General features: G+C 43.6%; 1 protein-coding gene across 1 annotated transcript; it reads right to left on the bottom strand.

The window, feature by feature from the left end:
• Positions 1 to 22,298: 22,298 nt before the first annotated feature.
• LOC144597863 (cytosolic phospholipase A2-like) lies at positions 22,299 to 121,754 on the bottom strand. The gene is made up of 18 exons (XM_078407577.1): positions 121,647 to 121,754; positions 112,413 to 112,564; positions 86,642 to 86,723; positions 72,506 to 72,654; positions 71,886 to 72,002; positions 66,216 to 66,253; positions 63,143 to 63,287; positions 61,071 to 61,207; positions 59,799 to 60,021; positions 56,823 to 56,937; positions 55,207 to 55,344; positions 54,559 to 54,654; positions 42,750 to 42,818; positions 39,290 to 39,553; positions 36,965 to 37,149; positions 35,529 to 35,724; positions 32,270 to 32,427; positions 22,299 to 27,080 (listed from the first exon to the last, which is right to left on the bottom strand). Exons 2-18 carry the CDS (start codon positions 112,443 to 112,445, stop codon positions 26,913 to 26,915), a joined length of 2,313 nt encoding a protein of 770 aa, XP_078263703.1. The 5' UTR covers positions 112,446 to 112,564; positions 121,647 to 121,754; the 3' UTR covers positions 22,299 to 26,912.
• Positions 121,755 to 143,563: the final 21,809 nt, after the last annotated feature.

Genomic DNA, 143,563 nt, shown 5'->3' with positions numbered 1-143,563 from the left:
CAGTACCAGTCTGATTCTCCCAGTTTACCTGCATACAGTATTGAAATCCCCCATAACCACTGCAGCTTTGCCTTTCTTACATGCCTTTCTATCTCCTGATGTACGTTTTAGAGTTAAACTTTCTGGAGTGTATGATGTCTGCAACGTCGTACCTGCCAATTTCCAACTGCACTATAAGCTCATCCACCTTGTTTTGTATACTGTGTGCATATAGATTTAATACCCTCAGTTCTGTTTTCACCACCCTTCTTTTTACATTGGTCCCTATGTTCCCTGACATTAGCCTCTTATCCCTTTCTAAACTTTCTGTCCTATTTCTTATTCTGCAGGCATTGGTAACCTATCCTGCACTCTCCTTCCCTCACTATATAGTTTAAACTTCTATCTAAAGCCTTAGTACCGCGGTTCACCAGGACCCTGGTCCCAGCAGGTTTTTGGTGGAGCCCGTCCCATCACCACAACTCGCTCCTTCCCCAATACTGATGCCAGTCCCACAAGTTCAAACCCACTTCTCCCACACCAATTTTTGAGCTACATGTTCAACTCTCTGTTCTCAATCAACCCCAATGCCATTTGCTCTTGGCTTAGGTAACAGAGATTAAAACCTTTTTGGTTCTACTTTTTAATTTAGTCCCTAGCTGCTCAAATTCCCTCAGCAACCAAAAAAGCACATCAACGCCACTATTTCCTCAGGAGAGTCTTGCAAACTTCCACAGATGCATCATGGAAAGCATATTCATGGGTTGCATCACAGATTGGTTTGGGAACAACTCTGCCCTTGTTTTTCCTTGTTGCACCCACGTCATTGGTACCAATATGGACCACGGCAATTGGATCTTTCCCCTCCCACTCCAAATTCCTCTGCAGTTCAGACATGAAATCAATGTTATAATTTGGGTTTTCTCAATGGTTTTAAGGCATTCACAACAAAAGGGCCGTTTCGGTGAATAGATATGTATCATGTGAACAAATATTTGGGCTTTTTTTGCGTGTTGTAAATGAGGTAACTTGGTTCACAACCAGTAATTACCTTTAAAAAAAGCCTTCGTCTTTGGAGATTATATCAATAGGTTTTGGTTTATTATTGTCATGTGCACCAAGGTACAGTGAAAACCTTTTGTTTGTGCCATCCAAGCAAATCAGGTAATTCTATACATGAATACATCAAGCCAAACACAAGTGCAACAGTAGAGTGAAGAAAAAGATACCCAGTGAGCAGAATATAGTTTCTCAGCATTGTAGAGTTATAGTTCCAGAAAAAAAGTTCAATGTCTGTAATGAGATAGGCTGAAATGCATTCTCTGCTCGCTTGGAGCAGAAGGCCAAGGGGGCAGTGACATCTGTCCTGTCAGACTCAAGTGTGCCTTTTTTCCAGGGTCACTGTTGCAGAAGTAAGATCGGCCTTCCTGAGGGTGAACCCATGGACAACCGGCCCGGGTTCAGTTAGGCTGAACCGCCCAACTGCGCGTTTGGCCGCGTCTTTAGGAACTGCGCGGACCAACTAGCGGGAATGTTCACAGACATCCTTAATCTCTCCTTACTCCATTCTGATGCACCAACCTGCTTCAAAAAGATCTGCATCATTCTGGTGCCAAAGAAAATCAAGATCTCATGCCTTAATGACTACCATCAGTGGCCTTGACATCCGCCATCATGCAGTGCTTTGAGAGGCTAGTTATGGAATGCATTAAATCCAGCCTACCAAGCAAGCTTGATTCACCACAGTTCGCCTACCGCCACAACAGGTCCATGGCTGATGCCATCTCCATGGCCCTACACTCATCCTGGAACACATGGATAAGAGAGGCACCTACATCAGACTTCTATTCACAGACTACAGCCCTGCTTTCAATACCATTATCCCATCCAAGCTCATCTCCAAACTCGTGGAGCTTGGAGTCAGCACTCACCTCTGCAACTGGATCCTTGACTTCCTGAACATGGAAACAAGAGACTGCAGAAACAAAGGATCGGAGTAACTCAGCAGGTCAGGCAGCCTCTCTGGAGAACATGGACAGGTGTCGTTTCTGGTTGAGACCGTTAATCTAGATAAGCTGTCATCCAATCTAAATGAAGTTTCCTGACCTGGACCATCGCCCGTCCATTTCTTTCCACAGATGCTGCCTGACTTGTTGAGCTCTTCTTTCACTGCAAGAATGTGGAGAGTTCTGGGAAAGAATATGCAGACAGGTCTTCCGCAATTTACAACACAGCTCTGTTCGTGATAACTATTTGTAACCTGAGTCAGAACTCGGGAATAGACACTGAAAGCTGGAGTAACTCAGCGGGTCAGGCAGCATCTCTGGAGAAAAGCAATGGGTGACGTTTTGGGTCGAGACCCTTCTTCAGGCTGAGAGTCAGGAGAAAGGGAAACGAGAGATGTAGAGAAATATAGAACAAATGAATGAAAGATATGAAAAAAAGTAACGATGATCAACGAAACGGTTCGTTGGTGGTTGTGGGTTAGGTGATAATGAGTTATATAGATAATACAACTCATCAGGACTGCAATTGCCTGGCAATATATATAAATTGGTGCAGGCCTTGGTGCAGTTGTACAAGGCCTTGCTGAGACCGCACCTGGAGTATTGTGTACAGTTTTGCTCTCCTAATCTGAGGAAAGACATTCTAGCCTTAGAGGGAGTACAGAGAAGGTTCACCAGATTGATCCCTGGGATGGCAGGACTTTCATATGAAGAAAGACTGGATAGACTAGGCATGCTCGCTGGAATTTAGAAGACTGAGGGGAGATGTTATAGAAACATATAAAATTCTTAAGGGGTTGGAGAGGCTAGATGCGAGAAGATTGTTCCCGATGTTGGGGAAGTCCAGAGCCAGGGGTCACAGCTTAAGGATAAGGGGGAAGTCTTTTAGGACCGAGATGAGAAAACATTTCTTCACACATAGAGTGGTGAGTCTGTGGAATTCTCTGCCACAGAAGGTAGTTGAGGCCAGTTCATTGGCTATATTTAAGAGGGAGTTAGATGTGGCCTTTGTGGCTAAAGGGATCAGGGGGTATGGAGAGAAGGCAGGTACAGGTTACTGAGCTGGATGATCAGCCATGATCATATTAAATGGCGGTGCAGGCTCGAAGGGCCGAATGGCCAACTCCTGCACCTATTTTCTATGTTTCAGACTTTCTTCATTTTCTATGTTTCTAAATAAAAAATGGGCTAACCAAAGGCGACATGTCATTAAACCCGGGCTTTTTACTCAACCATTCAGATATTGCTGCAAACCAAGTTCCCACATGGCAGAGGATGCCTCCAGCTCCATTGGTTTATGTAAAATAATCCTAACATCTTGACATTTTCTTCTGTGATACATGGGAATGGACCACTCCCTACACGTTAATTGCTACATATTCTCGGACTAAAGGAGTAATTCCAAAGTTTCACTCTGAATACATTAGAGACAGTTTATAATACCACACAGTGAATATTAGGGACCAGTTAATGCAAATTGTTTTCTATCTTTTTCTTTTTCTCCCTGCTTCTGATCCGCATATATACATGTGAATGCATGTAAGAGAACTCACAGAAGCAAATCTTTCCAACGTTGATATTTTCTTCCTAAAGACTGAGTTATCATCAGTACTTTCTGCTGCACTTTTACTCTTTACCATTAAAAGATTTGCCATCGGTTTATATTATTCCAAATATTATTTCACTACCCTGGAGGTCCTGCTTTGTAATCTTTTGCCTAACTTCCTATAATCATTTTGCAGGACCTCATCCCTTTTCCTACCCATGCCATTTGTGCCAATATGCACAATGACCTCAGCCTGCTCACTCTCCCCCATTACAATGTCATGCAGCCACACTGAGACATCCTGGATTCTGGCACCAAGGAGGCAACACACCATTGCTACCACAGTAAAGTGGTATCGTATAGAATCATATTGTATCGTATCTCCTGCCTGCCCCCCTAACTAATGAGTCTCCTACCTCTATGTCTCTACCTGACATTACCCTTCCCCGCTGTGCCTCAGAGCTGGGCTCGGTGCCTCAGTACTGACTGCTACTGCTGCTCACCCCTGACAGGTCATTCCCCCCAACAGTATCCAAAAGGAAGAATGTAGAAACAAAGAACTGCAGATGCTGGTTTTTACACAAAAGGACACAAAGTGACAGACTGCAGAAGGGTCTCAACCCGAAAAGTCACCTATCCATGTTCTCCAGAGAACCCATCTTACCTGGATCCACTTAACACTTGCTTTTGTCCTATCACTTCCCTTCATCTCTTTCTACCAGCCATTTCCCCTCCACTCCATCAGTCTGAAGAAGGGCCATGACCCAAAATGTCGTCTGTACATTTCCTTTCACTGATGCTGCCTGATCCTCCAGCAATTTGTTTTATGAGCAAGGTTCCAGCATCTGAAGTCAATCTCATGTCACCAAGAGGGACTCTTGGGTCTGGTTTTACCTGGGTGTTACGTGTAGTCAGTCACGACGTACAATAGAAACACAGTACTTTGAAGTTATGTGACAATGTAGAAATACTCTGCCACAAGGCTAGCATTGTAACAGCTGATTTGTAAAACAGTGACATCAATTACTAGTAAGTTAGACACTTAGAACAAGTGTAGGCACGCAAATAAAATTGAGGAAGAGAAGCAGGAGCAATGAATGACCATATCTCATTACTGCATTGACTCAAACATGCACAAAGGAGCTGAATTCCAAAGGGATGATGAGAGAAACTACCATAGGCACCAAGGAAGCATTTATGTAGGTATGGTATCCTGATGCCCCGGTCAATCTGAAATCAATCGGCAACAAAGAAAACGCTTATCACTGGATTATAGGGAGGTCAAAGTAAGATTGTTATCAGAGACCAATTATTTAATTCCCAAGACATTCTTGCAGGAATTCCTCATAGCTGTGTCCTAGATCCAATGATCTTCAGTTTATTAGAGAACACACCTCTACCTACAGTATTATAGTGAGATGAGTGAGATGTATCAGAGTGTTCGTGACCTCACCCCTATCTTAAGGCCCACAGTGGGAATGTTTTTTGTTGCTACACAAATGTTAATGTCCCTAGACTTGAACATTAAGGCTTCCAAAGGACAGTTGCAAATATCTTTCGCGCAGTGTACTCTGGATTCCTCCAGCATTGCATGGCAGGTTGATTGGTTATTGTACATTGCTTCGAGTGTAAGTAGGTGGCAGGAGAGTCTAGTGTAGGGATAGGGAGTTGATGGGAATGTGAGAGGGAAAAGGGGGTTAATGTAGATGGATGCTTGATGGGTTGGCATGGATGTGATGGGTTGAAGGGCCTGTTTCAGTGCTCCAAGGCTCAAGGGTGTGATAGAATGCCCTCCACTTACATGAATTGATGCTGCTGCCCTTCCAGAGGTTCAAAACAATCCAGGCCAATGCAGCCCACTTGATTTACCACCATGTACGTTCGGTGCCTCCTGCACCAACACACCACTGCTGCAGTGAACTCCTCTTGCTCACATAGGCTACTTCAACAGAACCTGTCAAACCCACAGTCTCTATCGCCACCAAAAACAATGGACACATTGCGACACTGGCTTGCAAAATCACTGCAGTCACAATCCTTGCGAGTTGGCAATACATTACATCACTCCACCAATGCTTGATCAGAATCTGTAAACTTCCTATATAACTCTGCTATGGAGGACCTTCTTCTCAACGCGAGCACTTGTTCAAGAAGATGCCAAGCCATCACCTACTGATGGACACAGAGATATAAACTATAAATGTTGGCCTTACCAACTGTGGCCATGCTTCGTATATGAAATTAAAAAATACAAAACATTTAAAACAAAATTGAATAACTGGAAAGCCTAGTAGCCAATCCATGAGTTATCCATATGCTGAATTGAAGCATAGAATGATTACAGTACAGAAAGATGCCATTTGGCACATTGTGTTTGCACTGGCCCCCATCTCTGTGCAAATATTTCCTTCGAATATATTTATACAATTACCTCTTGAAGGCCACAATGGAAGCTGCCTCCATCTCCTTTACAGGTAAAACATGGAAAAAGTTTATTAAGGATGGTGTTGGGCTGTTCTGTAATGTTCCCTGGGTCATTCCCTATTTTCTACTATTTGGACTTAGTAGATTTACTGAAGAGTGACCAAGGTTATGATTTGAGGTTTTTATGTTGAACCTTGTTCCTTGGTAACTCAGATTGTCCCCCCAGGTAAGATCTCAGTAAACCTATTCTGGTCACTCACTGGACAACGGGTCTTCAAATGTTCTCATTTAACTTTGGAAAGTGAAAGTAAGATAATTTCACTACACAATGCAAGATTGAGCCTTTAGCCTAGTGTCAATATTTCTGCCTCTCAGTGTGGAGAGCAGAGCTTCTGCTTTGAAATCTGAGTCAACATCCAGCAAGATTCTTGGGTTCAATGGGTGTGGAGCCCCCTCTTTGCCGTTTGAGCTGCAGAAGCCTTGACATCCCTCCCTTCAGTAACAACTGAACATCCTCATTGGCAACTGCAAAGCTGGTTGCCGTCATTTGAAGGAACAATGGTGCAAAGCTCCATCAGAGTGGTTAGTTAGAATACCCATTAGATAAAAGAAACTACGAAAATCTTTGTGAAATAGATTTTTAAAAATTGGTACAGTCTTAGCTTCTGTATAGATGAAAAAAAAATGTAATGATAAGAGTAATAAAGAGTAAAGAACCTTATGTTAATTGCCTCACAGCTCCAGAGACCTGGGTTCAAACCAAGCCTTGTCTGTGCAATGTCTGTCCTTCCTCAGACTCATGAATTTCTTCCCACATCCTGAAGACGTGCTGGTAGGTCTACAGTAAATTGTCTTCAATGTAGGTTAATGGTAAAATAAGGAATCAAAGGGGAAAAGATGGGCATGTTTGCTGTACTAAACTGCAGGTCCATATTGGCTTATTTTTTTGCAAGACTTTGTGGCCTGTCCTTTGTTGATGGCTTTGGAAGATTTTATTGACAAGGCAGGCTAAAATCTATTTCCCCAAAGATGACGAGACAAGATAAGTTTAAATGTGTCTTTGTTGAACACCAAACACGCAATTAAGTGCTGATATTGAAATTAAATCTATTGGATGTCTCTATTTGAATTGATAATATTTTTTCTTCCATCAGGACATGGAAATGTGTTTGAGTGAGCATAATTTTAACTTCTAAATAAAATGTGCTAAATGTAGCACTTTTCATCAATATCAGTAAAGGAGAATGAATATACGGCATCACGTATCATCGTGGGAGGCTGTACATATGTTCATGAGTATGATTAACCACACTTGAGTAATATTAAGTAATTACAAATGGGTAAGAAATGGTATCAAATGGAGATTTTGTGTGCCACCAACAACTTTGGTAGACTCACAGTTCATCTGTAAGTACTTCTGGTGTTTGGTTACTTAAGTCGAATATGGTATTGGGAGACCTGACAGCAGCTTCTGACTCAAAATGTCTCATACTTTGGTGTCCCAGAGGATGGAGTAGGTCACCCATGCTTTACAGAAATAAGACATAAAGATCTTTTTATAAACAGGAAAGCTTCCACTCCTTCACTGCGTAATTGCTACTGGAAGATGATCAGAAGATGTTCCTCACAACCAATGTCTTATTGCTGGAAAGCACGTGCGACCTCCTCCATCCTCTGAGAGACAGAATTACCAGACACTTTGTTGGGGGAAAGAATGCTGGGGCAAAGACTAGTTGCAACATCCCAGTCTCCTCTGACTCTTCATGGTCCTACAATCAGTGATAGACTGAGAGTCGCACAAGCACCAGAATCACTGAGGAAATCCGTTGCCTGCTTAAGTCCAGGGACCTCAGCAAGTACCCCACAGGGCTTTCCCTTACCCACCGTGTGTGCAACAACAGCGAGTATTAGCTCCAACATTTGGCTGTTGCCATGTTTACCCACCGTGTCGTCTGTGGCTATTCATTTGGCTGCAGTTTATTACTGGAAATTTCATCGTAGTATTGACTGGGATTTCTAGTTAAAAAGGCAGAATGATGCTCATCTCAGAAACCAACATTCCCACAGTCTTTAGAGACACCACCTCCTACCTAGACCTCTGATAAACAATGCATTCCAAGGCTGTCATCACTGAGACACGTGAAACGCAGAAGGAAGAACTCTGTCATCCCCCTCCCTGTGCCTGTCCTTCTCTTCCCACTGAGGTCAAGCACACTTTGACTCACTACAATTCTTTCTGAACAGTCACAGCAGATCTCTGCCACGTCTCACTGTCTATTGCTCACTGCGGCATTAGACAGGTCATCCGGGCATTCTAACCTGAACAAATCATTTCACCAACCTGATAGAAATTTATAAAATTATGAGGAGGCAAATACAGGGTAGACAGTCAGACTCTTTTCCCCAGGGTGGAAATGTCAAAGACTACACGCAATAGCTTTAAGATGAGGGAGACAAAGTTTTAAAGGAGCTGTGCGGGGCAGGTTTTTTACACAGAGGGTGGTGGGTGACTGGAACGCGCTGCCGACATCATGGAGGTGGATACGCCAGTGTCGTTTAAGAGACTTTTGAATGGGCACATGGATTTGTAGGGAATGGAGACATATGCATTATGTGCAGATAGATGAGAGTTTATTATGATTATCGATTATGTTCAGCACAGACATTGTGGGCCGAAGGGCCTGTCGTATGCTGTACTAAGGTCATGTCATAAGGAATAGGAGTCGAATTAGGCCATTCAGCCCATCAAGTCTACTCTATCATTCAATCATGGCTGATCTATCTCTCCCTCCTAACCCCATTCTCCCCATAATCTCTGACACCTGTACTAATCAAGAATCTATCTATCTCTTGCCTTATTATGTTCTATCTAAGTTGATTTCAGCAAGAAAGAGGTGTTGGTTTGGGCAGTGGGATCTGAGAGCATTGCTCTTTTCTCATGTACAGGTAGTTCTAGGCTGCAGTCATAAAAGGGATTTTCTTTTAATATTGCAGACCTTTTTATAAACACACACACTGACCAATGATCCTGGATCACCAGAAGATATTCCTCACAGCTGATACCTTATTTTTGGAAAGCATTTGTGACCTCCTTCAACCTCTGGGAGACCAAAATACCAGACACTTTGTGGAGGAATGGATGCTGGGGCAAAGACTTGCTGCACCATCCCTGGCTCCTCTGATTCTTCATGGTCCTGCAACAACAGTGGACCAGTGATAGACTGAGGGCCGCACAAACACCAGAGTCACTGAAGGAATCTGTTGCCAGCTTGAGCCTGGGGAACTCAGCAAGTGCCCTGCAGGTGCGGAAAATTCACTGCTGCTGCAGAGCAACTTGAAGACAGCGGCCAGAGACTGAGGAAGAGTGATGCGGAGAACCCAGCCTGAGTTACATGAGTTGCAGCAAGAAGTAGAGCAGGAGCAAGAGGACTAGAAGGAACAAAGGAGGTAACTTTGGAAGCATCCGTGGAATGTCGCCCGCCTTAACCCTCAGTGAATACGGGGGGAAGCTTTACTGCATGCTTAGGAAGGCTCTACTTCAGTAAAGTGACAGTGACCTTCTCCACATTAGAATCTTTAACGCTAGTAATCAGTTGAGAGAGCCCAGGTGGCACACAATAATGACTTATATTTTGCTGTGACCCAACATCGTCAGTGGCTTTCGAACAATGATCTGTATTTCCTGATGACTGGCACCTTAGCCTCTCACAAAACAGGCTTTCTTTGGATTAGCTCAACTCTTAAGATCTCATTTGACTCCTGCTCAACGTTGTTGGAAGCTTGTTAGCATTGTCTTCACAGCAGCTGAGAGTACTGCATGCACCAACATAATGATCAGTTGGTTCTTCAATAGGTTGGGACTAAAGTGCCAAGCCACCACACAATCTAAACATTTCAAAGAACCCAATGAGGCACAACTGTTGACATCTCAGGAAACACCATTATTCAATCAACTCACAACTGATAGATTTAATCAACAAAATGGATATCCTAGATAAGGAACATCTTCATCTCAATTACCTCTGTGTTCCCCTTCCGCTCTCCTGTTCCACAATGTGGTGTTCTAGGAAGAGATATAATAGTGGGGGTGGGAATGGGAGTGAGGGTTGGGGGAGTCTTTCCTCGTACCCTGATAAAACAATACCAGTGATTTGAAAGCAGCAGCCACTGCACGTTTATGAGGGCATAGCAGCACAAACAGTATGATGGTGTCTTCTGTGATTCAGACCACAGGGGATGTTTTAATCACTAGGAAACTTTGTCAGTGAGAAAGCCAGGAGTTAGTGGGTAACATCTGTGATGGAAGGGGGTTGAACCTCAATGACCTCTCGGTTTGTTGGTAATGGTGTAGTTTCCTCCATTCTGGTGAGTTGTTCCACATGAAAGGACTGCTTTCTTGTGCGGGAAATATGCCAGGATCTGTATATGTAAAAACGTGGAAGCATTGACATTAATGCATGATTCACTCTGACACGTTTAGTGAGCTGATGCAATTCCTTAGTGAATAGCAACTCAGTGGATGCACTCTCTCTGATGCTGAGCGATGCTCCAGACAACTGCCCCAGGGCTTGTCTGACACTGACCCTCTCTGGCATTTATTCCTGGCATTTGTTGAGGCACGTCCTTACACTGAATCTGGGCCGATGCCACTCCCACCTCCCCTCTAACCTCTCTATCCTCTGTGGAATCTGTGTTATGGGCATATTGCTGTCTGCCTACCTGCCAAAAGGTACATGGCCGTAGGGGCCAACACCCTGTGCGATCTGTGCAGAGTAAAGCATTTCCAGGTGTGCTAAACTGGGTGAGCTCCCATTGAGAACTGCATAGATCCCATGTTAATGGATGTTTTTGTAACCAAGCACCATAAACCCAGTTTCAAAACTCTAACCTTTTGCATGGGAAAAATTGGAGGGATAGTGAATAGTGCGGGAGGGGAGGGGGGGGGGGGTAGTAATCAACTTTGAATGAGATGAGATGAGCATAGATGGCAGATGAAGTTCAATGATGAGCATTAATAAGTGTTATATCTCGAAGAAGAATGAGAAGAGGCATCGTGAACCAAAGATCAATATAAGTATAAGAAAATAACTGCAGATGCTGGTACAAATCAAAGGTATTTATTCACAAAATGCTGGAGTAACTCAGCAGGTCAGGCAGCATCTCAGGAGAGAAGGAATGGGTGACATTTCGGGTCGAGACCCTTCTTCAGACTGAAGATCAATATAACCTGGGTAGCAGTGCGGATTGCAGTGAGGCTTCATGGTTTATTCGCCATTTCACGATTTACAAAAGATACGAGTGGCTGGAAAACATTTTATTAAGTGAAATTTTATAAATCAAAAATCTGGGTGAAATGCATTATGGGTATGTAGGTACAGTGACTTGAAATGGTTAAGAATAATGCACAATTCACTACAGTGGAAAAATAGCTTAATAAATTGAAGGCACATACTCCAAGAAGTCAATGATGTCATTTAAAAAACTCACAAACTGAACTTTCAGAATCGAGACGGACATAGGTTGAGAGAATTGAATGGTCTTGGCAAATGGAATATGATCGGTAAAAAAAAGTGAGGCCATCTATTTTGGTACAAAACATTTAAAATATGGAGAGATTGTAGTTCTTCTTTGAAAGTTGATGCATTGATAGAGCAAGCAATTAGGAAGTCATACAGTATATTGCTCACCATCGCAAGAGGATTTGAGTATACCAGATATCTTGCTTTAATTATATACAGCATTGATAATGTGATGTACACGTCTATCCGTGGAATTATTTACTTAAAATTGAGCGAGCGAATGTTCACCAGATAATTTCCTGGCATAGCAGGTTTGTTGTATGAGCAGAGATTAAGAAGATCAGGCCTGTTCTTTGTAGAATTTTAAAAAAAAGATGATTTCATTGAAACGGTCTTATGGGACTTGTTGGGAGAGATGTAGAGTTGCTGTTTCCCTTGATTAAAGTGTCATGAATCAGGAACACTTGGTGAAGTTGAGGTTGCTTTCCATGGAATAGAGGAGGTTGCATGAGGATCATTGAAATATTGAAAATCCTGAAGGGTATAGAGAGTAGATAGCAGGCAGTTCAAGAACGAGTGGATATAAAATGAAGGTGATTGATAAAAGGGCCAAAAGAGACCCAGCAAATGGTTAGACCTGGAACCCTCTGCCAGGGGTAGTAGTGGAGGCAAATTCTATTGGGAAGCTTGACACATATCTGTCAGGAAAGTTACAGAGCTATGAGAAGAAATTGTAAGGATAAAACTAGTTGGTTAGCTCTTGCATTGAACCAGTAAGGATCAATGGGCCAAATGACGTCCTCGCTCCTTTACTTGAATTGAAGATTGTTGGCATGTGATAAGACTCTTTTGTTGAAGCTAGACATTGCCTGGTACTTTAGTTGCACCAATATTACTTGACGTAAGCATGCTCTCTTGGAGTAGCTGTGGGCAGACATGGACTGATTATTTTGCTGACAAGATACAAAGAGATGAACATTGTGCAATAAGGGAAGATACCTGCTTCTGACCTGAGGAAAACAGCAATGATGGAGCAAAATGCTGACATTTTAGTAAAAACAATCATTTGGTTGAGTCACTTCTGACAAGAATTTTTAAAGCAGCATTAATCGAGCTCAAGAGAGTAAACGAGAGAACTCTTAGTAATAGAGGTTGGGGTGTCAGGGAGGAGAGTCACTACAAAGTAAAAAAAAGTTGAGAAACAGCAGACAAGTTAAAATATCCAGACCTAGAGGCTCATATCCAAGTTGAATGAAAGCCTAGTTTAGTTGCAGCAACTATTCATTAGGAATGAGATTAGAATTGCTGTGGGTATAATAAAAATACTGCACTGAACTTCTCATTTTGCATTCATTCAGGACATAAGATATATTTTAAGAATACTGTGATTAGATTTGGAAGATATTTTGGAGGGATTGAAATGTCCAGATGGTGGAAATGATACTATGACCATGGGGGTGAATTGAGAGTTTAAATTATGTCCTTTTCGTTTGAGATTTTGTGAGATTTTTGGAAAGAGAATCAAAAGTTAATGGAATATAAGCAGCCATTCAGCCCAGTATACCAATCCTGGCCAGAAATTGGTTACTTAATATAATCTCTCAGTCCGGAGTCTTGGAGTTAACGGCTCTAGAAGTGCTCATCCAGGTACATTTTAAATGTCATGAAGCTGTCTGCTTTCCAGCTTTTGAGGACGTGAGTTCCAGACTCACACTACTCCTCAGATGAAAATACTTCTTCTCAAACCCTCTCAAATCATTTATCAATTCCTATACTATACATTTTCCCTTCTAAGTACATTATAACGTCTTCCGAGAAGATAGATACAAAGTACAAGATTTATGCAACTCTTCTCCCTCACACTCAGGCTAATGTTTTGGTTTAGAACAGATTCCTCTTCTTCTTTTGTTATCTTCCTTTCCACTCATAGTCACAAAACTTCAGGGCTTTTTCTGATTTTAAAGTGTGTTGTGTAAAAGAGAATTCAATCCCTTCAAACCCTTCTCCTTCCTGTGAAACATCACACAACATCACTTTAATCCCAATTTTGTCCCTTCCCTATTTCCTCCCTTCCTAATGTGAATACAAGTTGTTTCCTGGTTTCTTGTTTTACTTGTCATTCTTCATTGATAAGCCTGCAGGCTATTCAGTTTCGGGAGGTAGAGCAACCTCCCTCAACCTCAGTCTTTCTCAGTATGTTTCAGCGCTGCTCACATTTGCAAATAGGATCATTGTGATTGGAAAGCCTCCCAAGAAAATATAAATTTGTTAACAATAGACAATAGACAATAGGTGCAGGAGTAGGCCATTCAGCCCTTCGAGCCAGCACCGCCATTCAATGCGATCATGGCTGATCACTCTCAATCAGTACCCCGTTCCTGCCTTCTCCCCATACCCCCTCACTCCGCTATCCTTAAGAGCTCTATCCAGCTCTCTCTTGAAAGCATCCAACGAACTGGCCTCCACTGCCTTCTGAGGCAGAGAATTCCACACCTTCACCACTCTCTGACTGAAAAAGTTCTTCCTCATCTCCGTTCTAAATGGCCTACCCCTTATTCTTAAACTGTGGCCCCTTGTTCTGGACTCCCCCAACATTGGGAACATGTTTCCTGCCTCTAATGTGTCCAATCCCCCAATTATCTTATATGTTTCAATAAGATCCCCCCTCATCCTTCTAAATTTAACTTAACTTGAGTGAAGTTAGATCTGGCAATGGTTCTGGGATGCAGCCAGTGACAGCTTTACACCATTCACATTTGAAAACTAATTGAAAGGCATTTTGCTGTCACCTTTATGCAGTTATAAGTTTAAGAATTGTGGATGCAGACTGGAATCTGTCATAATTTTTTTAACCAATCATATGGTAAATATTTTGTTAAAGCATTTCACTGTACACATGCCAATAAACTAAACTAAACATATTGTGAATTCCTAATTTAATAGATCATTACGTTTTTAATCCATTTCAAACTCATTTCATTTTGCCTGTAACTCACCTTGCTCACTCCAGACAAGTGACTTTATAAATAATAGGTATTATTAGATTTTTCCCAATGCATGTCCGCAGGAATTTGCATTGTTGGTTTGAATTTTGCATTTTCAATTGAGCCGACTCTTTAATCCACAGAGTTGCGAGATTAAAAAAAAGAAAGCTAATCCAGCCTCATGCGGAGCAGATCAGAAGTTATTTGTAATGGTATAGTTAATTATTAGCCATTGTACCGAAATACAATAGAAAAACTCTGTGTGCATGCTCCCCAGTCAAATTATACTATATATGAGTACATTCAAATCATACAACAGGTGGAGCAAAGAGAAAAAAATACCAGAATGCATTACATAGACGTACAGCATTATAGCATTACAAGTTACAGAGAAAGTGCAGGTTAAAAAAAGTGCAAAGGGTCTATGAGGTAGATTGGGAGATGGGGACTACATCTTTAACTTCTGAGAGGACTGTTCCGTAGTTTTAATAACAATGGGAAGAAGCTGTTCCTAAATCTGGTGGTATACATGCTTTATATTTTCTGTCAGGAGATGGAAGAAGAGGGAATGACCAGAGTGTAAATGATCTGTGATTATTTTGGAGACTTTTTTAAATCTCTTACCTCGACAGAGATGCGACTTTTTTTGGTATCGTATCTTTGTCTGCACTGTGGCCTAACATCGTGGAGTTGGCGGCCTCTTGCTGGAGCCTCCGGACTTAACATCGTGGATCTGGCGATCCCTGGTTAGAGACCGTCTTCGGGAGCTCCAAGCCACAGGATTTTGACCGCCCCGACGCGGGAGCTTCGATCGCCCCGTCGCAGGGGCTTTGATCGCCGGCTGCAGGAGCTTCGATCGCCCTGACTGCGGATGGTTCGTCTGCCCCGACCGTGGGAGAATAAAGAGGAAGGAGATTAGCCATTTTTGCCTTCCATCACAGTGAGGAATGTGGGGAATCCGCCGTGGTGGATGTTTACGTTAAGTTTTATGTAGTTGTGTGTCTTGTTGCTGCTTTGTAGTATGGCTGTATGGTAATTCGCATATCACTGTACCTTAATACACCTGACAATAAACAGACCTTTGAACTGATTGATTTAAAGGTTCAATTTGTTTGTTAGCTAATTTTCAATATTACTTGTGCTGTCTTTTTCTTAGTACAAAGGTACAAAGGGTAATCTGCTTCTTCTCTGGCTTTGTGGATTCTGAGGTAAACAAGTAGGTAAATGTTAGAAGTGCAGACTCCGCCAACAGGTGGGGCAGGATGTGGTTCTTTACCAATGGATCAAATGAACAGACATTCCAGGAAATCTCAAGCAGATAATACAACTCTATCCGGGTCTGGAAATGAGCTATGGTAACTTGGCAAAGGATCAAGTACAGCACACTCCTCTTAGCTCATGTACAAGGGGGCGACTTGCACGCATGTCTTGGAAACGGTTTATTTGTATACAGCAGCTGGCTCATGTAAAACCTGTTAATCTTTAAAGATTAGTTATCAGAATGTTTCACAGACTTATCTGATAATGCATACTTATATGGACTAAGGGCCGTTTTACAAACTATGAACACTACTTTATTAGACCTCAGGTTGAATCTGCAGCATGATAGACATGCACTGACACATTAGAAATTGCAAAACAAAGATCCACATTCCTAAACATGTCAATACTGGAAATCCAAGGCAGGAAAATTCTGGCAACAAACAGCAAGCTCATCTGCATTGGCAAAGGCTGCTTCATGCTTTAGATGTGGTATAAAAGTATAATAAATGACATTATTTCAGCTTGTTTTATATCTTTTTATTATATCTTTATTATATTATACCTTCTTGAATCATTTTTGTATTCATTCATATTCCCACTTACGTAGTTTTGAAATATCAACCGATTTAGGATTATTACATTTTGTCTCCCTTGATCCAGGTTGGCAATATAGATTGTGAATAGTTGGGACCAAGTAACATTGTCTGCTTCACCTCATTAGTTGCAACCCACCAACTCATTCATTCCTGCTGACTATAACCAGCTCTCGATTCATGCTTAATATTATTCTCAATTCTAGGAGCTACAACTCTGTTCGCCTATCCCCTTTGTAGGACCATGTCAAAAGCCTTCTGAAAATCTCAAGACACCAATATTACTGTAAATTCCTCATCTCTTCAAGTGGAAACATTGCCAAAGAACTCCAATTGATTAGTCAAATCAAATTCCCCTTTTGTTCATCCATGATGACTCAATTTTATTACATTACTAGACCAAGTGGACCTGTTGGGCCCACAACTCATTGGGTTGCCATTGTGACGTGGAAAAATCGCGCTTTTTTCTTTAAAATAAATGTCTTTAAAAAAAAAAATCTGAATGAAAATCGTGATTTTTACTTTAAAATTGTGTTTTTTTCTGCATTGGTCTAGCACCCTCACTCCATCCCCTTATCCCCCCTTCTCCCTCATCCACCCCCCAGTCACCCACTCCATCACCCCTTATTCCCCCTCCATTCTTAGGGGCTCTCCAGCGGCGCCGCCATTCCCGCCCGTCGGGTTTCCATTGTGACGTGGAACATGGAGGTATTACTGCGCATGGGCGCCAGACGGGCACAGCAAGTGGAAAAGGGATTTATTAAAGTTTAAAATGTGAATAACAAAATATAACAACAATTTGAACGTTAATAGGATTTCTTGATGCAGGAATTTCTTTCACAACAGCAAGGAGTTGTCGAAAATCGCCACAACAAATGGCAAGAATGCCGCCAAAAGGCTCGTTGTTCTTTTTGCATAGATCTCGAAGAGTTCTGTCCACCGCTTCAAAGCTCTCCCTCCTAATCATCGGGCACTCATCCCAAACAATCAGTCTCACACTCCTGATCAAATGAACCATGTTGGAGTTCTTCTCAGTGTTGCACATTGTATTATCGGTCACTTCGATGGGTATCTTGAATCGATAATGTGCAGTTCTTCCACCAGCTGCTATGCCAGAGGATGCTACAGCAAAAACAACATCAACTTGACCTCGAACTTTGGAGAGGATCAAATTGGTGAGAAATGTCTTGCCCATTCCTGCTGGTGAATCAATGAAAAACATTGAAGGAACTTTCCTTTGCAAGTAGCTGCACACATGGTCATACACTGCTCTTTGCTCAGCATTCAGTAGAGGCTCCTTCTCTTCAGCAAATCACTGTTGTTCAGGTCTATTGTACTGCAATTCACGCAGCAATTCTGGATTGTCACCATCAAAGTTCATCCTTCCATTTCTTGGTAGTGGCAAATGAAAGTATCCCAGTGTCTTGTGGTAATTCACAAGCTTGTCTTGAATATACAACAGAGCCTGATCGTGATGCCTCGCATCAATCATGACATTTGTATCATCAATTGTTCTCTGTTCTCTTCGAAGGTAATCTTCAGACATTGAATTCTTGAAGCGATCCCATAATTGTCGAGGAGTGTTGATCTCAGCAATCGTCAGCAAAACAAACAAATCTCTCTTTGCGTCGGGGAGTCTTGTCCGCTCAGCATCTTCCATTGTCTGTTGCCAATAGTCATCAGTTTGCAACAAACCTCTTTCTATGCATACGTCTTTGAAGGAAGGGAAGAATATGTCTGTCATTGTCCTCGATGAATCGAAGGATACAATAGACAATAGACAATAGGTGCAGGAGGAGGCCATTCAGCCCTTCGAGCCAGCACCGCCATTCAATGTGATCATGGCTGATCATTCTCAATCAGTACCCCGTTCCTGCCTTCTCCCCATACCCCCTGACTCCGCTATCCTTAAGAGCTCTATCTAGCTCTCTCTTGAATGCATTCAGAGAATTGGCCTCCACTGCCTTCTGAGGCAGCGAATTCCACAGATTCACAACTCTCTGACTGAAAAAGGTTTTCCTCTTCTCAGTTCTAAATGGCCTACCCCTTATTCTTAAACTGTGGCCCCTTGTTCTGGACTCCCCCAACATTGGGAACATGTTTCCTGCCTCTAACGTGTCCAACCCCTTAATAATCTTATACGTTTCGATAAGATCCCCTCTAGTCCTTCTAAATTCCAGTGTATACAAGCCTAGTCGCTCCAGTCTTTCAACATATGACAGTCCCGCCATTCTGGGAATTAACCTAGTAAACCTACGCTGCACGCCCTCAATAGCAAGAATATCCTTCCTCAAATTTGGAGACCAAAACTGCACACAGTACTCCAGGTGTGGTCTCATTAGGGCCCTGTACAACTGCAGAAGGACCTCTTTGCTCCTATACTCAACTCCCCTTGTTATGAAGGCCAACATTCCATTGGCTTTCTTCAATGCCTGCTGTACCTGCATGCTTCCTTTCAGTGACTGATGCACTAGGACACCCAGATCTCGTTGTACGTCCCCTTTTCCTAACTTGACACCATTCAGATAATACTCTGCCTTCCTATTCTTACCACCAAAGTGGATAACCTCCCACTTATCCATATTAAACTGCATCTGCCATGCATCCGCCCACTCACACAACCTGTCCAAGTCACCTTGCAACCTCATAGCATCTTCCTCACAGTTCACACTACCACCCAGCTTTGTATCATCTGCAAATTTGCTAATGGTACTTTTAATCCCTTCATTAATGTATATTGTAAATAACTGCGGTCCCAGCACCGAGCCTTGTGGTACCCCACTAGTCACTGCCTGCCATTCTGAAAGGGACCCATTTATCCGCACTCTTTGCTTTCTGTCTGTCAACCAATTTTCTATCCATGTCAGTACCCTACCTCCAATACCATGTGCTCTAATTTTGCCCACTAATCTCCTATGTGGAACCTTGTTGAAGGCTTTCTGAAAGTCAAGGTACAACACATCCACCGGTTCTCCCCTGTTAATTTTCGTAGTTACATCCTCAAAGAATTTCAGAAGATTAGTCAAGCATGATTTCCCTTTCGTAAATCCATGCTGACTCGGAACGATCCTGTTACTACTATCCAAATGCTCTGCAATTGGATATTGGATACTGGCCCTTTTACATGATGGAGAAGCAGTCTCAAGTAGTAGAGGTCACCACATCTTGGAGAAACGGTATACACTCGTCCCAGAATGTTGGCTTCAAAAATACCTGGAAGATCTTCCACTATCTTCCCAACCTTCCTTCTTTGCCATTTCCTATTGTTCCATGTGTAAAATCGGGGTACATCAGCGTAGTACAGTGTTCTTGCAAATTGATCTCGGGAACACAATTTCATGAATTCAGTTAAAGTTGTTCTCATGATATCCTAATTTCTCACCAGCCGACCAACATCAACTCTGATGACGACTCATTGTTCTTGTGGTAAATGTACCTGGAGTCGAATGACAGCGGGGCGTCTCTCATGAGTTGGAAAGCCAAGGATTGATCCCACTGCTTCCAATGGACCAATGTATCTGCCAGTAAAGTATTGTGCAATTTCGTCATCCTTGTTAACTCCAAAAACTGCTTGACCACTCCCCTTCAAGGTGTACTTGAACACGTATTTGACCGACTTTACAGAGGAGCATATTTCAACGTTGATGTGACATTTGAACAACTTCAAGAGTAGAGCATTACAGGGCACCACCCATTCAGAAGTAATAGGTCGATCCCGGCGTCCTTCTTGATGTCCCTGAAATCCTCCCATATTCGGAGATCTTCTGTGCAGAGGATGTGACTCACCTCCACACCTTGTGCTTTCGATAAACGGCTTCGGGAATCTCTTTCTGCATCTTCCATTCTTCCAACATGGAGAGGTGTGGTCGCAGTATGGTCCATGAACAGACCTCCCAACATTTGATTTTACAAATTCATAATTTGAATGTCCAAAATTCAGAATTTTACATCAAGTTCATAATATGGCACCTAATGCAACTTTTCAGCAAAAAAAACGTTTGCACGCCAAATGCGCATACGCGTTGCGCTACATTCATGTGTGAAAAACGACTATTATTTTCAACAGTCTAGTTCTTGGACAACTTGTACAATGTCAGGCCTATCATAAGTATATTCTGGTATTTCTAGGAAGGTTATTGAACAGAAATACTTTTTACAACACAAAGAAAAAATTGTTTTGTTTTGTTTTTTCTATTTTGGTTTTTCCGTACAGATCCCAATTCTCTTGGTATTGAATAAAAGAACAATGGTCATAAAATGTATGACTAAGTTATGAAGAAAGTTTCATTTAAAACTGCACATACCTAATTTCATTGAAGACATACTTGCTCCAGTGGTCTTCAACAGCAAATCACAACGGCGCGGCGAGGAGAGACCCGATGAGCAGTGAGGCGAGACCCAGGGGGCGGCGAGACGAGACGAGGCCCGGGGAGTGGTAAGGTGAGGCCCAGCGAGCCCCGGTGAGCGGCGAGGCGAGGCCCGGCGAGGCGAGGCACGGCCCGACGAGCTGCGAAGCCTGATGACGAGGTGAGGTGTGCGGCGAGGCCTGCGGCCGTCGAGGGGCGAGGAGCAGCAATGCCCGGCCCGGTGAGGCGCGGCCCGGCGAACGGCAAGACCGGGTGAGCGGCGAGGCCCGGTGGGCGATGAGGCGAGGCCCGGCGAGCTGCGAGGCCTAGCCCGGCAAGCGGAGTGGCGACGAGATGCCCGGTGAACGGCGAGGCCCGGCCCGGAATGGCGAGGCCAGGCAAGAGGCATGGCAAGGCAGGGTGGGGCGAGCGGTGGGGCAAGCGACGGGGCAAGTGTCAAGGCATGTGTTTTCCGGAAAAATGTGAGGCGAAATCGGAATAGCGGAAATGAAATAAGGCAGAGGAAACTTTCTGCCAACTTCGGAAGGGTTCGGAGGTCTGCATGACCTCGGAGGTCTTCCTCCCTCTTGGCATGAAGTTACAAAGAGATAGGTATTGATCAGGTGAGGGGGATAAAGGGGGTGGAGGGGGGATGGAGTGGAGAGGGGGGGATAAAGTTAGTGGAGGGGGGATGGAGTAGGTGAGTGAGGTTCTTTAAAACAACCATAACTCAATTTCAGTTAATGCAGGGGAGGTTTGGGGGAGGTTTTAAGGAGGGGTTATCTTTAACAGCTCAGCAGCAAATAAAATCTTTATACAAAAACTCTTGTTTGTTTGTTTGTTTGTTCCTGAACTACAGCCAAAACGGTGCACGATAGCACATCAATTTTCGGCCCACCTTACCGTCGTCTCGTGGTCTTATTGGAGGAAGTTTCATTGAAATAGGTGTTATATTTTTAAAAGTTATTCACATTTTAAACTTTAAATCTATCTCCGAGGGGTGGAGGGAGGAGGGGGAGGGAGAGGGGGGACGGAAGGGGGATAGAGGAGGGGGGAGAGCGGAGGGGGGAGAGAGGAGGGGGGAGAGAGGAGGAGGGGAGAGGGGAGATGAGGGTGGGGGAGAGGGGGGGAGGAGAGGAGGGGGGAGGGTGAGGAGTGGGGAGGGGGGATCGGGCGTTGCATGAATGCGGGAGGGGTTTGGGCCCAGCGGGTCCGCTTGGTCTAGTTAGTCTGACCTTTAACTGCTCGGCGGTGGCGATGTAGTGGAGTTGACTTCACTGTAGCTATTTTCTCATTGGAAGTAGTAGTATAATTGTTGCCCATATTTATCACAGGACAGACCAAGGTTCAGTCAGATCTTCCCCAAATTAGCCCAGGAGGAGAGCCATAAAATGTCTTGAACTGAAGTTAGGCTTCAGACTAAACAGGCAGTGTTGAGTGAACCATCTTAACCACAGGTTACAAGTGACTTGTAATAAATCTACAAATTTCTTGTGCAAGATTTTTTTTACATGGTCGAGCCATTTCATGTATATGAAAATGCTGCCAAGTCAAATGATAGAAAAGACATGAACTCACAACAGAATCATAATTTAGTGACAACCACCAAATGATTTATTTTTATTTATATAAGTTGTACAATTTTGCATAACTTTGCTGGAATATTTTGTTTTAAACTGAATGGAACACAATTTGTCCAACCAGAAAAAATGCCGTAAACACCTTTTAACAACTCACAGTATGGTAAGTAATCAGGAATCCATTATTTTATTTATGGTCCCAATATTGCTGACCTGGTCAATCCTTCTAGACTGATGCTAGTAGACCATAGTTTGGAATAGCACTTCCCACCCTCACCATCAAGGTGCACAATGTGAAATATACTTCCAGCTTTTAGATTTAAAAATATGTCAAGATTACATTCAGATTGAAAACAGCCATTTACAACTCTTACGTAAGGAGGAAGGGAAGGGGTTGTTCAGGAACAAACAAAAGAGGAAGATAAATGATGAATAAAGTCTTAGTAAAGAACAGGGAGATAGACGGGAATGGATATGATGAAGGTGCAAAGGGGTAGAAGATTATATTTGGGGAATTTAGGGGAGGAAATTTCAGATGAAGTTTGGTCATATTACATTTAGAGAAGAAGAGAAAATGTAGAACATTACTTGCAAGGCAAGAGTAAATAGAGGCTGGAGATATGACCAATTCAGAGTTTATGCCAACAAACATAGTGTTGCAATAAACTACAACATGCAAACTGTATTATACAATCATTTGAAACTACCATAGAATTATTTTCAAAATAGAAATTAAAATTAGCACATAGCATTTAATCATTTATTTAAATAACTGTGCAGGAATATTTTAATTAAAAAAGTTAAATATAAAGAATTGCGATAGCATCACCACTTAGAATAAGTACATGTAAGAAACTACAATATGACTTATAATTATGCATCTTGTCTTGTTAAAACAATCTATTTTTCAATTGAAATAACTTTCCAGCTACATTAAGCTATGAAATCATCAAATATTTTAGAATTTATTTATGAAATAAAATTTTAAAAGTTTAGCAATATAGAGTATTTTATATCAATATATTTATCTGTCTTTCCCTCTCAACATTTCTTCTGAAGATGCTGGTTAATGATTGATGCTGCACTGATCAATAATGCTATGATGAATTTTCTGCCTAATTACAGCCGTTTTGACCTCAGTTCTTTATCATTGGTGAAATTTGTCATACTGTTTTAACTACACAAGTAAAATAAATGATTCACATTTTCATGCATTCTAAAAATGATTTGCTGGTTGGTAAGATTAGGAAACCAAGCCAATTTGTCTCCTCCCAATCAGGTAAACAGTGGACATTGATAGCTAGAGGGATTGCTATTTTTGCCTGTACAGTTCTTGGGTGTTATCAATAGTACACACAAATATGTGGCATTATTTTACTGTACAGAGTGTTGGGTGGAAATTTTCAAACAGGCATGTCTGATGTTTGGTGGCATGTTTTGGCAAGTAGTAAGAGATGAAAATCTTCATTAACACAAATGGGTAAAAACTGAATATTTCTCTTCCATTGATAACCCAAACTAAATCAATAACTTGTAACATATGTAAATATTGGGCTATTTGTAAAAAAAACATTGATTTCTATACCAAAGATTTATGTTATTTTAATTCTGTTTTGGATATAATATTGTAGCCAATTACCCACTGAAAATGTTGAAAACTGCATCATATTCCCCAATGAACTCTTCAAAATAGTGCATCATCCAATCCCCATGAACTCCATAACTGAAACTCAAGAAATTGGATCACTTAATCTCAATTTTATAAAATACCATTTTATTTCGTAGAAGTTACTTAGCTTATTATATTTATGGGTGAAACAATAAAATGACAGAATGTCAAATAACTTTTCCTGGAAAGCACCCTTCATGTTGGATAAAGAATATTCTGCAGAGTTCATTTTCAGTTCATTAGCAGAGGGCAAACCAACTCTTCCTGCATTGTGATAAGCACAGCAAAGCCACATCTATCCAAGGAATGTGATGAACTAAGAAATGACTATATTTCCAAACACTGCCCTAATATGTTTTGCGTAACAATGCCCCAAGAAGGTAGAAAACGTGCTGAATTCATTTTGTCACGCCCTTCATTTCCCTTTGATAGGTACTCAGGATATGTTTTTATGTTGGCATTTGCACCACAGTAGTATGAGATAGTAATGGCATTAGGCTACTGTGTGGCATAGGGACATGGGAGATAATGGAATGTAAACATGGTTGCCTTGAGCCTATTGCACCAGTGTGGAGAGTACAAATGTAATGCAGGATGTAAAATTTAATGCATTTTGTAGACATATCCATCAGTTCCACTTCCTTGCTCTTTCTTCTCTATGAATCCCGAAATGTTTATTCAGGTTCTTTTTTAAACTTCTTTCCAAATCTGCTCCCACCATGCTTTCAGTCAGTACATTCTAAATTATAAAACACTCCCTCTACAATAAATGTATTTGTGTCATGTCTAGTTCATTTCCCAATCATATTAGACCTGCGTCTTCTGCCATCAAAAATATTTTTGCCTATTCCCTTTATCAACACAGGTTACAACATTAAACACCTCTTCCAAATCTTTTCTTGTTTCCAAGATGTTCAGTCAAAACACCTCATCTCTCTCAGTGGAACGGGATGTCTCTGATCTCTTGCATCATTCTAGTAAATCTTTTTTACTCTAATGTCCTTTAGACCTTTCCAAGAGTGCTGTCCAGAACTGAATACTATGTTCCAACTCCTTTACTAAGATCATGAATCACTGTAATAAGTCTGCACTCAAAAGAAAAAAAAACATCTCCATGTCTCCAGTTCTTTTCAGCATTAAGGTCCCAATAGGCAAGTTATTGCCTTGGAAACATGTGTAGTGGGTACCAGATGAACTACTGGCTTGTTCTTGCTGACCTTTCCCCATCCCCCATAGATTTAAGTTCTTCCACAACACATCCAATTTTGGACAGGCTGGTGCAGTTAATAACTAACCAACTGATGAAATGTAGCAAAATGGCAAGTTGGCATACCCAAAATCACCAAAACCTTGTCAAAAGCAGCACAGCAAAATGTTGTAGCTCTGTGCTTAGAACAACCATTGCCACAGAAATTTGGTTTAAAAAAAAAAAATCTTTCCTGTTAAGGTCTTGGTGGTCACAGTTATGAATTCAAGGATCATGTGTTGAGACATGCTGAATTCTACCAATTCTCACTGGGCTGTTCTGGGTGGAATCTTTGTGGAAGGGAAGAAATGCCGAAACTGCTGAACCCTTGGGAATGATGATGCCTTATTGCTGGCACTCTGAGGAAGTGATAGGGATGCCTTAGAAAGAAAAATAATAAAAGCAGGGAAATAGTATAAATAATTAGATTCACATTTTGTTGAAGCTACAAGTAATTGGAAGGTCGGATGTATGCAACATTTTGCTGGATATGAAATATTAAGTACAATTTCCAATGTTTGACTGAAGAATCGTATCAAGAGAGGATCCCTCTTTTAAGATAACACACAAATTCTAAAAGAACATTTGAGATATGACACTTTGCCAAGGTTGGTTATCATATCATATCATATCATATATATACAGCCGGAAACAGGCCTTTTCGGCCCTCCAAGTCCGTGCCGCCCAGTGATCCCCGTACATTAACACTATCCTACACCCACTAGGGACAATTGTTACATTTACCCAGCCAATTAACCTACATACCTGTACGTCTTTGGATAACTTGGATTAACCATGCAAATGGTACATCATGACGCATGGAACATTTCCAGCATTATGAAGGAAGAAAGAAACTTAAATATATTGACTCCATGTTGATCCAGCTAGATTCCTCTTGGTTGTTAAAGGCGACCATTGCCACTCTACCATTTTTAGGTGAAGGAAACAAGAACATATAAAGCAATTTGTGTGCTTTAATATCACCTCATTGGAATAATGGGTTTAGTTCAAAGCTTGGACCAAAGTTTTACCTAGCCAACATTTTTTAATGATAACTGGATTCATATATCATGACCCAATATTGAGCTATTCTTATCTTAAAATTAACAAATCTGCTTGGAATGTGCAAAGTTATGGAAAATGCTACTCTTTCAATCATAAAAGACCAGGTGTGAAGAAGTTTATTGCACTGGATAAGTTAAAAACAGGATGGAGAAGTATTTCCACAACCAAGACCTTTGGAATGGGAACCCATTAGAAAGACAAACTTTAAATTTAATGCTGCATAGCATACAGTAAGGGGCAGGAATTAACCCACAAGCTTTTACTTCGGTGGAACACTGGTGTCAGATACATTATTGTTAGAAGCTATCAAGCAGGCCAAGAACAGGACAAGACAAAAGTCAAAACCTTGTTGTAATTCACCATATTTTCTTTTTTGATCGATTCTGATCAGTTTTGGTGGAGAACCTGGATTCAAAGGAATAGATGAACAGAAGTAACTTCTAACTATTATAGTAAGAATTTTCAATCTTTGATGTGGCTCATCATTCTGGGGCCTACGCATCAACAACATTAGTTTTCCTTTAAAACAATGCCTTTGGGTTCTGTTTAGTCTATATTTTGTCCAGGCAGCCGAAGGATTATAAATGGCTCTAACTGCAGTTCAAGCCACATCATGTTCAGCGTCCAGTAGATGAGATTTGACTGAAGGTGTCTGTCCCCTCCTGTCTCAATGCTGTAGATAACTGCTGCTTTTATTTTGGTAGTTCCTCTGCAGCTTGTCGCTTCCGCCTCGACTGGAGCCCATCAAAACTAATTGACGTTTTTAGTCTTCTGTATTCCACATCGCTGAGTGACACTGAGCAACGAGATGGGTTCTGTCGCCTGTACTTGACACTCTCAATGATAGCATCCTTAATCACCTGTTTAGAAAGGAAGGAAAAGGAGTTCAGCCTGTTAACACTTGACTGGGCAAGACTGTTTGGCTATTGAATTTCAACAGATCCATTAGGTCGGTAAAGCTAGAAGTTCAGTTCTTTGATTAGCAAAATAGATATGTTCCAATGTGGTCAATATTCTCAATACTATTTTCAAGTTTTCAATATTTGTGTAAGAATAACAGATAACTTTTTATTGAGGAACTAAGGGATAGAAAGATATTCCAAGGTTCATCATAGAGCAATAGTGAATGTGGACACCATCCAGGGAGCAAGATATTATGTGGAATATGGAGATGGAGTTAAAGGGGAAGCAAATACAGGAGAAATTGCAAAGGACTCTCGAATGAATGGGGAGGGAAGTTCTAGAAGGGATAAGAGAGTAAGGTCAGGGCCAATTGTGACCGGTGTGAGAGGGGAGGTGAATACGGAAATTAAAGTGTTGTTTTTAAATGCGCGAAGTATAAGAAATAAAGTGGATGAGCTTGAGGCTCAGTTAGACATTGGCAAGTATGATGTTGTGGGAATCACTGAGACATGGCTACAAGAGGACCAGGGCTAGGAACTGAAGGGGTACGCAACATATAGAAAAGACAGACAGGTGGGCAGAGGGGGTAGGGTCGCTCTGTTGGTGAGGAATGATATTCACTCCCTTGCAAGGGGTGACATAGAATCAGGAGATGCCGAATCAGTATGGGTAGAAATGAGGAATTGTGAGGGTAAAAAGACCCTAATGGGAGTTATCTACATGCCCCCAAACAGTAGCCTCGACATAGGGTGCAAGTTGAATGAGGAGCTAAAATTGGCAATTCGCAAATGTAATGCTACGGTGGTTATGGGAGATTTCAACATGCAGGTAGACTGGGAAAATCAGATTGGTAATGGACCCCAGGAAACAGAGTTTGTGGAGTGTCTCCGAGATGGATTCTTAGAACAGCTTGTACTGGAGCCTACTAGGGAGAAGGCAATTCTGGATTTAGTGTTGTGTAATGAACCTGATCTGATAAGGGGACTCGAGGTAAAAGAGCCATTAGGATGCAGTGATCACAATATGATAAGTTTTACTCTACAAATTGAGAGGGAGAAGGGAAAATCGGAAGTGTCAGTATTACAGTATAGCAAAGGGGATTACAGAGGCATGAGGTGGCCAGAATTGACTGGAAGGAGGCCCTCGCAGGGAAGACGGTGGAACAGCAATGGCAGGTTTTCCTGGGAATAATGCAGAAGTTGCAGGATCAATTTATCCCAAAGAGGAGGAAAGATTCCAAGGGGAGTATGAGACACCCGTGGCTGACAAGGGAAGTCAAGGACAGCATAAAAATAAAAGAGCAGAAGTACAACAAAGCAAAGAAGAGTGGGAAGCCAGAGGATTGGGACACTTTTAAAGAGCAACAGAAGATGACTAAGAAGGCAATACGGGGAGAAAAGATGAGGTACGAGGGTAAACTAGCCAAATAAAGGAGGATAGTAAAAGCTTTTTTAGGTATGTAAAGAGGAAAAAAATAGTCAAGGCAAATGTGGGTCCCTTGAAGACAGAAGCGGGGGAAATTTATTATGGGGAACAAGGAAATGGCAGACGAGTTGAACCGGTACTTTGGATCTGTCTTCACTAAGGAAGATACAAGCAATCTCCCAGATGTTCTAGTGGCAAGAGATTCTAGGGTGACGGAGGAACTGAAGGAAATCCACATTAGGCAGGAAATGGTGTTGGGTAGACTGATGGGACTGAAGGCTGATAAATCCCCAGGGCCTGATGGTCTGCATCCCAGAGTACTTAAGGAGGTGGCCCTAGAAATTGTGGACGCATTGGTGATCATTTTCCAATGTTCTATAGATTCAGGATCAGTTCCTGTGGATTGGAGGGTAGCTAATGTTGTCCCACTTTTTAAGAAAGGAGGGAGAGAGAAAACGGGAAATTATAGACCAGGTTAGTCTGACATCAGAGGTGGGGAAGATGCTGGAGTCAATTATAAAAGACGAAATTGCGGAGCATTTGGATAGTAGTAACAGGATTGTTCCGAGTCAGCATGGATTTACGAAGGGGAAATCATGCTTGACTAATCTTCTGGAATTCTTTGAGGATGTAACCAGGAAAATTGACAGGGGAGAGCCGGTGGATGTGGTGTACCTTGACTTTCAGAAAGCCTTTGACAAGGTTCCACATAGGAGATTAGTGGGCAAAATTAGAGCACATGGTATTGGAGGTAGGGTACTGACATGGATAGAAAATTGGTTGACAGACAGAAAGCAAAGAGTGGGGATAAATGGGTCCCTTTCAGAATGGCAGGCAGTAACTAGTGGGGTACCGCAAGGCTCGGTGCTGGGACCGCAGCTATTTACAATATACATTAATGACTTGGATGAAGGGATTAAAAGTACCATTAGCAAATTTGCAGATGATACAAAGCTGGGTGGTAGTATGAACTGTGAGGAAGATACTATGAGGTTGCAGGGTGACTTGGACAGGTTGTGTGAGTGGGCGGATGCATGGCAGATGCAGTTTAATGTGGATAAATGTGAGGTTATCCACTTTGGTGGTAAGAATAGGAAGGCAGAGTATTATCTGAATGGTGTCAAGTTAGGAGCAGGGGATGTACAACGAGATCTGGGTGTTCTAGTGCATCAGTCACTGAAAGGAAGCATGCAGGTACAGCAGGCAGTGAAGAAAGCCAATGGAATGTTGGCCTTCATAACAAGAGGAGTTGAGTATAGGAGCAAAGAGGTCCTTCTGCAGTTGTACAGGGCCTAGTGAGACCGCACCTGGAGTGCTGTGTGCAGTTTTGGTCTCCAAATTTGAAGAAGGATATTCTTGCTATTGAGGGCGTGCAGCGTAGGTTTACTAGGTTAATTCTCGGAATGGCGGGACTATCATATGTTGAAAGACTGGAGCGACTAGGCTTGTATACACTGGAATTTAGAAGGATGAGAGGAGATCTTATCGAAACGTATAAGATTATTAAGGGGTTGGACACGTTAGAGGCAGGAAACATGTTCCCAATGTTGGGGGAGTCCAGAACAAGGGGCCACAGTTTAATTTTCCTTAAGAATAAGGGGTAGGCCATTTAGAACTGAGATGAGGAAAAACTTTTTCAGTCAGAGAGTTGTGAATCTGTGGAATTCTCTGCCTCAGAAGGCAGTGGAGGCCAATTCTCTGAATGCATTCAAGAGAGAGCTGGATAGAGCTCTTAAGGATAGCGGAGTCAGGGGGTATGGGGAGAAGGCAGGAACGGGGTACTGATTGAGAATGATCAGCCATGATCACATTGAATGGAGGTGCTGGCTCGAAGGGCCGAATGGCCTCCTCCTGCACCTATTGTCTATTGTGGAATGAACCTATGGCCCAAAACAAAAAAAAATTAGTTGATAAATACATGAAAGAACGGAATAACAAGATAAAGCCAAGACATTTTAGCAAAGAATTTCCCTGAAAGAAAATGGGTAACAAGAAGTAGACCAATTTCTACAGTATCATGGGAGAGAAGAGATCTTTGAGATGCACAGCCACAAGATTTGAATCTTATGGGAATTTTAAGGCACTTGAATTTGAGGAGAAGGATCCCATAATTGATGCAGGGGGTTAGAAAGGGGTAAGAAGGTGCAAGAGACAATGGACCAATGAAAAGATGTGGATAAGAGGTTTAAACAACCAAGAACACAAGGAACTGCAATTTTGATGTGTTGCATTTGTTCAGAGATGGAATTGGGTGGAACAAACAGAATGCCATTTGAAAGTCAGGCTTTGATTCAATGTGACATAACTAAGAGTCTGAGTGTACATACGAGAGAGATGGGGACTGCTAAAGAGATGAAAAGATGCAATTTTGGTGACTAAATGAATGTGGAACAGAAGGAGGCTGAGATTGTCTAGTACAGGATTTAAGATGTGATATTCAGTAAATTAGTGGAGCCAGGAGGAAAAGTAAAGAGGATCTCTGGAATCTAATGAGGACATGGAGAAATTATGTTCGTTACCATCTGGATATGGGCAAAGTAAGCTGATGCTCAAGCCACAACCTGTCGTATCATCCAACTCAGAGTTTTCAAGAAAACACTGAGCATTCATGGACTTTATTCAATGCCTACTGGGTTTACTGTCTCACACCTGAAGCAGTCCTCTGCTGGAAGTCATCCAGCTCAGCAGCCTCATTAAGTTTAAGGCTAGAAAAGAAAGAAAACTCTCTTTGGCCAATATATACAACAGAACATTTAAAGCATTTTGTGTCCAGTTGATGCAATTGACATTTTCCAGTTCTCCAATTACTTAGGGATGGTAATGATGTCATTATACACTTGCATTTTTTTAAAAATCTGGGTTATTTGGAGAAATTGTGGTTTTGTAAAGTGCATGAGTCAGGATCTATACTGAGGGGGAATGTTGCTCCACAATCCAAATGTTGACATTACCAGTTTATTTATCAGTAAATATATATGAAGAGTGAATATACCAGTGAATATACCAGCAAAAAGAGTGAATATACCACATACCAGTTATAGCACAGCAGCAACAGGCAGTGACAACAACAGACAGGTTCTATTTCTGTAATTGATAATGAATCTAGTATCTAACGCTATATTATTAAAGAATCTTGTTTGTTAATATTGTTCTTATAAACTTGCAATATATCCTGTTCAATATTGCTGCAAGGATATTGATGTGGGCTCTGGTGAATGAACTGATCAGTACTAATGAACAGGCATCATCCTGATATATCAACTCAATTTCTCTCTCCATAGATATTGCTTGACCTGCTGAATGGTTTTTTTAAGCATATCCAATGTTATTTAATAATTCCAACATCTGTAGTTTTTTGATTTTGGAATTATTCCTTTTCTCCAGAGATGCTGCCTGTCCCTCTGTTACTCCAGCTTTTTGTGTTTATCTTCGGTTAAAACCAGCATCTGCAGTTCCTTCCTCTACGTAATTTTAATTATGATGTCTCAAGAAATTATAATGAGATGAATAAATTAATTGAAATTTATTAATGTTTCCTCAGAAAATCCAGTATCATTTACTGATGGTTATAACAAGCTTTATAAAATATTATGTATAAAAAGGTGTTTCAGAAATCCAAATTACATGGATAAGTCATCTTTACCGCCGAGCAGCTGAGCTTAAATTTCCAATATGGCTACAAATATTGGCATTTTAACCAAATGCATAATTTCAAGCATACCTCAATATTGTTCAGTGTGTTGAATTCCATTAGGTCATGGAGCCGAGTGAACTCCTTATTGGAATATTGGAAGTTGAAAGTAGAATATGGTGTGTCAGCATCATCAAAGATGTCAAAGTCCACATTCTCCATTTCCTCCTCATTCTCTCGTTTAACACCTTCATGAAAGACAGCATTTGTTTCAATACACAGGTCAGTCAGTATTATCACTTCCTTCCCATAATTTACTTAATCCTTTTCAAATGCTTCCTATTCTTTTGTGAGAAATTGCTGGTTAACATCTGTTAACTCTCTCAAGTAAACAAAGTGGCGGTTGGTCATTCACATGAAAATGGTTCTATTCCACTCTCCACTAATACTGCCTGATCCAATGAGTGTGAAAGATTTTCTGTTTTTCTTTTAGTTAATATTGTGAAGATAGTCAGATGACATTCACCTCCCTGCCTGAAGAAGCTATCACAGCCAAGGTTTAGACTTTAGCTTTGAGAGATACACCGCGTAAACAGGCCCTTCAGCCCACTGAGTCCGCGCCGACCAGCGATCACCCCATGCACGAGCGCTATCCTACACACGAGGGACAATTTAACATTTTACCAAAGCCAATTAACCTACACACCTGTACGTCTTTGGAGTATGGGTGGAATCCGGTACACGCAGAGAAAACCCACAAGCTCAATCCTTTCTTTACCAGAAACGCACACAAATGCAATTTTCAATAGATTATTGGGCCTTAATGTATATGGGATCTCAGCAGTTGTTTGCTTTTGCTAGTTTCTGTGTATTAGAGCTGGTTTCTGCACTATTTCATTTGTCGCCATCCTATTAGGTACATAGAGATCATGGAACCAGGAATTTCCCTGGTCTCAGTATATCAACAAACTGATCATTTATACTACTACTTAACCTCACAAGTTTATTCTAGCTTTCAAAATTCATGGGCAATCAAATGAAACAGACTACAGCTCGATAGTTTTGCGAAGGTGGATTCGGGAGTCTGTGCTGCTGCCAAGCTGTAAGCTGCTTGGAATTCAGGATAAGGAAAACTTCCCTCCATTCTTCTATCCAAATGCACCAATAACAGTGCATTTGGATAGCGGTAAACGGATTGGTCCAAGTCAGCATGGATTTATGAAGGGGAAATCCTGCTTGACCAATCTTCTGGAATTTTTTGAGGATGTGACAAGTAAAATGGATAAAGGAGAGCCAGTGGATGTAGTGTATCTAGACTTTCAGAAAACCTTTGATAAGGTCCCACAGGGGAGGTTGGTGAGAAAAATTAGTGCACATGGTATTGGGGGTAGGGTATTGACATGGATAGAGAATTGGTTGGCAGACAGGAAGCAAAGAGTAGGAATAAACAGGCCCTTTTCAGAATGGCAGGCAGTGGAGTGGAGTGCCGCAAGGCTCAGTGCTGGGGCCGCAACTATTTACTATAGTAATGATTTGGATGATTGAATTAGAAGTAACACTAGCAAGTTTGCGCATGATACAAAGCTGGGTGGCAGTGTGAACTGCGAAGAGGATGTTAGGAGGTTGCAGGGTGATTTGGACAGGTTGAGTGAGTGGGCAGATGCAGTATAATGTACATAAATGTAAAAATAAGGAGGCAAAAATAAGGAGGCAGATTATTATCTCAATGGTGTCAGATTAGGTAAAGGGGAAGTGCAATGAGACCTTGGTGTCCTTGTACACCAGTCACTGAAAGTACGCGTGCAGGTACAGCAGGCAGTGAAGAAAGCTAATAGCATGTTGGCCTTTATAACAAGAGGATTTGAGTACAGGAGCAAAGAAGTCCTTCTGCAGTTGTGTAGTGCCCTGGTGAGACCACATCTGGAGTATTGTTTGCAGATTTGGTCTCCCAATTTGAGGAAGGACATCCCTATGACTGTCATATGAGGAAAGATTGGAAAGACTGGGCTTGTATTCACTGGAGTTTAGAAGGATGAGAGGGGATCTTATAGAGACATATAAAATTATAAAATGACTAGACAAGCTAGATGCAGGCAAAAATGTTCCCAATGTTGGGGGAGTCCAGAACCAGGGGACACAGTCTAAGAATAAAGGGGAGGCCATTTAAAACTGAGGTGAGAACCTTTTCCCCGAGAGAGTTGTGAATTTGTAGAATTCTCTGCCACAGAAGGCAGTGGAGGCCAATTCACTGGATGAATTTAAAAGAGGGTTAGATAGAGCTCTAGAATATATATATATATATATGAATAGATATCCCTTAATTCCACTAGCCCCCAGAGCTCTATCTTGTGCAGTGTGGGCTCAGGGAGGCTGCAACAATTCAGCAATCCGATAAAAGTGGACGAGTTAGCTGTTCAGTGTCTCCTCATAAAACGCATCTTTGTGGTCAAAGAAAAACATCACTCAGACCAGGAAAGTGGATCAAATCACTCCAGTTCTGAGGTCTTTACACTGGCTTCCAGTCTGTCAAAGTATTGATTTCAAAATACTACTGTGGGTTTATAAAGCACTGAATGGTTTAGGGGCAAAATACATTTCTGATCTTCTACTACATTATGAACCATCCAGACCTCTCAGGTTGTCTGGGACAGGTCTGCTTTCTGTCTCCAGTCAGAACTAAACATGGAGAAGCAGCGCTTAGTTTTTATGCACCACGTATATGGAACAAACTCCCAGAAAACTGCAGGTCCGCTGCAACTCTCAGTTCTTTTAAATCGAGGCTGAAGACTTTTCTGTTTGATGCTGCCTTTTATTAAATCAAATAATTATTCATTTCTTACACTGCACTGTAACTTTTATTCTTGTATATTATACCTGTCTTATTCTATTTTCGCTTGTTTTTATTTTCTATTCTCTTTAATAACTGTTATTAATTGCTTTTAATTGCTCTTTAATGTTTTATGTGAAGCACTTTGAATTGCCTTGTTGCTGAATTGTGCTCTCTAAATAAACTTGCCTTGCCTTGTGGTTGAACTTGAAAATGAAGGACTGCCACTTAGATAGGATATCAATGGGGAATAGACTTTAGACTTTGCAGAGGCAGCACGGAAAAAGGCCCTTCGCCGACCAGCGATCACATCGTGCACTAACCTGCACACAAGGGACAATTTTACAACTTACCGAAGCCAATTAACCTACAAACCTGCATGCTGTTGGAGTGTGGGAGGAAATCAGCGCACCCGAAGAAAACCCACACAGATCCAGGAAGAACATACAAACTTCGTACATGGGAAGGAACTGTATCGTCAGTTGAGATAATCACTAAGTCAAGTATGATGAACCCCCTTACCAGGAGCTTTATAATGTCTAAAATTGATATTTGCTAGAACAAAATGGATGATGGTTGGACAGTCTCTTTCTGTCATTGGATTTTTGGGCTTGAAGACATAGCATTCTTTCAATCCTTCACGGTCAAACACTGTGGTGTCAATCTTAGGAAAAGGCAACTTGTTCATTTTTGCCCATTTCTCAGCAAGTAATAGTTCCTGTTAAATTAAACAGACCAATGACAAGGTTTCTCATGGCACAAATTCAATAATAAACATTAAAAAACTCTCATTTCTGAAACAGACTTGTTCAATTCTATTGAGCTCAGCAATCGTCAGCATTTTTGCCATAACAGATGACAATTATTTGGAACCCACTGCTTATTCCTTCACAACTTGCCGATTGCTGGTATTTTCTAAAAATATATTTTTCGACATCTGGGCCACCTTTCATTGCCCATCCCCAATTCCCTTTGAGAAGGTATTGATGAGGTTCCTTCTTGAACCGTTGCAGTTCTTCTGATGAAGGTACTCCTGCAGCACCATTTTCTAGGGAGTCCCAAAATTTAGATTCAATGACAATGAAAGAGCCAGCATTATATTGCTAATGACAATGGGCAACTTGAGATAACATGTTGGTGGCAGTGTTCCCATAAAGAACGTTCTTCATGTGTGGGAAAGAACTGCAGATCTGGATAGACACAAAATGCTGGAGTAACTCAGGCAGCATCTCTGGATAGAAGGATTGGATGACGTTTTGGATACAAAGAAGGATCTCAACCCGAAACGTCACCCATTCCTTCTACCCAAGGAAGTTCCTCATCCTTCTTGATGGTAGAACTTGGGAGTGCTGCCAGATTGGCCCAGGTGAGTAACCGCAGAGTATTTTGCAGATTGGAACCACTATGTGCCAATGGAATTGGGAATGAATGAGTAGGATGGTGGATGGGGTACCATTCATGCAGGCTGCTTTACTATAATGGTTCAAGCTCATCCAGGCAAGTGGACAGTATTCCATCAGTGCACCTTGCCAATGGTGGAAAGACTTTGGGATGTCAGGAAGTTGAGACACATGTCAGAGCCTAGCCTCTGACCTGCCCTTGTACCCATTTATGTGATTGGTCCAGTTTAGTTTGTCATCATTAGGTGACCAGCTAAATGTGTTTGAAGGACTGTTGCTTTCTTAAAACATATGTGATATAAATCAGTACAAAACCTGACTACACTTTTCGAACAGAATGTGTTTAGCCAGTGCAAAATATTTCAAACTGGCACTCAAACGTGGGAATTCTATTCAAGTGGCTCTTAAGGTAGAAAAATGTGCGTCTTGGCAGCTCTTAATCAGATACTCCTCCCTGCTCATAACAATCATTCCGACTCTCCAGACTAACCATCTCCCCAAATATTCAGCTCTACTCCCCCTCTTAAAATACAATTGAAACAAAAGTCAATCTTTTACCTTAAAAGGTGGGCTGGAATCACTTGGTCTGGCAGAAAAATCAAAGGAGATTATGAGGTCAATGGCCCGTTGAGGTCTCAGTATTAGTGGATAGGGCAGGTTAAAGGTGAGCCCACTATCTACCACATGGATCTTCTTACTTTTCACATCCAGTGGCTCATAAATCCTGTCAAACTCATCTGGATCTGTCAGGGAAACAGGGAAACATGAATTCAGATTACACACAGAACCATCTTCTGACGCTGCCTTCCTTTCTTTTAGTTTATCAATCATGTTATGTTCTGCTGCAGTTGTACAAGACAAGTTGGTGAAACTACATTTGGAGTATTGTGCTCAGTTTCTCAGAACACCCAGCTATAGGAAGGATGTGTGGTTCAGCTGGAAAGAGTGCAGAGAAGATTTATGATGACGTTGCCAGCCTTGAGGGCCTGAGCTATAGGGAGAGTATGGGCAGGCTAGGATTTTATTCCTTGGAGTGGAGAAGGAAAATAAGTGATCTTATTGGGGTGTATAAGATCACGAGGGGAATAGCTGGGTGTTCTGGGAATAATCCTAACCCTAACTGTCAAGCCCAATGCAGCTGGTCCCATTCTTCTGTACCCTCTCCACCTCCCTCCAATTAATTTTCCTTCAGATACTTACAAATCTCCTTTTACAATGCTGCGATGGATTATTTATTCACTGTTCCCCCCCGCAGTGCATTGCAGACACTAACTACTCAGTGCATTAAAATCCTCGTCATTTTGGGTTCTTTTGATCACCTTCATTCCTTGTTCTTCACTCCTTGGACAATGGGAACGTTTACTCTTTTGTTTACTCAATGTACACCCTCCGTGATTTTAAACAACCTATCAGAAACAACCTTGCACCTCGCCTGTTCCAAGGAAACAACTCTGCCTTCTCCTGTGTGCCCACAGTACTCAAGTTTCTCATCACTGGCAACTTTTTGGTAAATTCCTTTCTTACCCTGCATCTTTGCTACGGTAAGGTGCCCAGGACTGAACAAGGTGTGGCTGAACCATGTTTTGTGACGGTTCATAACTTCCTCACTTTTTATATCTTAAATCTTATTTGTAAAGCACAGAATCTCACATGCATTTTTGTGATTTTCTCAATTTGTCTTCAGGCTTTCAACAATCAATACACACACATCATGGATCTCTCCATACTGTAAAGCTTTTAGAATGATTTCCACTGTTGATATTGCCACTTCGTATTCTTTTAACCAAAGGAAAAAACTGTTCATTGGAATGTATTGGCTTATGCAATATTGATGTTATGTCTAATAAAGACACAAAGTGCTGGAGTAACTCAGCAGGTTAGGCAGCATCTCTGGAGAACATGGATTGTTGACGTTTCGGGTTGGGACCCTTCTTCAGACTGTGGGGATGGCGTAGTGGGGATGAAAGCTGGAAGAGAGGAGATGCAGAACAAAGCATGGCAGGTAATAGGTGAATGGATGCGGAGGAAGCTTTTGATAGGCTGATGGTTAGACAAAGGCCAGAAGTGAAAAGGCAGATGTGGACGCTGGGTGCAGTAGATGTGGTTAGAGGAGGTGCACGTGAACATCTGTCTCACCTGGAAGGACTCCTGGGGTCCCTGGATGGAGACGAGGGAGAAGGTGTTAGATCTCCTGTGGTTGCAGGGGAAAGTATCTGGGAGGGGGTAGTTTGGGGAACGGGTAATAGATGTGTGAATCAAGAAGTTGCGGAGGCAGCGGTCTCTGCGGAAAGCGGAAAAGTGTGGAGATGGGAAGATGTGACTGTTGGCGGGATCACATTGGAGGTGACAGAAATACCGGAGGATGTTGTGTTGGATGCAGAAGCTGGTGCAGTAAAAGGCAAGGATCAGGGGAACTCTATACTTGTTCTGTCTGGGGTCAAGACGGAGTGAGAGCACAAGTATGGATAACAGAGGAGATGTGGGTGAGGGATCCATCTATAACAGCAGGACGGAGTCACTTTTACTAAAGAAAGAGGACATCTTGGATGTCTTGGATCGGAATACCTCATCTTGGGAGTAGATGCAGTGGAAATGGAGGAATTTAGAGGAGGGAATAGCGTCTTTGCAAATGCAGGGTGGGAGGAGGTATGGTTCAGATAGCTGCAAGAGTCGGTAGGTCTGATATTATGTCTGTTTGGTTGGGCACATAAAGTACATGCTGGTTCCCTGACACCAGTCCGCACGCAGAGTGTTGAACATTTTGTTACCAAGTTTGTGGATAAGATGCTGGTTCTATACAAAAGGCGACTCATGATATATGAGCAAGATTTCATCCATGCACACAAACTAACTATTTAAACAAAGCCAAGGCATACCACTAACCTGTGACTGCAGCATCCACTTCATCATCCTCCTCCTCCAGCAGATATGATGGCACCATGTCACAAAGAGGGGAGAGAGGGAAAGATGTGTTCAGGATAAGGCCCAGCATAAAGTTATGCACCTTGCCAGCACGGCCTTCTCGTGTGTTGAAAAGTGCAGAGTCACTAAACATGGTTTTCACCATCCTCTGTACCCAGGTGTCTTGGTTAACCCGCTGGCTCTCCTCCTCTGCCTCAGTTGCTTCATAACCGTGCACTTTCTCTGCTAAGAGACAAAAACATTTCTCTTAAACATGCAGATAAAAGAAACAATAGACAATAGACAATAGGTGCAGGAGTAGGCCATTCAGCCCTTCGAGCCAGCACCGCCATTCAATGCAATCATGGCTGATCACTCTCAATCAGTACCCCGTTCCTGCCTTCTCCGCATACCCCCTCACTCCGCTATCCTGCAGATGCTGTAACCCTGATCAAACAGCGGGGGGAACTCAACAGGTTAGGCAGCATCTGCAGAGGGGAATGGACACGTACAACTCAGCAGCATGGATATTGGATTCTCCAATTTCAGGTAAATGTACCCCCCAACCCCACCCTTCTCATTTGTCCAACCACCTTCCAAACCCCACACACATAGGTTTCCTTCCACTTCAATTACCCAGTTCCTTTCCCCTCCTCCACCTGCTCATCATGCACCCAGCCTTAACACCTCCAGCCTTGCTTATTATTTCCGCTCTTCTCGGCCTCAACTGACTCATGTGTCAATCCCTCCACCAACATCCACTATCACCTGCCAGCTCTTGGCCCACTCCTTCCCCTCACCTCTTTTTACCGTTCATCACCCCTCTACTCCATCACTTTGAAAAAGGACCCCGAACTGAAACACCATCTGTCCATTTCCTTCCACACATTCTGCTTGTCCTGCTGAGTTACTCCAGCAGTTTAAATTGAAACATAGGAAATAGGTGCAGGAGGAGACCATTTGGCCCTTCAAGCCAGCACTGCCATTCATTGCGATCATGGCTGATCATCCACAATCAGTAACATGTGCCCAACTTCTCCCCATATCCCTTGATTCCACTAGCCCCTAGAGTTCTCTCTAATTCCCTTTTAAATTCATCCAGTGAATTGGCCTCCACTGCCTTCTGTGGCAGAGAATTCCACAAATTCACAACTCTCTGGGTGAAAAAGTTTCTTCTCACCTCAGTTTTAAATGGCCTCCCCTTTATTCTTAAGACAGAGGCCCCTGGTTTTGGACTCCCCCAACATTGGGAACTTTTTTCCTGCATCTAGCTTGTCCAGTCCTTTTATAATTTTATAAGTCTCTATAAGATCCCCTCATCCTTCTAAACTCAAGTGAATACAAACCCAGTCATTCCAATCTTTCCTCGTGCAGGAGGAGGCCATTCGGCCCTTCGAGCCAGCACTGCCATTCAATGTGATCATGGTTGATCATTCTCAATCAGTACCCCGTTCCTGCCTTCTCCCCATACCCCCTGACTCCGCTATCCTTAAGAGCTCTATTCTCCAGATGTGGTCTCACCAGGGCCCTAGACAACTGCAGAAGGATCTCTTTGCTCCTGTACTCAAATCCTCTTGTTATGAAGGCCAACATGCCATTAGCTTTCTATATTGCCTGCTTTACCTGCACACTTACTTTCAGTGACTGGTGTACAAGGGTACCAAGGTCTCATTGCACTTCCCCTTTACCTAATCTGGCACCATTGAGATAATAATCTGCCTCCTTGTTTTTGCCGCCAAAGCACTGAGCCTTGCGGCTCTCCACTCGCCATTGCGTGCCATTCTGAAAAGGATCCGTTTATTCCTATTTGCTTCCTGTCTGCAAACCAATTCTCTATCCATGTCAATACCCTACCCCCAATACCATGTGCTCTAATTTTGCTCACCAACCTCCCGTGTGGGACCTTATCAAAGGCTTTCTGAAAGTCTAGATACACCACATCCACTGGCTCTTCTTCATCCATTTTACTTGTCACATCCTCAAAACATTCCAGAAGATCAGTCAAGCAGTATTTCCCCTTCATAAATCCCTGCTGACTTGGACCAATCCTTTTACTGCAATCCAAATGTGCCATTATTAGAAACATAGAATCCTTGATCCTCTGTCCTCTTTAATAATTGACTCCAGCATCTTCCCCACCACCAATGTCAGGCTAACTGGTCTATAATTCCCCGTTTTCTCTCTCGCTCCTTTCTTGAAAAGTGGGATACCATTAGCTACCCTCCAATCCACGGGAACTGATCCTGAATCTATTGAACATTGGAAAATGATCACCAATGCGTCCACGATTTCCAGAGCCACCTCCTTGAGTACCCTGGGATGCAGACCATCAGGCCCTGGGGATTTATCAGCCTTCAGTACAATCAGTCTACCCAATGCTATTTCTCGTCTAATGCAAATTTCTTTCAGTTCCTCTGTCTCCCTTGATCCTCTGTCCTCTAGTACATTAAAAAAAAAACTTCGCTATGTTCACTGCAATTTATACTTCAATTCAATTAATTGTTTTCTACATTCCTTGGAAAGCAGTACTGTGTCTCTTACGCAATCACCCCCTGGAGATTGATTTGCCGTAACTGTTGTAGCTTCTACAAAGTTTCAGCTTGTATTGCTGGGATCTGTCCAAGTAATTTAGGTACAAATTTGTCTGAGCCAAAGTTAGTGAGTAAGCATTCACAATAACTCCCATAATTAGTGGGAAAATGATTTGAAAGTGAACTCTCTGTTTCCCGAGAAAGGAATGACCTGTCGGAGCAGATTGACTAACAAAATATCACTGCTGGTGAGCAGAGATCAGCTTACACTTCGTGAGTTTTCACCGTTACTGATTTGAAACTAGAGCAGACAATACAGCGTTTGTAAAGTGCAAATTAATACTCAATATCGCAGCCAAAGTGCAATTCTGTGCCTCCAACATTTCAGAAATGACGTGATTTATCTTGCTTACTGACCTACTGATTTAGTGAGCCTCAATATTGAAATACTGTCCTGACCTCACACATCCCTATCCTGTCTCTCCATCGATCCAATTCCAGTCTTGTGCTTATCTCTAAACTAAATCATTCCATGGTTGTTATGCCTTTAGGTGCTCACATTCTAAGCCCTGGAATACTCTCTCTCAACCTCTCTAACTCTCCTTAAGATGCTCCTTAACACCTCTTATAGATGACTTCCTTAGTGTGTGTTGTCTGGCTTCACATTTTGTTTGTTATTGCTCCTGCAAAATGCCTGGGTGCATTTTAACGATTACATGGATGAAAATTGTTGTTTAAGATTATCCCTAAACCCTGCCTCACACAGACTCTTCTCAAACCTCACAAATGGCCAGTCCACTTGAGGACCCGGATCAAGGATCCTGCCTGTATTTGGTAAGGAAACCCATCCAAAAATCAGGGGGTGAAATGTCTGAGGTTGGATTTGAGCTGCTCTGCATTTCAATGCTTACCTTTTGATTGTGATTCATCGTCACTGTCGGAGCTGTCATTTCCAATTAAATGCTTGGGCTGAATTTGGGCTGAAATATAAAAAAGGAATTATATTAGTTTCAGAATCAGTCACTGAATTATTTAATGTTATGTTGCTGATCTCCATTTTCCTTCAGAGCATTAGTTCCAGGATTTCAGAATGTCGATGTCGGCAAAGGGTGAACAAATTTAAAAAAAGTCCTGATGCAGGTCGTGAGAAGTTGGTAATTTGGCAGTGCAATGCACTTTGAACTGTTAGTCATGACCAAAGTCTGTAGGCCTCTATTCAGTCCTTCATAATCCATCCAGAGAATGAACTCATACTGACTGCATTTCTTCATTAAATCATTCCTAAAATCATTTCAGCAGTTTCAACTTCATAATTCGACTCATAACTCTAGTCTAAAAATAATCACTCTTTATAAAGAACCTTGCAATATCTATACAAAAGTTAACTTTTATAAGTCTGAACCAGTATCAAACCTACTCTTGCAACACTAGTCTCGCTATAGATAGACACAAAAAGCTGGAGTAATTCAGCGGGTCAGATAGTCTATATCTTTACCTACAAATACTAAATGTATTTCATCAGACTGTTTATTTTTTTGTATTAATGTCAAATTGTGATACCACCACATCAGGAATAACAGCTCTCAGCTCTCAGTCAGTTAGGGGGTCATAAGAATGGGAATTAATTTGGATTGTTGCTCCCAAGAGCATTGAGATAACTGTGATATTATTTCAGGGCCAACTTAGCTAAAATCAACTGATTCAGTACAAACAAAATGGGGATATCTGAATTTAAGTCTGAATACATATTAAATACATAATCATAAGTAAGATCATTTGATTGGAGCAGAATTAGGCCATTCGGCCCATTCAACACACGGTAGATTGGTGAGCAAAATTAGAGCACATGGTATTGGGGATAGAGTGTTGACATGGATAGAGAATTGGTTGGCAGACAGGAAGCAAAGAGTAGGAGTAAACGGGTCCTTTTCAGAATGGCAGGCAGTGGCAAGTGGAGTGCCGCAAGGCTCGGTGTTGGGGCCGCAACTGTTTACCATATATATTAATGATTTGGACGAAGGAATTAGAAGTAACACTAGCAAGTTTGCAGATGACACAAAGCTGGGTGGCAGTGTGAACTACAAAGAGGATGTTAGGAGGTTGCAGGATGACCTGGACAAGTTGAGTGAGTGGGCAGATGCATGGCAGAAGCAGTATAATATAGATAAATGTGAGGAACAGCGAGACCTGGATGTACTTCTACACCAGTCACTGAAAGTTGGCGTGCAGGTACAGCAGGCAGTGAAGAAAGCTAATGGCATGTTGGCCTTCATAACGAGAGGATTTCAGTATAGGAGTAGAGGTTCTTCTGCATTTGTATAGGGCCCTGGTAAGACCACATCTGGAGTATTGTGTACAGTTTTGGTCTCCTAATTTGAGGAAGAACATACTTGTAATTGAGGCAGTGCAGCGTAGGTTCACGAGATTGATCCCTGGGATGGCGAGACTGTCATATGAGGAAAGATTGAAAAGACTAGGCTTGTATTCACTGGAGTTTAGAAGGATGAGAAGGGATCTTATAGAGACATATAAAATTATAAAAGGACTGGACAAGCTAAATGCACGAAAAATGTTCCCAATGTTGGGCAAGTCCAGAACCAGGGGCCACAGTCTTAGAATAAAGGGGAGGCCATTTAAAACTGAGGTGAGAAGGATTTTTTTTCACCCAGAGATTGTGAATTTGTGGAATTCTCTGCCACAGAGGGCAGTGGAGGCCAAATCACTGGATGAATTTAAGAGAGAGTGAGATAGAGCTCTGGGGGCTAGTGGAATCAAGGGATATGGGGAGAGGTTGGGCACTGGTTACTGATTGTGGATGATCAGCCATGATCACAATGAATGGCGGTGCTGGCTCCAAGGGCCGAATGGCCTCCTGCATCTATTTTCTATGTTTCTATGAATGGGATCGATGGTGACTTGGTAATTTGGAATCAGGACTGGCTTGCTCATAGAAGACAGAGAGTATGGGGGAGAAAGGTGGTATTCTGGCTGGAGGTCTGTGTTTATTGGAGTTGTGCAGGGATCAGTGCTGGTATCACTGTGATATATATAAATGACTTGGACAAAAATGTAGATTGGTTGGTTAGTATGTTTCCAGACTTCACAAAACTTGCAAGAGTTGAGGGGAGTGAAGAAGGCTGTCAAAAGATACAGCAGGACATATATCAGTTACATGTATGGGCGGGGAAAAGACAGATGGAGTTTAATCAGGGCTAGTGTGAGCTGCTGCACTTTGGAAGGTCAAATGTAAGGGGAAAGTATACAGGTAATGGCAGGACCATTGACATCATTGATGTACATAGCAGTCTAGGAATATAGATCCATGAAAGTAACAACACAAGTAGACAAATTTGAAAGAGTTAATGGCTATTAACTTTGCATGATAGAATGCTTGGCCATTGTCTGCAAACCTGCTTGTATGCTTTTGGGGCTTCTATATTGTTGAAAGTGGAGGGATGTTATTTGCTCACAAGGATGTGTCTGGTAGCTGAAACTTACAATCCTAGGAAACCACAGAAATAATAAAATGGTAGAATGAATGAACAGGATGAGCCTGAACCTTGGGTCCTGAATAGCTGATGTTTGCAAAATTGCACCAGGATGTAACAATGAATTAGATTGCAATCACCAGGCAGGATGTAACAATGTGATTCCTAAAGCCTATAGAGCGGTATATCCTGTATAAGAAAATAACTGCAGATGCTGGTACAAATCGAAGGTATTTATTCACAAAGTGCTGGAGTAACTCAGCAGGTCGGGCAGCATCTCGGGAGAGAAGGAATGGGTGACGTTTCGGGTCGAGACCCTTCTTCAGAATCCTGTAATGCCTGGGAAGGATGTCTGGGAAAGACGATGGACAATGCTCTGGCTAAGATTAGGATGTGGTTAACTGTTGACTACTTGTGGGAGTGTGTAAACAAGACCTTCTGTGGTATGATAAGGATCCTTACCTTCGACTAATGATGTATTGTGTGGAATATTTTATGACTGTAAGGTGACAAGTATATTGTGTTCCAATACAATGTGATTGATTTGAAGGAAATGGTGTGTTAAACATTCTTGCTGCAAATTCTGTATAAAAATGCTGCGAAAATGCTGTATCTTTGGGTGGAAGCAAGGGGAGTGCCGAGTATGGTCATACACCCTTAGCACTGATCCCCCCACTCCCGTCTGACGATAATTAAAGCTTTGCTTGGTTTACCTTCAACTGTTTGTGTTGTTTGTTTTAAGAACGAAACTTTAACAGAGTGGTAAAGGGGATACATTGATTGCTTGCATTCATCAATTGGGGATTTAGAAGAGTCAGGAAGTCATTATGCAGTTTTATAAAACTTTGTTTTGGCCACGTTTGTAGTAGTATTTTGTGCGGTCTGGTTGCCCCATCACTGGAAGGATGTGGAGGCTTTGGAGAAGGTGCAAAAGTTTATCAAGATGATGTATGGGTTAAAGGTATTGGCTATAAAGAGATCTGAAGGAAGTAACTGCAGATGCTGGTTTAAACCGAAGATAGACTGAAAGTGCTGGAGTAACTCAGCGGGACAGGCAGGATCTCTGGAGAGAAGGAATGGGTGACGTTTCGGGTCAAGACTGTTCTTCAGACCCGAAATGTCACCCATTCCTTCTCTCCAGAGATGCTGCCTGTCCCGCTGAGTTACTCGAGCACTTTGTTTCTATCTTAGCTATAAAGAGAGGTCGGGTTAACTTGAAATGTTTTCTCTGGAGGCTGAGGGGAGACCTGGTAGAAGTTTATAAAATTATGAGAGGCATAGATCGAGTAAACAGTCTATTTTTTTTCCTCAAAGTGGAAATGTCAAATACTAGAGGGCGAGTAAGGAGAGAGGGTAAAAGTTTAAAAGGAGATGTATGGGGCAAGTTTTTTTTTAAACACAGGATGGTTGGTGCTAGGAACATGTTATCTGATTGTGGTGTTTAAAAAGTTTCAGATATGAATGTGAATATAGAGGGAATGGAGGGTTAGGGAACACATGCAGGCAGGATTTGTTTAATTTGGCATCATGCTTGGCATGACATCATGGGCCGAAATGTCTGTTCCTGTGCGTTACTATTCTACGCTCTATGTTATGTCAGGACTCGTATAATTATTATCATCCAAATTCTATGGAAAGATACTCAAAATCATTGTATCTTTCTGTGTTGATGCCTTTGTTGATATTCTCAACACTGATGCTGCACAAAGATGCATTCTCAGCCCCCTATTACACTCCTGATACACTTAGGACTGTGCAGCCAAATACCAAGCAACTCAATCAACAATAGATAAAATCCTGGAGTAACTCAGAGGGATAGGCAGCATCGCTGCTCCATCAATTTGTGTCTATCTTCGATTTAAAGGGGTAGGCCATTTAGAACTGAGATGAGGAAAAACTTTTTCAGTCAGAAAGTTGTGAATCTGTGGAATTCTCTGCCTCAGAAGGCAGTGGAGGCCAATTCTCTGAATGCATTCAAGAGAGAGCTGGATAGAGCTCTTAAGGATAGCGGAGTCAGGGGGTATGGGGAGAAGGCAGGAACGGGGTACTGATTGAGAATGATCAGCCATGATCACATTGAATGGCGGTGCTGGCTCGAAGGGCTGAATGGCCTCCTCCTGCACCTATTGTTTATTGTCTATTGTCAATTGCAAGGATGTCCTTCCTCAAATTAGGAGACCAAAACAGTACACAACACTCCAGACATGGTTCCACCAGGGCCCTATACAACTGCAGAAGAACCTCTCTACTCCTATACTGAAATCCTCTCGTTATGAAGGCCAACATGCCATTAGCTTTCTTCACTGCCTGCTGTACCTGCACATTTAACCTCACATTTATCTATATTATACTGCATCTGCCACACATCTGCCCACTCACTCAACCTGTCCAGGTCACCCTGCCACCTCCTAACATCCTCTTCACAGTTCACACTGCCACCCAGCTTTGTGTCATCCGCAAACTTGCTAGTGTTACTTCTAATTCCCTCTTCCAAATAATTAATATATATGGTAAACAGTTGCGGCCCCAACACCGAGCTTTGCGGCACTCCACTCGCCACTGCCTGCCATTCTGAAAAGGACCCGTTTACTCCTACTCTTTGCTTCCTGTCTGCCAACCAATTCTCTATCCATGCGAACAGTTCTAGAAATGTGCAAGCTCAGCTATACAAATTTAGAAGCCTTCATGTGTTTTAGTTGTCAAAATCTGAGTAGCTGCTCGGTAGCTGGTGGGAATCTTGGCTGGAAGACCAGCACTCAGAGTCAGTGGGGTTTAAGGAGAGAAGAAACTCCAAATGATGTGACAGTACTGGAATAACAGTGAATTGTTGCACGTCACAAGGAAATATTTCAAAATGGGGGAAAGACAAATCTGGGATAAAATCCATTCTGGTTTACCGATTATTCATCAATTCTATGCTTACTGCAGAGTATATATATATATATTTTTAACAAAGATGCAAAGGATGAAGGGTAGATGAATAAAACGTCTGTGGTTTGTGTTCACCATCTGAATGCTGAAATGAAACTGCAACTGTGGTGCACCTTGTTCCAGACTACCGGGTGCCCCATCCTGCTCTCTTTCACCTCTGACCTTGGTACACTTTCGGCTCCATTTGTCCAGCGGTCGGACAACAGCAACGGCTGGTTTTCAAATCGAGGCGCAAATATGTTACTGGAAACCTCTTGCGAGCAAGAGTATTTCTACCCTCGTTGATTAGAAGGTGCAATCGCCACAACATGATGCTGCCACTGGGAAACCAAATTATCAAGGACTGAACCCACAGCATTGTGTGGCTTCAGTGTGCAGTTCATCTCATTTTGATACCTCCAAAGCTCAAGGGCTTGATTTGATCAGATAAGCGTCTATGTTAAGAATATGCTTATGTCATGTGACCTCATTTGACGAGCAATGCAAAGATGACCCAAATAGTAGAGCTGCTGCTTCGCAGCACCAGGGACCCTGAATTAAATCCTGACCTCAGTTGATGTCTACGTGGAGTTTGATGATTTCCCTGTGACCACATTTTCTCCTCTGGATGCTCTCTGATTCTCTCTTGCATCCCAAAGATGTGCAGGTTGATGTTAATTAGCCACTTCCCCGAAAGTATAGACAATTGGTGGAAGCTGGGGGAAGTTGATGAGAACCTGAGGGTGGTTAGTACCTGGAAATAGCTCAGAGGCAGTGCTTGGGGCAGGTACAATTACAATATTTAGAAGACATTTAGTTAGTCATGTCTATGAAGGAACTGCAGATGCTGGTTTAAACTGAAGATAGACACAAAATGCTGGAGTAACTCAGCGGGACGGGCAGCATCCATGGAGAGAAGAAATGGGTGATGTTTTGGGTCAAAACCCTTCTTCAGATTATCAGCTGCCTGTCCCGCTGAGTTACTCCAGTTACTGCCTGTCCAAAACTTCATCCTCAACATTGATGGTCTCCCAGTATCCACCTCCCCTCACATCCGGAATCTTGGAATCATCTTTGATCAAACCCTCTCCTTCGACAAACACATCAAACACATCACAAAGACAGCCTTCTTCCACCTCAAAAACATTGCCCGTCTCCGTCCATCCCTCTCCTCCACAGCTGCAGAAACCCTCATCCACGCCTTCATCACCTCCCGTCTGGACTACTGCAACAGCCTCCTCTATGGCGCACCCTCAAAAATCATCAGTAAACTTCAATACATTCAAAACTCCGCTGCCCGTCTACTCACCCACACCCCGATTCGTGACAATATCACCCCCGTCCTTTACAAACTCCACTGGCTCCCCATCCCCCAGAGAATCCAGTACAAAATCCTCCTCATAACCTACAAAGCCCTCCATAACCTGGCCCCATCCTACCTGACCGACCTCCTCCACAGGCACACTCCCACCTGCACCCTCCGCTCTGCTGCTGCCAATCTCCTATCCCCCCACATCCGGACCAAACTCAAAGCCTGGGGGGACAGGGCTTTCTCCATCGCTGCTCCCACCCTATGGAACTCACTACCCCAAACTGTTAGAAACTCCTCCACACTCACCACATTCAAAACATCGCTGAAGTCTCACCTGTTCAGTACTGCCTTCAACCACTGAAGGTCACCTCACCTTTCTCTGTTCGTTTACTTATTTACTTATTTATCTATTTATTCATTTCCCTATGTTCTCTAAATCTCTGTAAAGCGTCTTTGAGTATATGAAAAGCGCTATATAAATGTAATGCATTATTATTATTATGTGTCTATCTTAGTTGGGTTCATGGACAGGATAAGTTTTGAGGGATATTGGACAAATGAACGCAGATGGGACTAGCTCAGTAGGGACTCTTTGTTCGCATGGTTGAGTTGCGCTGAAGGGCTTGTTTCCGTGCTGTATAACTTTGTGACTATGAGGAGCATTAAATGGGATTAGTTTAGAATCTGTGTAAATGGGGGTTGACGGTGTGGACTGATCTGCATTTCTAAACAACTAATTAATTACTACTGAAACCTGCTTCACTTACATTCACTTCGCAGTCATAATATTTTGTGCCACAGTACTGTTTGTAAAGAATATATGGATTCCGAGAAGGCTAATCATTGCCTCACATCTGCTCTGCCTTCCAATACGATCGTGGCTGGCTTAACAACTCCACCACCCGTACCAGCCCCACGTGTCTTGATTATCTTAATAACCCAAACATTTACTGATGCACGGTATCAATGCCTGATCCTCTACAGCCCTCACCAGTAGAATATTCCAAAGATCTTATCAGTTATTGGTTGAAGAAATGTTTTTCTTCTATCATGAATGCTACCCCCCATTCAGAAACAGCTGGTTTTAGACAGCTCAGGTGGAGGAAACTGCTCTGCAATGCCCTACTTTGTTTTAAATTATTTTCTGTAAAGACCATAACCTCTCTGCATACCGTGTACATTTCTAGTGTTTTGGCAAAAAAAAAAATCCTGGTACTTTTTCCGGTGAATAGGCCAAAAATCATAGTATTAAGAAAACAACATTAAAATTGGAAGAATGGTGGCACTTCTGTTCTGTTACACGACACTGCTCACCTGCAATTCTGGAGACTGGACCAACCCTTATTTAAATTCAGCAGTGCATAATTTGACTGGCCAGCCAATACAAAAAAGAAAGAACAAGGGAACTTGCCATTTAGCTGTCCAAGGGAGCATACATGGAGCAATGGCTTCAGGTAGACACATGAGACTCTGGGTAGTGCAATGAACTGAAGTCTGCTCTGATGACCCTTGACTGTGAACCACTGTTAATTTTCAACAATTACTGGAACTGTCCTAGTCAAGAGTTGTCAGAAATTGTCCCAATGCTTTATTGTAAAGTCTATCATGTACAAGGTACATGCTCTGGGCTTGCAGCATACAGCCTCCACTAATTTGAGGCTAAATTAAAAGGTCTCACTTGGTGTAGGATGGGTCATTGTAGGAAATGGAAAAATTACCCTTGCACCAGTGCAGTGCATACAAAGCTTTGAGTTGGGCCTATGGTAGAATGGGGATGTCATTGCATTTGTTATCTGATGAGGAGGCTCTCAACACTCATGACAATGAAAAAAATAACATGGTGAATCGAGGACCAGAGGACATTGGTTTAAGGTGAAGGGGAAAAGATTTAATAGGAATCTGAGAGTTAACTTTTTCACACATATGGTAGCGGCTGTGTGGGACCAACTGCCAGAGGAGGTAGTTGAGGCATATCTATCCCAATGTTTACAAAACGGTTAGATAGGTACATGGATAGGACAGGTTTAGAGGGATATGGGCCAAACACAGGCAGGTTGGACGAGTGTAGCTGGGACATCTTGGCCAATGTGGGCAAATTGGGCCGAAGAGCGCATGTTGTTTCATGCTGTTTCACTCTATAACTCTACGTCTTGTTAAACTAATTGATACCACGGTTTTTCAATGAAAACGCATCGTAATTGCTAGCATGGCCTGTATTTGCAGTTAAACAATGAGGGAAGGAGTCTTAAGGCAGGCTTGTGTACAGTAACTGTCAGCAGCCAATTTGGCATATTCCTGGGTTAAAAATTAACCCATATGTCATCAGAGGCAGCCAGTGGAGCAGAGGAGGGTGGAACAAACAAACAGAACCCACCAAGCATTTCTCCCTCAGTATGCAGAGCAGACTATGATTTAAATGTAGCGGGTTACTGCTGTTAATATCAGATTTACATTGACCAAACTTCCTGTTAGAACTAGATTGCTTCTCGTGATAAGAATACAAAGAACATACTTATCCAGATCTCATCTTTTTGACATGTGTAGAATTCCAGGACTTTATTGATGTTACTAAGCAAGACTGAACTAGCTGACTCCTCTCCACCCACTCTCAATTTCATGCCTTCTTCCATTTTTCCGTGTAACTTCCAGTCCATTTAATAAGGGCAGAAAGTTTCAATTTTCCTTTTTTTTTGTGAATAACTTCCAGAGAATTATAAATCCATTCCGTTTCACTAAATTCATCCTATTTCAGCCTCGAAGTGGATTTCACAAGATTGTTACAAACCTTCACCAATACTGTTACTGCAGAACAACTTGATGTGCATTAGCCAGCAACCTAAAGGGAGCCAGCATCAAGTGAACAGGTCTGATACATGGCACCTGGTGATGCAGAGTGAAACTATACCCGCAAAGAGAGAATTTGCATGTTTGTTTGCATTCCTATGTTGTTTTAACAGAACCACAGAGTCAACCCTGTAAACTCAGTGACATACTTTGAAGGTTACCAGCTCCTGTATTTTCTATGGAAAAAAAACTTTAAATGTTTAATACTGGAAAAGCTTAATTTATAATGTTGAAGTCAAGTTTACATAAAGTTTTGCCTCCATGGAAGATAAACAATTCCACAATCCTTCCATAAATAACTGTTTTACGCAGCATGCGTGCTTTACTTAAAGGGAAAAGAGAAGCCGTAATTTAGACATGGACTGGAATCAGACGAATGATTTACATTCATCCTCGTCTCATTAAAATCTGATGTGCTTCATTTTTCTGAAATTGATTCGAAATATGTCGTTTGGGGAAGAGATCCCTTTGGGATTAGGGATTAGAGACTGCTGGCAAAACCAAAGTCTCGATTGTAAAGAACATACAGGGAGAAACCGATGAAGCTAACATAAAGGAATTTTGAACGCAGCTTGGAATTTATAACATTCACTGACAACCAGAATCTGCAGATTGTTTAAGCTGTTGTTGCTTTAGGTCTGGTATCTTTCAAATACCCATTTAAATAAGCGATACCTCAAAAAGACTAGAATTACCATCTTTTTATGTATACTAATGGCTATCTCCTTTTGTTCAAATGCTGCACCCCATCTATGAATGCTCATTGTTATGTGGTTGCTTATACTTCCGATAAAGAAATAGAAGCATTCTAATTTTCCACGAAACAATGCTTGTACATATTAAATACGAAGGTGATTGCTCTGGAACTAAAAAAACTCAGTATGATTCCAATGATTCTTACCAATTCCTACAAATGTACCAGAGAAAGCACCTTGTATGCATCACAATTTCATCACAACCACTCTGCCCATAGACACAGAACTCGTTGATTTCATTAGATTTACCACAAACGCACCCTGGCCTGAAATTCACTTAGACTATCTCTGACACCTCCGTCCCCTTTCCTGATCTCTCTTTCTCCATCACAAGGGATGGTCCCTCGATTGATGGATAGTATAAACCCACAGACTTCCACAGTTATCTGGACTATATCTCCTCCTACCCTGCCTCTTGCAAAGACAATATCCCCAACTCTCAATTTCTCCATCTCTGCCGCATCTACTCACAAGATGAGGCTTTAAAATTCCAGGACATCTGAGATGTCCTCTTTCTTTTGTAAATTGGCTTCCCCATGTTGTCATGGATGGGTCCCTCACCCACATCTCCATATGGCCCGTAGTTCTGCTCTCATTCCCTCTCCACCCAGACGGAACAAGGAAAGAGTTCATTTGGTCCTTACCTTACACCCCACCAGCTTCTGCATCTAACACACCATTCCCTGACATTTCCGCCATCTTCAAGTCATCCTAAATTTCTTTCCACTCCCACCCCTATCTGCTTACTGCAGAGACTGCTCCTTCTGCACCTTAAATTTTTCTTGGGAAGTTTACAAACCAATGGCATGCTCTCTCCCTGTCCCTCCCCCACCCTAGTTCTCTGACTAGTTTCATTGTCCTTCAGATTAATTTTACTGATTGCATGCCACCCTGTCACCTTCCCCTCAACTAACAATGAACCATTCTACATTTCCTTACCATTGTCTGCTTTGATATGTTGTTTTTACACCTTACTCTTCCACATCTTTAGACTCCCTCTCCCCTGACTCTCAGTCAGAAGAAGGGTCTCAACCCGAAACATCACCTATTCCTTCTCTCCAGAGATGTTGCCTGTTCTGCTGTGTTACTCTAGCATTGTGTCTATCTTCGGTATGTACATTGAAATCTCAAATTTTAAGTAATTAACCAACAACATCCCCATCTTCCTCCACCTCTGTTCCAGCTTTCCCCTCAGTCTGAAGAAGTGTCCTGACCTGAAACTGCCTCGTTTCCCTGAGCCATTGAATGGAGCTTTCTGAATCAAGACCCATGACCCATGAGTATTTCAGAATGGTTTATCGATGCATGCAAGGGCCCCTGTGAGAGGGTGCTCCAGAAGGTTACCGAGGACATTTCGGGCTTTGTAAATATCCCTGAAAAATAGATTCATATGGAGTTATTTGTGCAGTACCTAGCTCTTCTTCCATGGTCGTGGAACATTGGTTGTTGGCATTGCTTACTCCAAGCACTCGATTAAACAATATGGAAAACGCACTGCCCCAAACACCTATCAATGAAAAAGAGGAAAAGTAAAATTAAAACAATGATTTCACTAAAAAAAGTTGATACATTTATGTATGGTGACAAAATGGGAGAATTTCAACTTGGCTGAGACTGAGAGTCCTGGCTGTCAGTTGCACTTACACCTGTGTCTGGTTCTACTGAAGAGAACAACACTGAAATCATGGAGGTCCTTCTCCACCCCTGATGTCCTTGGTCCTACTACTGTAATACCCCTCAGTCATCTTTTCTACTATCACCCCAAAATCTTTTTAACCCGAGACATTGGGCATGGTAGGAAAATAATTGCTTCAGAAGATATGGAATATGTGGTGGGATATTGTGATGATACAGACTGTGATGCTAACAAAATTCATCTGGAGGCAACTTCCAGAGACACTCAATATAGGGATCAAATAACCTGTCAATTGATTTTCATGAGATTTTTCCTTTTGGCACGATGACAAAGTAGAAATTTGCAAAATTATATTAGTAATAACTTGTTTGCATTGCCACAACAATACTGTCTGAAATCCCATTTTCCATTTCATTTCCTTACCCATTAAGAAATGAAGTGGGTTCTCTTCGTATTTCTTTATCACTGTTCCCATGAAGAACTTGCTGCCAAATATGCTGGGATGCATGAACGTTCCATATTTGGCCATCCCAATCTCGTACGGACTGAATTCCACCCAGTCTATAAATTAAAGAAATAAATTTAAGGGAGGGAGAGTCATTGTGAAAGATTGTTGATTCAAAATAATATCACTCATTCAATCCACTATGTAAACACTAAGCACTCTTTTTAGTGTCTATCAGTATATCCATAAATATCTATATTTAGCATGGGAGAATATATTGACCGAATAGTCTAATTAAATAGTCAAGTGGATACAAATGAGGGTGTGCCTGGAACACCTAAGAAATTGAAAGCAAAGTTCCTATTATTAATCTTTCATTCTAATTTTAGAACACTGGCAGGATTTTCACACCCAGTTTTTTGGGGGGTTTTAAAATTATAACTAAAACTATTTTCTTTGCCCTTTTTAAAAATAAATTTCTGTCATAGGCTTGCGTGACAAATTGACCTGCATTGTAGGTTCCTAAATGTGTAAAATAAGTTGTAACTATTATTTGAAAAATTCAAAGGAATGATTGATTCAGATTTTTCAATTGTAATCATGGCAAAACTTATCAGTATTCTCTAGCATTATATTGTCACAATGACTAACCTCAGAACTCGGTGTTTTGTTCTCGTGATTTACCGTGATATGGTGGAATGTGAGAAATCAGTGGAATTGGTGAGCACTTAAGCTATTTAATAATTAATCTAATTGTAAAATATATTGGAATATTATTAAACTTTCAAGCCTTTAAAAAGTTTAAAACTGAAATTTCCCTCAGAAAAGTATGAACATACATCCATGTATGTAATGGATTCAAAAATAAAACTAGAACAGGGTGGACCTGTTGGGCCCAAAGCTCTCCTGCATTGGTCTAGCACCCTCATCTCCCCCACTCCCCCCATTCTCCTCCTCCCCCACTCACCCATTCCATCCCCCCTTAAACCCCCCTGATCCCCCTCCTCCCCTCACCCACTCCATTCCCCATCACCCCCCCCCCTGATCCCCCCTCCTCCCCTCACCCCCTTCACCCACTCCATCCCCCCACAACCCCCCTTATCCCCCCCTCCCCCCACTCCATCCTCCGATCCCCCCTCCTCCCCCACCCACTCCATCCCCCCTCAACCCCCCCTGATTCCCCCCTCCCCTCACCCACTCCACCCCCCCACAACCCTCCTTATCCCCCTCTCCTCCCATACCCCCCACCACTCACCCACCATGCTCCCTCAACCCCCCTTCTCCCATCCACTCCATCCCCCCTCTCCCCCCCCTCCTCCCCTCACCTCCACTCTTAGGGGCTCTCCGGCACGTTCCCCCCTCCTCTCACCCACTCTATCCCCCCTCAACCCCCCCTTATCAATAGTAAAGAGGAAAACAGCAGGAATGCGAGATATAATAATCAAATAAAGCTAGTAAAATATGTAGAAAAGCAACATCCACCCTAATCGAAGAGCCTGACGGTAGAGTGTGAATTAGATATTGCAGCATTCCAGTTATGCATACCCAACAGTTGTACTAACTCGGATATAATTACCCAATCGAAAAGACCTACCTGCAAACATGAGTTCAGAGACATCTGGCTTTACATGTAAACAGGAGAATAAAGGTAATGGGCATTGCCCATTGTGGATCTTGTTTCTCATCTCACTCAATTTAAAGTTCATTCTCTGTAATACAATAGATATTTGAATATATTTGAAAGTATCTAAAACAATCAAAATACATTACATGGATACAAAATGGATCAGTGTTTCCAATATCACTTTCTCCTTTTCAAACCTAAACAACAATTGACAAGTTCTACAGTTTTCTTAATTATAGTGTCACACTGTGGAAACAGACCCTTTCCCCCAACTTGCCCAAGCTGGCTAACACTAGTCCCACCTGCATGCAAAAATAATGATTTTGCCGGGGATTTTTGAGAAAAATGATAGAGGCTAAGTTGGCCCAAGAACCCACTGCAAGTTAGTCTATGAACCAATGTTGCATGCTCAGATCAGTTGACAGAAGAAAAGAACACAAGCAATGTTATCTTACCCAATTATCCAACACCATTGATATGAACGATACTATCAAGTATGCATTTTAAAAGTATTTATAATTGGCTAGGCTTACATGATGAGATTAACAAAAAACACACGTATGTTAAACACACCAAGATAGACAACATGGTAAGTAGTGTAGATGTGATCATGATGAATTAACTTAAACAGAGGGCAGTTCAACCTACAACACTGGCAGTTACTAGCAGTAACTAGCAGTTATTCATGTGATAGGAGTAGAATTAGGCCATTCGGCCCATCAAGTCTACTCTGCCATTCAGTCATGGCTGATCTATCTCTCCCTCCTAACCCCATTCTCCCGCCTTCTCCCCAAAACCCTTACACCAGTACTAATTAAGAAACTGTCTCTGCCTTAGAAAGTATAAGAAGATGACTGCAGATGCAGGTACAAATCGAAGGTATTTATTCACAAAATGCTGGAGTAACTCAGCAGGTCAGGCAGCATCTCGGGAGAGAAGGAATGGGTGACGTTTCGGGTCGAGACCCTTCTTCAGACTTAGAAATATCCATTGACGGCCTCCACAGCCTTCTGTGGTAAAGAATTCCACGGATACACCACCCTCCGAATTATTCCTTGTTCATTTTAAAGGGAAAGGGAAATCTAAGGCATCAATAGAAGCAAATGTGAAGCCATCCACTGAATATAAGAAACCATCGCTTTCACTGTACAATACGTATATACTATGGCCTACCTAAATTGTGATACTGCAGACTCTAATACCATGTTACATAGAAACATAGAAAATAGGTGCAGAGGAGGCCATTCGGCCCTTCGAGCCAGCACCGCCATTCATTGTGATCATGGCTGATCATCCACCATCAGTAACCTGTGCCCAACCTCTCCCCATATCCCTTGAAAGTCTAGATACACTACATCCACTGGCTCCCCTTCATCCATTTTACTTGTCACATCCTCAATAAATTCCAGAAGCTTAGTCAACCATCATTTCCCTTTCATAAATCCATGCTGACTTGGACTTATCCTTTTTCTGCTATGCAAATGCACCGTTATTACCTCTTTAATAATTGACTCCAGCATCTTCCCCACCACCAATGTCAGGTTAACGGGTCTATAATTCCCCGTTTTGTCTCTCGCTCCTTTCTTGACGAGTGGGATAACATTAGCTATCCTCCAATCCACAGGAACTGATCCTGAATCTATTGAACATTGGAAAATGATCACCAATGCATCCACTATTTCTAGAGCCACCTCCCTGAGTACCCTGGGATGCAGACCATCAGGCCGCATCATCCAACCTGCTCCTGTTCCCACTTTTGATGCTTCTGACCTCCCTGCTGGCCATACCCCTGGGTTGCCTGGCATTAGCCACACCAGCCACTCCCGCCTGGAGCCTTGATGTCTGCCCATCCTGACTCGCTTTCATTTGCAGCAGGCCCTTCAGACCAAACTAATTGCCTCTGAGAATAAGCGAGTTTGGTATCTCGACTGATCATGCGCAGGTCATAGGTGGCAAGGGCTAAACATTATCGGCGGCTGATCTGCTGCATGTATACAGATCTGCGTTTCATCCGTATTTTCCAGTTTTGCTCCATGGAGGTAAGAAAATACTGCTTTAAAAATTATTAATTAGGGGTATTTATGGTTAATTTGTACAAGACTACGATGATTTTGTAGGTTTTATTGTTTTATGCTTCGATGAATGAGCGAGATCGTTACGATTTTCGTTTGCATTGTAACTTGCTCCTCAAGCGGGAATACGTTGCACTTCCCAAACCATGAGTTATTCTCGGTTTCCCGGATTGTGGGCAATGCAAAAGAAAAACAAATGTTTGAGTGAATGAATTGCTGCTTTGTGCGGGTGGTGGCTACAGTCCAGAATGTCAATGGATGACCACTGTAAACTTGAAGCTGCTGTTCGTGCAGCGATTAGACAGCTGCGGAGGTCAGCATCCAGCGGAGTGGTTTGTCTGATCAAACCCTCCCTATAATATCACCCAGTAGCTGGAGTAACTTACCGGGACAGGCAGCATCTCTGGAGAGAAGGAATGGTTGACCCTTCAGGAAGGGTCTCAACCTGAAACATCATCCATTCCTTCTCTCCAGAGATGCTGCCTGTCCTGCTGAGTTACTCCGGCATTTTGTGTCTATCTTCGGTGTAAACCAGCGTCTACAGCTCCTTCTTACACGTTAAAAAATCCCGCCGCTTGGTGCTTCATTGCGGGTTACAGAGCTCCCTCCCACCCCAAGCAATGTCATTTGTACCGCCGTCCAGAGTAGTCACAAACCTTGTGATCTTGCTTTTTAACCATTTGCTTAACTTCCTGTATTCACTCTGCAGAACCTCAACCATTTTTGTACATATGTTTATGGAAATATAATCAGTAATTATGGCATGGGATCCATTGACATCTCGGGAAAGACATATTTCAGAACTTCCTCAGTACAATAACCACTTGGGCTGTGTGTCCTGATATTATGAAATAAAGAATTATTCTCAACTTACATTTGCAATCAGTGTTTCACCTATGAGCATCCCAAATATATCAGTAAAGGTGACGGGCTGTCCTGCCATCTTCTTCTGCCACAAGGCCTCTAAGTATCGTCTGACCTTCACAGGATTTAGCAGGAACATTGGATTGTGGCTGACATTTTCCATTAGTTCTTTGTTGATTTCACCAGGTCCTTTGGTTGGAAATTCTGGGTTACAATATAGTTTTGACATGTACCTGGTTGAGGAGAGAGATGTGGAAGAGAATAACTCAAAGCATTTCAGCACGTCCATGTTTTCCCTTGTTTTCCACTGGAACTCGGCTACCACCACCCTTCCCTTAGCCTTCCCAAAGAAAGCAAATGGAGCCCCAACCCTTCGTCATGTATCCAACAAGATTTGCATAGCTCATCTTAACAAAATTCTGGCCTTGTAAAGCTCAAGATTTTTGAGTCCAAAAGGAATGAAATGCTCATATCAAATCTGAAACATGCAAAAGAGCAGAATTAAAAGAGTTAAATGTTGGCACCTAAATCAGAGAATTACTCTGGATTTCCAACCATACCTAATAGCAATGTTAAAATACTGTGCCTCATGCACCACTCAGAAATTGATCTTTGAGAATAAAAGCAGCATTTGTGACAAGTTGTGACACTTATCTTTCCAAAAGATTAAAATAACTGCCAATGGATACTGAAATGTTTCGTCATTCATTGTCTTAATATGGTCCTATGGGCAAATGCATAACCATTCTTATTGCATGACATTTGAAATGACTGTAAGTGGCCGAATCCTAGAAAATACAAGTGTTTCCAAAAGGAAAAACAAGATCATGATTTGGATAGACACAAAATGCTGGAGTAACTCAGTGGGACAGGGAGCATCACTCGAGAGAAGGAATGGGTGACGTTTCGGGTCGAGAACCTTCTTCAGACTCCTTCTCTCCAGAGATGCTGACTGTCCAGCTGAGTTGCTCCAGCATTTTGTGTCCATCTTCGGATTAAACCAGCATCTGCAGTTCCTTCCTACACATCATGATTAGGATGGGTGATTGATCATATTCCCCATCTTAGCTATTGATTTTAAAGCCAAAAACATGTCTTCCCTAAATGACCCCTTCTGTGATCAGCTAATTTAGCACAGAGAGGTGATCATGCTAGGCTACCAAAATATCTCTAAAATCATACTGCAGCTGCCTTAATCTATTTGGCCACTAAGAGAGACTCAATATATTTAATGATACAATTTTATTCAGGCTACAATGAGGTCTCTAGATGTGGAACTTACCAGGTAGAACCAGAGAGGCCAGCGACGTAGGTTGTACAGTCAAAGACTCCGGATTCCACTAAAGCCTTCATTGCACCAGAAAGCCCGATCATTGCTCTAAATCCTCCACCAGAACCCAGAATAGCTATCGTCGGCACCTGAAATACAACCGAGAGTGTAGCATTATGACTTCTTTAACCATGGTTCCAGAGACACTGCCAGGGGCACTGCCAGCTGAGAGCCTCACACAAAGTGGTACATTCCTGCATTCCTCCTCATGTATTGCACGAGCCTCCTGAGGCTAATCACCACTTGCAGGATGGCTGCAGCTACCATTCCTTCAGCTACAATTCTGTGAGAGATTATTACGACCACAGGGATCACACAGGAGATGAACACAAGGCCTGGTTTGTGTTCATCGTGATCTGTCCCAATGCTACAGGGCACATCACAGAGCAATTTGCATTAATGCCACTGCAAAGTCTTTTTGGCAAATTCATTTTCACTAGTTCAACCTCACACACGTTTTGAGCTAGACTAACAATGGAGGACATCTACTGTGGCTAATTCAACCTGTAATGGTTAGTGTAAACTTTCCAAATATGGTGTTCCAAGTTATTGCAACTTACTTCAGCATTCCTATCAAACCTAGACTAATCAGGAGTGTTACAAAACTAATTGACTACGGGTGCTGTACTGTAAGGAGTTTGTACGTTCTCCCCGTGACCTGCGTGGGTTTTCTCCGAGATCTTCGGTTTCCTCCCACACTCCAAAGACGTACAGGTATGTAGGTTAATTGACTGGGTAAATGTAAAAAAAAAAAATTGTCCCTAGTGTGTGTAGGATAGTGTTAATAGTGTTAGTGTGCGGGGATCGCTGGGCGGCGCGGACTTGGTGGGCTGAAAAGGCCTGTTTCCGCGCTGTATATATATGATATGATAATTGGCTACAACGAAATAATGTTATTCCAGTTATTGCAATTCCAGTCTGCAACAAATTCTGTTGCATATTTACCTCGTTCCAGCGTATTTTTACATCCATCCACTTCCACAAAGTTAACCTATCCCTCCTTGTCTACATTGAAGGACAGATAACTTACAGGGGAGAAACTACATAGAAACTACTCAGAGACAGCTCCAAATGTTAAGGTCCACATCAGTACAATCTCTATTCATGGGAATGGAGAGCACAGATACCTTCACAGTCCAGAGGTAGCACTGGGTAGAATTTAAATAGGTTATCTTTCAAAAGATTTTCCGGCAAACGGTGGTCCAGCCACCCCTCCCCCCTCGGAGACAGAGAGCGCACTTGAAATCTCCCCCAGGAAGTCCTTCCGCCCACCCCCCCCCCCCCACCCCCCTGAAAATGTTGTGCCCAGGCTGGGTGAGGCAGCCGATCTCGATCTCGTCGAGACTTCCGTGCCAATTGGCGGGTCGAATTTGCTCACTGTGGCTGGGGCTCTGGAATTCCAGCCCGGCTGGAGCCGGCAGATCTGTCCCCCTAGCCGACCTCCGAGGCCGGCTTTACAGGCCAGTATCTTAGCCCCATAAGACCATGACCTCTGTTGGTCCGACAAAACGGATAATTTGGCAAGGCTCTGGAACCAAGGGTGCCGGAAAATCGGTGGTGGATCTGTACTCCAACAACAGCCTAGATCAGAGGTGATCTGCCAGCCTTTGAGAAGTCTATCTGTGTATAACTGTGGAGTGGAACAAAACCTCCAGTTACAAAGCACCGTTTAATATTTTACTATGACTTGCGTAAAGGGTTAATGGTATCGCAGATCAGTTGGACTAAAGCACTTATTATCGGCAACGTAGCGGTGGATCTATTGCCTTACAATCCTGACTACCGGCGCCGTCCATACGGAGTTTGTACTTTCTCCTCATAAGCTGCATGGGTTTTTGCCGGGTGCTCCGGGTTCCTCCCACAATGGCGTACAGGTTTGTAGGTTAATTGGCTTGGTATAAAATGTAAAGTGGTGCCCTTCAAGTGGTGCCCAGGGCACGTGCCATACCTGCCATACCCTAGATACCCCACTGATCCCAATACAAAGTCCTCAGCAACAAGTTCATCACAAGTTGAGGGCTTACCTCCCGGGTTGATTGTGGTGCATTCATGGAATTATTGGGACCCAAGAGGTTCTTGATTCCTTCCATAACATTTTCCCTTCTCTTCTGCCTGAATATTTTTTCCTCATCACAGAGTGCCATGCTGAATCGAAGATCAACTGAAGAACTAGAAGGAAATTGGGAGTGATTACAATGAAACTGAACATAAAGGATAGTACATAGTGGGAGTTGCCACTCAACCTTATATGCATGGATAAAATTATACGGTAGAACTCTAAATGGTTTAAATGGTCTTTAGTCAAGTGACACCATGTTCAATCTTCCCTGGTATCACACACATTTTTCATAAAATACATCAGTGAGAAAATAATACTAATACCTTGACCACCAGAACACAGAAAAATAGGAGCAGAACTGGCCATTTAATTGTTTGAGACTGTTTCGGGTTTCGAGCATGGGAACAGGCCCCTCGGCCCACCAACTCACAGCTCCCGAGGTCAGGATCGAACCCGGTCTCTGGTGCTACAAGGCAGCAGCTCTACCAGCTTCACTAATGTTCTTTGGAAACAGTTTCTTTGACATGTGAACAGGAAAGTGAATTTACATTAAAGTATTTTAGCTCAAAGGAATAATGTGGATGCATCAGGCTGTAGCCACCCAGGTTTGGTTAAGTAATTGGAAAACTGCCATGTTAGCTGCCACGGCAAGTTCGCACAGATTAGAGAATGTGAACCAGTTGTAATCATTAAAAAAATTTTTTATACTGCCTCTGTAGATTTGACTATTTCGAGAACAACATTGTACCCTTATAAAGACAACTTATCAATAGGCATGATTATTGTGAAAACATTTATCACTGTTAATGTGTGGTCTGTGGTCACCCAGCTAACAATCATGTTTTAATACTACTTCGTAAAGGATGAAAAGACAGTTCTCCTGAAGAGAGTGTCATGGGGTTAACAGAGCACTGAGGCAAGGAATAGTCAAGAAGGTGTGAAGAAGAAAGGCCACGCGTGAAGTTTGACCTTTCCATCAGGTAAAGAACAGAAGCAAAGATATGCTCTCTTGTAAAACTGTTCACAAGGCAATGAAGAACAATTGAACTGCTGGCCAATGTCAGGAGTCAATAAATGCGAATGATCAGTAATCAGTATCAAAAACAGTTACACACCCAAATAAGGTGTGTCACTGTACTTTTAGTATAAAAGCCACGACTACTTGCATCTTGGTAGGAAAGCTTGAGAACAGCTCCTCTGTATGCATGGAAACAACCTCTTACTAAGTGCTGATTCTGCATTTTAATACCGTCTGTTTAGTCCAATAGGAAGAAGAGTTTCCCATAATGTATGTTTCTCTGCTGACCTTCAGATCCTTGCACAACCTCTATGGATCTCAGCACACCTCCTGACCACCGCTGTTACTTATGCTCCTGTGGCAGTTGTCAGAGAGCTGAATGCTTCCTCCTGGGACTAGACAAAACCCCATTCTGTACCTCTGGATTTCCTTTCTCAAGCATAATCTTTAACTACCCTCTCTCCTCGGGACCTTATCCACTTGATTCCCCAACCTTATCCACACCACCATCACCACCACCCTCACGTGTCTCAGTTGACAATTCATCTCCATCCTAAAGGAATCATGTGTTTCAGGACCTTCGATTAGCGGTCCCTGGTTCTCCCCTTCACCTTCTAAGGGGGGTTGAGGGGGATGAAGTGGGGGAAGGGTGGGGGAGGAGTGGGGGAAGGGTGGGGGGAGGAGGGAGGGGGGAGGATGGGAAGAGGGGGAGGAGGGGGAGAGGGAAGGAGAGGGGGAGGTGGGGAGGAGAGGGTACTGCACCAATGCAGGAGTGGTTTGGGCCCAACTTGGTCTAGTTATAATTTAAACATGTGAAGAATGAAATAAAATACCAGAGCAAAAGGAGGCTACAGACTTTTGGCTGTTGAGTAAACCTCCTGCTTGTGAAAAAAAGCAGTTTTTATGTCTGACTGTGGCTGGTTTGACAGTCCGGAGTCGCCTCCCAGAGGGAAGTACTTCAAATAATTTGTCGCCCGGGTCAGAGAGGTCAGAGATGATCTTACCCGCTCGATTCCTGGCCCTTGCAGTGTACAGTTCATCGATGGGGGGGGGAAGGTTGCAGCCAACAACCTTCTCGGCTGATCGAACGATGCGTTGCAGCCTTCGGATGTCATGCTTGGTGGCTGAGCCAAACCAGACCATGATGGAGAAGGTGAGGACAGACTCTATGATGGCAGTATAAAACTGGACCATCATTGCCTGTGGCAGATTGTGTTTTCTCAGCTGCCGCAGGAAGTACATCCTCTGTTGGGCCTTTTTGACTATGGAGTCAATGGTGGCCTCCCATTTAGGGTCCCTGGAGATGATGGTTCCAAGGAACTTAAATTATTCCACAGATGTGACTGTGTTGTTGTTGATGGTAAGTGGGGGAGGGGAGGGGAAGCTCTCCTAAAGTCTACAATCAGTTCCACTGTCTTAAGAGCATTGAGCTCCAGGTTGTTGCGCACTCGGATGTGCCACCCTGCCACTTCCATTGGTTGAAAGCACAGGTGATCAACCTGTAAAGGTGGCTCAATTTTCTCAGATTCTTGTCCTAAAGCTGCAACTTGGCTAACAACCATGGTCATTCTGCGCACATCCACAAATGTCAGCAGGAATCCACATAGAAACATAGAAAATAGGTGCAGGAGGAGGCCATTCAGCCCTTCGTGCCAGCACATATGGGAAGAAGATAAATATCTGAGACTGAGATTAATCAAAAAGATAAGATTATTTGAGTATTATAATCCATCTTCTTATTTCAAACTTTTGTATCTTTCATGGGCAATGAATTGTTATTTGAGGCTGTTTTTTTAACGTCCTACTATAGTTTTGGTAATAGCCCAAATGACCATCTGTACAATTTCACCAGGGCTTACCACTCTTCTGTCCATTCTATGGCAGGATATCCCTGAACCACTGTGGAAACTGCTGAAGCCCATGGGATCCAAGGTAAAGATCCAATACCAGCCAATCCAGCTTTCCAATGCAATCATAAAGCATGTTTGTCTGTAAATTCCAGCTTTATAGGAATACTTACCAAACTTCCAAGGACATGTCCATAAATACTGTAGTCACCTAGAAAAGATTAAAGAAATGATTAATATGGTGCATGGTGCAGCACACACAGGAACAAAGATATCATGGAAACCGGCAACTTCTACAACTGGCATCTGGAATTAAACAAAATCATAGTTACTCCAAGATATTCTCCCCTTCGCTCTCAAAAGTTGGGGCATAAAACTTGGCTGCAAACCCCGCAGGCTATCCTGCCACGGAATGCTTCACCGACAAGGTTGGTTGTGTTTGTAGCCAGCACTCGCACAAATATGCTGAATCATTTGGTAATAAGTGAAAGTGGAGACATCAACTAATTTTGAATATAGACCTGGGCTGTTGAAGCCAACTGTAGTACCCCCAACTACTGCACGGACTAAACCTTGCACATTTAGCAGAGTAGGAAAAGTTGTCTGAAACTCTCAATCTTCTTATTATACACAAGTTACACCTAATGTGCCTTATCATGCAGGAGACCCTGAGAACATAGAAGAATTTGCCATGGAGGATTTTCCTGGGTTTCTGCAAGTTCCCCCTGGGAAGACTGGATGTTGGCACTGGATTGTAAGCGCCCTTTATGGGCGACTATTTGCATACTTTGGCAAGGTATGCAAGCAAAGAATTTCACTGTGACTTGTCACATGTGACAAAAAGTATTCAATTCAATTCAATGATGTGCGGGTAGTTTATTTGTGAGGTCAGTGAAGAGTGGCATTAGTTTGTCACTGGTCACGTCTATCTCAGTATTTCATTTGTTATTGCTTTGGGTGGGCTGGAAAACCTGATGTGGCTCACATTTAAATCCATCCTCAAAAGAGAACTACAGGTTTTCATTAAAATGTGATCTTCTAATTTGTAATCTTATTGAATCACCAGGGAACAAAACCTGAAGGAAGGTTGCCAATCGAGACCAAGTACATTGAAAAATAAGGAGGCGGGGCAATTTAGCACGAGTTCCTGTTAACCACAACCCTACCCAAATGATAACCTGTCCCTGACAAAGAAGCTGGGATTGTAAACGATACAAACCCCATAGAATGGCCTGAGTGGTGGGTTTCATGGAAATGTGTCATTTTGGTCTTTGTTTAAATCTGCTCTTTTCCCAGTAAATCCAAAAGCAACCTAACTGGCTGCTCCCAGTTTCTTTGTATCAGATATTTCCCAAATCTAATTTATAAAAATTGCAATTGTCGCTTGCCTCAACAAGCCCAGTTGCAAAACATACAAAAATATCGCAACTTCCAAGGAACACTGCTCAACGTACTTCCCTGAGGCAATTCTAAATCAATAACATTTCACTGGCCAAGGTTTATACTTTGAAAATTAAATGTCTTTGTCTCCCATTATCAATGTGGATTTGTTAAAGAGTATTGAAAATCATGAAAGGTGTAGAAATGGAAAGAAACTGTTCACTTTGGCTGAGGTGCCAAGTGATAATGATAGGGAACATGTATGAAAACAATTGGCAAAAAGATCGACAAAGTAACATTTTTAAAACACAGAAAAGTTGGGAACTGGAATGCACTGCCACTGAAGCAGATGTAATTGTTGTTTTCAAATACAAGCTGCACAAGTATCTGAAAATAAAGATATGCAGGACTTTGGGGAGAAGATGAGAGTGCAACTGGCTGGATTGCTCTCATATTAAGCTAATGGCTTCCTTCTATGTGTAGGGAGGAACTGCAGATGTTGGTATAAACCAAAGATAGATACAAAAAACTGGAGTACATGAGTTACTCCAGTTTTTGTGTCTCTCTTTGGCTTCCTTCTATCACGTAACCATTCTATGATTCCAATATGAATTCTATTTTTTACTAAATAAGGCAGGAAAGCTAACGAAGATTGTTTTGAGAGAAAAGGATTATAAAAGATAAAAATTAAAATGTTGTCACCACCAACCATGGATTGAAGAATGTATTCATCAGCACTTGCAAACAAAGTCAATACTGGTAATTTAACCAATGGCTTCTTTCAAAGAGAAGTCAATTGGAAAATGTCTTGCTCTGCTGCTCCTGGGGAAAGCCAGTTGTAAACAGTTAACTTATGGGCACAATTTATTTATTGATTGTCAGGATTCAGCCCATCCCTAACTGCCTAAGAGAAGGGGGTAGAGAGATACAAAATGGAGTAACTCAGCGGGACAGGCAGCATCCCTGGAGAGAAGGAATGGGTGACGTTTTGGGTCAAGACCTTTCATCAGAGTGAGAGCTGTCTTCTTAAACTGTTGCAGTCCTTCTGCTGAAGATACCCACAGTGCTGTTGGATACAGAGCAATGATGCAGGAAAGATAATATATTCTCCAGTGAGAAAGGTGTGCAACTTGAATGGAAACCTGCAGGTGGCGATGTTCCCATATGCCTGAAGTCCTATGCCAAGTTAGGAAAAGGGGACGTACAACGAGATCTGGGTGTCCTAGTGCATCAGTCTGAAAGGAAGCATGCAGGTCCAGCAGGCAGTGAAGAAAGCCAATGGAATGTTGGCCTTCATAACAAGAGGAGTTGAGTGTAGGAGCAAAGAGGTCCTTCTGCAGTTGTTCAGGGCCCTGGTGAGACCGCACCTGGAGTTCTGTGTGCAGTTTTGGTCTCCAAATTTGAGGAAGGATATTCTTGCTATTGAGGGCGTGCAGCGTAGGTTTACTAGGTTAATTCCCGGAATGGCGGGACTGTCATATGTTGAAAGACTGGAGCAACTAGGCTTGTATACACTGGAATTTAGAAGGATGAGAGGGGATCTTATCGAAACATATAAGATTATTAAGGGGTTGGACACGTTAGAGGCAGGAAACATGTTCCCAATGTTGGGGGAGTCCAGAACCAGGGGCCACAGTTTAAGAATAAGGTGTAGGCTATTTAGAACGGAGATGAGGAAAAACTTTTTCAGTCAGAGTTGTAAATCTGTGGAATTCTCTGCCTCAGAAGGCAGTGGAAGCCAATTCTCTGAATGCTTTCAAGAGAGAGCTAGATAGTGCTGTTAAGGATAGCGGAGTCAGGGGGTATGGGGAGAAGGCAGGAACGGGGCACTGATTGAGAATGATCAGCCATGATCACATTGAATGGTGGTGCTGGCTCGAAGGGCCAAATGGCCTACTCCTGCACCTATTGTCTATGTCCTTCTTGGTGGGGGAGGTTGAAGGACAAGGAAATACTATTGGAATAGCTTGAGGAGTAACGCTTATGCATTCTGTGGAGTGGTACTGCAATGTTTGTTGAGCAGCATGCTGGCAGTGGGTGTTAGGAAAAAAACTGCAGAGGCTGGTTTAAATTGAAGGTAGACACAAAATGCTGGAGCAACTCAGCGGGACAGGCAGCATCTCAGGAGAGAAAGAATGGGTGATGTTTCGGGTCGAGACCCTTCTTCAGACTGATCTTCAGACAAGCTTCAGAACTACCGCAGGTTGCTGATGATGATCTATGCCAATATAAAGTTTGCATTTCACTGCTGCACAAGGGAGGTCATCCACACTCCACACTCAAGGAGATGAGACCATCTAATTTTCCTTCAATCCACAGTAGGAGACAGAGCAGGTGCAGGGATTTGCTTGCTTTGCAGGAATTTACAGACTGATTTTGTGCCTTAATAGGGAGTCCACAATAAGAGGTTCACCCTCATAAAGAACATGCCTTCCTTGGGCTCTGTTCTTCATAAGTCTGGTGAGATCAATCAAACATCCCAAAAACATACTCCAACATCTTCTCCCATAATTGTAAATCATGCTTGACTATTCTTCTGGAATTTTTTGAGGATGTAACTAGGAAAATGTACAAGGGAGAGCCAGTGGATATAGACTGGACTTTCAGAAAGCCTTTGATAAGGTCCCACATAGGAGATTAGTGGGCCAAATTAGAGCACATGGTATTGGGGTAGGGTACTGACATGGATAGAAAATTGATTGGCAGACAGGAAACAAAGAGTAGGGATTAACGGGTCCCTTTCAGAATGGGAGGCAGTGACTAGTGGGGTACCGCAATGCTCGGTGCTGGGACCACAGCTATTTATAATATACATTAATGACTTAGATGAAGGGATTAAAAGTAACATTAGCAAATTTGCAGATGACACAAAGGTGGATGGCAGTGTGAACTGTGAGAAGGATGCTATGAGGATGCAGGATGACTTGGACAGGTTGTGTGAGTGGGCAGATACATGGCAGATGCAGTTTAATGTGGTTAAATGTGAGGTTATCCACTTTGGTGGCAAGAACAGGAAGGCAGATTATTATCTGAAAGGTGTCAAATTAGGAAATGGGGAAGTACAAAGAGATCAGGGTGTCCATGTTCATCAGTCACTGAAAGTAACCATGCAGGTACAGCAGGCAGTGAAGAAAGCTAATGGTATGTTGGCCTTCATGACAAGAGGAGTTGAATATAGGTGCAAAGAGATCCTTCTGCAGTTGTACAGGGCCCCAGTGAGACCGCACCTGGAGTACTGTGTGCAGTTTTGGTCTCCAAATTTGAGGAAGGACATTCTTGCTATTGAGGAAGTGCAGCGTAAGTTCACTAGGTTAATTTCCAGAATGGCGGGACTGTCGTAAGTTGAAAGAATGGAGCGACTGGGCTTGTTTCCACTGGAATTTAGAAAGATGAGAATGGATCTTATTGAAACATATAAGATTATTAAGGGATTGGACACGAGAGATGCAGGAAACATGTTCCTGGGGAATCCAGAACCAGGGGCCAGAGTTTAAGAATAAGGGGTAGGCCATTTAGAACGGAGATGAGGAGAAACTTTTTCAGTCAGAGAGTTGTAAATCTGTGGAATTCTCTGCATCAGAAGGCAGTGGAGGCCAATTCTCTGGATGCTTTCAAGAGAGAGTTAGATAGAGCTCTTAATGATAGCGAAATCAGGGGATATGGGAAGAGGGCAGGAACTGGGTACTGATTGTGAATGATCAGCCATGATCACATTGAATGGCGGTGCTGGCTCGAAGGACCGAATGGCCTACTCCTGCATCTATTGTAAATAAATTAAAAATAAATAAATTATCAGAATTTGTCAGAAATCTTGCAGGATCAGAATTACTGGATTTATCAACATTTACCAAGAATCATCCGGTTCAGGGAATCTGCATTATTTCCCCCCTCAAACGTAAGACAGCTTAATTAAAGGGGGAAAAAAAACCAGGAGACATTTAGCAGCTGCATAATTTCTCCCTAAGTAAAGGGCCCCAATTCAGTAGCAGAAGCTTTGGTTTAGAATTTCCATCCCTTCTGGGTCTATCCATCTGCTAGCCCACACTTTAATAATCAAGGCCAGTCAACTAAAAAGAGAAAAGGACGAACTGATAAATCAATCCATTGTGGAAATGGAAATGCAAATAGTGGAGCTGACCTTTCAATTTCAATACCAATTCTTTCAAAGAATTGACATCTAATTGTACTGGACAAATGGCTTTGAACCAAGGACAAGTGTTCAAATGTATGAAGCTAGGAATAATGGAGAAAATCAATTGGAGGGCTATCGTTAAGTGCAAGAATTGTGAAGAATTTAGTGGGGAAGGATGTTTAGACAGAAGGTATGAAGATTGAAAAGATGATGCATTTCTGGGGAAGAAAGAAATTAAGTGAGTTGTGAGATAGCTATCAGAGTTTATCCCAAGACTTTATGGTATATCATACTTGCACAATTTTACATTTTGTTTTTAAAATATACTTACATTATTGAAGACAAATGAAAATTCCTTCTTGTTTCCTGCTTTAATATTCTCTCCGATATTAAAAGATGTTGTGCCCAAAGTTTCATCCATCACGTAATTTGCATCCATTAAAGTAATCTGAAAAAGTCCACATTAAATCTGTGAAACTCAAATATGAAAAGTAATACACGGAAGTACCAGATTAAAATAACACCCCAACTTTGCCCCAGGGAACAGAATTCCTGATTCAAGCATAAAATCTCATCTATACAATAGGAGGCAGAGAGATTGGGGAGAGGGTAATAGTTATTATATCAAAAAGTAAAAATCAGTCACAATTGATATCTCAATTTTAGGATCAGATCACAAGAGGATCCACCCTCCATCAAGAGAATCTGGGTTAGAATTTGAATATGCGAGGAAGGGAATAATGACCTTAATGTAACCAAATATTTGCTAACACGTTTCATCAAAATGGCTTTCATTCATACATGGGCAGCAATGCTATAACACTCTTTCAGGATTTGTTGTTTTCCCCAATAAATGTAACACTTTCATTTAAACTACATTCTAACTTTATTACACGTCAACAGTGATAGACCACATTTATAACCCTGTTATCAGAAAGCAGGATACGCTACCTCCATAATATTCTTTTCGTCTGGATCAAGAATAAATTGAAAGGTCTCATTCCACTCAGGGTTGACAACATTGTTGAGATATTTGCTCCGTTTCCGACCCTCTGGTGCCGTGGGGATGAACAGTTCCACATAAGGGTCAGGAGTATCAACTGAACAGATAGAACAGAAACAATGTCACAGCCCAATCATGCCTACATGCAAAGCCATTTATCCCCGAGCCATAATTCTTTGAGATGATCTGGTTAGAATTTTTTTTTAATAAGTAAAAGTGAATACAAAATATGCTCAGCACACTAGGCCTGCAGGCCTGCTGACATTCCCAGGAGAACTTCAGCACATTAAAAGATATAGCGCACAATATTATCACAGATTTTCGGGTTAAGGGATGGACAATAGAAAATAGACAATAGGCGCAGGAGTAGGCCATTCGGCCCTTCGAGCCAGCACCACCATTCAATGTGATCATGGCTGATCATTCTCAATCAGTACCCCGTTCCTGCCTTCTCCCCATACCCCCTTAAGAGCTCTATCTAGCTCTCTCTTGAATGCATTCAGAGAATTGGCCTCCACTGCCTTCTGAGGCAGAGAATTCCCCAGATTTACAACTCTCTGACTGAAAAAGTTTTTCCTCATCTCCGTTCTAAATGGCCCACCCCTGGTCCAAAACGCCGCAGCGAGACTCCTGACGGGTACCCGTAAAAGGGACCACATCACCCCGATTCTGGCCTCTCTCCACTGGCTCCCTGTACGTTACAGAATCAACTTCAAGCTCCTCCTATTCACGTATAAAGCCCTAAATGGACATTCCCCCCCCTCAAAAATCTTCTAACCCCCCTCTCTAACTCCAGGTCCCTCAGGTCGGCCGACTTGGGGCTACTCACTATCCCGCGGTCTAGGCTTAAACTCAGGGGTGACCGCGCTTTTGCGGTTGCAGCTCCTAGACTGTGGAACAGCATCCCTCTCCCCATCAGAACTGCCCCCTCCATCGACTCCTTTAAGTCCAGGCTCAAAACCTATTTCTACTCCCTAGCGTTTGAGGCTCATTGAGGAGGCGCTGTGAACTGTTCTGTATGTGCTGTTAGGTTTGCGTGCTACTGTATGTTTCGTTTTTTCCTTAGTACCTAAACAGATGTACAGCACTTTGGTCAACGTGGGTTGTTTTTAAATGTGCTATACAAATAAAATTGACTTGACTTGACTTATTCTTAAACTGTGGCCCCTGGTTCTGGACTCCCCCAACATTGGGAACATGTTTCCTGCCTCTAATGTGTTCAACCCCTTAATAATCTTATAAGTTTCGATAAGATCCCCTCTCACCCTTCTGAATTCCAGTGTATACAAGCCTAGTCGCTCCGGTCTTTCAACATATGACAGTCCCACCATTCCAGGAATTAACCTAGTAAACCTATGCTGCACGCCCTCAATAGCAAAAATATCCTTCCTCAAATTTGGAGACTAAAACTGCACACAGTACTCCAGGTGCGGTCTCACTAGGGCCCTGTACAACTGCAGAAGGACCTCTTTGTTCCTATACTCAACTCCTCTTGTTATGAAGGCCAACATTCCATTGGCTTTCTTCACTGCCTGCTGTACCTGCATGCTTCCTTTCAGTGACTGATGCACTAGGACACCCAGATCACATTGTACGTCCCCTTTTCCAAACTTGACACCATTCAGATAACAATCTGCCTTCCTATTCTTACCACCAAAGTGGATAACCTCACACTTATCCACATTAAACTGCATCTGCCATGCATCCACCCACTCACACAACCTGTCCACGTCACCCTGCAACCTTATAGCATCTTCCTCACAGTTCACACTACCACCCAGCATTGTGTCATCTGCAAATTTGCTAATGGTACTTTTAATCCCTTCATCCAAGTCATTAATGTATATTGTAAATAGCTGCGGTCCCAGCACCGAGCCTTGCGGTACCCCACTAGTCACTGCCTGCTATTCTGAAACGGACCCATTTATCCCCACTCTTTGCTTTCTGAAAGTCGAGGTACACCACATCCACCGGCTCTCCCCAGTCAATTTTCCTAGTTACATCCTCAAAAAATTCCAGAAGATTAGTCAAGCATGATTTCCCCTTCGTAAATCTATGCTGACTCGGAACAATCCTGTTACTGCTATCCAAATATTCCGCAACTTCTTCTTTTATAATTGACTCCAGCATCTTCCCCACCACTGATGTCAGACTAACTGGTCTATAATTTCCCATTTTCTCTCTCCCTCCTTTCTTAAAAAGTGGGATAACATTAGCTACCCTCCAATCCACAGGAACTGATCCTGAATCTTTAGAGCATTGGAAAATGATCACCAATGCATCCACAATTTCTAGAGCCACCTCCTTAAGTACCCTGGGATGCAGACCATCAGGCCCTGGGGATTTATCAGCCTTCAGTCCCATCAGTCTACCCAACACCATTTCCTGCCTAATGTGAATTTCCTTCAGTTCCTCCGTCACCCTAGGATCTCTGGCCACTAGAACTTCTGGGAGATTGTTTGTATCTTCCTTAGTGAAGACAGATCCAAAGTACCGGTTCAACTCGTCTGCCATTTCCTCGTTCCCCATAATAAATTCCCCTGCTTCTGTCTTCAAGGGACCCACATTTGCCTTGACTATTTTTTTTCCACATACCTAAAAAAGCTTTTACTATCCTCCTTTATATTATTGGCCAGCTTATCCTCATACCTCATCTTTTCTCCCCGTATTGCCTTTTTAGTTATCTTCTGTTGCTCTTTAAAAGAGTCCCAATCCTCTGGCTTCCCACTCTTCTTAGCTATGTTATACTTCTTCTCTTTTATTTTTATGCTGTCCTTGACTTCCCTTGTCAGCCACGGGTGCCTCTTACTCCCCTTAGAATCTTTCCTCCTCTTTGGGATAAATTGATCCTGCAACTTCTGCATTATTCCCAGGAGACGTGGTGGTGGTGGGTGGGGGTGGGGGAGAAGGGGAAAAGGGCAGTGAACAAGACTGTGGTGTGGACAAGTGGGGTGTTCATTCAAAAATTTTGAGAACTATTGTCCTATCAACACATCATATACTCTATGGACAGGGGACAGGAACAATCTGTTCTGGGACACCCACTTCAAGCACAATCATTAGTTTTCTCTGGTCTGAGAAATGCCATTATGTCAATGTACACGGCAAGAGATAATCTGTAGTGATAATTCCTTTAGGTTGTCTTTTATAGACAATTCATTGCCTTGAAGAATCAAACGGTGCATTTAAATAGACCAGAAAGCAATTATTCATGTAACCAAATGCCAGAGTATAAAAAGCAATGCTGATGAAGAACAGATTAGAATCTACTTCGTAAATTAAGTGCACAAAAACATTTTTTAATTAAAAACTACACATACTATAAAAATATATGATTCATATACTTCAATATTTGGAATAAATTTAGCATCAGTGTAACATATCTCGATGCTAAGAGCTATACCATTTCTGCTCTTAGATGCTTTTTTGGAAATTGTACGGTCATTAGTTTGTGGAGTATTAATTATGAGGATCGTTCACCGTGTTGTGGTGAAGAGGTTTGCATGTCCTCATGATTCCGAGAGCGAAGCCGTTGGAAGCACTAGCTTCTGGTAGGGCCACCCATGGCGGTAAGGTCGAGGATGAGTGTCCGGACTAACAACGATCCAACCTACAAGACCTCAAAGGCGGACCAGGCGGACAAAGTTATCTTGAACTCAACGGCTGTGAAGGCGAATGAAGGCTGCAACAGATCTATCAGCTCCAATCGTCTTGCTTTCCTTGCCATTGGAATTAGTTGATTGATTTGTGAAGGGCCGTGTGCTTCTTGGAGTGCAACATCAAGTACACGTTAAAAAAACACAAGCACAGGCGTCTTCGTTCTGTGAGCAGCACAAAACTTCACTCAAGACTTTCGGTGATCGGGGAAGGGTGATGGGATCAGGCTAAGTGATGGCTGGAAGCTCCTAGTCAAGAACCCGCACGGAAGCAGTGAATACTACAACGGAATGTAGACCATCATCTGCGACCTCGAGGGATAGCCACGACGATGAATTATGAGGGATGGATTTTATTTTGAGCGCCCACAGTAACATTGTTAAAAAAGACCATGCTGCAAAGTATCTAGGGCAGGGAATGGATCCACTTCCCGGGCCTCTATATGCTGGACTGAAATGCATCATTGTCACAGCTATTTGTCCATCTTTCCTAGGATGAGCATCAAGTATCATTTATTGCTGCTATTCAATTGTGAAGAAATGGAAAGATATAGAGGAATTCAGGCAGGACATCTTGCACGGCAGAGGGGCATTCAGAAATTAATGTGACTGAAGGTGCCACACAGTATTGGATGGCAGTTAAAGAACACAATTGTAACACAATGCTGCACATTTGGTGGATGGACGACTTTTGTTTGCCAAGGAAAGAAAAAAATTAAATAGAATTAAATATTGGGTAACATGTTGCACTGCCCCTGAAGATCCAACAAACATATTTTAAATTCATCTGCATTATTACAAGTGCGGAAAGGTGCATTAGTCATTGGCAAGCACAAGCAAGGAAGAGATTTGATCTTAGTCTTACAGGCAAATGTAATGGAAATTGTTAACATGACGGTTTTATGTCTGGGTCTGTAGTGACGCATTGCTAAGGTGACTGAATGACCTCAGATTTATTGGCATTGGCATGGGTTTATTACTGTCATGTGCACAGAGATCAGATGAAGAAAAGGTTTGGAGTGCTATACAGGCAAATCATACCACACACGAGCACAATCAAACCGTACGCAAGTACAACTAGAGCAAAGAGAAAATAAACTGAATGTTAAGTGGAATTTATATTTATATAAAATTATTCAGGATACAGCCAGATCAGATATAACAGGACATTTAATTCAAACTCTGCCCAGTTGTAAAAAAATGTACACTTTTCAATAACACTTTCTGTAGATGTCACGAGCAGTGCAAATATTATTCGTCCAGTCCAATTTACCACTTAACTAAGGAGGAAGTTAAAAGTTAACAGTTTTGGTGCGTCTGGGGTTGCATCTAGATTATTCCAAGTAAGATTGGCAGTTAGGCTTCCCTGAAGGAAGGTTAAAGCATTTATAACATCTACTGGATCATATTTTCACTTGGTGGGATTGACATTTCTAAAAATTCTGATCCTCTTTAATTTACATGAACTTAAATTGCTCATGTGGAAGGTCACAATTTCATGTCTTAGGATCAATGTTTTTTGCTCCAACAACATCATTCACATTGTCGCAAAAGATTTTGTAAGCTAGCATTGAAATACTGAATCAAACATCACAATTAATGGTGGCATAATGGTGGCAAATTATGGCACCAATATTTGTGGATCTTGTTAAAACATAGACGAAGATAGTCTGGAAAATCTCTATTTTGGTGAAGTAGAATGCTTTACAAAGTTTTACAATTTGGAAATGTCAAGTAGAGGGCAGACAATTCTGCACTATGTAGCCATAAATAATAAAAACAGTTTGAGAACATCCTTCAACATGTTTTCCCATTTAACACAAGCACAGTGAATTTGCTTTTCCATGCATTTGGTGATAAGCTCCTCTGCAGAGAAATGCTGCTAGATCTTTTGCCAAAAACAATCCCTCCTGAGCCCAGTTCATCACGGGACTATTTGTTAATGTGGCTGGGCTGCTAAATTTTGAAATGTTTTCTGCAAAATTTAAACTAAAGACGCATTTCTCACAAACATGCTCTAAGCAGCGGCCGCTTTCTACAAGGCAATGTTAAAATCAATTAAAACTATCTTTAAAAATCAAAAACGAAACCATCCAAAGACTGAAATTTGAATTAAAAACCAGAAAATGCCCTCTGTTTTTAGTAAGGAAATGAACGACAAGTAGAATGTTAACCTTATAAAACTGCGGAGTTGCTGCACTGTCATCATTTTGGTTTCCAATGAAGGACGAGTAATATTTTGAGGGCAAGGCTTTTAACAGTTAGAAATACAATGATGAATTAAGATTTTCAATATACAGCGATTTCTGCTCAGGGAAGGAACAAAGGAGAAGACGTGAGGGAGGGGGAAGAACAATTGGGACCCAGCGTGTGGCGACCGTTGTGAGGGAGGGGAAGAACAATGAACAATGGAGGACTCGGCGTGGGGGGGACCGCCGTGAGGGGAGGGGGGGGGAGAACAAAGGGGGACCTGGCACGGGAGTACTTTGTAACATTTTGTAAGCGCCCTTTATGGGTGACTATTCGCATACCTTGGGTATGCAAGCAAAGAATTTCACTGTGACTTGTCACATGTGGCAATACAGTATTCAATCAATTCAATTAGTGAAAATAAGAACAGCATGTGCAGAATTTACTCAACAGGTAAAGCAGCATCTGTGGAAAAAGGATAGAGTTATTGTTTACGATGGAGAGCACGAATAAGAATAGCAAGAGAGAAACAGGTTTTGAAATGCAATGGCGAGGCGGATAAATTTGAAAGTGTGAGGTAAAGTAGATAGCAGGGGGAGATTACATGGTAAAAGAGGGCGATCGTTAGTTGAAAGTAGATGGCAGTGAATCAAGCAAAGAAGCAAAAGGGTCAGCCTGGAGATGTACTGTAAATGAGAGAAAACTAATCAAATATCTGATATCCGGAGGAGACATTTTGATAATCTGCAACTGATTAAGCTATTTTTTGATCAAGAGCTGTAATGTGCCTTTGAAGTTATTGAGCATTATTGTTCATGTTGAAGGTGAGTACTATCAATGCCCGAGGCTCCCTATTTTACGTTCGGCATTATAGCAGTTGATATGCTTGACGCTCTTGTGCAATACAGTGATCAAGAATCTAATCACGAAGGATTCCACTTAGTGGAACACAGTTCTCATTCAATGGCATCATCGTCATAAGGTCATAACTGACAGGAGCAGAATTAGGCCATTCGGCCCATCAAGTCTACTCCGCCATTCAATCATGGCTGATCTATCTCTCCCTCCTAACCCCATTCTGCTGCCTTCTCCACATAACCCCTGACACTCGTAGATCACTTTTACTACATCCTAAATAGCAGAGATGCCAGATGTTACTAGAATGAAACCAGAGTTCTTGAAGTTTCTGCCTGGGTTTCTTGTATCTCAATTCCTGCACAAAAGTAGTGTTTCTTGTCTTGAAGATTGTACCGGACAAGTAATCCAGAGGTCCAGAATGTACAGTCAGAACTTCAAATATATTTACTTGTTCCGGTTTAGAAGCGACTCCAGTCCTACACCAACATGATTTACTCTGAGTTGTTTTCTGGGAGCAGCCCGGGAAGTTAGCTTGTGGGGAGAAAAGATGTAACATGAACACGCTACTTTCTTTTTCTGCCATAATCCAGTTCTAAAATAGTTCTTATGAAATCACTCAGTAACTCATACCATGGGTTTCATTATAATAGTAGATAGGAAAAGAAATGCAGCAGACTATGAAACACATTGTCAAAATGCCCAAATTATACAGTATTTCAATGACAATGTGCTTTCATCTCAACCACTTAAAGAACAGGTAATAATTATTGTTCGTTCTGTTCCACACAATAATAGTGGAAATCAGAGTCATGTTACCTACAATTAGGTGCAGAAAGTTGGGTATAAATAAGGCCACAACCTGCTCCCACTTTAATTCAGTGTAATCACAAGCAGACACAAAATGCTGGAGTAACTCAGAGGGACAGGCAGCATCTCTGGAGAGAAGAATGGGTGACGTTTTGGGTCGAGACCTTTCTTCAGACCTTCATCACAAGCATGTGTTCCCTTTCTCTGTCTACTGGCCTGGACCCTATCAACAGTCGCTGATTCAAGGTGCATTTTTACATTCCTTTCCATTTCCCCTCCTATTGTTAAGACTATGGTTCTGTAAAAAAAAAATCACTGACACACAAGAGACAATTCCGCCGTATCTCAATTCAGGTTGAGATATAAACACACTTCAACCCATCAATTTCACCACATTCCTTAAACTTTCCCTGACTGTCCTTCCTTTGAGATTTACTGGTCATAACCTCTAACTTCTCATCAGTTGTTCAATTTACAGACCCTCTACATTTACAGACCCTCTACTCTGGTTTCCACCCACCTGCCACTCTAGTCTAACGCCCGCCAGAGAAGCACTAGCAAACCTCCCAGTAAGGATATTAATCCCCCTTCAGTTAAGATGCAACCTGTCCCTCTTGCACAGTTCACCTTTGCCCCAGAAGATAGACACAAAATGCTGGAGTAACTCAGCGGGTCAGGCAACATCTCTGGAGAGAAGGAATGCGTGACATTTTGGGTCGAGATTTTGTTTCTACATTTCTACATTTTGTTTGCCCAAGAGAGATCCCTATGGTCCAAAAATCTGAATCGCACCCCCTGTACTAACTCCTCAGCCACACCGTCATCAGCCCTATCCTCCTACTCCTACCCTCATTAGCAAATTGCACTGGGGGTAATCCAGGGATTCCTACCCTCTAGATTCTGCTTTTTAACCTTTTGTCACATTCAGGTCCGCACCCCATGTCCTCCCACAATGACTCTGGCCGCTCGCTCTCCCTCCCCCTTCAGGATGTTCTGCAGTCGCTGCAGATTGTTCCAATGTTCTGCATGACACCCTGGACCTCGGCACCAGGAGGCAACTCACCATCCTGGAGTCCCGTTTGTAACCACAGAATCACCTGTCTGCCCCACTAACTAAAGTTATTTTGTTTGTTCTTTCATATTCCCACCAAGAGTTACATAGATGGATGGAAAATAATACTGTCATAAAGCCAGGATTTTGCATCTGTTTTAAATTTTCATGGAAGTCGATTTGAATATACTCCAAAAATAAAAAAAAGAGAATGAACAGCTGTCTTGTGTCTGAGAGTTTGCCTCATACGAACTCTTCAATACCAAGCAGAGTCTGATGTGAGAAATGTTTATCGTTAATTCACAAATAATTATTTATGGCAATCAGTTCAAGTAATGGGTCAGAACCTAGCAATGCAAAAATGGCTGATGCTCACTAACAATAGGTTCCTGCTGCTGTAATGGCCTGAAATGTACAGATATTTTACAGGAAGTCCCATTCATCTTCTCAAGTCAGTTAATTTGAAAACGCTTTAAATTATGGTTGAGAGGTTATGAACATATTAATTTTCCGAAATCAAGCCTGTCTGTGAGTCAACTCACGATGATATTTGTTGTAGATCAGCCCACTTATCCTCCTACCCAAGATACCACCTATTGTATAACAGATGTGTTATATCTGGACTTTCAGAAGGCCTTCGACAAGGTCCCACATAGGAGATTGGTGTACAAACTTAAAGCACACGGTATTGAGGGTTCAGTTTTGAGGTGGATAGAAAATTGGCTGGCGGACAGGAAGCAAAGAGTAGGAATAAACGGGTCCTTTTCGGAATGGCAGGCAGTGACTAGTGGGGTACCGCAAGGCTCAGTGCTGGGACCCCAGTTATTTACAGTGTATATTAATGATTTGGACGAGGGAATTGAATGCAACATCTCTAAGTTTGCGGATGACACGAAGCTGGGTGGCAGTGTTAGCTGCGAGGAGGATGCTAGGAGGCTGCAGAGTGACTTGGATAGATTAGGCGAGTGGGCAAATGCATGGCAGATGCAATATAATGTGGATAAATGTGAGGTTATCCACTTTGGCGGCAAGAACAGGAAAGCAGAGTATTACCTGAATGGTGACCGATTGGGAGAAGGGGAGATGCAACGTGACCTGGGTGTCATGGTGCACCAGTCATTGAAAGCAAGCATGCAGGTGCAGCAGGCAGTGAAGAAAGCGAATGGTATGTTGGCATTCATAGCAAGAGGATTTGAGTTTAGGAGCAGGGAGGTTCTGCTGCAGTTGTACAGGGCCTTGGTGAGACCGCACCTGGAGTATTGTGTGCAGTTTTGGTCTCCTAACCTGAGGAAAGACGTTCTTGCCTTAGAGGGAGTACAGAGAAGGTTCACCAGATTAATCCCTGGGATGGCGGGACTTGCATATGAGGAAAGACTGGATAGACTGGGCTTGTACTCGCTGGAATTTAGAAGACTGAGGGGGGATCTTATAGAAACATATAAAATTCTTAAGGGGTTGGAGAGGCTAGATGCGGGAAGATTGTTCCCGATGTTGGGGGAGTCCAGAACCAGGGGTCACAGCTTAAGGATAAGGGGGAAGGAAGTCTTTTAGGACCGAGATGAGAAAACATTTCTTCACACAGAGAGTGGTGAGTCTGTGGAATTCTCTGCCACAGAAGGTAGTTGAGGCCAGTTCATTGGCTATATTTAAGAGGGAGTTAGATGTGGCCCTTTTTGCTAAAGGGATCAGGGGGTATGGAGAGAAGGCAGGTACAGGCTACTGAGCTGGATGATCAGCCATGATCATATTGAATGGCGGTGCAGGCTCGAAGGGCCGAATGGCCTACTCCTGCACCTATTTTCTATGTTTCTATGTTTCTATGTAGAACCTAGAACCATTGTATTTTTTTCAGGATGTCGGCCATCCATATGAAGGAACAAAGCTTTCACAACTGAACTACATGTGGTGTTGGAAAGCATGAGGATATGGTACAAGATGGGGTAGATACTGAATACAGTTCCCTCTACACTCTCCTGTCATACCTGCCCGTGGCAAGGGATAGAAAAGTGGGAATTTCCTGTGCTTCGGTTTTAGTTAAAAGTGATCTCAAGGCTTCAGTAAAGAAATCAAGATGGAAAGATCATTGGTTTAAATGAACTGCCCTATGGTCCAGCTGAACCTGTATACTTCTAGCTAACAATGATCTATTCTACATTTCCCTTGATCTCCATCCTCTTTGTCTCATTTTCACATCTTACACTTCCTTATCTCTGTGTCTCCCTCTCCCCTGACTATCAGTCTGAAGAAGGGTCTCGACCCGAAAAGTCACCCATTCCTTCTATCCAGAGATGCTGCCTGTCCCGCTGAGTTACTCCAGCATTTTGTGTCTATCTTCGGTTTAAACCAGCATCTGCAGTTCCTTCCTACAACACTGTATACTTCATATACAGCCATTTATAACCTGAAAATAGCACCCATTACCGTCACAAGGAGGTTCACGGGGGGGGGGGGGGGCATGTTGGTTTCAGACTGGCAAAGGTAGGCAAGCTTCATGTACATATAGCCGACATACTCTCTGTGGTTCCCTATCGGGGAGGCACAATCCCCTCAAAGTCTCGACAGGCATCCATGAGGCTTTCAAAATATTAAGATGATCTTATGATTTTTTTTTAACAGAAGTAAAAATGAACAAAAAGATGCTCACTTGGCCACAGAGCTGCTGGCAATCCACAGAAATTACCAAGAGAGCCTCAGCTCATTAAAAGGTCTGGCCAGTGACATCTTCAGGCATTGTCGCGTTATGGGATTGAGGGGTGGGTGGGTGGGGGGAGGGGGGGTGACATGTATTTTATGGAGTGTGAACAAGTGGGAGGGAGGGGGGGGGGGGGGTTAATTCAAAATCTTTGAGAACCACAGCCCTATCATCACATCGTATAAACTGTAGGGAAATGGACGGGAACAATCTGTTCTAGCAACTCATTTAAGTACTGTCGTCAGTGTTCCCAGTTCTGAAAATTGCCATCATGTGAATATACACCGCATTTTTTTTAACAAAACATCAGAAGCTTAAAGCTACTTCTGAGGTGATTTCTTTAGTTCACTGAAACTCTGACTTCTCACCTCAGTCATTTCCATACACTGCCTTGAGAGACATTGACCCGATCAATATCAAGTGAAGGTGGAGCACTACAAAACCAACAGGACTTCAGCCTAGAGCTTCTCAGACATGTGAACCACTGACTCAATTTGTGAGCAGCCATGGAGGATGCACCAACAGAAGAAAAGGAAAGAGGAACTTATACAACTGCAAAAGGGCATGGGTATCAGAGGAATAAAAAAAACACGATTACAACTGAAATAAAGGACATTAATCTTACTGTATTTTTCACTGTGCAAATATAATTATTTAAAAATCAAACTATTTTCCTCACTTCCACCACTTAAACTAACAGATCATCTCAATCCAAATTGTACGAAAAATCAGCAAAGCTCACTTCACTGAGACCAAGTGAACACTTCTCTACACGTGATCAAACTCATGATCAAACTTCAACAAGTATACAGTGGATTGCATACATTGGACGTATCACAGCCTGGTTTGGAAATTCGAACTCTGGAGCACAACGGCAGCTGCAGAAAGTGGTGGGCATTTGAGGGCAGCACCGTGACACAGCGGTAGAGTTGCTGGCTTACAGCGCCAGAGACCCAGGTTCGATGCTGACTACAGCTTCTGTCAGTATGGATTTTGTATAACATATAACATATAACATATAACAACTACAGCATGGAAACAGGCCTGTCTGGCCCTACCAGTCCACGCCGACCATTCTCCCTGACCTAGTCTCATCTACCTGCACTCAGACCATAACCCTCTAATCCCCTCCTATCCATATACCTATCCAATTTACTCTTAAATAATAAAATCGAGCCAGCCTCCACCACTTCCACCGGAAGCCCATTCCATACAGCCACCACCCTCTGAGTAAAGAAGTTCCCCCTCATGTTACCCCTAAACCTTTGTCCCTCAATTCTGAAGCTATGTCCCCTTGTTGGAATCTTCCCCACTCTCAAAGGGAAAAGCCTACCCACGTCAACTCTGTCCGTCCCTCTCAAAATTTAAAAAACCTCTATCAAGTCCCCCCTCAACCTTCTACGCTCCAAAGAATAAAGACCCAACCTGTTCAACCTCTCTCTGTAGCCTAAGTGCTGAAACCCAGGCAACATTCTAGTAAATCTCCTCTGTACCCTCTCCATTTTGTCGACATCCTTCCTATAATTTGGCGACCAGAACTGCACACCATACTCCAGATTCGGCCTCACCAATGCCCTGTACAATTTTAACATTACATCCCAACTTCTATACTCGATATGTTCTCCCTGTGACCGCATGAGTTTTCTCCAGGTGCTCCGGTTTCCTATCACATTTCGAAGACATGCAAGTTTGTAGGTTAATTGGCTTCGGTAAAATTGCCCTTAGTGTGTAGGATAGGGAACGGGTGATCATTGGAGTAACTCAATGGATCACTAAAGTGATGTGTGAAAGGAATGGATAGGCAACATTTTGGGCAGGACACTTCTTGATTGGTAAGTGAGGAGAGGTGATGGATGATGGGCAGATGGAGTCGGGAGGGAGGTGGGTGGAGTTGGAAGACTGGCAGACAGGCGATATGTAGAAGCAGACAAGGAAAATAAATAGCAGCTGGGGCCAGTTGGGGGAGGGAAGGTAAAGATGGAGACAGTTGCCAGAGGTTGATAAGTGGGAACAAAAAAGGTCACCAGTGTTGGATTCTGATACATAAAGAAGGTGAAAATGAGAGAGATGAAGAGCAGATAGAATCAGATGAAGGAGGGTATCTGGTGTGTGAAATATGTGAGTAGTATGTGGATTAAAGCAAGAGGACGTGCTAGATAAAGACAATGGGAGATGGAGAGCATCTGCAGTCTCTTGTGTCACCTCACTTTATTGCACTTTGGGGGTCTATCCAGATGATGTCTTTAACAAACAACTAGACCAAATGGACCCGTTGGGCCCAAACCTCTCCTGCATTGGTGCAGCATCCTCTCCTCTCCCACTACCTCCTCCCCCTCCCCTCCCCCGTATCCCTCTTCCCCTCCTCCCCTCCCTCCCTCCACCCCCCTCCCCTCCCCCCTCCCTCTCTCCTCCCTCCCCGCCACTCCATCCCCCTCAACCCTCCTTATCCTCCCTCCTCCTCCTCCCTCCTCCTCCTCCCTCCCCCCCTTCCCCCTTCCTCCCCTCCCTTCCCTTCCCCCCTCTATCCCTCCTCCCCCCCTCCCTCCCTCCACCTCCCTCCCTAGGAGATAGATTTAAACTTTAAAATGTGAATAACTTTTAAATATAACACCGATTTCAATGAAACTTCTTCCATTAGCACCATTAGACGGTGAGTAAGGTGGGCCTAAAATTGTCATGCTATCGTGTACCGTTTTGGTTGTATTTCGGGTACAAACAAACAAACAAAAGAGAGTTTTAGTATATAGATATTGCACATAACATGTTAAAGGTTAAATAAGTAAATTAAATAAGTAAACGGAACAGGCAAAGTTTCCTACAATGTACTTACGTAGATCACCAAAAGTTCCTTTGGTCACCTTTGTGGCTCGTAGAATGCACACAATTAATCTATGGGATACCTGATGTTCCACCTAAAAATCATACAAGAAAGTACAAGTTTAAAACCCCAGGTTAAATTATGCACGGTCTTTCTAAGCAGCTCAAAAATGTTTCAAAAATTCGATTAAATAGCTTATAAATTGTAGGCATATACAATGTGGCTGTTTTGACTGACGTTCCTTGCAAAACCATGGAGAAACAGCATGCACAGTGGTTAACAACAATTAGAGGCCTTTTCATGTTTAATGGGCAGATCTTGAGAGAATGATCTGCCTTCTAATCTCTCGTTTGTCTACGCTACAATTGAACTTAGAATGTAAACAATGTAACTGTACACATTGTCCCAAATTTCAAGCTGAAGGACCTGTCCAACTACTGTGGACCAGAAAGTGCTATCTCAAAAGGTTTTGTCTTTCTCCATATTTCAATAACCCACAGCAGAAGGGCAGGCCTAATATTTGTTCATAATATTTCTCTAATAACCTAATCGGGAGAAAGCTTTGACTATCTATTCCTTTTACCGGTTTGCCTACTTATTCTTTCATACATAATATCCAAGCAGTAGATCTAAGATATGGACAGACTGCATATCTTCAGGTTTTTTTCATTCCATTTTAAAATATAAGTCAAGTCAAGTCAAGTCAATTTTATTTGTATAGCACATTTAAAAACAACCCACGTTGACCAAAGTGCTGCACATCTGATTAGGAAAAAAAAAAAAGAAACAACATACAGTGTAAGGATACTTTCCCAACATCTCCACAATACAGAGTGACCATATCTCCATATCAGCTTACCTACTGTCTGAAACCAGCCTGCTCAACCAAGAAACTTGCTCAACAGAAATATTATTCTTTAATTGGATGTTTGCTGGCTCTAAAACAGATTGTTTAAAATACTTTTTAATTCTTTGCTAGCTTTAAACTTGACCATTCCAAAGCACTCTGGGTTGGCGTCCCATTTTCCACCATTTACAAAGTCAACATGATCCAAAATGTTGGCATCCGTGTTCTAACTCTGAGCAATTCCTGTTCATCTGTTGCTTCTGTGCTTGCTGACTCACACTGAAGTCTTCCATAACTGGGAACCAATTTAAAAATCCCCACTCTTTCTATCAAACTACGATCTTTCCCCTCCCAATTTCCATAATTTCCCACTAGTCCCATTCCCCCAATGAATCTTTGGTCTTATTCTGGGATTCTGATTACCTCTAACAGTAATCATTCTACCATCAATCATCAGCCATCACAGTGATGCCTTCATCTGCCATGGCCTGAAACTCTGGAACTCCCTCCCAAATCTTTATACCTTTCCATCACCCCTTCTTCCTTTATGTTACTCCCTAAAACTCTTGGGCCATTAGCCCTATTACCTCATATAGCTTGTTAGTTTTTGTTGGTGACGAACCTTTGCTGCAGAGTTAAGTTTAGTTTAGTTTACAGGTACAGCATTGAAACAGTGCCTTCAGCCCATCAAGTCCACGGTGACTAATGATCACTGGGCACACAAGTTCTGTTATCCCACTTTCTCATCCACTTCCTACTAGGGGCAATTCACAAATGCCAATTAACCTGCAATGGGATGTGGGATGGAACCGGAGTACCTGGAGAAAACCCATGTGGTCAGTGAGAATGTACAAACACCACACAGACAGCACATGGGATCAGCTATGTTGTGAGGCAGCAGCTCTACCAGCTGCCCCACCAAGCTATCCTTAGTGGGTCTAGGAATAGGATTGGAAATAGGATCTAAATGGAAGATGATGGCTTTGCAAAAACTCAGATACAAAGTCATGCTAAAGAAAAACTAATCTATTCCCGAAGATTTTCTCCAGATGATGCACATTCGCCTCTCCAAAGGAGTTCTAACATTTTCATTATACAGCAGAAAACCAAGGCTTTTGGTGAAAGGCAAAAAACTTTAAAATATCAATGAACATTTTTGTCGGGTCCATTTAATACAGTTGACCTAAATGCACAGTACAGTAATTAACTCTCACATTTACAGCAGTACTCATTCATACATCATCCTCCAAAGCTCATTAAACGCACAGCCACCTGTCAAGACACTGCCTGAGTAAATTCCTACAGTGACCAGGAACAGTTTCATCTTAAAGAGTACAAATCTCTTGATATTGTATGTTAGCACCAAAAAAAGCTAAAGATGCTCAGCCTATATTTGAAAGGAACTAAATATAATTAAATTTCTAAAAAAGCAGATTCAGAAAAATGGTACCATATACGTTGAATTGACTAGGGGCAAGAAATACCTGGATTCCTCAAGGCAAGGATATCAAAGGATTAGAACATGAATTCTCACCTGGCACAGAGGAACTGAATGACATCTTCTTTTAAGAGGCCGCAGAGACCGTCTCAACATTGTTTCCTTCAAGTCAATCTTTGCCAAGATTGTGGTACTTCCTTTCCAGCAATACCATGCAGACAAGCAGCAACGCACAGGTTCAGAGGGGCTTAGTCAAATCTTATTTCATAATCTTAGTGGGATTATGGAAGAGGTGGAGTCAAATAGAGAGAGTACACCCAGACTATCTACCAGGACGATAACATACAAAATGCAGTTGTGATTTAGACAGTGTGAATCCCCAGCCACAGAGCAGGCAATAGTTGGTTAGAAAAAAGGGCACAAAGTGCTGGAGTAATTCAGAGGGTCAGGTAGCATCTATGGAAAATATGGATAGGTGACATTTCGGGTCGGGATGCATCTTCAGACTTAATCATTGATTAATGCTGCCAGGATGCAGATGGTCATTGTAGATTGTGCATGCTAGGTCACCTTCACTATAGATATATAGTATCACATTCCAGGCAGACCGCGACCAGACTGTGAAGACGATAGCACTTATTGTTACCTCCGCTTAAGTACAAATAAAACTATGAGTTGCAACTCTTGTGTATTGCCATGAATACACAACATGGCGTCAGAAGATTCTCGACCCACTACTTCAGTTTTGTTTTTTTTGCTTAGTTTTGATTTACTGTCTCACTATGGCTGGAGCGTTTCGCAAGCCTGACCCACTCGTATTCGATGGCGACCTCGCTGAACGCTGGCGCATCTTCGAGGAGGATTTCAGGATCTATATTCAGGCAGCACATCATGCTGCACCTCCAGCTACTCGTGCTGCTATTCTCCTCAACCTGGCGGGCAGTGAGGCCATTCGCCGTGCTCACCGGTTCCACTACGCGCCGGCCCGGATAACTCCCGCGGGCGTTCAGGTCCCGTCGGAATCTAAGGAGGACCCGGACTGCCTCCTGACAAAGTTCCGACAGCTTTGCGAGCTGCGCTCGAATCTCATTATGGAGCGCCACAGATTTTTTACTCGCAACCAGAAGCAAGGTGAGCCTGTTGAAGCTTACATTAGCTCCCTGAGATATATTGCCAGCTGGTGCGCGTTCGGGACAGACTGGTCTGTGGCATCCTTGATGACAAGGTGCGTGATGAACTACTACGTGATGCTGACCTCACCCTAGAGGTAGCTGAGTATCGTCGAGTTGCTGAGCTAACTGCCTCACACACTAAATCCTTGGGGCCGGGACCCCACTCTGCGTTTGATGTGAATGTTGCCGGCACATCTTACCGTGCTCAACGCCCACTTTCTGAAGTGCCTGGCAGATCCTGTGCCGGTCACATCAACAACTGTAGTAACTGTGGGGGCTCACACGCTGGGATTCGGGAGCAGTGCCCTGCATTTGGGAAAGTCTGTCATTACTGCAAACGCAGAAACCATTCTGCCCGCTGCTGTCGTTCGCGTGGGAACAGAGTCGGGACAAAACAGTCGGTTCATCTGCTACAGCCAGAGCCGTCTCACGCAGCACCTGCACCACTCCCTGTGTTTAATGAGCATGACCTAGCTGCTATAGACGGACTGAATATCAATATACATTCCTTATCAGACCCATCTCCAAAACATCTCGATCCCATGGTCACCCTCCTCATTAACGGAGTGCCTGTTACTGCAGGGGCTCGCTGCAACGTTATCACCTTATCAGAGCTCCACAGGATTCGTAATGCCAAGGACATCAAGCCAACCATGGCCTCACTGCTTCCCTTTGGAGGGGGCTCAATCAAGCCCGTCGGAACTGTTGAGCTGCAGTGCCAGCTAGCGTCCCGGGTTCACAAACTGTCTTTCTTGGTTGTCCGGGAAAACACTCCTTCCCTGCTAGGCATTGCTGCCTGCATCGACTTAGGCTTGGTTGCCTTCGACTCGGTGGTCCATCAACTGGCTTCCGCACATGCCCCCGCCCAGCGATTCCTCTCGCAGTACAGTGAGCTCTTTAACGACAAGCTCGGCAAGCTTCCGATCACGTACAAGATCACGATCAACCCAGAGGTCTTACCGGTCGTCCGTCCCGCCCACCGGATTCCCCATGCTATGCGGGACCGCGTGCTGAGTGAACTTAACAGGATGGTGGATCTGGGAGTGATTGCCCCTGTCACGGACCCGTCAGACTGGGTCTCTACCATGGTGAGGTCTAAAAAAAACACGGAGGAGATACGGATTTGCATTAATCCCAGGGATTTAAACACCGCCATTAAACGGCCACACTATCCCATGCGCACGGTGGAAGATGTCGCAGCGCAACTGGGCAAGGCGACAGTTTTCTCCGTCCTCGACGCAAAAAGCTCCTTCTGGCAGATTCCGCTAGATGACAACTCCTCCAACCTGACCACTTTTTGTACACCGTTTGGACGTTTCAAATTTTTACGTATGCCCTTCGGCATAAACTCAGCCAGTGAGGTGTTTCAACGCACCGTGGAACAGCTATTTGCCGGATACCCCTGCTCGATTGTGGTTGACCACATCCTCGTCGCCGGTCAAAATGTCGAGGACCACGACGTGAATCTGAAGAAAGTCCTCGACCGCGCCAAAGAGATCAATCTCAAGCTCAACCCGCTTAAGTGTAAATTCCGGGTGAGCGAAGTCAACTACGTGGGCCACATATTCACGAGCGCCGGTCTCAAACCCGATCCATCTAAAACAATCGCGATCAACGAACTGCCAGCGCCCTCCGATGTGACCTCTCGGGATGGTCAACTACCTGGGAAAATTCATCCCGAAGTTTAGTGAAATATCTGCCCCTTTACGCCTACTAACTCACAAAGACACTGTTTGGGGCTGGCATGAACAGCAACAGAGAGCGTTCGACACTCTGAAACAACAGATGTCTTGTGCCCCCACTCTCGCGTACTACGATGTCAAGCTGTCTGTCACGCTGTCCTGCGATGCCTCGCAGTATGGACTGGGTGCCGTCTGCCTTCAAAACAGCGGTGACGGCCACAGACCTGTTGCCTACGCCTCTCGTATTATGACGGACACCGAACAACGATATGCGCAAATCGAAAAAGAGCTGCTAGCGGTCGTCTTCGCTTGCAGAAAATTCAATGATTTTATCTTCGGCAAGAAGGTCACGATCGAAACAGACCACCAGCCACTCATTAGCATTGTAAGCAAGCCAATACACGCCGCCCCTGCGCGGCTCCAGCGGATGATGCTGCAGCTTCAGAGGTACGACATCTTTCTAGTCTACAAGCGGGGCAAGGACATGCACCTGGCGGACACCCTTTCTCGAGCTCCGCGGGCAACCTGCGGCTCTCCTTCGTCAGGAGACGAGTTTGCCGTCATGATGGTCTCCTACGTCCCCTCGTCCTGCCTGGAGGACCTGGCAGCCCAGACTGCCGCCGACGACACCCTCCTAGCACTATCCTCTGTCATAAGACATGGGTGGCCGGTCAAGCAGAACAGACTGCCGGATGCCTTACAGCCCTTCTTCTCCGTCCGCGACGACCTCGTCCTGCAGGGTGGTATTGTCGTAAAGGGCCACAAACCTGTGATTCCTGCCTCCTTACATGGCAAGTACTTCGACAGCATCCATGGGGGACACCCAGGCACAGAAGCAACGATCTCGAGAGCTAAGAGCATGTTCTTCTGGCCTGGAATGTCTGACTATATTCGTCAAAGAGTAGAGTCCTGTGCGGTGTGCAACAGCCTGGCGCCGCACCAGCAGAAACAGCCGCTCCTTCCACACCTGGTTCCTGACCTCCCGTGGTCCATCGTGGCAACTGACATTTTTGAGTGGAACGGGAAGCGGTACTTAGTCATAGTCGACTCGTACTCCGGGTGGTTCGAGATCGATCTGCTCCCGAGCCTCACCTCCGCGGCAGTGATCCAGAAGCTTGCATGCCATTTCTCCGTCCACGGGGCTCCTCATCGCCTACTCTCCGACAACGGCAGCCAATTCGCCAGCCTCCAATTCAAAGAATTTACTGCACGCTGGGACTTTTGCCACATCACTAGTAGCCCCGAGTACCCTCAGTCTAATAGGCTAGCGGAGCATGCTGTCCAGAGTGCCAAGCAGGTAATGGAACGTTCCCGCAGAGCGGGATCAGACGTTTTCCTCGACTTACTAAACCTGCGGAACATCTCCCGCGATCCGATCCTTGGTTCACCCGCGCAACGCCTAATGTCCCGGCAGACAAGAACCACTTTACCCATTGCTAAACATACCCTGGAGCCACAAGTTCACTTTCCATCTGATGTTCAGTCCCAGCTGCAACGGAAATGTGACATCAAAAAACGCTGGTACGACAAGACGAGCAAGCCTCTGCCACCACTGGCTAACGGTCAGGTGGTCCGCCTACGAACCGAAAAGGGTCACGACCGCCTGGGGGTGATATCTCGGCCAGCGCCCGAGCCTCGTTCGTATTTAGTCGAAGCCGATGGCGGAATTTACAGACGCAACCGACAGCACATCCTGCCATTGTGCGAACCAGCACCACATCTGTTCCTCCCCGACCACTCAAGTTTAACCCACCCACACCCCTCTGGGGACACCGGCCTGTCTATGCCTCCGCTGCCCGGTCTGTCAGCCCTTCCGGCCTCGCCTGTGGCCTCGCCACCTCACCGCCCGCCATCGTCTCCCGTCCCATCGCCAGCAATGTCACCGCACTCTCTGGGGCCGGTTCCATCGGTCTCGTCTCCAGCGGGACTGTACCGTACACGTGCAGATCGTGCCTGCCGGCCCACCGTGAAGTACCAGGCCTAACACTTGAACTTTGAGTGACATTCAACGGGCTACGTTTGGACTGCCTTTGTCAATATCAGTTTACCTGTACTTATGTTAGTCGCACATGAGCGGTGATATATATTATAAGATCCACGGCGACTACCGTATCTTTATTTTATTATGTATTCTTTCCTTGAGAGGAAGGATGTAGATTGTGCATGCTAGTTCACCTTCACTATATATATATAGTATCACATTCACTATGCATGCTGCACATTCCACACACGATCCAGTCCGGATCTTCACTCCCACCTTGACTATGTACGCTGCCGGTCGCTGCCTTCCAGGCAGACCGCGACCAGACTGTGAAGACGATAGCACTTATTGTTACCTCCGCTTAAGTACAAATAAAACTATGAGTTGCAACTCTTGTGTATTGGCATGAATACACAAGTCATGTAATATTATTCTTTATTAAAAGGGAGAAAATGTAAAGCTGCTACTTAAGCTCTCTACTAAATGTCTTCAAAGAAATCCAAGTTATTATGAGTTGAGGAGTGTATTGTATGCGATGGATGGATATATTTTGATGCATTGATGACCGTTCCTTATCCTTTTATGCATTAAAGGAGTTTTCTAAAGTAGTCTCTCTCCCTCAGAATACACACGTCTTCACTGACATTCAATGACAAGATCGTAAATATACTTAGAGCCATTTTCAGGCAACTGGCAATGGGCAACTCTGTGAGGGTACAAGGGTATAGGATAGGGGGGAATATCAAAGCTGCTTGTTGATTGTCCAACAATACTTTAGAGAAATATCCATAATCAAATGAGCTCAATTATTTTTCACGAGATGCTTAAATTCAAGACTTACTATTAAAGGGTAAGTCTGCAATTACCAAGAATAAATGTTACTAAGAATAAATGTTGAAAGAAATAACAGGCCACAAAAAGCATGGGCACACACTGTGGAAAAACTCTCTTACCTCATTTATTTCTCTGGTCCATTGTTTTTTCTAGGTTTGAGTAAAAACTCACCAGGTGTAAATCTTTATTCTCTGTAGTGTGAAGTGATTGTGGTTGCTAGTGTGGTATGCTGCCTTTATGTGGTGTGTGATATGAGTTCAAAACATTATTCATCTTTGAGTGGCTTCATACTTTATAAAATCTGTGATATTAACTTAGGTGGGTTTCCACAATCATAATAAGCAATAATAACCACCAAGTACGATGGCAATTTGACTAAACTCTTAATTCATTCACTATGAAATTCCCACAAATCTACCATGTCATATCATCATATCATCATATATATACAGCCGGAAACAGGCCTTTTCGGCCCTCCAAGTCTGTGCCGCCCAGCGATCCCCGCACATTAACACTATCCTACACCCACTAGGGACAATTTTTAAATTTTTTTTTTACATTTACCCAGCCAATTAACCTACATACCTGTACGTCTTTGGAGTGTGGGAGGAAACCGAAGATCTCGGAGAAAACCCACGCAGGTCACGGGGAGAACGTACAAACTCCTTACAGTGCAGCACCGATCGAACCTGAGTCTCCGGCGCTGCATTCGCTGTAAAGCAGCAACTCTACCGCTGCGCTACCGTGCCGCCCATGACTCTTGGACAACTCTGTAGCTTTCACCGGAACTTGAATGCATAAAAGTTCATTAGTCATAGGAGCAGAATCAGGCCATTCGGCCCATCGAATCTACACCTGCTCTAATAACCAAATTTGTGTGACTGGTCACGTTAAGTTTCTGATAAATGTAAAACCCCACAGAATTTCAATGGTGACTCAAATGATCGTTACTTCTCTTTTACCAGCTCCTGAAGCCCGAAAATTGTTTGGGTCTTGCTGGATGCAAGTGTGGTTCACATTAATGATACAGCTGAAGATCTCTGATTTTACATTTCACTCCTTCTAGAACATGGAACAGTACAGCACAGGAACAGGACTTTCGGCCCATAGTGCCCATGCCGAACATGACATCGTAAACTAATCTCCTTTGCCTGCACACAATCCTATCATAGCCCTTCATTCCCTGCCTCTTAAATGCCACAATCATAAGAGCTTCCACCACCAACCCTGGCAGCGTGTTCTGGGAACCCACAACTCTATTTGGAAAATTCCTGCTCCTGCACATCTTTTTCAAAGCTATCCCCTCTAGTCCATGACATTTCTACTCTGTGAAAAAGATTCTGACTCTCTACCCTATCAATGGGCCAAAGGGCCTGCTTCCGCGTAAACTAGAAGAGATAGCAGTAGAAGTGAATGAACTAGTCAATCTACATTGGATGACCTCATTCAGAACTGTGACCTTTGATCCAGGAGAAAAGCTACACCATAAGTATGACTTTAAAAATAGGACAGTTCAGTATTTCTTTTAAAAGACAACTTCCAAGGAATCATTGCTCTTTTAATACCAAGTATGCCTAGATTACATGTTCACTTCCCGCCTCAAAATAAGTCAATAGACAATAGACAATAGGTGCAGGAGTAGGCCATTCAGCCCTTCGAGCCAGCACCGCCATTCAATGCGATCATGGCTGATCACTCTCAATCAGTACCCCGTTCCTGCCTTCTCCCCATACCCCCTCACTCCGCTATCCTTAAGAGCTCTATCCAGCTCTCTCTTGAAAGCATCCAATGAACTGGCCTCCACTGCCTTCTGAGGCAGAGAATTCCACACCTTCACCACTCTCTGACTGAAACAGTTCTTCCTCATCTCCGTTCTAAATGGCCTACCCCTTATTCTTAAACTGTGGCCCCTTGTTCTGGACTCCCCCAACATTGGGAACATGTTTCCTGCCTCTAATGTGTCCAATCCCCTAATTATCTTATATGTTTCAATAAGATCCCCCCTCATCCTTCTAAATTCCAGTGTATACAAGCCTAATTGCTCCAGCCTTTCAACATACGACAGTCCCGCCATTCCGGGAATTAACCTAGTGAACCTACGCTGCACGCCCTCAATAGCAAGAATATCCTTCCTCAAATTTGGAGACCAAAACTGCACACAGTACTCCAGGTGCGGTCTCACCAGGGCCCGGTACAACTGTAGAAGGACCTCTTTGCTCCTATACTCAACTCCTCTTGTTATGAAGGCCAACATTCCATTGGCTTTCTTCACTGCCTGCTGTACCTGCATGCTTCCTTTCAGTGACCGATGCACTAGGACACCCAGATCTCGTTGAACATCCCCTCTTCCTAACTTGACACCATTCAGATAATAATCTGCGTTTCTATTCTTACTTCCAAAGTGAATAACCTCACACTTATCTACATTAAACTGCATCTGCCATGTATCCGCCCACTCACACAACCTGTCCAAGTCACCCTGCAGCCTTATTGCATCTTCCTCACAATTCACACTACCCCCCAGCTTAGTATCATCTGCAAATTTGCTAATGGTACTTTTAATCCCTTCATCTAAGTAATTAATGTATATCGTAAATAGCTGGGGTCCCAGCACCGAACCTTGCGGTACCCCACTGGTCACTGGTCAAGACAAAATAGATTAAATTTCCCTTCCAAATAAACATTCCGTGCTTTTTCTTAGCTCAATTATTTCTGTATAGCCAATTCATCACTGGCAAGTTTCCATTATAAAATTTGTTATTGATTTCTCTTTACTCATTCTGGATTATCGTGTCAGTCTTTAAAAATTGTTGTATAATAAGGAAATACACCAGTGTTTCTCTGATGTGCTGTAAGGTATTTTCTCTAGTTGGTTAACATTTCAGTTCTTGAGAAACTATATTTTTTGTAGGCCTTTCTGCTGCTGTAAACAACTTAATTATGTATTCAGGTTACACTTAGTAGGGGTAGGTTTTGCAGGAGATGGCTCTCTAAACTAGCAGTGAGAAATAAACATTTCCTAGCTAAATGCTTTTTGCCACTTTTGCTGAGTAAAAATAGAAAAAATACTTAAGTTACTTAACTTACAGTACAGACAACATTTACTAATAGATTATTTTGGTTAGAATAATAAGGGATAGAAAAGCAAAGCAAAGCAAATAAATAATGTTGAAATAGACACAAAGTGCTGGAGTAACATGAAGGGTCAGGAGCAAAGATACTAGAGGAGCAAGATAGACCACTCAACCCTAAAAACCGTAGTATGTCATGGCGCCATTTTAGTAGGCAGAAACTTGCACAAACATTTAAAAAGAAAAATAACAAAAATCTGTGAATTGATAGATGAGATATATTCTGCATTTTAATTGTATCATCACACATACTGTTCCCCCAAAACACTGATTACACTGCGAGAGGCATAACGAACGGTGGGTTTTGCCTACTAAAATGGCGGACGTTACGCTCCTTTGCGTACAACACTTCAGTATAGGCGATTTAAACGGAGTGGTCCATCTTGTTCCTCTAGCATCTTTGCTCAGGAGGCATCTCCGGAGAAAAAGGACGGGTAACGTTTCAGGTCGGGACCCTTCTTCGGACCATACTTTTTCACCAGAGATGCTGCCTGACATTAATTAAAGGAGCTTCAACGAAACAGGAGACACTGTCATGTTATCCAAGCCATCAACTGTGCTGTAGATAGGTTCTCCTTTAAGTGTGAGTTTACCATAATATAAAGGGCTTGGAGAGGTGGAATTTGTTAAATGTGTCTAAGTAGGGTTCCTTAATCAAGAAGGCCCTACTAGAGAGGGCACAACACTAGTAGGGACTCTTCAGGGACGAAGAAGGGCAAGTGACTGAAGCGTCAGTGGGGCAGCAGTCTGGGACCAGTGACCATAATTGTTCTAGTTTTAAAGTAGTTACGGAGAATGATAAGACTGGCCCACAAATTAAGGTATGAAATTGGGACAGGGTCGATTTTGGAAGTACATGAATTGAGGACCAGGGGACATACGTTTAAGGTGAAGGGGAAAAGATTTAATAGGAATCTGAGGGTAACTTGTTCACACGAAGGGTGGCGGGTGCATGGAAGAAGCTGCCAGAAGAGGTGGTTGAGGCTATCCCAATGTTTAAGAAATATTTAGACAGGTACATGGATAGGACAGGTCTGGAGGGATATGGACCAAATGCAGGGACCAGTGTAGCCGGGACACGTTGGCCGGTGTAGGCAAGTTGGCCCAAAGGGCCTGTTTCTACACTATATCACTATATGACTCGACAACCTGATTGTTTTTCAGATTAGGGGATGGCTGGTAAAGAGGGAGGCTTTCAAAAGTGAGATGGCAAGAGCACAGCATGTTAGGGTGAAGGACATGGTTGACAAATTCAGCAAAACCTGGTCGAGGCTCTCATCAGGAATAAGAGGGATGTATGTGGCAGATGTGGGTAATTAGGATCACGTGAATCCCTCCACATGTATAACAAGTGTCGGAGTACATTTAAGGCAATCAGGAGAATAAAAAGTGGACATGAAATGTTTCTGGCAGGCAACGTAAAGGAAATCCCCGAGAGATTCTACATGAATATTAAGAGTTAAAGGATGGCTCGGGAACGTGTAGGTCCCCTTAAAGATCAGCACAGGAGATGGGAGAGATATTAAATAAATACTTCTCATCCATTTTTACTGAGGAGACAATTATGGAAACTAAACAAGTGAGGAATAGGAGCTGTGATGTGTGAAACCATAAGCGCATTAAGGTAGATAAATCCCCAGGGCCTGACCAAATACATTCTCGGACCATTTGGGGAGCTAGTGAGGAAATTGCTGAGGCCCTTGAAGAAATATTTGTATCATCTTTATCCAAGGGTGTAGTTCTGGGAGGTTAATGTTGTACTGTTATTTAAGAAGGGCTGCAAGGACAACTACACATATTGTCTATATGGAAATTTTTGACAAGGTCCGGTGTGGTAGGCTAGTCTGGAAGGCTATAGTGCATGGAATCCAAGGTGAACAAATGGATTCAAAATTGGCTTTGGAGGAAGGAGTCAAAGGGTAGTTGTGAATAGTTGTTGTTTCCAATTGGAGGCCTGTGACCAGTGGAGTGCTGCTGGAGTCAGTGTTGGATCTACTGCTGATTGTTAAATACATTAACAATTTGGATAACATTGTACTTAACTTTGTTAGTAAATTTGCAGACAACACCAATGCTCATGGTAAATACTTGGGTCTTGGAAGAAAACAAAACTAATTTCAGAAAAATGTACAAAATCTTACACTGTACATTGATTTTATGTTTGTCAGTGGCAAATGGGTATGAACCTTTGTTGAACAGAAAATGTTTTTTTAATTTACTATATGAATAAGATAATAAAAGCAGTTTCAGTCATGACATTTTTCAGGGAATTCGACGTATAAATTAAGAATATCTTGTAAAGCTCAAATCAAATTAACTAATTTGACGTGGACTGAAAAGCCTACACTAACCTATGATTCAACTGACAGTATAAATGGCCCCAATGGACAGGAAGAAAAGAAATAAAATTTAAATTCAATAACTATTCAGTGTGTTCTCTGGAAAACCCCTGAGGAAACATGAGGAAATAATTAAGTATTCTGTCAGGCGATTCTGACTACGGGTGCTGTCTGTACGGAGTTTGTACGTTCTCCCCGTAACCTGTGTGGGTTTTCTCCGGGAGCTCCGGTTTCCTCCCACACTCCAAAGACATAGAGGTTTATAGGTTAATTGGCTTGGTATAATTGTAAATTGTCACTAGTGTGTGGAGGATAGTGTTAGTGTGCAGTGATCGCTGGTCAGCACGGACTCGGTGGGCCAAAACGCCTGTTTCTTTCCGTACTGTTTCTTTAAATCTAAAATCTAAAACTGTAGGCTGATCTAGTCATTTGGGATCATGAAAGAAGAATAACTACAGGTGGTGATCAAGCAAAGAGGAAACAATTGAAAATATCTCACTGCTTTAGTGCCAACAGGCAATTGAATTTATGCAATTGAAAATGATGTAATTTACATTCTCTAAATGTCTCTGTTTTAGTTACAAGGTCCCATCTGTACCAAGGCAGGAATGGATATTGCTAGACTCTTGAGCAAAAAGAAAAGTGCTGAAGGAACTCAGTGGGTCAGGCAGCAACTGTGGAGGGAGTAGACGGGTGATGTTTTGGGCCGGGACCCTTCCTCAGACTGTTAATAGGGGGGAGAAGCCTGGAAAAGAGAGAGGGAGCGGGACAAAACCTGGCAGGTGATAGGTGGATACAGGTGAAGGCCAGGGGAGGGAGAGAAATGATTGGCAGGTGTGTGGAGAAAGTGACAAAGGTTAGAGATGAAAAGGAGACAAAAGGGTAATGAAATGTAAAGCCGGGGAAAGAGGGGAAGAGAGGCAATAAAAGGGAAATGTGGGACTCGGTGACAGGGGAAGTTTACAAAGGAGGGGAAAGACGCAGAGTGACTAGAGCGGGGATAGTGGGAGAAATGGATACAGAGAAGGGGGGAGGGACAGGAAAAGGGTTTGAAGAGGGGCATGTGAACCTCTGTCTCACCTATAAGGGCTGCTGGAGTCCCTGAATGGAGGTGAGGTGGAGGGACAGTTGTTACACTTCCTGTGGCTTCAGGGGGAAGTTCTGGGGAGGGGTTCAGTGGGAAGGGATGGATGAACCAAGGAATTGTGGAGTAAGTCGTCTCTGTGGAAAGAGGGAAGGGGTGGGGATGGGAAGATTTGACTGCTTGAGGGATTACAATGAAGTTGGTGGAAATGTTGGAGAATGATGTTCATTTAGCAGCAAAAGGAAATGAACAATGGAACATCTGATAAGTTTGACTTAAGGGAAGTTGTTATTTTATCTGAGTCTCTTTTTAAATCAACAAACAAATAATGGATGTGAATGGATCAGTAATCAGAAGGCAGTGGAGGCCAATTCTCTGAATGCATTCAAGAGAGAGCTAGATAGAGCTCTTAAGGATAGCGGAGTCAGGGGGTATGGGGAGAAGGCAGGAACGGGGTACTGATTGAGAATGATCAGCCATGATCACATTGAATGGTGGTGCTGGCTCGAAGGGACGAATGGCCTACTCCTGCACCTATTGTCTATTGTCTATAATTCATCTTTCCACCCCAGGTGAATTCTTTCTAAGTTCAACAAAGAAATATGGACAAACATTTTGGGCAATTTCAACCATGTTCCAGTGGACAATAGCCCACATTGTACTACTGTTAAAAATAGAGAGGAGTAAGCACATTGCAAATCACAAGCGTAATAAGAGTGCAAGCAGGGATAAGGGGGTGAAGGATGTTATAGTTTGGAGCGAAGTTTCATTGAGGAAGGATCTTCAGAGGTGGAGAGGAATTTTAAGTTGTTACTTTGAAGGACAGAGATAATGAAAGAAGGGATCTTGGGGTTCAAGACCACAGCTCCCTGAGAGTGGCAGCACAAGTATATAGAGTGGTAAAGAAGGTACATGGTATGCTTGCCTTCATCAGTTGGGGCATTGAGTATATGAGTCAGGAAGTCATGTTGCAGCTTTGTAGTACGGTGGTTAAGCCGCATTTGGAGTATGGTGTGATGACTATCCTGACAGGAAGGATGTGGAAGCTCTGGAGAGAGTGCAGAAGTGGTTTACCAGAATGCTGCATGGATTAAGCAATATTAACTATAATGAGAGGTTGGAAAAAATTGGATTGATTTCTCAGGAGCATCTGAGACTGAGAGGAGACCAGATAGAAGAATAGCAAATTATGAAATGCATAAATAGTGTAGACAGTCAGAACCTTTTTCTCAGATTGGAAATGTCAAAGACGAGAGAGCATAGACTGGCATAACTTAAGGGGCCAAAGTTAAAAGCAGATGTGCGGGGCAAGTCTTTATTTTTTTACGCAGAGATTGGGGAGTGCCTGGAATGCACTGCCAAGAGTGGTGGAGACAGAGACAATAGGGGCATGTAAAAGACATGGATAGGCACATGGAGATGCAGAGAATGGAAGAATGTGGATCTTGTGCAAGCAGAGATCATTTTAACTTGGAATCATGTTCAGCATTGCCATTTTGGGCTGAAGAGCCTATTGGTGTGTTGTACTGTTCTACGATGTCTAGAAAAGTAGTTAACCGGTTACATTTGGGTAAACTGGCATTTGTGTAGTCAATACATAACTCAAGTACTTCAAGAAGACACAAGAAACTGAGTAAAACACAAGTCACTCAGCACGTCAGGCATCATCTCTGGAGGACATGGATAGGCTACGTTTTGGATTGGGACCCTTATTCAGACACTGAAACAAACAGTCTGTAAAATAGTTAGCATTTAGAAATGTTGGGTGGCTTACTTTACCATGTTGTGCTTTCTTACCCGTCTGAACAGACAGAATGTCCAGATCATCCAGTGAGACATTTCAGCTCATTGGATGCCATCTCACAAGAGCTAGCATTTGTAGATAGCTTCACCGCTAAGAATGGGTCATATCTTCACTGATTAAGATAGACACAAAAAGCTGGAGTAACTCAGCGGACAGGCAGCATCTCTGGAGAGAAGGAATGGGTGACGTTTCGGGTCGAGACCCTGATTAAACTTATCTATCTGTCCTTCAACCAGTTTCCTTGCTGTAATGGCAGTTATTTTGACAGAAAGGGACTGCAATATCTATCCAACTAGCTCATTTGACAATAATCTTTATTAAACATCAAAACCTTTTGACGGCTGCTAGTTTCCATTAAGAAGTCTTGAAACAACAAAAAAAAGCTGACTTGAGTGTGTATTGGTGAAAGTTTACAGTTAGGCAGCCGTTCAGTTGCTGTGGAAGTAAATGCATGTGGTTGCATTTTACTGGTGACATGCATGCTCAGAGGCTCACTGATACAATCGCTGGAAAGTTGTTTCTGCATTACTAGGTCCTGTCAACATATCTTATAAAGTGAAATAAAATATGGGTCAAGGTCAGTTGCACAACCTTGTAAAACCCATGAACTTGACAAAAATGAAGTCACAAATGTAAAATAGTCGAGAATGGGAACCAATGCCTTAATATGGAAACTGTTATGAAGCACAACCAAAGAACAAGAGCTCATGTCCACATTATCTGCAAACCAAGACCTCTTCAATGTAAGCTTAATATAATGTGGTAATAATGTGAGCCATGTTCGTACCGACTCTTTCATATGTTCATAATCAGTCTGAAGAAGAAGCCTGCACAACTGACTGCAGGCTATTCAGAAGTGAGAGCAGATGGGTAGATGACTGTGTGCACCCAACAATGTTTCCAGCGTGGCCAGTGCACATTCAGAAACCAATTCATCCTGCCCTAAACCAACTTCAATCATTCATTTAGATTTGATTCAGCATTCTGCTTCAGATAAGTATCTCAGTGACCAAACAGGATCACAAACTGAAACCATTGCTTGGAAGTGAGATCATATCCAACATGTTTTAAATTTCTAGATATGATTAGACGATATATGTGCAAAGGCTTATCACCTATCTCTTCACTGCTTGCTTTTTTTTTTTAAGGCAACCCTTCAAATATTTGTACCAGCGCCTTTTAGTCATTTGTTTCCTTTTGAACAATCTATGCTTTTCCAGGAGGCCTAAGAGAGTTGTAGCTCTTTCTTTGGGAGCCTCCCACGAAACCTGTAGACCTGTGCACCTTTTAATAGGATGCATAGGCGGCACAGTGGCGCAGTGGGTGGCACAGCACGGTAGAGTTGCTGCCTTACAGCACCAGTGATCCAGGTTCGATCCTGGCTACAGGTGCGTGTCCGTACAGAGTTCTCCCCATGACCTGCGTGGGTTTTTCTCCAAAATCTTCGGTTTCCTCCTATGCTCCGAAGACATACAGGTTTGTAGGTTAATTGGCTTGGTATAAAATGTAAAATTGTCCCTAGTATGTGTAGGATAGTGTTACTGCGTGGGGATTGGTGGTCGATGTGGACTCGGTGGGCCGAAGGGCCTGTTTACGCTCTATCTCTAAATTAAACTAAGCAATATGGGCGGCACGGTAGCGCAGCGGTAGAGTTGCTGCTTTACAGTGAATGCAGCGCCGGAGACTCAGGTTCGATCCTGACTACGGGTGCTGCACTGTAAGGAGTTTGTACGTTCTCCCCGTGACCTGCGTGGGTTTTCTCCGAGATCTTCGGTTTCCTCCCACACTCCAAAGACGTACAGGTATGTAGGTTAATTGGCTGGGTAAATGTAAAAATTGTCCCTAGTGGGTATAGGATAGTGTTAATGTACGGGGATCACTGGGCGGCACGGACTTGGAGGGCCGAAAAGGCCTGTTTCCGGCTGTATATATATGATATGATGATATGACAACAAAAATCAGCATATTCATTTTGAAAACAAAAATATTTACCCATTGCATATTAAAAAAGCAATTTCACACAAATATTTAGTACCTATGATTACATCCAAGGAGAATTGTGATGCGGACATCTCCAAATGCCTCGTACTAATCATCACATTATTAGTCAGGGTTATGCCCAACTAATAATTTGATAATCAGTCACATGTATCATATTCCACTTGATCCAATGCTCTGAGCTATCCCATCAACTCCATTCTCTCACTTTTTTCCCTGAAATCTATTCCCTCTCACGTGCCCACCAATACACCATGTTCTCCTACTACCCATCTATACTCAAGAGTAATTTACAGTAGCCTGTTATTCTACCAGTCAGCATGTTTTTTGGGATGTGGGAGGAAACCAGCATATGTTGAGGAAGCTCACAGAGAGAATGAGCAAACTGGCAGCAACAGAGGTCAGGATTGCTGGAGTTGCAAAGCAGCATTACAACTATATATATTTTTTTGTTTTCCTCCAGTCTGTATGGTCTATCTCACTTGCGTAAATTGGGCAACAGTGGCCTACTGTCACCTCCTACGCTGTGCACCTAACTCAATTCTAAAATATCTCGCTGATATCAGATGTGGAAACAACTTCTCTCACCAAGCAATGTGAAATACAGGACCTGAAAGCAGAGCTATAGCATTATGAAGGATGACCAAGTACTGAACAAAGCACACAAGAATAAAATTTGATTTATATCGGGGTGAATTTCCCGCACCAACTGTGAACTGAGAGCCAAAAAGAAATGGAAAATGCTCGAAACAGTAAGCACATGAAGCAGCAACTGTGGAAGAAATCCAGGGTTAATGTTTCAAGCAGAAGCCTTTTCATCAGCCTGGGCAAAGATGGAAACATTCTCAATTTCCTTACTCAGCTTTGGAGCACAACATGCTGGAGTCTCGACCCAAAACATCAGCCATTCGATCTATCCAGAGATGCTACCTGTCCCGCTGAGTTACTCCAGCATTTTCTGTCTATCTTTGGTGTAAGCCAGCACCTGCAGTTCCTTCCTACACATGCTGGTCTGACCATGATCATGATCCTCTCCTGGCACTGTGCTTAATATCAAAAGAAAATCAAATCAAATTGCGGATGCTGTAAATCTGGAAAAAAACCCAGAAGATGCTGGAAACACTCAGGAGGTCAGGCAAGAGAAATAGGGTTAATGTTTCTGGTCAGCCTTCTGACAGAACTGGGAAAGGCATAAAAAGTTAGTTTTGTGCTGCAGAGAAGATAGTGGGAGAGATGGATAGGATCTTTTAGAATTTTAGATAGGATCTTTTAAAATAGAATTTTTGTATCAATTTCTACCTGGCGTAGCACTTAGCTCCAAGAGTTGTGCATTGTTAATTCATTGAAATTTATTCTGATTTAACAAATGTTGAATGTGAAGGAAATGTGAAGGAATGTGAAGGAAAAATTCTGCAAAATATTAAAAAGCTTCAAACTTGTGCTTATTTTTATTGTATGGTTGTTCTATTCCATGTAGTGGAGCTGAATGAGTGGGAAAATACAAAGCCCATACTTGCTCCTCACAAGCTGGACAAAGAACAGCACTTTATCTCTGCAGCATGGATGATGCCTAATTGTGGCATGTAGATAACACAAAGGAAGTATGTGACAAACTACACAACACTATTAACACGTTTGCAGAGAGCTGTCAAATTGGAAAATGCATTTATCTATAAATAAGTGTGGTTAACAAATAGACTAACAGCACCAAGCTCTGCCTGGATAAGAAAAGTACAAGAGGGTAAAGGAACAAAATCATCATAATGGGTAACTCATCATAATTCACTGAATAATTGCAACGCAGGCATAATAAGGCCAGAAAAAGGTCAAACAAATATTGGGACCATATTAAATAGTGAACAGCAGAAAAATTGCATTCAACAGTGGTTAGACCAGGGGTTCCCAACCTTTTTCGCCCCGTTTACCCTTTTGCAACTTTTCAAAAGTAAAATTTACCCCCACCCTGTTTTGTTCAGTAATTTGAGTTTACACTTCTACCATAATAAAGCAACTCACAAAGGAAAAAAATTTAAATACTGTTTTTAACATTATTATCTTAAGTTGAAATAATAATAATAAGACATAAATGTTATTTCACTTATTTATGAACAACTAATGATGAACAGATACTATCATACCAGAACCAAACAGTCAGTCAGTCAATATGTACAAATCCAGAATCAACAAATTTACCCCCTGGGTTGGTGAAATTTACCCCAGGTTGGGAACCCTTGGGTTAGACCAAGATATAATCATGAGGCGAAGGCTCAATGTGCCTAGCTGTCTTGATAATGCCAAATGAGATGTGATAAGTTGAAATGGGCGAGAATAGAGAAAATAGACAATAGGCAATAGACAATAGGTGCAGGAGTGGGCCATTCAGCCCTTCGAGCCAGCACCACCATTCAATGTGATCATGGCTGATCATCCACAATCAGTACCCCGTTCCTGCCTTCTCCCCATACCCCCTGACTCCGCTATCCTTAAGAGCTCTATCTAGCTCTCTCTTGAATGCATTCAGAGAATTAGCCTCCACTGCCTTCTGAGGCAGAGAATTCCACAGATTTACAACTCTCTGACTGAAAAAGTTTTTCCTCATCTCCGTTCTAAATGGCCTACCCCTTATACTTCCACTTACGTGCAAGTTCAAAAGTAATGGCCATATATACAACACAGTCAATGATATATACCAAATACCAAAGCGGTAGTTAAAAAGTCACAGCAGAGACTGCACTTCTTAAGACTACTCCGGAAAAACAGACTGAAGGAGAATCTGCTGGTGACCTTCTACCGCTCCACCATTGAGAGCGTACTGGCATACTGCACCATTGTGTGGTATGCTGGCTGCTTGGCTGCAGACCAGAAGGCCCTCCAGAAGGTCATTAAGACAGCAGAGAAATTTATCGGCTGTCCACTACCTTCTCTGAAGGACATCTCCAGCTCGCGTTGTCTGAACAGGGCCAGAAATATAATGAAGGACAGCACTCACCCAGGACACAAACTGTTTGCTCTCCTGCCCTCTGGGAGGCGCTACAGGAGCCTAAGGGCCAGAACAAATCGACTCAAAAACAGTTTCTTTCCCTGGGCCATAAGAACAGTGAATGGAAGCACATGACTTGACTACTCTCATTTTCGTCGCACATTTTAAAAAAAAGAAACATTTTTTAGAATTTTAGGTGTAAAGCTCATTCATTATTTATTAGGTTTTTAAATTGGTTTTTTATTGATACTGGTATTTGTTGTGTTGGTTCGTATGTCTGTGCGATTGTCTTTGAAAGATATGCACTGTCGCACTGTTATCAGCTGTAGCACTTCTAATTTTGTTGTACTTTGCGTACAATGACAATAAAGGCATATTATTATATCCGATAGGGAATTCAAGTGAAACTGTATTATGCACAAAAAATGTAGTGGTTGAAGCAAGGGGAAGCTTGATGATTACAATAGGAAGTAAGGAACAGTGTTGAGTGAAGAGGAGGAGTGGAAGGAGTCTCATAGAAGCATAAATTCCGACACAGATCAATTGCATTGTGGATGCAATACAACTTATCCTCCCCACAACTTATCCTCCCCCCAAGATTAAACATGGTGTGAGCAAAACCCTTGTCTTTCAAAAAAATAAAAGTCTTGGAAAGTCAGTGGCATCAGTACAATAAAATAAAAAAAGGAGGAAAAAAAATCAAGCTGTATGGTCAGAAGGTGCCGTTTACATTTTTCTTTAACCCTGTGAAGTGGCAAGAAGATGGAAATGTTCTCGATTTCCTTGCTCAGCCAAACCAGTCTAAAGAAGGATCTCAACCCGAAACATTAGCTTTTCCTTTTCTCCAGAGACCCGATGAGTTACTATCTCCAATACATAACCTCCTGTGCTATCTGTATGGAATATGGACAATCTCTTTATTATTGCATGGGGTTTCCCCTGGGTGCTCTGGTTTCCTCCCAGATCAGTTATATAAAGAGCATGAAAGAGGCAAGAGTGGGCGATGGACTGCTGGAGAACGAAGCAGCAGAAGTGATAATGGGGAATAAAGAAATGACCTTATGACATCCCAATGACATGTGTGTTACTAGGTTAATGGCCACTCGGTGGCACTGGGAAGCACAAGGGGTTCATGGGAATGTGAGGAGAATAAAATAAAATCAATTCTGATGAACACCAAACATTGACTGCTTGTCTTTCCACAGATGCGGTCGAACTTGCTGAGATTTTGTTAGTTTCACATTTCCAGCTTCGAAGCAGAATCAGTATTGAGTCTTAGTCACAGAGCATGGAAACAGGCCATTTGGACCAACCAGATGCCGACCAAGTGCCCAAGTTGGCCCCATTTGGCTATGTTTGACCGATTTCTCTCCAAACCTTTCCTATCAATGTCTAAATGCCCATTAAATGTTGTTATTGTATCTGCCTCAACCACTTTTGCACTAATGCAAATGTGTGTTTTATGGTTTGCAGACTTCATGGAATAAAATACCTTTTTCCAAACTGTATAGTTCTACGACTCTATATAAATGTAATTTCTAGAGGGAAGCAGGAAGCATATTTCTGTAACTTCTAGTAAACAGACTGGAAGGGACAGACATCTGTCACCTCTGATGCAACTGTATGTCTCCACTGAATTGAAATGGAGTTCAAGAATTAGTGAAGAGGAAGATTACATGGAATGAGGAAATGTAAACAAGTGTAAAAAGAGTTTGCTGAACAAAATGAAAGTAAAGACGAGAAAATTAAGACTTCCCTAAAGGCTTTCCTTGGGTCAAAATGAACAACCAAGTGGGGAAATAATAAAATCTTGAAAGTTGCAAAAAGCACAGCTTTTATTTTTGGAAAAAATTGCCTCACAACATTTCTCTGCGCTACTCTGACCACTGGTACATCATCCATGTGGTTTCAATATCCGTGCTGCATTGACCAACTCGTACTGTGGCCTCAGTTGGCACAATTTGACCTGCTGATTACTTTCTCCTCATTGCATGATTTGCCCATAAATGTCAGAACCTCTTTCACCAACGCTGACTTCAACATCATTCATGAATTTGCTTTTCCTTCCTAACAGCAGAAAATCACATGCCTGCACAATAAATAGAAATGTGCAGGTTTTGCAGAATTGAAACAAGCTATTCGGAAGAAATGCATGTCACCTCTAACCAACTTCATCAACCGACTATTTTTGCATTTCCTTTCCTCCATCTCCAATCAGGAAGGTCTTAAAGGTCTCCACCAACACTTTTATCCTCTGTGAAATTTGTTCTTACCCTGAACAACTTCTCTTTTGACTCCTTTTCATTCCTACAGATCAAAAATATGGCCATTGGACCTGGCTAAATCTTCCTTTTTGTTGGTTACAGTGCTCTCCATAATGTTTGGGACAAAGACCCACCATTTATTTATTTGCCTTTGTACCACACAATTTGAGATTTGTAATAGAAAAAAATCACATGTGGTTAAAGTGCACATTGTCAGAATTTAATAAAGGCCATTTTTATACATTTTGGTTTCACCATGTAGAAATTACAGTTGTGTTTATACATAGTCCCCCCCATTTCAGGGCACCATAATATTTGAGTCACATGGTTTCACGGGTGTTTGTAATTGCTCAGGTGTGTTTAATTACCTCCTTAATGCAGGTATAAGAGAGCTCTCAGCACCTAGTCTTTCCATCACCTTTGGAAACTTTTATTGCTGTTTATCAACACGAGGACCAAAGTTGTGCCAATGAAAGTCAAAGAAGCCATTATGAGACTGAGAAACAAGAATAAAACTGTTAGAGACATGAGCCAAACCTTAGGCTTACCAAAATCAACTGTTTGGAACATCTTACCAAACAACTGTTTGAAACATTGTGAATTTGTGGAATTGAGTTGTGAATTTATGGAATTGAGTTGTGAATTTGTGGAATTCTCTGCCACAGAGGGCAGTGGAGGCCAAATCACTGGAAGAATTTAAGAGAGAGTTAGATAGAGCTCTGGGGCTAGTGGAATCAAGGGATATGGGGAGGTTGGGCACAGGTTACTGATTGTGGATGATCAGCCATGATCACAATGAATGGCGGTGCTAGCTCGAAGAGCCGAATGGCCTCCTCCTGCACCTATTGTCTATGTTTCTATCATTAAGAAGAAAGAGAGCACTGGTGAGCTTACTAATCGCAAAGGGACTGGCAGGCCAAGGAAGACCTCCACAACTGATGGCAGAAGAATTCTCTATAATAAAGAAAAATCCCCAAACACCTGTCCGACAGATCAGAAACTCTTCAGGAGTCAGGTGTGGATTTGTAAATGATCACTGTCCGCGGAGGACTTAATGAACAGAAATACAGAGGCTACACAGCAAGATGCAAACCACTGGTTAGCCGCAAAAACAGGATGGCCAGGTTACAGTTTGCCAAGAAGTACTTAAAACAGCAACCACAGTTCTGGAAAAAGTTCTTGTGGACAGAAGAGACGAAGATTAACTTATATCAGAGTGATGGCAAGAGCAATGTCTGGAGGAGAGAAGGAACTGCCCAAGATCCAAAGCATACCACCTCATCTGTGAAACACGGTGGTCTGGGTGTTATGGCCTGGGCATGTATGGCTGCTGAAGGAACCGGCTCACTTATCTTCATTGATGATACAACTGCTGATGGTAGTAGCTTAATGAATTCTGAAGTGTATAGACACATCTTATCTGCTCAAGTTCAAACAAATGTCTCAAAACTCATTGGCCGGCGGTTCATTCTACAGCAAGACAATGATCCCAAACATACTGCTAAAGCAACAAAGGAGTTTTTCAAAGCTAAAAAATGGTAAATTCTTGACCAAGTCATCACCCGATCTGAACCCAATTGAACATGTCTTTTACATGCTGAAGGGAAAACTGAAGGGAACTAGCCCCAGCCTCCACATCAAACATACCATTCTTTGTTATTTCCTCCAGCCACAAAATGATCTCACCACTATCTACATCTTCTCCTTCGCACCCTTTCGCACCTTCTGTAGGAACTACTCCCATACTGTATCTGATGTCTGGCAGGATATTTGCAACAAACTGCAATGCACTTCTCTCAAATATTGTGTACATTATTTTGAGCAGAATAAGATGAGTTATCAATTGATTGGAAATGCAATAGCCTTGTATTAGCAGGACTAGCCTAAACCTTTAGTCATTGACGTCTGAACCCAAATCAAAAGTGATTGACTGCAAGAATGCAGAGTTTCAATCCAAATATTTTGTACTTTCAAGGACTAATAGGTCTGTAACACCAAAAGTGACCAAAACTGCTCACTATTTGCTACAGATACAGATTGTATGGGTTTTGCTGATGAAAATGACTCGATTGAGTTTGGTGCATTACAATGTAGTGGTCTATTTTAATCCGAAAGTACTGGGTTCTTGAAATGTGAGGTGTTCTATTCCCCAGTAAGAATAAGCACTGCATTATAAAATAAAAACAATCAGCAAATGAAAAATGTTTGTGTTAGAAGCGATATACTCACTATGATGTGCTGGTATGGATCTATTGAAGCCATTCTCAATTCCTGGTTAACAGAATTCCAGTCCAAGAAAAAACGAATGAAAGAAAATCTGTCACTTGAAGTTTCTTCGTTAAGGTTGAATAAATTAAACAATCAAACATCAGTTTTCATTCCTGTAACACAGAAAATAAAACAATTAAAGCTCATTCAACCCATTAGTTCACCTACACTAAAACGTACAGATTTGCCAAATATTAGGCAACAGAATGAAATAACCCAGCAACTGTACCCATGCAGAAAGAACATGTAGTTCTCTCCATCAAATCAGTGTTCCTTGCATAATTACACGCTTTGTCCCCACCAGCAATGAGAAAGGTGAGTTGGTATGTTAACGTACATGAACTATGGGAACTGCAGTTGCTGGCTTACAAAAAAGGACACAATGTGTGTAGATTTTAGGGGAGCGACATTTAAAAAAATCAAAAGCACAGTTGAGATGAATGAGAACTGGAGAACATAGATTTGTGACATTTAGGGTGGGAACCCTTCTTCAGGCCGATTCTGAAATCGTCGCCTATTTATGTTCTTCAGAGATACTACCTGACCTGCTGAATTACTCCAGCACAGTGTCTTTTTTGTCAGTTTAGCATGTTGTGCTCCCAGTTGAAAAGTCCTTAGACATTCATCTCAACTGTGCTTTTAATTTTTTTTAAATTTGCACCCCTAAAATCTACCCCCACCCCCGATTTGCAGCTCCCCTACCCAAAAGTCCATAATTCTATTGTTCTATTCGCTTGATGTAGTTTTGTTCTAACTTTCCATAAAATGTATATACTCTTCTTTACTCAAAGATGCCCATCAAATTGCTGACATTAAAGAAAGAAAAAAAATATTTGGAGAGTATTGTATAATGCAATCAAAGAAGACAAATAGATGGTGGTGACAATGTATTAAAATGTAATTATATTTTTATAATGAGGTTCGATTCAGCTTTCAAGAGGAACACATTAATCCCAGGAGAATGCAAAAAGCCAAGACAAATTTAGTCCACAAACAGTATGGTTATAATTTACAAATATCCAAACTTTGCTCAACTGTAAGCATTTCAGGTATCAGTTGTATTATTTATTCCAAAGAACCATAAAAATATAAATCCACTACATACATGCAAGCATGAACAGAAAATATACAGGACTCACCCAGTAAACACATACTTTAAATTATGGTTTATAAAAAAAGACACAATGTGCTGATGTGCTGGAGTAACTCAGCTGATCAGGCAGCATCTCTGGAGAACATCAATATGTGACATTTTGGGTGGGGACCCTTCTTTAGGCCGATTCGGAAGGTCCCCACCAAAACCCCACCCCACTCTATTTATGTTCTCCAAAGATGCAATCTGACCTGCTGAGTTATTCCAACACAAAGTAACAGAGCAAAGTATGCATAATGAAGCATCTTACAAGTGTGCATTACTATGCTTTGAGTTCAATCAATGCACAAATCAGTGAATGATATCTTCTCTGCTGATCCCTCTGAGGAGATGGGGACAATACCTGGTGGCTTCTTAGCAACACATTCATTGCATTTTGTCAAGTAGCCATACCCTGGCAATTGAGGAGTGTAACTGGTGTCCTCACCAGTTAGTAAATTAATTACAATTTTTGCCTTGAAGGAGAGAGTTGAGTATAAGCAGATTCGGAGTGGTGGTTAAACTGTCTCTGACTGAAGGTCGGGAGAAGCAGCAGCGAGAACAACCGTTGGCTGGACTTGGTGAGTCACAGGTAAAGCAGGATTAAAAAGAGTGCAAAAGGCAGGTTTGCAGTCTTTCAGTGAAGGTCGGGAGAAGCACATACCTTCAAGCTCATCAGAGGAAGGCAGGTTAGGAATGAATGTGAGGATTGGCTGGACAATTAAATTAGAAAATTGGTAAATTGGCCAATTAGTAAATTTAGCAACTGATATAAGCAAGGCTTGCTCAAGGGGTGCAGCCCTATGAGAAAAGTACAAGTCTTTGGTGAGGAGACCACACCAAAAGTTGGGGAGGGTGAGGCGCAAGAAGGAAATAACAGGCAAGCTAATTCAGTGTGATGCTTGCAGAATGTGGGAGGTCAGGGACACTGCTGGTGCCTCTGGCTGCTACAAATGTGAGAAGTGTATCTAGGTTCAGCTCCCGAAGGACCGTGTTGGAGGAACTGGAGAACCAACTGGATGACCCACGGGTTTGTCTGAGAAACTGAGTCATTCCTGGACAAGTCCAACTGTGAGGTTGTTACACCGAAGGTAGTGGAAGAGAGAAGGCGGTTGACGGTGAGAAAGGGAAGGAAACTTGGAGTGCAAGGGACCCTGGGTCTTGTACCTCTTGAACAGGCTCACCCACTTGGAAGCTGTCGGGAAAGAAGACGTTGCCACACTGAGCGGCAGACAGATTTGCAAAGCAAAACGTGCTGTTGAGCTAAAACCAAAGTGGCCGATGTCGGGCAACGCCGTGGTAGTAGGGGATTCCATTGTGAGTGGTACGGACAGGGGTCTCTGTGGCAACAGTTGGGATTCGAGGATGGTGTGCTGCCTCTGGTGCCAGGATCCAGGATGTCACGGACAGAGTGCAGAAAATCCTCAAGGACGAAGGTGAACAGCCGGAAGTGACAGTGCATGTCGGCACAAATGACGTCGGAAAGAAGGGGATAGATATTCTGCAGCGTGACTTTAGAGAGCTTAGAAAAATGCTGAAAAGCAGGACCTCCAGGGTGGTTATCTCTGGTTTGCTTCCAGTTCCTCGTGCTGGTGAGGGCAGGAACAGGGAGATATGGGATTTGAATGTGTGGCTGAGGAGCTGGTGCAGGGGGCAGGGATTTAGATTCTTAGACCACTGGGATCTGTTTAGGGGTGAGGGTGGATTGTACAAAAGGGATGGATTGCACCTTAACAGGTGGGGGACCAGCATTCTGGCAAGCAGGTTTGCCACTGCTACACGGGTGGTTTTAAACTAAATGTGGAAATGTGGTGGGGGGGGGGGGGGGTCAAATGGGATAGTCAAAGTTAAAGGGAAAGAGAGTAAAGGGATAGTTAATGACCCCAGAATTAATGGGAAAGAAAGCTCACAAAGGAATAGAGTATGGCCAGGTGTAATAGGAATCGATGTGAAAGGTGAGATGAGTAAGGAATTAAAAGGATTGTATATGAATGCGCAAAGTATAAGAAGTAAAGTAGATGAGCATGAGGCTCAGTTAGAGATTGGTAGATATGACATTGTGGGGATTACAGAGACGTGGCTGCAGGAGGATCGGGCCTGGGAACTTAATATTCAGGGTTATACATCCTATACAAAGGACAGGCAGGTGGGCAGAGGAGGTGGGGTAGCTCTGTTGGTGAGGGACGAAATTCAGTCCCTTGCGAGGGGTGACATAGGGACTGACAAGGTAGAGTCACTGAATAGAGTTGAGGAATTGTAAAGATAAGAAGACACTAATTGGAGTTATCTACAGACCCCCAAATAGTAGCCCGGATGTAGGGTGTAAGTTGCAACAGGAGTTAAAGCTGGCATGTAACAAAGGTAATGCCACTGTGGTGATGGGGGATTTCAATATGCAGGCAGACTGGGAAAATCATGTAGGTTCTGGACCCCAAGAAAAAGAGATTGTAGAGTGCCTCCGAGATGGATTCTTAGAGCAGCTTGTGCTGGAGCCTATCAGAAAAGGGCAATTCTGGATTTAGTGTTGTCCAATGAACCAGATTTGATAAGAGAACTCGAGGTAAAGGAACCGCTTGCAGGTAGTGATCACAATATGATTAGTTTTAATCTGCAATTTGAAAGGGAGAAGGTTAAATCGGAAGTGTCAGTGATGTAGTTGAACAAAGGGCACCATGCCACGGTCAGTAACAGTCGAGAAGAATTCCTCATGAAGTACCTTTAACCATAGTTTAAATAAGTTATTTGATCCATTTTTTAGAGAAGGAGATAATCGTTATTTATTATGAAAGAGGAAGAGAGAAACTTACTTTAAAGAAAGGTAGGCATTAGATTGCTTCAGTAGGTCATAATCAATAGAGGCATTCTACGTCTACGTCAGGCCTGGTGTTTGGATGAAATTCTACAGCGAGATTTTGTTTGCCATTTCAGTAATTCAGATTCACAGTGCAAAGGCTTTAACCATTAGGGTAAACTGGTAAAACAGTCTGAAGAACGGTCCTGACCAGAGATATCACTATCCATGTCCTCATGGGGATGCTGTCTGACCCATTGAGTTACTCCAGCAATTGTGTCTTGTAGGGTAAACTACTCTACTTCCTGACGTTTAGTAATTTCACATTTGCCTTGAGGTACTTTACAAAGTAGAAAATAAAGAGAATGAACCATTGCTGTTAGGAGGGGCAACTAAAAGCTTAGTTAAACACACATGTTTTACTGTGAGGCTTAAACAAGTTGGGGAAGGCGGAAAAGGAGCAAAGATGGAAAGGACAATGCAATAGGTAGTCCTGGTGTCCACAGGTATACTCTTAAGGCTGGAGTAGAAGTATGGATGGGTTTTTACAAAAATTTGAGACATTGGGGGAACTAAAGGGCAATGTAGACTCATGAATACAGCAGTTTTGGAAGCCAGAAAATGGGTAACTGATCTTGGGTGCTCTTATAATTGCAATGAAGGAGCGAAGGAGAGAAATTTGCAATGAAGGAAAGAAACAGCTTTTAAGTGTAGTTGTTGCTGTAGTCTGTTACAAGTATTATTAATATACCATTTGTTGAAGGGGAGTAACTTTAAAGACCACTGGTGAAAGAAAGCCATGCAATCACATTTGAATGCTGCAATCACATTTGAATGCTGCAATCAAGAGAGAGCTAGATAGAGCTCTTAAGGACAGCGGAGTCAGGGGGTGTGGGGAGAAGGCAGGAACGGGGTACTGATTGAGAATGATCAGCCATGATCACATTGAATGACGGTGCTGGCTCGAAGGGCCGAATGGCCTCCTCCTGCACCTATTGTCTACTGTCTATAATTTGGAATTTAAACAGCACAAAGGTCCAATGTGGTGAAAACATCTTTTGTTCTTGAACTTCAGAAAAAGATTTCCATTTTTATTGGGAAATAATTTGCATTAACCAATGTTCTTCCATCTCCAAACATTTGTTTAAATGAAAACCATACATGACCGTCCTGCGCCAATGATACTTTCTCATCAGATCCTGAATTAAGAGAGTGGAATAGTTCCTGAAGCCAGAATTATGACAAGATTGTGTTGATTTTAGTGGGGATTTTGGGTAAAGATTTACCAGCTGAAAAGGAAGGAGTTACTTAATTAAAATTGATTTTATGGAATGGAATACTTTATTGTCAAATGTGACTAGGTGCAGCGGTAGAGTTGCTGCCTTACAGCGAATGCAGTGCCAGAGACCTAGGTTTGATCCTGAATACTGGTGCTATCTGTACAAAGTATGTACATTCTCCCCTTGACCTGCATGGGTTTTCTCGGAGATCATTGGTTTCCTCCCACACTCAAGGCGTACAGGTATGTAGGTTAATTGGCTTGGTAAATATAAAAATTTAAAAAGTGGGTATAGGATAGTGTGCGGGGAACACTGGTCTGCCTGAGCCGAAAGGGCCTGTTTCCGCGCAGTACCTCTAAAACTAAATAAAACTAATAAAGCACTGTGAAATTCTTTGCTGCATACCCAATGTACACAAATAGCAGCCACCTACAACGCACGCCGGCTCCTCCTTTTGTTATCCCCCCTCCCCACAGCAGTTCCCCCACGCCGGGTCCCCATTGTCCTTTGTTCTCCCCCCTCCCCAATTGTCTGTGGTTCTTCCCCCACCTCCCTCACAGCGGTACCCTCACACCAGGCCCTCCACTGTTCTTCGCCACCCTAAATAATTAAAATTTATATTTAAATAACTTATATTAATGTTTTAATTTTTTTGTTTGTTTTAGAAATCCAAAATATCCTTCAGATAAAAGTTATCACGTTTATTTTGTCACCAATAACCAAGTACCCTTGGATAGACACAAAATGCTGGAGTAACTCAGCGGGTCAGCCAGCTTCTCTGCAGAACATGGATAAGTAATGTTTCAGGTTTGGACCCTTCTTCAGACTGATTGTTGGGGGGGGGTAACTGGAAGCAAGAAACATCACCTATCGATGTTCGCCAGGGAAGTTGCCTGACCCACTGAGTCACACCAGCAATTTGTGTCTATCTTTGGTATAAAGCAGCATCTGCAGTTCCTTTTCATTACCTTACAACCTTGCTCACCTCGACCCCAATTCTGAAACCTGGGCTCATTCTGGAGAAACAATGATCAATATAGGAACCCACCAACAGACCATTCAGCCCCAATGATTCATGCTGGTGGTTATGCTTCACACCAACCTCCTCACATCCCTTTAACTAACACCATCATTGTTTTTATCTGCAAGAGTACAATATAGTCAATGCTGGAAATGAAAATAAAATACTAAAAACATTCAGTAGGTCATGCAATATCAATGGTATTATAAGCAGAATGTTTCTGGCTAATGGAAGATCATTGGCATTGGGCTAGTTTCCTAACCTAGAATAACTGCACTTTGTTTCTCTGCGCTTGCACCTATCTGCCTAGAGGTGAAGGGCTAATCTCCCTCGTCCTTCATACCCTAGTTACATGACATGGATTGGATGCCAACAGAATCTCCAGGACACAGACCGAGGAGGATCCACATGACAGTGTCTGGTAACTGCACAACTGAGACGGGCCTTTACGAGCTGCAAAAATTATAAATGGTTTTAATCCAGTTATTAAAATGTCCCTGGCATTGAGACACCTAATATAGACACAAAATGCTGGAGTAACTCAGCGGGCCTGGCAGCGTCTCTGGAGATAAGGAATGGGTGACGTTTTGGGTCGAGACCCTTCTTCAGACTCCAGATTGAAGAAGGGTCTTGACCCAAAATGTCACCCATTCCTTCTCTCCAGAGACGCTGCCTGTTCCGCTGAGTTACTCCAGCATTTTATGTCTATCTTCAGTATAAATCAGCATCTGCAGTGCCTTCATATACGTTGAGACGTCTAATATCGCAGACATTAAAGTAAGCAAAGAGTAGTCTAATTTGAGAAATAAAGACATTCATAAAACTCCAATAAATCATTAAGACATTAAAATAATCGATTTTAAATAAGTAACTCATTTTTCACCTCCTACCTCTTTACTCAATAATACCCAAATCAACAGAATCTCAGAGCAATACCCAGTGTGGATAGAGCAAGGCAACCCAACAAGTCTGGGCTTTATTGCTGTATTGCCCAGCAATGGAACAAACCTCAATTTTAACATTAAATCCAGAGGTAAGTTCTCAACATGTTTAGAGGTTTCAATGATTCGGCATTTTAACTCTTCAGACATAAAACACATCCAATGACTTTTTCTTCCTTATCGTCTCTCCTCAAATACCATTCAATTGAACCATTCCACCTGGCACCAAGCTCGGATTTGTTCACACTTATGCAATCGGTTCCGTTGGCCCCTATGAATGGAAACATGTCCATTTCATGACACTTGGCATCTTACCGACTATTGCAAAATCTCAGGAGTATAGGGAATTGGACTCCAAATAGCACATTTTTACTTTAATGTAATTCTCTCAGTTCTGCTGGAGATTCAGCATGAACTCCATTTCTCTTTCTATTGATACTACCCGCTTAATGTTTCCAGCATTTTGTGGTTTCGTTCAGATCGGGATCCCAGGGAAACTCTCACTGCGTGCACATTGTTCATATGTTCTTGATAAGAAACTAAAATGTGTGCACAAGAGGGAGGGGGGGACACATTGTTTGCATTTCGCCCCCGCCTTCCCTTGGTTTCACCCCCGCTGCTGCCGCCCTGGAGCGCGGGACGGGGACTGGGACTGGGACGGGGAGGGGGACGCCGCCGGCTCCACGGCGCAGGGAAGTCGGCAAAGTTCCCAGCTCGGAGAAGTGTAGACAGTTCCGCACACACACACACACACACACACACAGCGCACACACACACAGCGCACACACACACAGCGCACACACACACACAGCACACACACACAGCACACACACACACACAGCACACACACACACAGCGCACACACACACACAGCACACACACACACACAGCACACACACACAGCACACACACACACACAGCACACACACACACAGCGCACAGCACACACACACACAGCACACACACACAGCACACACACACACACACAGCACAGGCTCAAGCCGCGGCCTCAGGAGGTCCGAGGGAAGCGGCAAAGGGACTCGACCCGAAACGTCGCCCATTCCTTCTCCCCTGAGATTGACGCCGCCTGACCCGCTGAGTTACTCCAGCATTTTGTGTGAATACATTTCACAAATTTCGATTTGTAGCAGCACCTGCAGTTATTGTCCTACACAAGACAACTCAATCTATCGCTTCCAGCAACGAAGACCGACACAAAATGCTGCTGGAGTCGGTCAGCATCTGCGGGGAAGGAGTGGGTCCAGACCCTCCCTGTCCCCCTGTCCCCCTGTCTCCCTGTCTCCCTGTCTCCCTGTCCCCCTGTCTCCCTGTCTCCCTGTCCCCCTGTCTCCCTGTCTCCCTGTCCCCCTGTCTCCCTGTCCCCCTGTCTCCCTGTCTCCCTGTCCCCCTGTCTCCCTGTCTCCCTGTCCCCCTGTCTCCCTGTCTCCCTGTCCCCCTGTCTCCCTGTCCCCCTGTCTCCCTGTCTCCCTGTCCCCCTGTCTCCCTGTCTCCCTGTCCCCCTGTCTCCCTGTCCCCCTGTCTCCCTGTCTCCCTGTCCCCCTGTCTCCCTGTCTCCCTGTCCCCCTGTCTCCCTGTCTCCCTGTCCCCCTGTCTCCCTGTCTCCCTGTCCCCCTGTCTCCCTGTCCCCCTGTCCCCCTGTCTCCCTGTCCCCCTGTCTCCCTGTCTCCCTGTCCCCCTGTCTCCCTGTCTCCCTGTCCCCCTGTCTCCCTGTCCCCCTGTCTCCCTGTCTCCCTGTCCCCCTGTCTCCCTGTCTCCCTGTCCCCCTGTCTCCCTGTCCCCCTGTCCCCCTGTCTCCCTGTCCCCCTGTCTCCCTGTCTCCCTGTCTCCCTGTCTCCCTGTCCCCCTGTCTCCCTGTCTCCCTGTCCCCCTGTCCCCCTCCCTCAGACTCCGACACACACTGCTTTCTTCCCTCCTCGCAGACTCTGATCCCCCCCCCCCCAACTCCCTCCACCAAGAGACAACTTTCTCCATGCTGGCCTTTCCTTCGTCCCGCCAACCTCGTTAGTTACCTCAGTCACTCGGCCAGACCGGGCCTGGTGCTCCATTCACTCCCCGAGCGTTTAAAATACAACACACAAAAAAAAGTCAAAGGAAAAAAAAAATAGAGAAAATAAGAAGTGAGGGCGGATATGACACACCCCGCTGGAGGCGGCGCTCCCACTGCCTCCTCGGCAAAGATATTAGAGGAGCAAGAGGGACCAAAAGGGATTAAAAGTACCATTGGCAAATTTGCAGATGATACCAAAGCTGGGTGGGAGTGTGAACATTGAGGAAGATGCTATGAGGTTGCAGGGTGACTTGGACAGGTTGTGTGAGTGGGTGGATGCATGGCAGATGCAGTTTAATGTGGATAAGTGTGAGGTTATCCACTTTGGTGGTTAGAATAGGAAGGAATGGTGTCGAGTTAGGAAAAGGGGACGTACAATGAGATCTGGGTGTCCTAGTGCATCAGTCACTGAAAGGAAGCATGCAGGTACAGCAGGCAGTGAAGAAAGCCAATGGAATGTTGGCCTTCATAACACGAGGAGTTGAGTATAGGAGCAAAGAGGTCCTTCTGCAGTTGTACAGGGCCCTAGTGAGACCGCACCTGGAGTACTGTGTGCAGTTTTGATCTCCAAATTTGAGGAAGGATATTCTTGCTATTGAGGGCGTGCAGCGTAGGTTTACTAGGTTAATTCCCGGAATGGCGGGACTGTCATATGTTGAAAGACTGGAGCGACTAGGCTTGTATACACTGGAATTTAGAAGGATGAGAGGAGATCTTATCGAAACGTATAAGATTATTAAGGGGTTGGACACGTTAGAGGCAGGAAACATGTTCCCAATGTTGGGGGAGTCTAGAACAAGGGGCCACAGTTTAAGAATAAGTGGTAGGCCATTTAGAAGTGAATTGAGGAAAAACTTTTTCAGTCAGAGAGTTGTGAATCTGTGGAATTCTCTGCCTCAGAAGGCAGTGAAGGCCAATTCTCTGAATGCATTCAAGAGAGAGCTAGATAGAGCTCTTAATGATAGCGGAGTCAGGGGGTATGAGGAGAAGGCAGGAACGGGGTACTGATTGAGAATGATGAGCCATGATCACATTGAATGGCGGTGCTGGCTCGAAGGGCCAAATGGCCTCCTCCTGCACCTATTGTCTATTGTCTATTGACCTCTCGACCCTAACAACCTCACACTTATCCATTCAGCGCCATTTTAGTAAGCAGATTCTGTGTGCCAGACTGGGCAGTGTTCACAACTCTGCCATTATTTTTGTTCAACTTCTTGGATAAGTTGACAGTTGACATTTATAACTATTTCTTGAAGAGTTGCTGCTTCGTGATCTTTAAACTTTGGATGTTACTGATTGAATATTTGCGCTAGAGATCCACTCTGTCTGCATCAGGCCAATTGATCATATTTAATGAACTGTTCTTTGCTTTCTCGGTTAATTTTAATTTCACCTCCACGAGCTGTATCTCTTTTTGTTTTATTTTTTAAAATCATGGAAGCAGAAATTAGGCATTTGCAAACAATAGAACTCTACTGTGTCCACAATATAATTGAAAAGACATTTAACTTTATACTTAGAACCAAGAAAATTTGAATTGGTGAATTAATTAATAAAAAACCCTTGACAGCCACTAAAATGACCAATGCTGTGTGACATGGTACAGAAACATGAATCCAATTCAAATAGACACAGTGGTGGAGTAAATCACCGGGTCAGGCAGCATCTCTGGAGAAAAAGGGTGGGTGATTCAGGTTAGGACCCTTCTTCAGACAAGAGGGTGAAGGTGAAGAGCTGGCATAAATCAGGACCTGATCTTTTCATTGGTTAGCTGATATGCGAAACAGTGCAACCCTGTATATCTCGCACACAAAATGATGTAAATGTTACCATGAATGACAGAAATAAAAAGTGTTATCCTTGTTTATGAAGTTCTTTTTTGAATGATGTAAACTTGAAGGGGGTTGGTGCAATATACTGCTAACCCACAAATGTGTCGTTATGAGATATTCACATTTGAAAAATCCATAAATCACAAAAAAAACAAGAAGGTGCCTATGTTATTTGACGAACTTATCGGTTGAATTTAAATATGACATTTTTACAGGTCGTAGGGTAGTGGGTAAGGACCGTGTTAATGCATGTAACTCATTTTTCACAAAAGTGAGGGTTGGCACTATATTGCACTGACCCCCTCAATTATATGTTGAATTCTAAACTAAACTAAACTATGGTAGTAATGTACATTATTCATGTCTAGAGCTAGCACTTCTGTATCAGTGTAGGTATGTATGCATTATATTTTATTACACTAATATAGAATGAAAAAATATCTTGACATGTGTTGATAGTTATTTTATTCACAATATCAGGATTTCTGGAAATATGTTTGATGTCACTGATTGCGAATGGGTATGGGTGGGCCCTAATGAAATGTATGTGAGAGAACAGTGATCATGATAGGGAGAACCATGTGCTGAGAAGGGTGTGCATCAGTATACACGATTTCAACGGAGTGGTCCATCTTGCTTCTCTAGTATCTTTGGGCTTCAGGCACCCACAGACTTCACACAGTGAGTGTCCCTCTACACCACCCCCACACACAACCCTTCCTGCTGCCCTTTTTCGTTCAATTTTACTCAGAGGGAAGGTTATGTTTCATTCGTATTCACATTCGCCCTTCGAGGAGCACATAGGTATTTGGCAAATCCACTGTCCCATTGACTACTTTAGTTTAGAGATCCATCGTACATTTTTAATAAGGCAGCAACATTTTACTAAATCGCGATTTTGTTTACAGCCATCACATGTAATGTTCTTTGGTCCGTCTATGTGTACTTTGTGCAGATCTTTAAGGAGATAGCAAGGAGGGTCAATGAGGCCAGTGCATTTGATGTCGTCTTCATGGGTTTGTTGTCAAAGCTTTTGATGAGGTCTTGTGAGATGGGACGTAAAAGTAAAAGTTAGGGAAATACAAGGAAGAGGGGCAAATTGGATCCAGAAATGGCTCAGTGAAAGGAAGCAAAGAGTGATAAATACATCTATGACTGCAGTATTGAGAGAATCGTATGGCACAGAGTCAGATGCTCAGGCGCACGTATATGCCGACCATCCAAACTAATCTCATTCACCAGCACTTGGTCTGGGCCTCAATACTCGGCCGCTTGCTATGTCACACACATACTATAAAGATTTGGATCTGTGAAGATGACTGCAAAGATTTAGATCTAAGTGCAGAGGACATGATAAAGAAGTTTGTAGATGACACGGAAATTGGCCAGCTGTTCTAGAATGCAAATGAAAGCTTTACATTGTGAATAAATTAGGGGAAAAAAAGACAATGTAATGCTATGCAACCTCTGTTAGGGGGGGAGGAGAGAGGGGGAGAGGTGGGGGAAGGTAGGGAGAGGGGAGGAAGGGAGGGGGTGGGGGGAGTGAGAGGGTGGAGGGAGGGAGGGAGGGAGGGAGGGAGGGGGGGATAAGAGGGGTTGAGGAGGATGGAATGGAAGGGGAGACGGGGGGGGGAGGGGGAGGGGAGGGGGTGGGAGGGGAAGGGGTGGAGTGAGGGGGTAGGGGAGAGGGAGGGGGAGGGTAGGGAGGAGTGGGAGGGGGGGAGGAGGAGTGGTAGGAAGGGGGTAGGGGTAGGGATGAGGGTAAGGGGGGGTGGGGAGGGAGGGAGAGGGGGGAGGGAGAGGGGGGAATGAGAGGGGGAGGGGGGAATGTGAGGGGAGAGGGTACTGCACCAATGCAGGAGAAGTTTGGGCCCAATGGGTCCACTTGATCTAGTAGATTAATTTTGCCTACTAATCTCCTATGTGGGACATATAGAAACATGGAAACATAGAAAATAGGTGCAGGAGGAGGCCATTCGGTCCTTTGAGCCAGTACTGCCATTCATTGTGATCATGGCTGATCATCCAAAATCAGTAACCCGTGCCAGCCTTCTCCCCATATCCCTTGATTCCACTAGCCCCTAGAGCTCTATCCAACTCTCTCTTAAATTCATCCAGTGATTTGGCCTCCACTGCCCTCTGTGGCAGAGAATTCCACAAATTCACAACTCTCTGGGTGAAGAAGTTCCTTTTCACCTCAGTTTTAAATGGCCTCCCCTTTATTCTAAGACTGTGGTCCCTGGTTCTGGACTCCCCAATATTGGGAACATTTTTCTCAATTGGGAACAAGATTCTTAAAAGCAGCATGATGGCATGGTGAATTGCTTAAATATACGTACAGGATCCTTTTGTTTATATCCCCAGAGCATTAAATGTGAGAGCATGGATTTATGCTAGAATTACGTTACTTGTTGGTGGACCACAGTTCAAGTATTGTTTATTACTGGTTGCTACATTGCAGGAAAGTCGTGATGCATAAGAGGGAATGTAGGGGAGATTTTGAAAATGTTGTCAAGACTGGAAATTTGAGCTGCAAGGAAAGATTAGATAAAATTTGGGGGATTTTCTTTCAAAACAGTGGAGGTTCAGGTTAGACTTACTTGAAATGAATAAAATTATGAGGGAATTAGGTGGCGTAAATAAGAAGGAATAATTACCTTCAGCGAGGTTTACAACCAGTGGGCTTAGGTCTAAAATGGATTTATTAGTTTATAAAATGAAGGTATCACAAAATGCTGGAGTAACTCAGCAGCTCAGGCAGCATCTCTGGAGAGAAGGAATGGGTGACGTTTAGGGTCTCGACCCGAAACGTCACCCATTCCTTCTCTCCAGAGATGCTGCCTGACCTGCTGAGTTACTCCAGCATTTTGTGATACCTTCGATTTGTACCAGCATCTGCAGTTATTTTCCTACACAGGTTATAAAATGAGAAAAGTTGGTGGGATTCTGGGTCTCGCAACCAAATAGGTTAAAACCCACATCATGTTTAAAAAGTACTTGAATATGTATAGGAAGAGCTGTGAACTGTGTACCCATGAGACTAGTGCAGGAAGTTGGGATAAGGGCTAACTAAGGCACTGGCACCATACAACAAAATATTGTCATGAATGAAGCTGTAACTAAATCAGAGTCTTATTTGACAGTGCACCCTGCTTGGAGCAACATGTTGTTCTTGTAAGGTGATGACATAAAGTGGCATGGTTGTATTCTCTGTAAAGCTTTCTTACAGCAGTCCAGCGGTGTGTTGGCAAGCTCACAAGTACATGCTATGTATCATATTTTCAACACCCCTAAGCACACAGTTGACATTCCTAATAATCATTCTTCATCCAATAAACCCAGGTTGAAAACAACACCTTGGTGCAGAAGGAGATACTGATGTTTTTGCTACCATCTTCACCCAGAATGATCCATCTCAGCCCTCCACCTGAGGTTTCCATCATCACAGAAACTGGCCTTCTGCTGATGTATTTAGTTTATTATCATGTGTACCGAGGTACAGTGAAAAGCTTTTGTTGCGTTCTAACCAGTCAACAGAAAGAGAATACACGATCATAATCGATCCATTTACAGTGTATAGATACATGATAAGGGAATAATGTTTGGTGCAAGGTAAAGCCAGCAAAGTCCGATCAAGGATAGTCCGAGGGTCACCAAAGAGGCAGATAGTAATTCAGCACTGCTCTCAGGTTGTTGTACGATATCAAGAAATGGTTGTGTGCACTGGATATAGTAAATGCTATATGCTCCAATAACAACTCAGTTGTAATATTGCAGATTTTTGCTTAGAGGAGCCGCTGCTCCAATGTTCCAAGCCTCACAGTCCTAGTGACTTGGATTCAACTCTGAACTCTAGTGTTGTCTGTATGGACTTTTCATATTCTCCCTGTAATCACCAAGGTTTCCTCCATGTGATTCAGTTTCCTCCCACATCCTCAAGACGTATAAGGTTGGTAAATTTATTGTCCATCGTAAATTGCCCCTGGTGTGAATGAGTGGTAGATCTGAGGATATTGTTGGAAATTTAGGGGGAGTGAAAAATGAGAATAATGATGAATTAATGTAAACGGGTGCCACATAGTTAGCGTGGACTCACTTAGCAGAATGATCTGTTTCAGGGCTGTATTTCTCTACAACTCTGTAACCAACCATGACCCCAGCCAAGCTATTTCAGAACAGTTACTGCCAAGGCATCCAAAGAGTTATAAAATATATGCCTGATATAAAAAGTAGTACCAGCCCTTTCCAGTCATATACTTCTTCATCAGTTCACTCTCCATCATAAATACAATGAAGTATACGCAGCGGTAGAGTTGCTGCCTTACAGCGAAAGAAGCGCTGGAGACCCGGGTTCGATCCCGACTACGGGTGCTGTCTGTACGGAGTTTGTACGTTCACCCCGCGACCTGCGTGAGTTTTCTCCGAGATCTTCGGTTTCCTCCCACACTCCAAAGACGTACAGGTTTGTAGGTTAATTGGCTTGGTAAATGTTTAAAAAAATTGTCCCTAGTGGGTGTAGGATAGTGTTAATATGCAGGAATCGCTGGTCGGCGCTGACCCGGTGGGCCGAAGGGCCTGTTTCTGCGCTGTATCTCTAAACTAAACTAAACTAAACGACGACAACATGCTGCAGAATTTCATCAATAAACTGATCTTCGACGTTCAGCTACAGGTCTGTCAGGACAGTCATGATCCAGGCTTAAAGGCTTGATACAAATATTACTGTGGATTCCAGAGGTGAGGTGAAACTTTGGTGTTGACACCAAACCATTCTCAAAATTGTTATCAATGAAAATCAGAAGGAATATTTTCTTCTGGTTGGAGTTATACCCAACTCTAAGGAAACGGAGGTGCTTTAGTGTTTACTCCTATTCATGACTCCACAGACAATGACCCAGGTCCATGCACATATTTATGCAGCAAGACCGGGACCTGGAACAGACATCGCTACCTCCTTAATTCACTGTCGCACCGAACACCACAGCCCCACCCGGCTTGGACATGCCCCTGCAAAGAGTGGGTCGCCCTGAACCGGCTCCGCACAGGGGTCAGCCGGTTCAATGCCAACATGCATTGTTGGGGGTTGCGTCCATCAGCATCCTGCGTGTGTGGAGCAGACCAGCAAACTGCGCAGCATGTCATTTTCGACTGCACTGTCCTCCGTCCCCCTGGTGGAGGGGTAGCCCTCAAGGCCCTTGACAACAGCACATTGCACTGGCTACAGCGCCTGCAGGGCATCACATAATTTCTGCTGCCTCAAATGCAAGAAGAAGAACCTGGACAACCTTTACACTTGGACTGATAAGTGGCATGTGACATTCATGCCATACAAATGCCCAACAATTACCATCTCCAAAGAAAGGTAGCCGAGTCACCTCCCTCAGGTATTCAGTGATATTATAATTTCCAAATCCTCCTCCATTGACACCATTACTTGAACCAACCACAAAAACACTGTGGCTATGTAAGTCAATGCAGAGCCATGTCCATTGTAGCATCAGTAAAACCAAGGAACTGATTGGTGACTTTGGAAGAAGAAGGTCAATGATCCACATACCTGTCTTCATTGCTGGGATGGTGGTGGAGTGGGTCAAAAACTTCAAATTCCTGGACGTACATATCTCTGAAGATCTGTCCTGGACCCAACACGTTGATGCAAACATAAAGAAATGCCATCAATGCTTCTACTTCCATTGAAGCCTGAAGAGATTCGGTATGCCAACGAATACTCTCTTGAACTTCTACAGGTGCACAGTAGAGAGCATATTGACTGGATACATCATGGCCTACTCCGGCAACTCGACCGCCCAGGAAGGAAGAAGACTGCAAAACGTGGTGAACACTGCCCAGTCCATTATGGGTACTGACCTCTCCACCGTGGAAGGGATCTACAGCAGTCACTGTCTCAAAAAGACAGCCAACATCATCAGTGACCCACACCACTGCCTACACTCCTGCCATCAGGAAGAAGGAATATGAGCCTGAAAAGTGTAACATCCAGGTTCAGGAACAGCTTCTTCCCAACAATCATCAGGCTATTAAACACTACAACCTCCAAATGAGCTCTGAAGTACCTAGACTTGGGGGGCTTTAGAGCTCATTTGGAGGTTGTAGTGTTTAATAGCCTGATGATTGTTGGGAAGATGCTGTTCCTGAACCTGGATGTTACACTTTTCAGGCTCATATACTTTGAACTTTGGTTTGTTGTTTACTAGACCAAGTGGACCCGTTGGGCCCAAACCTCTCCTGCATTGGTGCAGCATCCTGCCCTCCCCTCCTCCCCTCTCTCCTCACCCGCTCCCTCCCCTCTCCCTTCTCCCCCCCTCCCCCCTCCCTCCCTCCCCTCCCCTCCTTTTATACTTAAAAATGTGACTAACTTAAAAAATATAACACCGATTTCAATGAAACTACTTGCATTATCACTAAAGTAACAATGGTGAGTAAGGTGGGCGTAAAACTGTTGTGCTATCATGTACTGTTTTGGCTGAAGTTCAGTCACAACCAAGATAACAAATGAGAGTTTTAGTATATAGATTATGGTGTTGACACAGTACTATGTTTACATATCTGTTGTGCTGCTGGAAATAAGAATTTCATGTTTCCATTTCGGGACATATGACAATAACTTGACTGTAGGAAAATAACTGCAGATGCTGGTACAAATCGAATGTATCACAAAATGCTGGAGTAACTCAACAGGTCAGGCAGCATCTAGGAGAGAGGGAATGGGTGACTTTTCGGGTAGAGACCCTTCTTCAAACTGATGTCAGGGGGGCGGGACAAAGAAAGGATATAGGTGGAGACAGGAAGACAGTGGGAGAACTGGGAAGGGGGAGGGGGAGGGGGGGAAAAGAGAGAGACAGAGGAACTATCTAAAGTTGGAGAAGTCAATGTTCATACCGTTAGCTAGAACAGTCGTTTCTCTACATCGGCGAGACCAAACGCAGGCTCGGCGATCGTTTCGCTCAACACCTTTGCTCAGTCCGCCTTAACCAACCTGATCACCTGGTTGGGCTGCAAGCTGCCCAGGCGAAATATGAGGTGCTGTTCCTCCAATTTCCGGTGGGCCTCACTATGGCACTGGAGGAGGCCCATGACAGAAAGATCAGACTGGGAGTGGGAGGGGGAGTTGAAGTGCTCAGCCACCAGGTGATCAGGTTGGTTAAGGCGGACTGAGCAAAGGTGTTGAGCGAAACGATCGCTGAGCCTGTGTTTGGTCTCGCCGATGTAGAGAAACGACTGTTCTAGCTGAGAACAGTGAAAAAGTCTGGTCTGCCCCAACAGCTGCTGACGACCTTCTACCGCTGCACCATAGAGAGCATCCTAACGCATGACATCCCTGTGTGGTATCTCAGCTGCACGGAGGCAGAGAGGAGAGCTCTTCAGCGGGTAATCCATAGAGCTCAGAAGACTATCGGAACACAGCTACCAGCCTTGGAGGTCATCTACAACACACAATGCCTCAGAAAAAGGCACCAGCATTCACAAAGACTCCTCACACCCCTGCAATAGTCTGTTCGAAATTCTACCATCGGGCAGATGCTACAAGGCCTTCTACGCCCGCACCTCCAGACTCAGGAACAGCTTCATCCCCAGGGCCATAGCTGCTATGAACCGGTCCTGCTGAGCCGGATGGTCACATCGCACAGTGAACCGGCACAGACCTACTTGCACTTTATACTGTTTTAAATCTGTTTCAAATTTTGTTTCACTGGGTTGTATAAATTTATACTGATTAGCTCATTAATCCATTGCATCGTATGGAGGTGCATTCCCAATCTCGTTGTACCCCTGTACAATGACAATAAAGATATATTGTATTGTATTGTATTGTATTGTATTATGCAGGACACTGTATATGACCTGACAAACTCTGTCTAAGAGAGGAGTCTCTTAGAGAGGAGACCCTTCTTCATCAGTCTGAAGAAGGGTCTCAACCCGAAACATCGCCCATTCCTTCTCTCCCGAGAAGCTGCCTGACTTGCTGAGTTACTCCAGCATTTTGTGAATAAATACCTTTGACAATTAAATACCTAAATACCTTTGATGAATTATTTTTAGAATTTTTTTCAAAAGGTTTTCATTGGTTTAATTAGGTTTCAAAAATGGAATACGAAAATTGCGAATGTTTGAAATACTCAGCAGGGCAGGTGGTTTGGGCGAGGGAAACAGAGTGAGTGTGTCAGATTGATGACCTTTTATTGCAACTGGATCAAGCTGGAAGTGGAACAAGTTTAAAGCTGCAGAGAAAGGTGGGCGAGACAAAGAGAAATGAAAGGGAAGGTCTACAAGAGGGTGGATACCAGGAGGTGTGAGTAATGCGAGTGGGGTGGGGCTGGCAGAACAATGGTAAATTCCTACCATGGTCTGGGGGGAATGTAAATAGGAGGAGATGATGATATACCAGCGAGGAGGGAGAGAGAGGCCTGGTTCAATCCCAAGCCCTATAATATTACTCATGGTGGACTCTTCTAAACTGGAAAAGCAAAACACAGAATGAGTGACCACTTGACCACTATGCAGAACACCCCCATTCAATTGGCAGGGTTGAACCCAAGCTACCTGGTGCTTGTTATTTTAAATTCCATCCCATTCCCACTCTGATCTCTCTGCCTCTGCCAAGTCAAGTTATTGTATCACAAAATGTAACTCAGCAGGTCAGGCAGCATCTGGGAGAGAGGGAATGGGTGACGTTTTGGGTCAAGACCCTTCTTCATACTGATGTCAGGGGGGCGGGACAAAGAAAGGATATAGGTGGAGACAGGAAGACAGTGGGAGAATTGGGAAGGGGAGGAGGGGGGGAAAGAGAGAGGCAGAGGAACTGTCTAAAGTTGGAGATGTCAATGTTCATACCGTTGGGCTGCAAGCTGCCTAAGCGAAATATGAGGTGCTGTTCCTCCAATTTCCGGTGGGCCTCACTATGGCACTGGAGGAGGCCCATGACAGAAAGGTCAGACTGGGAGTGGGAGGGGGAGTTGAAGTGCTCAGCCACCGGGAGATCAGGTTGGTTAAGGCCGACTGAGCGAAGGTGTTGAGCGAAACGATCGCCGAGCCTGCGTTTGGTCTCGCCGATGTAGAGAAATTGACATCTAGAGCAGCGGATACGATAGATGAGGTTGGAGGTGGTGCAGGTGAACCTCTGTCTCACCTGGAAAGACTGTTTGGGTCCTTGGATGGAGTTGAGGGGGGAGGTAAAGGGACAGGTGTTGCATCTCCTACGGTTGCTGGGGAAAGTGCCTGGGAGGGGGTGGTTTGGGTAGGAAGGGACAAGTAGACCAGGGAGTTATGGAGGGAACGGTCGCTGCGGAACGCAGAAAGGGGAGGAGATGGGAAGATGTGATCAGTAGTGGAGTCCCGTTGGAGGTGACGGAAATGTTGGAGGATGATTTGTTGGATACGCTGGCTGATGGGGTGGAAGGTGAGGACAAGGGGGATTCTGTCCTTGTTACAAATGGGGAGAGGGGGAGCAAGAGCGGAGCTGCGGGATATAGAAGATGCCCTAGTGAGAGCCTCATCTATAATGGGAGAGGGAAAGCCCCATTTCCTAAAGAATGAGGACATCTCTGATGCCTTAGTGTGAAACACCTTATCCCGGGCGCAGATGCGGCGTAGATGGAGGAATTGGGAGTAGGGGATAGACTTTTTGCAGGAGTCAGGGTGGGATGAGGTGTAGTCCAGATAGCTGTGGGAGTCAGTGGGTTGGTAATAGATGTCAGTCACTAGTCTGTCTCCTGTGATGGAGATGGTGAGGTCCAGAAACGGTAGGGAGATGTCGGAGATAGTCCAAGTATATTTAAGAGCAGGATGGAAATTGGCGGTGAAATGTATGAAGTCAGTGAGTTCTGCATGGGTACAAGAGGTAGCACCAATGCAGTCATCAATGTAGCGGAGGTAGAGTTCGGGGATGGGGCCGGTGTATGCCCGGAACATGGATTGTTCGACGTACCCGACAAAGAGGCAGGCATAGCTAGGGCCCATGCGAGTGCCCATAGCTATGCCTCTGGTTTGGAGGAGGTGGGAGGAGTCAAAGGAGGAGTTGTTAAGGGTAAGAACCAGCTCTGCTAGGCGGGGGAGAATGTTAGTAGATGGGGATTGGCTGGTTCTATGGTCGAGGAAGAAACGGAGGGCTTCGAGACCATCCTTGTGGGGGATGGAAGTGTAGAGTGACTGGGCATCCATGGTAAAGATGAGGGAGTGGGGGCCTGGGAACCGGAAGTTATCGAGGAGACGGAGAGCATGTGAGATATCTTGGATGTAGGTGGGGAGGGATTTGACCAGGGGGGGTAGGATGGAGTCGAGGTAGGTGGAAATAAGTTCGGTGGGACATGAACAGGCAGAAACAATGGGTCTGCTGGGGCAGTTCTGTTTATGGATTTTAAGTAGAAGGTAAAATCGGGCCTTGCAGGACTGGGGAACTATAGGTTTGGAGGCATTAGAGGGTAGAGCGCCGGAATTGGTGAGGTCAGTGATGGTGCTGATGATAAAGGTCTGGCGTTTGTCGGTGGGGTCATGGTCCAAGGATAAGTAGGAGGAGGTGTCCAAGAATTGTCTCTGGCCTCGGTCCGGTAGAGGTCAGCACGCCAGACTACCACAGCACCTCCCTTGTCAGCGGGTTTGATGACTAAGTCAGGGTTGTTGCGGAGTGAGTGGAGGGCTGCTCGTTCAGGAGGGGAGAGGTTAGAGTGAGTCAGGGGAGTGGAGAATTTGAGGCGGTTAATGTCATGCTGGCAGTTGGAGATGAAAAGTTCTAGTGAGGGTAGTTGGCCAACCGGGGGGGTCCAAGAGGAGGAGGTCCGTTGGAGACGGGAGAAGGGGTCATCACTGGGTGGTGAGGACTCCTTCCCATGGAAAAAGGTTCGGAGGCGGAGGCGACGGAAGAAGAGCTCCACGTTGTGGCGGACGCGGAACTCGTTGATGTGGGGGCGGAGGGGAACAAAGGTCAGGCCTCTGCTGAGGACAGACCGTTCAGTGTCTGAAAGGGGGAGGTCAGAGGGGATGGTGAACACCCGGCAATGGTGGGGGTGGGGGTCGGATGAAGGCGGGGGGGCAGGCGTAGGTGGAGGCGATGTATGGTGGGGGTGTGGTAGGTTAACATAGCAGAGGGGGGCATGAGGACCGATGTGGGGAGTAGCTAGGGCCGCCTGGATAGAGGGGGAAGGGGGAGACCCAGTAGAACCTCTGCTGAGGTTCCCTGCAGGATGGGGTGGGCAGTAGGACCCAGCGGAGTCAGACCAGCCTGGGACTCTGCCTGGTGGGGACTGTGGGCCCAGCGCTGAGTCTGTGATCCGGGTAAAGCTGCTGAGCCTGTGAGCCAGGTACAGCGACGGCTGCGGTCTGCTGCTGGGCGGTGGAGCGGCGTGGGTCGACACAGTCGCTGGTGGAGGCCCGCGGGGTACTGGAGCCCGGGTAAGCAGCCATCGGCCCGGTCGGCGGGTGGCCGGGGAGGAAGCGAGGGTCGGCGGCAGCAGCGGTTGTAGCATCGTGGACGTCGGCGGCAGTGGCGCTGAAGAGGCCTTGGATGTTGGCGGCAGTGGCGGCGAAGAGGACCCTGACTCCTGCAGACAGACTAGTGACTGACATCTACCACAAACCCACTGACTCCCACAGCTATCTGGACTACACTTCTTCCCACCCTGACTCCTGCAAAAAGTCTATCCCCTACTCCCAATTCCTCCGTCTACACCGCATCTGCGCCCGGGATGAGGTGTTTCACACTAGGGCATCAGAGATGTCCTCATTCTTCAGGAAACGGGGCTTCCCCTCTCCCATTAGAGATGAGGCTCTCACTAGGGCATCCTCTATATCCCGCAGCTCCGCTCTTGCTTTTTCAGTGTTCTCAGGTAGAACAGTCGTTGCTGTGCCTTCTTGACCAGCGCCGCGGTGTTAGTGGACCAGGTGAGATCCTCTGAAATGTGAGTGCCCAGAAACTTGAAGCTGGACACTGTCTCCACACTGTCCCATTTGATAAAGATCGGGGCGTTGTGTGATCGGATGCCCCGTTGTGTGATCTACGGAAGTTGATGATCAGCTCCTTGGTCTTGGAGGTGTTTAGGGACAGGTTGTTATCAGAGCACCAGTCCGCCAGGTTCTGCACCTCTGCTCTGTAGTTTGTTTCATCACCGTTGGTGATCAGCCCGATCACCGTTGTGTCATCTGCAAACTTGACAATGGTGTTGGTGTCGAATGCAGGAACACAGTCGTGTGTGAAGAGGGAGTAGAGCATGGGACTCAAAACACAGCCCTGTGGTGTGCCGGTACTCAGGGTGATAGTGGAGGACAGGTGCGGGCCCATTCTCATTGCCTGCGGTCGTTCCAGCAAGAAGTCCAGAATCCAGTCGCATAACGACGAGCTGAGGCCTAGCTGGTGGAGTTTGGTGATGAGCTTGGTGGGGATGACCGTGTTGAAGGCAGAGCTGTAGTCAATGAATAGCATCCTCACGTACGTGCCCTGTCTCTCCAGGTGAGTCAGGACAGTGTGAAGAGCCAGAGAGATGGCATCCTCTGTGGATCTATTTGCCCTGTATGCAAATTAATGCGAGTCCAGTGAGGCAGGGATGCTGGATTTGATGTGTGAGAGGACCAGCCATTCAAAACACTTCATGACTATAGGAATTAGGGCAACCGGACGGTAGTCGTTCAGGTTTGTGATTTTTGCTTTTTCGGCTCCAGCACTAAGGTAGCTGACTTCAGGCACTTGGGGACCGTAGCCAGAGATAACGACAGATTAAAGATCCTGGTGAATACCTCAGCCAACTGTTCAGCACAGTCCCTAAGTACCCTTCCTCGAACTCCATCCGGGCCTGCAGCCTTGCATGGGTTGACCCTTCGCAGAGCGCTTTGTACATCCTGTGTGCTCAATGTTAAGACCTGTCCCTCCACCTTTGACACAATGTTTGACACAAAGACCCACCCATCATTTATTTATTTGCCTCTGTACTCCACAATTTGAAATTTGTCATAGAAAAAAATCACGTGTGGTTAAAGTGCACATTGTCAGATTTTAATAAAGGCCATTTTTATACATTTTGGTTTCACCATGTAAAAATTACAGCAGTGTTTATACTTCCTGCTGCCTTGGCAAGGCCACCAGCATAATCAAAGGCCAGTCTCACTGGCCACTGGCCACTCTCACTTCTCCCCTCTCCCATCAGGCAAGAGGTATATTAGTTTGAAAACACTTACCTCTAGGTTTCTTTCCGGCTGTTATCAGGCAACTGAACAATCATCTTATCAACTAGAATATTGTCCTGACCTATCTACCTCATTAGAGTCCTTTGAACTATCTTTTATTGGACTTTATCTTGGACTAATTGTTGTTCCCTTTTATCTGTGCACTGCTAGATTGTCTAGTATAGTCTTTTTTTTGACCGGATAGCATGCAAGCAAAAGCTTTTCACTGTACATATGACTGTAATAAAATAAACTAAACTAAACTAAACCACAAGATGGCAATATTTCTTTTAAATCCTCATTAAAACAATCTGCAGTTTAATGAATAGTGTAGGAAGGAACTGCAGATACTGGTTTAAACTGAAGATAGGCACAAAGTGCTGGAACAACTCAAGCCACATCTCTGGAGAAAAGGAACAAGTGATGTTTCGGGTCGGGACCCTTCCTCAAACTCAACGGGTCTACCTATTCAACTCTTTGTATTTTGGTTATGGACAGGTAGAAGGCAAGCAGCAGTTTAAGACATCAAAGCAAGGATGTTGGATTACAAAAAAAGACACAGAGTGCTGGAGTAACTGTGGCGGGTCAGGCAGCATCTCTGGAGAACATGGATAGGTGATATTTCAGGTCGGGACCCTTCCTCAGTACCCGATCTGAAACGTCACCTATCCATGTTCTCCAATAATGCTGTCTGACCCATTGAGTTATTCAAACACATTTTTTCCTGCAGTTTAGGACAATTGTTTCTGATATCTTTTCTCAGGTAAGGATGTTGTTTACAAATTATCGCCATGTACTTAGATCACAAATTGTTTATATAAACACTTTAAAAAAGAAATATTATCTAGTTGGACATCAAAATACCAACTTTAATGTAGCAAGATGATGACATTAATAACAAGGAACTGCAGATGCTGGTTTATACTAAAAATAGGCACAAAACACTGGAGTAACTCAACGGGTCAGGCAGTATCTCTGGAGAAAATGTATCGGTGACGTTTCAGGTCCGGACCCTTCTTCAGACTGATTGCGGGGGGGGGGGGGGGGGGGGGGAGTTAAAGAATATTGAGAGGAGGGGGCTGGACAAATCACATTCTGCGGAAAATGAACTCAGGCAAGTGGATTCCCTGATAGGCAGATTATTGGATAGAAGCAGGTGTGTCCAAATGAAATACATAGTTGCCAACTGCAAAGCTTGTTGAAGGATGTTTGGGGGAGGGAGGGAGGGAGGGAGGGAGGGAGGAGGGAGGGAGGGAGGGAGGGAGGGAGGGAGGGAGGGAGGGAGGGAGGGAGGGAGGGAGGGAAGGAGGGAGGGAGGGAGGGAGGGAAGGAAGGAAGGAAGGAAGGAAGGAGGGAGGGAGGGAGGGAGAGAGAGAGAGAGAGAATGGAGGTGTTTGCAGAAGTTAACTAAAATTGGAGAATCCAATGTTCATGCCATCGGGTTGGAAGCTACCCAATGGAAATATGAGGTGTTGCTCCACCAGTTTGCACGAGACCTCACTCTGGCAATGGAGGAGGCCCAGGACATATAGGCCAGTGTGGGAATGGGAAGGGAAGATAAAGTGATCAGCAATGAGGACACCAAGGACACCAAAGATAGACACGATATGTTGAAGTAATGCCAGAGATGCTGCCTGACCTGCTGAGTAACTGCAGGATTTTGTGTCTAGTGGACCAGCACGGTTATTCGGCACAAAGACATGGCGCACAATAAACCCAGTGGATAGTTAGGATTTGCAGAATATGGCAACTCCTGCTTTTCGCCACTAGAATTACACGATACTGCAGGGTCCCTGCAATCATCAGTTTACGGAGAGATCTGACCTGTTGTAGACCGCTCTCTACATAAAAGACCGAAATGTTATTTATATTCCTGAAGTAGATGGGGAACGCACCGAAGGCTGGCACCTTTAGCGTCGCCAATAACTAAGGACAGAAATTCCTGGAAAACGTACAACCGCCTGCCTCCACCTAGTTAAATATCGTCATCCACGAAGTTCGATTAAGTTAGTTGTGAGTGAGCGGAAGTGACAATTTTATTTCAGGTTTTGTTTCGGGGAACTGGGCCCTACCTCAAGGACATCTGACGTCTGGATGATGGAAGTAACTTAAGAAAAGCTATCTGGAGTTCTGCAGAGACTGCCAGCCTTATTCTAAGATCTTTGTCTGGAATCAGTGACAATTGGCACATGGGATGATGCTGAGTTAAAAGAGATAACTATTCATACATGTGCTTCATTTCCTCTTGATTTATAGGAATTTGCAGAGAACAGCACAACACGGGAACAGACTCTTCACCTCGTGATGTCTGTACCCAACATGATGCACATTAAGCTAATCCTTTCTGCTTGCATGCGTTCCATATCCCTCCATGCCCTGCTTATCCATGTGCCGATATAAAAGCCCCTTAAATGCCACAATGGTATCTGCTCCATTACCACCACTGGCAGCGCTCCAGGCAGATACTGTACAAACACTTGCTCTGCACATCTCCTTTAAACATTATATCCTTTCTATTGACTGTCTATCCTTTAAACATTCCCCCTCTTATGACGATAAGTGACCTCAGGTAACCAAAATTATTTGTATCCTCAGGAAGTTGCAAAGCTTCGTAAAAAGGAGATTTGTAAAGCTGTGACAGGGCCCTTTACTATTATCAATATAATTTGAATTTTCGATCCATTATGAGCATTGCAACACTTCAGGAAATTAAAAATTGCCCTGACATTGTGCTATTAATGCGTCCAGAAGAAGGGAGCGGGACAGGGATGGGGAGGGAGGGGGAGGTGGGTGGAGGAGGGGAGGGAGGAGGGTGGAGGGGAGTGGGGGAGGAGAGGATTTTGCACCAATGCACGAGGCATCCCTGAGGGGGGGAGGAGAGGGAGGGGGAGAGGGGGCAGGAGGTGGAAGGGGAGGGGGAGGGAGGGTGAGGGGAGGGAGGAAAGGGGGGAGGGGGAGGGAGGGCGAGGGGAGGAAGAGGGAGGGGGAGAGGGGCAGGGGGAGGGGGGGAGGGACGGGGGCGAGGAGAGGGTGGGAGGGTGCTGCACCAATGCAGGAGTGTTTTGGGCCCATTGGGTTCACTTGGTCTAGTAGATGTATATAATTGATAGTTTTCCCTTTTAGTTTTGGAATGTACACATATTCTCTTTCTCTCCCTCTCTCCATTCTCATCCAAACTCATCCTTCTCAGGATATTTTCCCCACCAATGTGAAGAGGAAGAAAAGTGAGACGGGGTACTGCAGCACATGGTAGGATTAGCTGGACTGCGTGCCACACAAATAGAAACATACAAAAGGCCACCCTCCAGTCCACAGGATACAGTCGAGAGAACATTGGAAAATGATCACCAATGCATCCACGATTTCGAGGGCCACCTCCTTGAGTACTTTGGGGTGCTGACCATCAGGCCCTGGGGATTTATCTGCCTTCGGTCCCAGCAGTTTACCTAACACCATTTCCTGACTAATGTGTATTCCCTTCTGTTCCTCCCTCCCACTAGATCCTCAGTCCCCTAGTATTTCTGGGAGATTGTTTGTGTCTTCCTTAGTGAAGACAGAACTAAAGTACTCATTTCACTGTTCTGCCATTTCTTTGTTTCCCATTATAAATACACCTGTCTCTGATTGTAAGGGATCTACATTTGTCTTCACTAATCTTTTCCTTTTTACATATCTAAAGAAGGTTTTAGTCGGTTTTTATATTACCTGCAAGCTTTCTATCATGCTCTCCCCTCCCCCTCTTAATTAACCCCTTTGTCCTCCTCTGTTGAGTTCTAAATTTCTCCCATTCCTCCGGTTTGCTGTTTCTTCTGGCCAAGTTATATGCCTTTTGCTTGGATTTAACATTATCTTTGATTTCCCTCGTTAGCAACGGTTGAGCCGCCTTCCCTGTTTTATTTTTTCGCTAGACAGGGATGAACAATTTTTTGAGTTCATCCATGCGGTCTTCAAAACTTTGCCATTGCATCTCCACCGTCAACCCTTTAAGTATAATTTGCCAAATGTTGAACCGTGTGACATACAGCAGGAGTTAGCTGTGTGGTTCAAACAAGGAGGAGTTGTTGAATTGTGTGATGTGTAGAATAGACTAACTGTGTCGGAAGGAACTGCAGATGCTGGTTTAAACCAAAGATAGACACAAAAAGATGGGAGTAACTGCGGGCCAGACAGCATCTCTAGGGAGAAGGAATAGGTGAGGTTTCGGGTCGAGAACCTTCTTTCGGAGAATTGTGGTGAACTCCAACTTGCAGATTCGTGCATGACACTGAACAGGTCAAAAAAGCCCGCAGTGTTGTCTTAAATGGTGAACCTGTGAAGAGTGTTCTGTTTCACAGAAACCAACTGACCACAATTCTCTTCCATCACTAGCCTCGGTGTGTACACACACGTCCTCAACACCCCATCCTCCATGTCGCACCGACAAGTGATGAAGCTGGAGGTTCCTGTGGGAATTACACCGAGCGGCCAATGTCAACACAATCCTCACCCAAAGCAACTGGATCCGGGTTTTTTTTAATACCACAAGCGAAGGTGATGGTTTTATATTACTGCGCTGCCCTAGCAGCTGCGGCTTACCTGCAGTCCGTCTGTCTTTGTGTTTTTATGTTGTTTTTTTGTCTTGATTGTACTGAAAATGTGATGTCATTTTTTTGGTGGTGTTTACTATGGGGGGTGAGGGGGTACTGTAAATGTAAAATTGTCTCTTCCGAACGGAGACATGACCTTTTGTTTCTGGGTGGTGTCTCTGTTCCCGCTGCGGCCTACCATCGGCCAAACACCTGGAGCTGGCGGCCTCCACCTGGGACTCGCCTGTGGAGGCTCCGGCCGCGTGGACGTCGGAAGCTCGCAGGCCCTGCCCTTTTTAAAATCTCATTTATTTATTTATTTATTTACCTGTCTATTTATTTATTTATTTATTTATCTGTGTGTTTATCTATCTATCTATCTATTTATTTATTTATCTGTGTGTTTATCTATCTATCTATTTATTTATGTATCTATTTATTTATTTATTTATTTATTTATTTATTTATTTATTTAAATAAATAAAAAATCTATTTATTTATTTAAATATAAAAGTTTTATTCCAAAGAAAAACATACAAACATACTAAGCAAAATGTGATCAAACAAAAGCCGCCTGTATTGGCAGTTAACAAAATAAACAATTATCATATTAAAATCCCGCCATCTCTGTCAACAATACATTCGACCCCCCCCCCTCCACCCCCGTGGCGACCAGCGTTCACGGAAGGCCTCCAGAGTCCCCGTGGACACCGCGTGTTCCCTCTCCAGGGAGCAGGCCCTGTCCTGGGTGGGGGCCGACATCGGGTGCTCCGGTAGCGTGTTTGCCCGCCCCGGATCGCGGGGCTTGGGTCTGCCCGCCGCGGACCTTTCACCGTCCTGCGCAGCCTGAAATAGGCCGCGGGATTTTCAATGCACGGCGGGGGCTTCAATGTTGGGAGCCACGACCGCCCCGACCTGCAGCGGCAGCGTCTTTGCCCGCCCCGGATCGTGGGGCTTGGGTCGGCCCGCTGCGGACCTTTCACCGTCCGGCGCAGCCTAGAATCGTGGCAACTTCAACAGCCTGACCACGGGAGAAGACAGCAGGGGAAGAGAAAAGACATTGTGGCCTTCCATCACAGTGAGGAGGTGACTGGAGGAGACTCACTGTGATGGATGTTTCTTTTTGTTTGATTGTGTGTGTGTGTTATTGCTTATTTTTATTGCTCTTATTGTTGAACTGCGGGTAATCTTTCATTTCACTGCACATTTATGTGTATGTGACAAATAAACTTGACTTGATTTGACTTGACGTCCCGAGGCTCTCGCACGGGAAACGCCGCCCACGGCCTCTGGTCTGACACACCCCGACACCTCGGCACTGCTTTCTCCTGGGCAGAACAGGATACATAGAGAAAGGCATAATAACCAGGCTGTGACTGGAGGTTAGAAACTGCCCGGATTCCTCCCGAAATGTCAATGCACTCAACGCTTGACCAGGCTGGCCGGCGGCAGTAATCTCAGGCGCGGAGGTCAGTGGATATAGACAACAGACAATAGACAATAGGTGCAGGAGGAGGCCATTCGGCCCTTCGAGCCATCACCACCATTCAATGTGATCATGGCTGATCATTCTCAATCAGTACCCCGTTCCTGCCTTCTCCCCATACCCCCTGACTCCGCTATCCTTAAGAGCTCTATCTAGCTCTCTCTTGAATGCATTAAGAGAATTGGCCTCCACTGCCTTCTGAGGCAGAGAATTCCACAGATTCACCACTCTCTGTGTGAAAAGGTTTTTCCTCATCTCCGTTCTAAATGGCCTACCCCTTATTCTTAAACTGTGGCCCCTTGTTCTGGACTCCCCCAACATTGGGAACATGTTTCCTGCCTCTAACGTGTTCAACCCCTTAATAATCTTATACGTTTCGATAAGATCTCCTCTCATCCTTCTAAATTCCAGTGATGTCTGACCCTCCCAAATAATGGGTGGGTTTCTCAGCATGGAGACAAGGATTCCCAATCGTCAGAAATTCGCTGCACTTCCTAACCTTCTCAGCGCGGTACGACAATCACCGCCTAGTCCCACTGCTTTCATAGTTACAACAGCTCACGGAAAGGTCTGCAACTTTCGCAGAGCAGTCGTGCGGATTATACTCAGCACGGTGCTTTTAACCCTCATAGTTTTAGAGCGAATCCTTCGGCAAACGGTAAACCCTTCCTCCACCTCCGTCCCCATCGGAGGCGGCGGCCTCTGAGGCACTCACACGCACTCTGACACACACTCTGACAGGTATATCCAGGGGCCAAGACGCCCGGCTTGTTCGTGTCCGTACTGGCTCTTCGCGACGGTGAAACAAATCACCGGAGGCAGTGTA

The sequence above is a fragment of the Rhinoraja longicauda genome, chromosome 11 (assembly GCF_053455715.1).
Source record: "Rhinoraja longicauda isolate Sanriku21f chromosome 11, sRhiLon1.1, whole genome shotgun sequence".
Lineage (NCBI taxonomy): Eukaryota > Metazoa > Chordata > Chondrichthyes > Rajiformes > Arhynchobatidae > Rhinoraja > Rhinoraja longicauda.
The sequence above is the reverse complement of the archived record's forward strand: the minus strand, read 5'-3'. Positions and strand labels throughout refer to the sequence as shown.

Coding starts and splice junctions, on each gene's coding strand:
- LOC144597863 (XM_078407577.1), bottom strand. CDS start 112,445: ATGGCTTCAATAGATCCATACCAGCACATCATA. Junction 37,150..39,289: donor AGTGGATGCTGCAGTCACAG/GTTAGTGGTATG, acceptor TTTCCCTGACAG/ATCCAGATGAGTTTGACAGG. Junction 27,081..32,269: donor ACACACTGAACAATATTGAG/GTATGCTTGAAA, acceptor CTTTCTAAACAG/GTGATTAAGGATGCTATCAT.